This window comes from Eurytemora carolleeae, unplaced genomic scaffold (assembly GCF_000591075.1).
Source record: "Eurytemora carolleeae unplaced genomic scaffold, Eaff_2.0 scaffold214, whole genome shotgun sequence".
NCBI lineage: Eukaryota > Metazoa > Arthropoda > Copepoda > Calanoida > Temoridae > Eurytemora > Eurytemora carolleeae.
Window position 1 is genome coordinate 218,612 of NW_019396249.1, and position 144,179 is coordinate 362,790.

General features: G+C 33.1%; 5 protein-coding genes and 2 long non-coding RNA genes across 11 annotated transcripts in view; 4 read left to right on the plus strand and 3 right to left on the minus strand.

The window, feature by feature from the left end:
• Positions 1-5,641: 5,641 nt before the first annotated feature.
• Positions 5,642-10,391, plus strand: LOC111699348 (mesocentin). The gene is made up of 5 exons (XM_023469999.1): positions 5,642-5,722; positions 6,746-6,847; positions 7,859-7,927; positions 8,002-9,607; positions 10,231-10,391. The coding sequence occupies exons 1-5, from the start codon at positions 5,708-5,710 to the stop codon at positions 10,374-10,376; spliced, it is 1,938 nt and encodes a 645-aa protein (XP_023325767.1). The 5' UTR covers positions 5,642-5,707; the 3' UTR covers positions 10,377-10,391.
• Positions 10,392-10,719: 328 nt separating this feature from the next.
• On the plus strand, positions 10,720-36,342 carry LOC111699347 (uncharacterized). The gene is made up of 39 exons (XM_023469998.1): positions 10,720-10,737; positions 11,719-11,835; positions 12,499-12,590; positions 12,854-13,017; positions 13,655-13,758; positions 13,976-14,185; positions 14,785-14,961; positions 15,255-15,321; positions 15,578-15,672; positions 16,056-16,141; positions 16,382-16,498; positions 16,788-16,867; positions 17,203-17,281; positions 17,640-17,726; positions 18,019-18,079; positions 18,391-18,501; positions 18,909-19,036; positions 19,534-19,597; positions 19,999-20,144; positions 21,111-21,205; positions 21,836-21,917; positions 22,688-22,763; positions 23,213-23,309; positions 24,104-24,210; positions 24,544-24,635; positions 26,016-26,179; positions 26,383-26,462; positions 27,059-27,130; positions 28,240-28,302; positions 29,109-29,410; positions 29,696-29,782; positions 30,095-30,441; positions 30,628-31,031; positions 31,429-31,535; positions 31,875-31,949; positions 32,122-32,331; positions 33,166-33,268; positions 34,722-34,784; positions 35,927-36,342. The coding sequence occupies exons 1-39, from the start codon at positions 10,720-10,722 to the stop codon at positions 36,002-36,004; spliced, it is 4,707 nt and encodes a 1,568-aa protein (XP_023325766.1). The 3' UTR covers positions 36,005-36,342.
• LOC111699351 (uncharacterized) lies at positions 36,264-49,057 on the plus strand. Of its 5 annotated transcripts, none has more exons than XM_023470001.1 (15): positions 36,264-36,398; positions 36,494-36,601; positions 37,023-37,073; positions 37,682-37,752; positions 38,439-38,511; positions 38,960-39,153; positions 39,587-39,745; positions 40,929-41,051; positions 41,317-41,437; positions 42,132-42,388; positions 42,596-42,642; positions 45,650-45,750; positions 46,686-46,758; positions 46,952-47,011; positions 47,255-49,057. In XM_023470001.1, exons 1-15 carry the CDS (start codon positions 36,283-36,285, stop codon positions 48,782-48,784), a joined length of 3,084 nt encoding a protein of 1,027 aa, XP_023325769.1. In that variant the 5' UTR covers positions 36,264-36,282; the 3' UTR covers positions 48,785-49,057. The 5 variants fall into 5 exon arrangements, with proteins under 5 accessions (XP_023325769.1, XP_023325770.1, XP_023325772.1 ...); XM_023470002.1 differs by having other exon boundaries at positions 40,938-41,051; XM_023470004.1 differs by having other exon boundaries at positions 38,439-38,489; positions 39,019-39,153.
• Positions 49,037-110,624, plus strand: LOC111699349 (Fanconi anemia group M protein homolog). The gene is made up of 53 exons (XM_023470000.1): positions 49,037-49,184; positions 50,232-50,467; positions 50,757-50,827; positions 51,643-51,698; positions 52,304-52,387; positions 53,014-53,103; positions 53,739-53,870; positions 54,133-54,288; positions 55,544-55,689; positions 57,361-57,520; positions 58,347-58,441; positions 59,515-59,632; positions 60,004-60,077; positions 60,475-60,550; positions 61,638-61,696; positions 63,124-63,237; positions 63,789-63,864; positions 64,764-64,853; positions 65,896-65,943; positions 66,329-66,438; positions 66,939-67,003; positions 67,273-67,343; positions 67,531-67,601; positions 67,831-68,098; positions 68,558-68,815; positions 71,109-71,195; positions 71,400-71,495; positions 72,165-72,309; positions 72,839-73,080; positions 73,485-73,616; positions 75,228-75,398; positions 75,626-75,863; positions 76,555-76,787; positions 77,472-77,776; positions 78,027-78,337; positions 79,235-79,301; positions 79,677-79,724; positions 80,743-80,810; positions 80,894-81,029; positions 82,264-82,342; positions 88,098-88,154; positions 97,889-98,067; positions 98,327-98,367; positions 99,030-99,233; positions 99,739-99,827; positions 102,773-102,837; positions 104,386-104,447; positions 105,307-105,356; positions 105,774-105,861; positions 106,935-107,022; positions 108,641-108,705; positions 110,082-110,152; positions 110,351-110,624. Exons 1-53 carry the CDS (start codon positions 49,080-49,082, stop codon positions 110,450-110,452), a joined length of 6,348 nt encoding a protein of 2,115 aa, XP_023325768.1. The 5' UTR covers positions 49,037-49,079; the 3' UTR covers positions 110,453-110,624.
• A 4,419-nt stretch (positions 110,625-115,043) lies between these two features.
• Positions 115,044-123,646, minus strand: LOC111699357 (uncharacterized). The gene is made up of 7 exons (XM_023470012.1): positions 123,241-123,646; positions 122,594-122,679; positions 122,214-122,280; positions 120,083-120,155; positions 118,959-119,018; positions 115,687-115,828; positions 115,044-115,487 (listed from the first exon to the last, which is right to left on the minus strand). The coding sequence occupies exons 1-7, from the start codon at positions 123,380-123,382 to the stop codon at positions 115,386-115,388; spliced, it is 672 nt and encodes a 223-aa protein (XP_023325780.1). The 5' UTR covers positions 123,383-123,646; the 3' UTR covers positions 115,044-115,385.
• A 6,024-nt stretch (positions 123,647-129,670) lies between these two features.
• Positions 129,671-134,116, minus strand: LOC111699355 (uncharacterized). The gene is made up of 3 exons (XR_002764731.1): positions 134,015-134,116; positions 132,616-132,666; positions 129,671-130,965 (listed from the first exon to the last, which is right to left on the minus strand). It is a non-coding gene; the product is annotated as an uncharacterized LOC111699355 (long non-coding RNA).
• Positions 134,117-140,259: 6,143 nt separating this feature from the next.
• LOC111699354 (uncharacterized) overlaps positions 140,260-144,179 on the minus strand; it is a 9,010-nt gene continuing 5,090 nt past the window's right edge. Inside the window, exons 2-3 of the long non-coding RNA XR_002764730.1 lie at positions 140,559-140,771; positions 140,260-140,368 (exon numbers count right to left, since the gene is read on the minus strand). This is a non-coding gene — a long non-coding RNA (uncharacterized LOC111699354). The remainder of the gene's footprint in view (positions 140,369-140,558; positions 140,772-144,179) is intronic.

A 144,179-nucleotide genomic window follows, 5' to 3' on the forward strand; every position in this document is an offset into this window, starting at 1 on the left:
TAAAGAAATTTTACCTACAGAGTGGTTGGTACTATTTTAAAACTCACTTTAAATTTTCAGTGATAAAAATTCCTTACATTTTAGTCGTATATCGAACTATCGAAAGCATTTCGATAACAAACATATTGTTCTAAATGCTAGTAGTTTTTTAATTAACAGTCCTTGTTAATAAGAAGATAAGAGTTCCCCAGATTTCTGGAGGAAACAAATCGTGCCTGGGTATATTTTGTTCCACTGATCACTTGAATAGAAACCACGTCCTTTTAGCATAGATAAATAAATAAACATAGATTAGCTTATGTACGCAAAATCACCAAGAATTGTACAATCCGCGAACTCATACTTCTAGGGGTCAAAGTGTACTCCAATGATAAGCGGGGTGGTTTGGTGTTTTAATAGATTTCATAATCATTAAACCACTCAGGAGTGAATTTTATTTTGAGAATATCAATATATCATATTGGCGAGAACTGAAGAAGGACATGAGAAGGACTAAACTAACTTAAATTTCTCTCTACAGAACTCATGTACACCACAAGTACTCAATGACATAAGAACAGACAATGTTCACAACCGACGCAGTTAATCTATATAATAGGAATATCTTTAAAACATCTCTGTACATTTATATCTTTCAAGATGAAAAATGTCGTCTTATGTGCAATCTATCTTTATCTATGCTTTTTAGTCAAAAAATAAACATTTTTAAATTAATTTATATGATTCTCATGCCTACGCTAATTTATAGATATACGTTCCCACGAGGTTTTCATCAAATACCAAACAATCATATCGTGGGATGTTTTGCACGTGCTAATTTTATTTCCTGATTTATTTCGCGAGCATATAATCTAGAATTAACAAGAACCACAGTGATAACCAGAAAACTGAGAAATAAGAAGACGACATTAAAGCGATAGTGAAGTGCATTTGATGTTGTTACAAAGCAAATAGCTTTACAGTAAATTATTAGATCGACACTTATTATGTGAAATGGGTCTGTTTACACTGCACAATTGTTGTGACACATGTTCATTGGACTATTTAAAGACATAACTTGAGTCTAAAAGTCGACTTCCTATTCCAGAGTTTTCTGGTTATCATTGTACATAACTATTTACACATTTTGATATTTTGAGATTTTTACCAATTAATTTCTTTTTAAAGAAGCTATATATAAACAAACGCGTTAATGTTTTAAAATGATGATACTTTTCATACTTTGTGGAATATGTGCACTTCAGTATAATTATATACATGAGAAAGGCATCAACAGGCATTGTAATTATCAGACAAACACAAATAAATACCGTGAAAACCATTAAACTGTGGAATAGTAAGACGACTTTCCGACTCAAAAAATTATTTTAGATAATCCGGAGACTACACGATTGAGCAGCGTACACAATTCCATTTTACTTATTAAAGGATTTAAATCCACATATAGGTAAAGTACATCTATTTGCTTTGTAACAACGTCAAATACGCTTAAAGATTGCTTTCATGTCGTCTTCCTATTCCACTGGTTCTCATTGTATATGTTATTGTTATACAATAAAACAGTAAAATTGTTCAATAGGGGCAGAACTCCTTAGAACAGATTTAATATAAAATATAATTTTCCTTTTTGTCCTTTAGTTCCATAATTCATATGTTAATATTTTAATGAATTCTTTTATATATACTTATTCACATGTGTTCAATCAGATAATATAAAAAAATAATAGATTTACTCTTAAGTATAGCATCCTGTTAATTCATGATCTTTTTTTCATCCAAATATACATATCTTTGATGGTAGGTGTTTGTTTGTATCCAATAAACGTCAAAACGGCTGAACCAATTAGGCCTAAATTTTGTGTGTGTGTGTGGGGGGGGGTCCAAAAATTGTATTCTAAGATGGACCCCAAATATCTTAATCCTAAAACAATAAAAAAAAATGAAAAATGATTAAAAACTATTGTTTAAGGTTCGTTTTCATGTCGTTTTTTGCCAGTGTCTAAAGTTTACAAATTGTACGAAAAAAAACTTGGAAAACATGTTTAATTAAATCCTCTTTGAAAAGTTGATTATTTTCAATTGTGGTTTCTCTCTTAAAGTGACTTGCGGATTTCTTGATACAGAAACAATACTGGGAAATTGTGTGAATTCAACTTTTAACTTGAAAATAACAATCTTCGTGCACATTATTGATCAGATAAAGGGTCACTTGAATTAGCTTGTACAGTCCCTTTAAAGGCCTTTCTGATGAATATATATTAGTTATAGATAGAAATGGGGTTGTTCAACTTTAAATTTTGTTCGTTTATCATTCGTGAACAAGCCATTTTGTTAATCTTTTAAATCATTCAAAAAAATTTTAATTAGTTTGTTTTCAAAATTACGATTTATTATGATAGTTTTTAAACTGAACGTCCCGTATTTAATATAATCGCTCATTCAGTAAAATACTTTGTTCAATAAATTTTTCGTTATTTAATAAAACTATTTTTTCTTACTTTTTTCGGAAAAGTTGATGTTCACTTAACTTCTTTCCTCTTCTAAATAATTTTCTTTCTTTCTCTTCTTTCATCCATTCATTCTTTCCTTCTCTTTTCTTTTCTATTTTTTCGTCGATTTTTTATTCAGATAGAACTGGGAAATCTGGAACCAGAATACAGAATGAAGTTCAGACAACATGGCCGTCTATATAAAGACTGCAGTGCGCACTGTTATTTAGAGGTTTCAAGGTCTCAAGCAAAAAATCTATGAGAATTTTGCCAATTACTTCTTAGAAACCAAAGCTAACAAGAAGTGTTTTACAGTGCTAAAAAGCCCAGCCCAAGGCCTTGCGACACTACAAAGTCGACCCTGTCTAAAAAATTGAGGAGACTTTTATAAGCAGGCTGAATCTATATATGTTTGCAGTGATTAGAAAAGAAATCCTAAAAAGATTTTAAAACAGTTCACTCCAACAATTTCAAATAATTTCAGATCTCAAAAGACTCTAGAAGCAATCTGTAAAAATAAGAAACCTAGTGAAAATTAATTTATATCCAGTTTTTATTTGTGCTTAAATATTTACGTTTGTTTCTAATCAATTTAAGTTATTTTAATATACAAGTTTTAAAGCAACATCATTTTTTTAACTGAAGGTTTATAATAGTTGCAATTGATTCATGATTGCAGAATACAGTGAGAATCAGAAAACTCTTAAATATAAAAACGACTTTTAGACTCAATTTGACTTTGTCCATGATTGCTCCAGTGCATTGTAAACAGACCCATTTCTTAATTCACTTTTACAGATTTTTTTTTGCAATTTGGTGACGGCAATTAAGTGCCGTAAATCCAATTTGATAAACATGTTAACGATTTTTAATGGAAAGGAAATTACTTAGGCTTAATTATAATTTAATTCGTGTATATCTTTGCTACCCGAAGTCCTAGACATTTGTTGTTTCAAATTTTGAATTTTGTTAGATCTAATAACATAAGTTTGAAATATTATAGGTTTACATCATCAGGTTGCAAAGATGTAGGAATTAAAATTCTTTAGTTTGTTGCAAAAACTCGAATTTTCTTTGGAGTTTTGGCAAACCGATACTATAAACCATCGATAAAAAGAGAAAATCTAAAAATGTTAAGGGCTGCCACCAGGGGCGTACGAGGGGGGGGGGCCCGCCCCCCTCTACGCGTGCCCCCCCTGAGAGGCTGAAGGGGGGCACCCATGGGGGAGGCTCTTTTAATATTACATCTGCTTGCATTTCCCTTCCTCAGGCCAGGCACAGTGGCGTACCTAGGGGGGGGGGCAGTAGTCCTATTGCGCCCCCGGGAGTTCCAGGCAGGGCACTGCCCCCCTGGAAAATACAAAATTAAAAGGAAACTACGTTTAAAAAGTAACACCTGACAATGACAAAGACTAAGGATTTGTCTAAATTCACTGTTAATACAAGGAGAGAAAAGTTTTAGCCTTCTAAAAAGAATTCTTCATTCCACAAGATGTACTATCCCAGCAAGAAAGCCTACTCCGCTAATTCCTCTTCTCTTCCTCAAGAGGAGGACTCCTTTTATCCACCGAAAATGGAGAAACCTCCTCATTTCCTCCTCTTGTAGAGTCCAACCAAAAACAGAATTCCGGAGGAATTTTCCTTTTGAGGAGAGCTCCACTGTTACTCCTCAAGTGGAGTACTCCTTTCTTCCACCAAAAACGGATGGTTCTCCTAATTTCCTCCTCTTGTGGAGAATCCTCCTCATTCCCTCCGTTTGTGGAGAATTCTCCAAAAGAGGACCTCCGTCGGAATTCCTTTTTTAAGGAGAGATAATCACATGACATGGTTGTGGGGTAGGTCAAGCGGGGTTTCGACTGCCAGTTTCAGAAAGTCCAGTGATAAGACAACATGTATTTTTATACATGAGTTATATAAAAATGATGATTAAAAACGCTCATTTGTCAAATCTTAGTCATTTATAAATCAATTCTTCAAGGTGCAAGCATGCTGCACAATTTGTTCAGAAAGTTTCTACATGATGAGATCTGCCTGACCTGTAACAATTGCAAAATTTTTTAAGTCATGGGAAGCTCTTTAAATATATAATACTTTTAAAGAACTTTCCGCGACATGATTAAAGGTGCACCTTTTTTCCTCCGTTCGTTGTATTTTTTCTTGCTGGGATGACGGAGAGCAGACTTAACGATCTTGCACTTATAGCTTTACACCCGGAGAGCTCATGCAGACAGCCTTATAGGCCTATAAGGCTGTCTGCATGAGCTCTCTACTGAAAAAATTATTGAAATGTTTGTGCAAGCAAATCCCAGAAAATTGTAGCAATTAAAAGAGTTGGTGAATTATGTATATATATCTAAAAATTTCAGAAGAAATTTCGTTTATTAAAGTAAAAATATAATTTTTAATGATGTTGTGATTATTGATTTAGTTAGCTGTGATGGAGTTAAGTGATAAATTTATAAAGTTAAAAAGTTAGTTTTTCAAGCAAAGGAATATAATTTTAAGACTCTATAAGCTGGTTAGTAACCACCCATAAATGTAGTCTTTTAGGTGTATTTTTATGGTGAACAAAACAAGTCCAGGTGGGGGGCAAAAAAAAATTTAAAAAAGGTATCATTTTTCAAAAAAGGTGTTTTTAGGGGGGGGCACAATGTTGCCAAGGGGGGTACCTTGTGCCCCCCCACCTAAGCAAAAGCCCTCGTACGCCTCTGGCTGCCACAATTCCTCCACAACCCCCTTGGTTGTCTGTACGATCTGTACACGCCCCTAAACTGCATAACACCATTATTATTTCTTTCTTTTTAAATTTGTGTAATATTTATAATATATTTGTGAGCGTTTCTGTGAAATGGCCAAGTGCAATTTTGGCGGTAATATTTTATTTGTGAGCGGAACCTGCGCATGCGTAGAGACGAAATTGCTTCCTTGGCGTCGGCCCTAAACTGAAACAATCCAAACCAAACTTGTTTCAGTCAATTCAAAATATTTTGTCAGGTTTGCGATTAATAATAAGTTATGTTTATTTAATAGATTTCTGGACGTCAATTTAGCTGTAAGAAATGTTTTTAATTATATAAAAAATTCAAGCACACGTTATTTAATGTTAATTGGCGGAAAAGTTAATTGTGCCGAAAACGTGATTTTTGTTTCAGAAACTTGACTTGTGATTATGATTCAACTTTATCCTGAAAGAATATAGTTGATACAGGTTATCAAAGATGGACGGACAACAGGTAATGTGGTGATTTTTATAATTATAATTTTATTAAAGAGCATGATCGACCAATTTACCGTACTTGTTCTCTTGGAAGGACCCGGTTGTGGTCCCCCCAAATGCATAAAGATGCTATCTTATAAAGTTTTTAAAAATTATTGTGATTTATCTTCTTATGTGAATTAATTCGGAAAAAGGCTTCTGAAGGAATTCGTGCAGAAAAAGGGGGAGTATATTTTAAACATGGGTATCTGGTTAAATCTTTTTTTATACTTGTTGGGCCTGTCCTAGTGGACGATTTTTGGACCCCCCCCCCTCTCCTAGCAATTTTGTTCATGACCAAATTAGTATTTATTTAGTATTATTTAGGGTTAGGTTAGGTTAAGACACTCTCTGGGCTGAGCGCTGCGGTTAGGACAGGGTAGGGGGCCGAGCGCTGCGGCCACGGGTTAGGTCAATTAAGACACTTTCTGGGCCGAGCGCTGCGGCTAGGACAGGCTAGGGGGNCACTGATCCTAATCCTAAAGGGTCCAAAAATCGTTCTTTAGGAATATACTTGTTGATTTATTTTAACCAAAAATTGTAATAGGTTCCATTTATAAATCATTTATTTTCCCACTTTATTTCAGTGAATAAAAACATATTTTCTCTGTTCTATTCCTGGTTCTAAATAATGTCCCGTACATGTGTGTATGTACTGTAGTGTTTTGCATAAAGTTGGCTTGTTTCTGATTAGATATGTGTCAATATTTTTTTAGTGTTAGAATAGCAAATGTTGTATAAATTGTTTATTCAAAACATTTGCCTTAAAGCGTTGTGTCAAATTTAACTGATAAGGAAATTATAGGCAACGAACCAACTATAACGATCCAAAAACAAACGTGTCATAACGATCGATTTTGGACCGTCTTTCCATTTATTTTATTAAGGATGAGAATATTTCAATGTTTAGTCATAGCGACCTTTCAGTTTTGAAATGTTGCACGTTTTAATGAAAGTTTAAAAAACCGAACAAAAACTATTATCAACACTACTCGTATAGGTGTATGTGACGGGTGCCGACGGCGAGCAAATGGTTCTATCCGGACCCGAGGCAGCAGCTCTTCTCGCTCAAGCAGGGATTAATATAGGAGATAATAATCAGGTTAGTTCAGAATACAGGGATTAATAGAGGAGATAATGATCAGGTTAGATCAGAATACATTTTAATAATGTTTCAAGGGTTTGTTTTTCGTGAAGAATCAAGATTTTTTCTGTTGAAAGTATAAATAACATTGAAAAGTGATTTATGCAAGTTAAGGAATAAAATTCCATCACATTTACACAATTCTTTAATCATGACTTCATCCTAGTTTATTATTTGGTTTGGGAGGGGCTCAGAGGAGGGGAGGGGGGGGGGGCAGGGCCAAAAAAAGAAAATTCCCAATTCTGTTAGTGTTCATCAGATTCTCCTTCAAGGGTGGGGGGGGGGTCTCTCTGAAATATAGAAGGTAGTTGGGGTAGTAAGGGTAGTTAAACCCAACTACCCTAACTACCATCAGATTCTGCTTCAAGAGTGGGGTGGGGGTCTCTCTAAAAAACAGACGGTAGTTGGGGTAGTAAGGGTAGTTGCCATCAGATTCACCTGCAAGGGTGGGGGTGGGGTCTCTCTGAAATATAGACGGTTGTTGGGGTAGTAAGGGTAGTTTCGATGGAAACCCTATTTATAAAGCTTTAATTTGCTAATTGGGTGGTTTGGAAAAAAGATCCTTGCCTTCCACTTAAAAATTAGTCATAAAAACTATTTTGTAAAACTATTGTGTACTCATGGACCATAGTCACGTTCTTCAAGGCAAATGTTAAAACAACTAAACTAATTCACAATGATCCAAATGTTGACAACTCTCAAGCAAAAATACCTACGAATTGGTTCAACTTCATCTTGAATATTCAAGCTAAAAACAAGTGAGTTTCGGTTCTTAAATGTACATGTCTAGAGCTACAAAAAAGTTTGAGTTGGATAATGAAGTAAAATCAGGGGCAAAAACTTTGAACATTGGTGCAACTTCTCATGGTACTCTGGATTTTTGTAAATCGTACCCAAATATTTTTGCGGTCTCCCATAAGCCTTTCCGGCACCAAGGGAGTACCAATTCTGTAATTGTTATTTCTCCAGGTTCTGATGAATGAGAATGAGGAGGAAGGAGGAATTCTACAGCAGCAGGAAGAGGAAGGAATTATTCAGGTAGAAATATTATCTTAATAAATTATCATAATAAATTTAAAGTACTTGTATAAACTCTACGTTTCTGTTTCTAGGTCCCTGAAGGAAGTACAGTTCAGGAGGATGGAAGTATAGTAGCTGCAGACGGAACTATCCTAGCTCCCCCTGGTTCAGTTGTTACTGGAGAGGACGGATCTCTCATCATGACCCAGGACGCATCACTTCTGATGCAGGAGAGCGTGTTGGCCGGGGAGGGAGGATACCAGCTGATGCATGATCAGGAGGGTATTGATGGTGAAGATGGTGATCAGCATATCTATGCTACACCTGATGGACAGTTTGTCACAGCTAGTGGACAGCTGGTTAATCAACATGGACAATTGATCAACGCTGAAGGACAACTTGTGACCTCTGAAGGACAGATTATTAATTCAGATGGACAGTTAATGACGTCAGAAGGTCAAATAGTAACGTCAGAAGGACAGATTGTTTCGCCTGAACAAATGGTAACGTCGGAGGGACATATGGTTACTTCTGAAGGAGAACTTTTGACCACAGGGGGACAGCTAGTGAACTCAGAAGGACAACTTGTAACATCCGAAGGACATCTTGTGACGTCTGTAGGACAGCTTGTGACGTCCGAAGGACAGCTTGTAACCTCTGAAGGGCAGCTTGTAACGTCCGGAGGACAGTTAGTGACATCTGAAGGACAGTTGGTGACATCCGAAGGACAGTTGGTGACGTCCGAAGGACAACTTGTCACATCCGAAGGACAACTCGTCACATCCGAAGGACAATTGATGACATCCGATGGACAGCTTGTCACGTCCGAAGGACAACTGGTAACACCAGAATCACATTTGGTAACATCTGAGGGACAGCTTGTAAAATCTGAATGTGTTTCTATCCCAACTACCGGTCAATTAATGACCTCTGATGGTAATGTTCTTACGGAAAGAAACGGAGAGTATGTAACCGCTGACGGTCAAATCTACACCAGTGAACAATTACTAGGCTCTGGAGATAATCAACTCTACTCTAAAGATGCTGGTGGTGCACTACCAACAGTTGAACAGTTGAAACTTGAAGGTGTGTCCGGTATTGAAGTTGAAGGGGAGAAGGGTGTGCAGGAGGAGGAACATATTCTCTCAACCTGCGACCAGACCGCATTCTCCACCTATGGGAGTATCGCTGCTCCGGGTCAGACGGTTTATACAACAACAGACGGAACTATTGTGTCTGCTCCAGAAGGGACAATCATGGCAAACGCCGACGGGAATTTAGTAACCGCCGACGGTACTCTGTTGACAAGCGAAGATGGAAGACCGGTTAGCATCGCCAACGGCAGTATTTTGCCGACAACTGACGCCGGACTGACCTCAGGAATTTATGTCAGCGAGTCGTTGACTGAACCTGCGACTCTGGCAATGCCGGAGGGAGGTATAATGGTTTCCGCTGTCGGAGGAACTATTATGACCACTTCAAACACAACCATGATGTCCTCATCGGAGTCCCACTTTCCTTCAGGATTACTGACCTCCGAGGACGGTGTTCTGAATGCCCCGGAGGGAAGCATGATTACAGAGGACGGAAGCCTAGTTGCTGCTGACGGCACTGTCCTTGCGCCTCCTGGGAGCATCATGACAGAGGATGAGCAGCAGCATGAGCAGCCGCAGGAGCAGCAAACACCAACTCCTTCAGGTAATCCAGGGAGCGGAATTTCCTCAGTTTAATGCGTTTCTTTTTTAATCGGAAAGAATGAAAAATAATGAAAAACTATTAAAAATTGTCTCGCTTTGTCCTCAAACCTTAGCTTGTTCGAAATTGTACAACACTTGGACTGTTTCTTAAAGTCTATTTAAAGGTAATAATTCATATGGGTTGTTCCTAGCTTGTTCACTACACGTTAAAATCAGACATTTTCATGAAACCTAAAAGTATTTATATGTTCAGGGAACCTAATTATTTATCCACTGATCCTAATCCTAGAATATTTATATGGTCAGGGAACCTAATTATTTATCCACTGATCCTAATTCTAGACTATTTATATGGTCATGGAACCTAATTATTTATCCACTGATCCTAATCCTAAAATATTTATATGTTCAGGGAACCTAATTATTTATCCACTGATACTTATCCTAAAATATTCATATGTTCAGGGATTCTAATTATTTATCCACTGATCCTAATCCTGGACGTTTTATATGTTCAGGGAACCTAATTATTTATCCACTGATCCTAATCCTAGAATATTCATATGTTCAGGGAACCTAATTATTTATCCACTGATCCTAATCCTACAATATTTATATGTTCAGGGAACCTGATAGGACTCCAGCTGCCTGATGACAATGGTGAAGTACTGTACCTTGATCCTAATGATCCTGCAGCACAGATACTGTTACAGGAGGCAGGGATCACAATGGGTAGGTTTCCACATACTGATCATTTAATGATCCATTAGTTCATGGAATAGACTCTATTTAAATAAGATTAACCTAATTGAAAATCAGAAATCCCATTGTTTAAAATTAAAATCATTAGAATGGTCCTTACTCCTTACACTGAATATTCTCTTTAACCAGCAGATAAGATTACGGTTATTCGGTCATCGCTCAATTATCATTTCATTGATCTAAATAATTTTGTTGATGAATCTCACGTGCGTTTTTTCTCCCTTTTAAAATAACCAAAAATGTAAAGGAACTGATTAATTGTCTCAAATAATGTTACGATTGCTATATCTTGGCAATCCGAGGATAGACATTAGATATGTCGAATTTTGAATTTTGTTAGATCACATATCAATGTTGGAAATCTCAAAGGTTTGAACCATCAGGTTTAACAATCATATAGTTGGTAAAATTGAATTCAGGGGGGAGTTTTTAGTGCCTTTAATTTAATGGGAAATCTGAACAAGTATNTGACTGACTGACTGACTGACTGACTGACTGACTGACTGACTGACTGACTGACTGACTGACTGACTGACTGACTGACTGACTGACTGACTGACTGACTGACTGACTGACTGACTGACTGACTGACTGACTGACTGACTGACTGACTGACTGACTGACTGACTGACTGACTGACTGACTGACTGACTGACTGACTGACTGACTGACTGACTGACTGACTGACTGACTGACTGACTGACTGACTGACTGACTGACTGACTGACTGACTGACTGACTGACTGACTGACTGACTGACTGACTGACTGACTGACTGACTGACTGACTGACTGACTGACTGACTGACTGACTGACTGACTGACTGACTGACTGACTGACTGACTGACTGACTGACTGACTGACTGACTGACTGACTGACTGACTGACTGACTGACTGACTGACTGACTGACTGACTGACTGACTGACTGACTGACTGACTGACTGACTGACTGACTGACTGACTGACTGACTGACTGACTGACTGACTGACTGACTGACTGACTGACTGACTGACTGACTGACTGACTGACTGACTGACTGACTGACTGACTGACTGACTGACTGACTGACTGACTGACTGACTGACTGACTGACTGACTGACTGACTGACTGACTGACTGACTGACTGACTGACTGACTGACTGACTGACTGACTGACTGACTGACTGACTGACTGACTGACTGACTGACTGACTGACTGACTGACTGACTGACTGACTGACTGACTGACTGACTGACTGACTGACTGACTGACTGACTGACTGACTGACTGACTGACTGACTGACTGACTGACTGACTGACTGACTGACTGACTGACTGACTGACTGACTGACTGGTTTTTGTTTAGCCTAAGAACAATCTTGTGGCTGCAGCAGTAGCTGCTGCTGGACTTGGAGCTGAAGAACTAGGATTCCAGCTTCCTTCTTCACAATCCAGTATTGATCTTCCCAGCTCAGCACATCAGGTACCAATAGAGTGGCTCGTCCGATTCACAACAGTAAACATCTTTAGACGTGTTGATTCCGCAAGTCATGTTTATAAAGATACTATATTTGAAAGTCATAAATATCAGAAATAAAACTCAGGAAAATTGCGTCATATTTGATTAAACCATTGTTTAAAGTGTACCGTTGTGCATCGGATATTCTATAAAACTCAGGAAAATTGCGTCATATTTGATTAAACCATTGTTTAAAGTGTTCCGTTGTGCATCGGATATTCTATAAAACTCGGGAAAATTGCGTCATATTTGATTTAACCATTGTTTAAAGTGTACCGTTGTGCATCGGATATTGAATATTCTATAAATAACGTTAAATCATGTCTGCAGTCAAAGAAACATTAGATTCGTCACCGTAATTCCTACTTAGCTTTTGATTACAAAATGCATTGAACGATTTATGATATTCTTTTTTAAACTTTGTCTGATTACAGATCAGTATTTTGTAAATTAAAATTTGCTTTGAAAAATCTATATGAAGTACTTTAGATCTTTTCAGGGTTTTTTTTCGGACAAGTTCGTTAAGAGTATTTACGTTAATTTTCTTTTAATGAGAATGACTAATGATAATGATAATAATAATACAAATGACCATAATAATATCAATGCTAATATTGTACAATGTAGCAGGGAATGAATGATATTCGACCTGCCCTCCCTCTTCAGAGTAGAGCTTACGATTTCCAGGATGATAAGGCCAAACATACCTTCCAGCCCAGGTAATTAAAATCATGTCTTTTTGTATTCTTGAAAATACTTACCCCTTATTTTAAGTAAAAATATACCTTTTATATAAAAACAAAAACAATCTACTTTTTCTACTTTTTCTACATGATGAAAACTAGCCAAATCTGAGCCATGTTTACCTAGACACTGGCCTTGTATTCAACACTCTGGCGAGAAGCACCCTTTCTGATTATAAATAGACTGTTCATGCTTTTTCCCAAAAACCTAATTTTTATTTAATCTGGAATGTTTTTAGATATTCAACTGGTGGCCAACAGCAACAACAACAACAACAACAGCAACAGCAGAAGTTTCAGAAGCTGACCTTTAACAGCGCTGCTACATATGGGAGCAGCTCTAAACAAGTTCAAAGGAAACCGGTTCAGAAAACACAAAAACGTATTGCCGGTTCATCATCAGGTATTAAAATTACTATTTAAAAATTTTTATTTGTATGAAAAGGAGAACTTAAACGTTTTTTTTTTGGGGGGGGGGGGATAAATGAAATTTTGGGTATCAAAAGTCTCTTAGGATCTTTGAACTGTCAGTGACTAAAAATATGAGCCTTGAACATTAAACAATAAAAATATTCCTGGTTTCGCAGGCCAGAAAATTCCGTTTGAAAATTTAAAAACCTTAATTCAAAAAATAACCATCGACCAAAATATATAATGGTTTGTGATTTGTCCGCTGGTTTGTGATTTGTCCCTTGGTTTGTGATTTGTACCCGGTTTGTGATTTGTACCCTGGTTTGTGATTTGTACCCTGGTTTGTGATTTGTCCCCTGGTTTGTGATTTGTACCCGGTTTGTGATTTGTACCCGGTTTGTGATTTGTACCCGGTTTGTGATTTGTATCCGGTTTGTGATTTATCCCCTGGTTTGTGATTTGTACCCTGGTTTGTGATTTGTCCCCGGTTTGTGATTTGTCCCCTGGTTTGTGATTTGTCCCCTCGTTAAGAATGTGACTTCAATTTGAAAAGAATGTTGAATAAAAAGCTTTTTTTGCCTTTACATAAAGTTTTAATTTATTCTAATGAATTGTTTTCTTCGCTTTAGAGGTAACGATTGGTCCTGATCAGCAGAAGGTGACCTACACCGTAACCAGTGAGAATGGATACTCCCAGACCTACATGATGATTTGTTCAAAAAGTTTAGATCAGGAATGTTTTTCGTACATTTTTTTGGACCATCGTGTTTTGAATGTTTTTTTTTGTGCACATAGATCCTCATTCTTAATATATAAAAGTTGTGTTAAATGCATACTTTTTTTTTTATAAAAACTGGATGCTAAACCCAGATTTTGAAACTAATATTTTTAAAAGATTTTTCTTTGTAAGACTTCTATAAAAATATTTGGTTTAACATATATAACTGCAGAACACTCTCATCAACACCCTGATCAAGAACATCTCCAACGACCCCAACCACAAGGGGAAGAAGACGATCAAGATTACGCAGCACAAGTACGGAGCTAAGAAAGCTAAACCTAAACCAGCTGCTCCTAAACCTATTCAGCAGAGAGCTCTTGAACCTGTTCGAACTATAACACAGACTAAAACACAGTATAGGAATGTTCAAAATCAGCAGGTTAGTTTCTTTAAGTTAACGTATCCTTGAATTGAATTGAAGGGGCTGTATATGCATGCAATTGCATTTATAAAGTGCCAAGTCCGATTTACAAGGGTATTGTTGAAATCTTTAAAGAATGAATGAATGCGGTACTTTCATATTTTTCTTTTTGGAAATTGACTATTTTCAATTGCAGTATTCGTTGGAGGAAAAAAGACTAGATCTTTCAAACTTGGTTTTAAGTGTATCTTTGTAAATCGTATTACGACTTCCAATCCTTTAAGAGTAACAAGACATTACAACGTTCGCCCCTCTAGACATGGTCCTACATTTTTATGTTTTAACGCTATTAATCGCAAATAGAAAATATCAGTGAATTTTGAATTCGTTTGAATTTTTACGAGAAAAACGGAAGTTAACGAGTAATATAAAAAACCGTTAATTATTAAATGACTTTCGGAAATGGTTGCAATTATTAGGAGTAAAGACTTACTATTTTTGGTCTGTATTAGGATTAAATTATAAGATTTTTTTCGGAAATTTTCAAAATTGTTTAATTTTTTCAGTTGTAAAAATTCTGATTTGTTTTTGAATAAACCTTATTTCTACTGGTTAAGGTTGTAAGACAGGAGTTAAAAGCGGCAGCTCCAGCTGTTTCTCAACAGCAGAAGCATCAGCAACAACAGCAGCTTCAGCAACAACAACAGATATTGAACCAGGAACAGGATATTTCAGAGATGATAACAGGAGATACAATACCAGAGAACCTATCTCTGGAGGATATTGTAAACCAGGTATAACTATTCATTGGGTAAAATCCTAGGAAATTTCACCNCACCTTTCTATCTTTTTTTAACATAACTTTGTCAAGACCACCGAGAAATAAATCGAATTTTTATCTTAAGAACTTCTAGGTTCAATTTTTCTTCAATCTTATTGGGTTTTGATCAAAAAGATGCTTTTCGTCTTTCTAGCTTTTATGAAAAGAAAGAATGTTTTAAAAACAATTGATAAAATAATGAAGTAAAAAAAATGGATTCCTTTGAGAATTGTGATTGATCCTTGTAAACAACTACTAATTGTATAGATTGGGGAGACTGAAGGAGACCCTAAAGTAATTGTTAAGTGTTCCTACTGCACCAACTTTAAATCAGGTAACTCGTATTATTTTTGTAATTGTTTATTCCATCTTCACCCTTTCTCAAATTTTTGTTCTTATTGTCCTTCTTTCATTTTGTTTTTGTTCTTTTGTTCTTTTCTTCCTTATCTTATTTGATATTGCTTTTGTTTTAGTACTGACGAGGACATCATAGAAATGTCGAAATATAATAACAGAAAAAGTTCTTGTTTTTGTTTCTTCTCGTCTTTTTTCTAAATTTTTAAATATATTTTCATGAAACCTATTTTCAGTGTTAAACTCTCAAACCTGGGAGAATATATTGAACCATATCCTACCAGTGGCCCGCGAAGAACTACACACAGCTTTCTATGGAAACATTCTTAAGGAAACCAGACGTTTCAATATAGAAAACAGACAATTTAGTACATTTGCTATCTTTGATTTAGAACACCTCTTTACTATTCCCAAGGGGTACAAAATGTTTTTGGTAGGTTTTGAAATAATGTCATCCCCCCCAGCTCTTTTATTACCCTGATGTCAATCCAGTAATTCTCTTATTCGGGTACTTGGGTAGAAGTGATTTTTAAAGGAGACATGGCTGTATTTTTAAGGGGAAAAAAAACATTCTCCAACTGTTCACAATTTTTTTTATTTACTTAAAACACCTAAGTTCGGGGGAANGTGTAGGAAAATGTACACCCCTGTGCAAGTAGTAGCAGAACTAGATATCATAGGAAAAAAGTGTTTGAACGGATTGTTAATATCCAGAATTTCTCTCGAGGATTAAAGGTTGCTGTGACGGGTAGATCAGCAGAATTTTGTGAGGTTACTGTCTCACACGGCCTCATTTGCAGGTTAACTATCTAATTATATTCTTTTACGATGTTCATTAAAAGATGTAAATGTTCTTAAACGATGTTCATTGTTTTTATAGCGATGCTGATAGCTCTCTAACGATGTTTTTTGTTTTGTTTTTAATTATGTTTATTGTTTTCTAATGATGTTTATTGTGTATTGTTCTACAAGACTAGAACAATATCATATTGCTCTCTAAAAACTTTGTGTGATGTTATATAATGATAAAAATTGTTCAGGAGAACAGGAACCTGGTATTCTGTTGATAATCCCGGAGTTGATTTGGCCATACAGTTGGCAACTCATATAGCTGCCGTTCAACCTGGAGTATCTGGTCCATATGGAGCCAGGCCCAGGTAACTACGGTTTTTATATACAAAATCACCTGGGACTCTTGTCATGTCCCATGGGGCCACCAGCGCGAGCATAAATTAGCACTTTGCAATGCTCACGAGCCGGAACGCCAACTTTGAAAGAACCTCATAGAATATTTCTTATCTATCCACCCATCTACCAACTATTTTCCCATCTATCTATCTAATCTATATATCTAACTATCTATCTACTCAACTATCTATGCATCTATCTACACAATACCCATCTATCTATCTATCTACTCATATATCTATCTATCTATTTATCCAGGGGGAACTCCTTGATCTGCCTGTTCTGTGCCTCCCCCTACACGGCCGAGGACTATCAGAGACATCTTACGCCACACCACGGTATAAAATACGATTTATAGAAATCCAGGAGATTTTTCGAGTNGCCATTTTCTTTGAATTTTACAACAATTTTTATTTATGCAAATGAAAATTTTCAAAATTATGACACTGTTTTGAGCTTACATTTTAATTAATCTGGGTTTAACAAAGTCCAGATAGTGATTCAGATAGTGATTGTCCAAATCAAATATATATTTATAGTATTTTGGTTCAGCTTTGTCGATGAAACAATGAATTTAAGAGAACAACACCTTTTTAAGACAAATTTTAAGTCTAAAAAAACTGGCCATTTACGATACATTGTGCAATGTACAACGTACAACTTTTTTATCTAGGACACATTGTTCCTTGTTTACTACTGGCTGCAGGGGCATACTGTGCATCCAGTTTTGAATTGGAAATCAAGAAACCAAGGTAGAGATTTCATTTAATATATTATAGGTCTAAACTTTTTTATTGTTAATCCTTTAAGAAGGAACTAACCCGTGTCTTCCTTTGTCCGAAGATTATTTTAAATTTAAACAAACAGAAGCCATTATCAAGCTCTTTGTCTAGGAGAAATCGCATTATTAGATTCAGATGTTTTTATCGCTTCAAAATGAATTGTCCGTTGTTGAATTTAAAATAAATCATTTAAAAAAAAATTTACAGAATTTAAGTGGGATTAAACAATGAGGCTTGCCAAGCTTTTGGAAAAAATTAATCGTTTCATTCCTTTAGTAATTTTATCGTTCCTAGTTTCCATTGTTTTTATTCTGAAAATTTTGTTCAGTGATTGTGATTCGTGTGGTGAGACTGAGCACCAGGATATGAGATTCCTTCCCTGCACAAAGTTTGCTTCAGACTTCAACTGCTCCAGGAACATATTCTTTATCCGCCATTTTGTTTAAAATTCGCCATTTTGTTTAAAATTCGCCATTTTGATTCAAATTCGCCATTTTGTTTATTAATCCGCAATTTTGTATAATATCCAACATATTTATTTGAAGTGAGCTGTTTTAAAGTTTAATGTTCAAATGATGAAATTTTCCGAAAACACGGTATGAAAAAAGAGGGGATGAGAACTAATAAATTTTCCCCAACTTTCCAAAATTTATCTTCACTACAAATAATTAAACAAAATTAATAATTAATGAATATGATGTGTACAGAAAACTTCAGGCTACAGTTGACTGCTTTAGAGAAAACTTTGATTCCAGAGGGTTTTTACAGGTAAATAAAGTCGGATTTGATTGATTGGTATGGCGATTAAACGATAATTGAACGATTGATTGATTTTCCTGGGTTTCTCAAAATATATTTATACCAGGAAACTGTTGGACCTGGACCATCCCTAGCTACTGATATGCAAATTTTTTTACAGACAATTTTCATTCAAGTCTTCTTGTTACGAAATCTATTTGTTTGCAAGAACCGTTAGTTAGTTAATTACTATTTGGCTTTTGCTATGCAATTATGCAATTGCCAGGTTTATTATAGGAAAACCTAGTCAACACAATTTCAAAATTCAGTTTTAATTTTAGGTTTCTAATTCCGCGATGACTAAGTGCTCCGTTTGCCGAGCCCAGAACCTAACCTACTGCGCTCTCTTCAAAGTTAACAGCACCTCCCTTATCCAGCTCTACAGTGAGAACGTAAGTTGTTTTTGTTTTTTATTTTTATTAATGTGTTTTCAAAATGTGCTCCCGAAACCAAAGAAATTTTATTTTTTATTGAATTTTCTGTAATTTATTTTCTTTTTAATTTTATCGACTAAGACATTGCATTTACATCGTAAACTCTACCGTTTTCCAGTTGTTTTGTGTAAAATACAGGGGTGTATATGTTGACTTATTATCCCCACACTCTCCGGCAAAACTGATTTTCTCTCAATTTGTCTTAAAGTTAGTCATATTTTTCTTATGTCTTATTTGTGTAAGGCAGCGGCTAGTTTACACTTATGAAGATAATATGATTATTTTAGTCCAGTTTAGTGAAGTTATTTGCATTTTTGAGCTGTCTGAAGATCAAATTTGTTAAATAAAATATATTACCAATACAGGAGATGCTAGCTGTGTGCGCCAATTGTCAGAAGCAGTTTGTGAACGTGGTAATGCGGGAAAACTCATTCGATAAACAGTTGAAAATGTTCCAGCTTCACCACATGGAACAGCTCTGTGGAGTTCTTAGGCAAGCTTCTTTTAATTAGAAATAGTAGTGCTTAGGATCCAATGGCTATACCGATGACTTGTCGCGTTTTCAACCTTGGATATTTGATACCTTATTATTGTTACAAAGGCAACTCTCAGGATTTAGCGGTGCATTGGACAAAGATTTTAAGCACTGAAGCTAAGCGTTATCCTATTTAAAAGTTTTGCGCTCCGAGCTTGTAGCTTGAGAATCAAAAGAACTTCAATATTAATCCTTGTATGGTACTGTTAGTATTGAAGTCTCTTATCAAAAGTTAAAAAAAGACTTACGTACCAGACTTTTATTAGACTACTTTTAGCTTTTTGACCGAGTATCCTGATCAAACCCCAAATTAAATCAATACTTAAAACATCATCTGGTAAATTCGAGTTATAGGTTGGTAAAATTAGAAGCATATTTAATTGCAACTTTGAGGGGCATTGTCTGGTCTTAAAACTAAATTTTGAATAGTCCGGATTTATTTTATTTGTTTTCAGGGTTCTTCTTTCCTCTAGCTCTGCAATATGCAGTGGAAACTTCAATCTTCTTTATACAGTACAGGTTGGTACAAATGTAACAGCTAGGAGGGACTTTTTGGAAAAACAACTATAAAAAATTTTGAAACATGGATTTTCATAAGTTTAATATGTTATTAATTCTTATTAAAAAATTCACAAAATTAAAAGTGTTGAAATAATTTTCTTTAAATGAAAGCTTCAAATACTCTATAAAACATTTTTTTCAAATTAGAAGGTTCAGGTTAATAAAACCAACAATTAGTAGTTAGGCTTAAACTATGCCAGACTGAAAAGCCTTGGCTGAGAAGGAATTGTGTTGGCGTACCCACCATAGGTCAAGAAGCTATTGAATGATTTGAAAATTGAATGGTTGAAATACTAATTCCCACATTTTTATTGTTCTATTTCCTTTAAAAAAAAATTCTGACATTGATCGTCATTCAGGAGGGAGGAAGCCTGTACTCTGCTACCAACACTATTCATACTGTTGTACCTGCCCGCCCTCTTCATACTGGGAACCAATCCCTTCCCATCAAGGGTCTTAATCTTCAAGAGAACAAGAATATTGACATGTCAGGGCCATCAATAAGGTAAATAAACATGTCAGGACTATCCATTTATATTATAACCAACTCAGGGTTTCATATCGGAATTTTGTGGCGGGTGTAGTTCTTTCCTTATGTGTCAGATTTTCTTTTTTTTTTGGCAGTTTTTTACAATTTTGTTCAGTGCTTAGGATCCGGATCCGGAAACGTTGGATCCGCAAGATTTTGGCTTCCTGGATTCGGATCCGCAAAAATATGCGGATCCACGGATCCGGATCCAAGGGGTGAAATATCAACCAAAAGCTGCAAAAAAACTTTTTTACTCCTAAAACACAAATCTGAACTTTTGGAAAAAGAGGGATTATAAAAATTTCCTCATTTCTGAAGTTTTGGGATAAAATTAAGCGGAAAAAAAATGAAACAAAAAATTTGAAAATATTCAGTAAATCTTAAAGAAATGACCTGGATCTGGATCCATTTTTTTTCATTGCGGATCCAGGATTCGGATCCGCATCAAAATTAAATGGATCCTAAGCACTAATTTTGTTATCAAAGCTAGAAGTTGAATTGAATTTGTTGCTACTATGAATGTTTTTTGTTTGTTGCATTTTCTTTGCATTGGTATTTTTGTGTGTGATGTTTTATACTTTTTGTCACTGTTATTGGCATATTTTCTGAGCTTAGATTAGGGTCTCTAGCGAACGAAAACTTTCGCGCAAAAATGCGAAAATTTTTGTTTATGTTCGCTAACTTTATCGCTAAATTTCGCACATTTTCCCGAAAATGAAGTAAGCGAAAAATGCAAAATTTCAAGGGTGTGTTGTGAGACTAATATTTTTGCCCCCCTTTTAGAATCATATTTTTGCCCAAAATTCGCAGGTCTATTTTACAGGCTTCTGAAGCCCGCGGCTGCGGCGGGGTGGTGCAGGGGGCAGAAAAATTGCCGTAAAAAATTGGGCGCGATGGGTTTAATCGTTTTTTTTAATTTCATATTTAATTTATTTGTTTTAGGTTTGTGTGTGATCAGTGTAAGTTTGCCATAGATTTGACAAGATTAGAACACGGGGTGGCGAAAGCTGATACACATCTTGTAGATATGGCTATAGGTAAACTACACTTCAGAGGGTTATGTACAGTGCGTAGGATCCATCTTATTTACATCCGGATCCTGTATCCTGAATAAAATGGATCCGGATCCAGGTCCTAAACATTAACTAATTTTTTGAAAGTTTTAAAAATGAAACTTTTCTATGCTGAAACTTAAGGTTTCATTCAGACATTAGGAAGTTTTTATCAATTTCTTATTTGTGTTTTGAGAGCAACATTTTTAAAGCAAGCTTTGGTTGATTTGTTGCTCTTTGAATCTGGATCCGTGGATTCGGAGAGCCAAAATATTGCTGATCCAACAGATCCGGATCCTTTGGACAGCATTCTGGGGCTTGGGGCGCATCATTGAAAATTAACATGTTCTGTAAATTCATCTTACTGGACTTCTGATACTTTCCATTCAAGTCTTATTTGCCGGGAAATTTTATTTTAACAGGAAATTATTTTTCATATTTTTTTAAGCTAAAAAATATCCCAAATTATGGATCCTGGTATGTTTGTATATGTCATTACATTACATGTTCGCTTTTGTTTAATTTCCACCCTTTGGTGGTTATTTTTGATGGGGTCTCGGCCTTGATTTCCACGGAATGATGGTTGATCTTTTATTTATTTATTTATTTATTTAGGAGTAGTATTAGAGCATATTGTTCCACATACAGACAGTTTATTAGCGGTAATAATGACTGCTGCTACCAACGAGGTCTTCAGGTAAATTAACAGCCCCGGTCCTACGGTCATAATGGTCACCGTCAACATCAATTAGAATTTTAAAATCCTCCATTTTTGCGTCTAGTTTCTATTTTTAATGACTTACTCTATTTCCAAGAAAAATGATCGAGGATAAGCGAGAAAGAAATATTGACAATCGTATCATATATGTATCCAATTCTTGATTGAACGTTTGATATCGATATTCAATATGGGCACTTATAAATTGAGGATTAATGCTTGTTATTGCAGGGTTTAACTACCAAGGGATATCGTCCTTGAATTAAATTAATCTGTAGATCTGAATAACACAGAGATTAATGCTTGATTCGGAGATTCAAAACACAAAAGTTCTCATCACTGAGCTGATACTTTAGAATGGCATATCCTTAATCCCGAATGGTTAGTTAATCTGGAGATTAGTTACAAGAGGAGAACAAGCATTATTTAATCTGGAGATTAGTTACAAGAGGAGAACAAGCAATTTTTAATCTGGAGATAAGAAAAAAAGCGGATCAAGCATTAATCTCGATATTCACCAATCTAAAGTTTTTAGCTCTAACTATTTAGTTTGAATAAAGAAAAGGCGTTCATTTCATTCAAATATCGATTTTGCAATGTTTATTTAAATTTCCTATCGGAGGAATTTTTGTTTGTAGAAAAAAACTGAACTAGTATCTTACGTTGTATTTTCATTTTTGGGAGAAAACTAACATAAGAATTCCTTTCCCAGATTATATTTTTTAAATAAAGAATTTGTTTTTGTTCAGTTTAAAATACGAGTTTACTGCCCACGTGGAGGGTGATGGGTCTAATAGGAGAATTAATTTATCATTGGACAGAAAGGTAAAATATTATATTTTCATTGTGTTAGAAGAAAAAACCTTATTTTAATAATATTTCATGTATAATTACAATTGAATCCTAGTTTTGTTGCACTGTAAAAGTATATTTTAATAATATCTCGTGTATAAATACAATTGAATCCTAGTTTTGTTGCTCTGTAAAAGTATATTTTAATAATATCTCGTGTATAATTACAATGGAATCCTAGTTGTGTTTCTCTGTAAAAGTATATTTGAATAATCTAGCATGGTATCCCACAAATTTAAATTCCCATAAAAAAATGTTCTCCCAATTTAACGAGGAAAAAAAGATTTTAAAAAATCCGCTCCGTGCACTTAAACTTCACTTATAGCAGGGGAATATATTTTTACTAGAAGTTGAATTGAATACTCCTGACTTATTGGGGAAAATTTTCAATGATTTAAAATATTTAAACCATTGTAATCTAGATTGTTCCTTGTGGAACAGGAGCTGAAGTCAGTATACAGAAGGAATTGTACAAAACTATTGAAGGGATCAAGAGCAAAATAAAACTAGACAAAAAAGGTAAGCCATCTTTATGTAAGTACGAATAGCAAATGTTTAATATTTATATCTGTAGTGTATCATCACAGTTAAAAAGGGTTAACCTAACTTGGGTTGCCAAAGATGCGGTTTCTTGCTGTAAAATCTAGATTAAGCTAAAATACAGAGTGATTTTGGAACCTTTTTCAACAAGATTATATTGCAAAATTATACGCAGAAATCTTTGAATGTTCAATCTGAACAAATAATATTTTATTACATACTTAAAAGATTTAAGATTGTAAAAATATAGAAAAAAATATACGCACTTTTACTGCACATCTCAGTGTTAATTAGCTTGAGTCGATCTACCACCCTCAGGGAACATATTGGACTTCAATCCTCTCCTGGGACCATATCCTTGATTTGGGTTCCACTTATTTAGGTTGTTATACAGTTGTATAGTGTTCACTTGGAGGTGTGACAGGCTCCATCTGTACTGAACAACAAGTTCCATTTCCTGTGCCCGGGGGAGGGGGGGGGGTGGTTCTTAATTTTGTAGATTTTAGAATTTCTTCAATGACTCATCATGGCCGCGGCAGGTTTTACACTTGCAGATATCATCCTCGAATAATCCTCGTAACGAAAATTGATCAAATATAGATTTCTTCCATTTTTTGTTAATAAAAACCTAGACTGACTTAGGAAAGCTTTGGGGGTGGTGAGTGGGAGGAGGTTAAGAAATATGATTTTGTTTGATTTTTTAACAAGAATTTTATCAAACTTCCATTATGCAAACTATATCTGTGCACTACTAAATAGAATTAATAATTCAGGTCACGTGATGTTAAGAGGTCGATACATGTTCTTAGACATCAACCCTGCAGAATCTGGAGCGGTGGATATGGGTTTTAATGTAGACGTAAACCGGTTCTTAGACCAGGTAAACAGAATAAACTGGTTTTAAGACTATGTAACCATAATAAAACCGTTCCTAAACCAGATTAACAAAATAAACCGGTAACCGGACCAAGTGAACAAATAAACCGGTTCTTAGAATAAGTATACATGATAAACCGATTTCTAGACAAGGTGGACAAAACCGGTTCCAAATAAGTCGGTCCATGAAAACAACACATATATATATATTCACTACAGTGACTAGGAATGAAAGAATAATTTAACGAAGTCCGTTTTTTAAGGTCAAAGAACCATTAACTCTTTAGTGAAGCAGTAAAGAAATATTTACTTGTGATACTTAATTATTTGTTTTTAGTGTAACTCTGTCATCAGTCTTTATGGAGCTTCAGGCTGCAACACCCGGCTGTTGGACTACTATTCAGAATGTCGTCTTTGTTCCAAATTCAGGTTTTTTTTGTTTTCTTTATTTTCTTTAAATATTGGTATGACAACTGTGTTTGTTGTCTTACAACGTCCAAAAGATGTTGCAATTTGTAAATGATCCATTTATTTACATGAAAAACTCAAAAAGGGTAAATATTATTGACTAAAGATTAAAACACTAGATTTTTAACTTGTACACATTATAGTTCATTAAAATAGATATTTTGTCTGTTATGCATTTTGTTATCTTTCCCTTAAGTTCTATTGAAGCTGTTTACACCAAAACAAAAATAAACTGGAGGTATAAGATGCTGAGATGTAAGATAAACTTAAAATAAATGTATAACTTAAAATTTTTGAAACGCGAATAGCCAATACTAGGGAGAGTACGTAAAAGATGTAAATTGAAAATGCCTGTTAAGATCAAGAAAAGCTTAATCATGAAAATCTTCAGTTTTCCTAAAACTGAAATTCGAAAAAAAACTCCCCTGCATGCTTTAGGATTAGTATTAACAGCTTTTCCCAAACTTGGCCATATTTCATATACAATTTCAATTTGTCTCCATGCTACTTTTTGCTTCATTAGCAAACGCTATATCTTATAATACTTATCCTCCATCGAAAACAAGAGGGCAGTCGCTGGTCGGAGTCTACTATAGAAGCGAATGGGCTTAGACTCTAGCTATTGGCTGATATTGGGATTCTGGCACAATGTCGGTTGTCCGCTGTAGTGGTTTAACTAATTACTTCAAAAGTTCAAACGAACCTTATCCTTAACTATCATAAAGCTTATAATGACATACAAATCCGGGAAAATACCAAAATCAAGGCAAATATAGAACCATACTGATAACAAGCTGTAAGACCTTTCTCCAGACATAATTTAGTATTATTCACTTCAAGTTTGGGGATTGGAAGGACAAGGAGAGTCTGATTTGATTTGATTTGTACGATGCTTTATAATCATTAAACTAATTAAAGAAGCGAAAAGAATAAGCTTCTCAAAAGACAGGATAGAAATAAAATTTCCCAAATAATTTATTACAGATGGCACTCAATTTTTTTTTAATTTGAAGAAGAAATAACCCTTAACACATAATATTAGATTTCATGTGAGTTTTCTCCTCTTTTTTCATTCTTTCTTTCACTCTTCGTTTCCTTTATTTTCATTTTTAATGTTTTTTTTTGTCTCGGATATTGTTAAAGGGAGTTAAAGGGGGGGGGGGGTACGTGCACCTGTGCCCCCCCAGCTACGGGTCTTTCGATGCATCAGTAATTAACTGCCATAAACAACATAATAAATTGCCATAAACAACAAAGAAAAACGAAAACGACAAATTTTACATTTTTGTAAAAAAAAATACTTAAAATGGGTTTTATTGACCTTTTTTCTTTTTTTTTCAGTTTCCCGGATTTCCGTTTGACAGCTGCAATAAAGAACAAGGAAGGAGTATCCTTGTGTGAGAATTGTTGTGAAACTATTCTCTCGTTGTGTGTACCCAGTGAACCTGAGAAAATTGGTGGAAGGGGGGAATCTTGTCTTCTGCTAGGAATAGAAAGAAATACAGGTCAGATTAATTAGACAATTAGTAGAGTTTTTGTAGACTTTTAAAAAGGCTATTGTAGTTTGCCAACAAGAATCATTTTATTAATAGTTCAAACATGATTAGCCCTGAGTTCATGGACAAAGTCTAGCTTCTTGATTTTATTTGATTTTACAGAATTTTATGTTTTATTTCCAGGACAACGATTTTTTATGTTTATTTTTCAGGACACCGATTGGTTCTGTCAAATCAATCTAAGAAATGGATCTCAGCCGACGGAGTGGAGAAAATACAAACTGTCTCAGAGGTAAAGAAAAGAGACTGTAGGCGTTATTTCAAGTGACCCTCCATTTAAAAATGGACATGCCTGACTAACAACGATACCGGATGATTGACTGATTAATGTTTCTTTCTCTTATAAATCTGAAAAAACAAGGTTATGCCTGATTCACAACGATACCATTGACATCTTTATCTGATCAATAATTTGTAAGATAACATCGTTGTTCTAGCTTGAAAGTTGTTAAATTCTAATTCCTTGCATAGGGCCACTTAAAATAATATCTTCTCACCCTTCAAGTTTTATAAACAGTGGGTTTAATTAACAATAAATCATTGAAAACTTTTTTTTAAATTGAAATATGATGTCAAAATCTGAAAACAAAAATAAAAAATTCACAAAAAGATTAAACACATCTGATGGCTGTCAATTGAGTCGAACATCTTGCCGGATTTAATAAGTTTCATACCTATAAACTTTTTTTACAATTGGGTTTTTTGAGATTTTTAAATTTACTTTTTGACAGAAATTGAAAAGGACGGGAAATATTTTACAAAGAATCAATCTTTTTTTAGAATATTCCCTTTTGAAGAAAATTCATTCAATTTGATTTTAATTTGTAGGTTGCTGCCTCCGCTAGTATATTGGACTACAACAATATTTTAGTTCAACAGCTCAAATCCCACCTACTAGCGGTAAGTTAAACGTCATTATTATTATCATTGAACCTATAGTCAAATCCTACTTTCTGTATGTATTCCTAAAGAACCTAAAACTGACACGGCTAAACAATGCTTGGTTCGCTTCATAGTTTAATTAATTAATTAATGTCCATTTTGCATTTTACATCTTAAGCATGAGGCTGGTGCACGCTACCACCCTGAAACCTCTGTGAGAAGTGAATCAAGCGTAATACAGCCCACGCAAGTAACACACCTGTGTATCTGCTCCGGTCTGAGTGGTCCTCCTAGTTCCGTCCAGGCGAGGGTCGCCTGACTACGTCTAGGAAAGGAACAGAGAAGGAGGAAAGGAGTAGATGAACCGCCTGGTCTGTCTTGGACTGCAGGAGAACGAGAACGCTCAGGATCGGTATCCAGGAGATCGAGAGAGAGAGATGGATCCACAATCCGGAATCCAGGAATCAATTCAATAATAACACAGGAAGGCCTTTAGGATCTTCTTGGCATTTATCTGGAATATAAACACCACTATAGATATGACACAAGAAAGGACAAGAGACATGGACAATGCAAAGATCACAATTTAAAGACATATAGTGGTGCCATCCTGGAGGGTTGGAGGAGATGAGACAGCAGCCGTGAGTAGAACCTAGATAAGGTTCTATGAGTGGGGTGGCGCCAGTTGTCATATTTCAGTTTTAGTTCAGTCAAATTCTTTTAATTCCGTCTCAATTTTCATTTGAATTGCTTCGACTTGGTTAAACCACTTTTTTCATCTTGAACTAGTACTCTCTGAGACAATCTTAAAGGCAAGGCCTTGATACTGAATGGATTGGTTTTCACGAATGACAATTTATTTTTTGGTGGATGTCATTGTTTTTCCTTAATTATTATTTCTTTTGGTTATGTTATCACTGTCTTCTTGTTCTTTCATTAAACTTTACACAAATGTTAAGACTAAAACAACAACAACAACACTCGTAAAGTTCCGGCGTTCGTTTAATTTGATCCCTGATGTGCTAGACAAGTTATTGAACCAGACAGACCTAGTTGAACTTATTCTCTTAAATCTGAACTTTGGATTTAAATCCGATGACAATAAATTGATAAATTGGTTTGTCCAGGTGAGTAACAGAGCCTGGTCAGATCCTGACTGTGTGACCGCTAGAGCCGGCTTCTTAGTTAAGGTAGATATAATTAAAAGTTGTTCAGTGTATTATAGGAAGTGAGAAAAAATGGATCTGGATCCAGGACCCAGGTCATGAACATAAAAAGATAACTGTTTTTTTTAAAGAACAAGGAAATTTTCAAACTATTTTTCTTCTTCTTCTGGTATTTTTCTTCTTCTTCTGGTATTTTTCTTCTTCTTCTCCTGGTATTTTTATGCTAAATTAACACTTTTGGAACCATTCAGAGATAAGGAACATTTTTGATCCTCTCTCTTTGTTTCAACAGTTCAGATTTGGGTTTTGAGAACAAAATATTTTTGTTTGCAGTTTTTGGTTGATATTTTGCCCCTTGGATCCGGATCCGTGGATCTGTATGTTTTTGCGGATCCAGATCGGGATTCAGGAAGCCAAAATGTTTGATAATTTTTACCCAGAAATAATTTATTTTGCCAAAAAAACCATGAAATAGATCCGAGGGAAAAAAATTATTTTCCAAAGAGGGGGGGGGGGGTTCCATCATTTTTCCAGAAAATGTACACCCCCCGGCTTTTATCTTGGGGATGTCAGGGAAATCCATCCAGAGAAAATGATTGCATTTGTAATATTACCATGGCTTTTGACGGCTCCCCATTTTAAAGTTTTTATTTTTCAGTCTGGGATAATAAGCGAGTTCGTGGGAGTCCATGTTTTAATGAGCTTTTAAAAAAGGCTGTTCGGTCTTAGAACCTCAGAAGTATAAATGAAACCAATGTATTTTAAATAATGCACAAATAAATGGGTTCCAGTAGTTGTTGTGCCCCAAATAACTGATAAAACCATTTCAGAATGTGAGCGCATCTAAACTCCCCCAGATCGAAGTTAAAGTTACCCTCCGACCTCCGAAACCCAAAACCCCTCCGCCAAAGCTTCAGATAACACCGGTCACGGTTCGACCATCTATCCCCAAACCTGTGCCCCCTCGTCCTCAGCCTAACAAGATTATGGGTAGGGGGGCGCAAGGGGCTCCAACCCCCCTCAGTAGGGGTATACTGGGCATGAAGGGACCTACTCCCACCAGCAACTTGGTACAGAATACAGTTCGACCCACTCCTCCCTCACAGAAGCTTGTCAAGATAACAGCCAATAGGAACGGTTTCATTTATACTATTCAAAACGAAATATAACTTCATTTTTTTACTCTAGCTATCTCAGCTCAATTCTTGGTTCGAACTGGTTCTATTCCAAAAAGTAAAGGAAAACAATGGAATATCAATATTTCATTTCCATGGAAAAAATAACACAGTAATTATGTGAATTGGCCTTTATACCACTGTAAACCTCTTATGCATCTCTTTCAGTTGAGTGTTTCTTGAAAATACGCCTACAGTTCCTTTAATATTCTTATAAAATAAAAATGAAATCTCATGTGCAGACGAATAATTCCTGTGAGGGATCCAACAAGCATTAGTTCTCCTATTAGACCAAGCATTTCTATACACGAAAACATTTCATCTATCAAGTAAATTCATTTAGTAAAAACTTCAATGTTACATTATGGCCAAAACCATAAAAACAAAAACAAAACTAAAAAATATACCGATTATTTTAATATTTGTAATTAATGTAATGCTTAATATAGAAGAATATCTATATTTCGCTTTATATCGCTAAAAATCATTTAAGTCATTACAAATTTAAGACTATCTTTTTTATTGCTACATGTACCCATGATTAATATTATATTGTAAAGAAAACCGTTGGTAAATGTTTTTTTATCCCTAATTACCGTAAAAATTAACGGTAATTAAATATAATAAATCTATTTGTTTAGATCTTTGAAGCAGAACTCCGTTCAGGAGAAACTGTTTCGCTCAGATAAACCGGAATCAAGCCAGGAAAAAATCGCCGCAATGAGAGCGGCGCTTCAAGCCTCCAAAGCCGCCGCCGAAAACAAGACGGCCGATTCGTCTAAATCCACCGACAAGGTGATCGAGATCGACGACGACGATGAAGATGCTGAGACTCTTGAGGATATCGCCAACTTTATCAGTAACTCTGATCCTGTAAACAAGGACGAGGAGAAGGACGAGATGTATACCCTTCAGGACGAGTTCACGGACAACTCCCTAAAGTGCTCTCAGAACAACAAGCTCAATGATTTATATAATCTTCCTAAAGGTAATTTAATTCTGAAATGTTCAGTTCATGATTGTAAACTAATAAATGAAGTTCTCATGATATTTTATGTTTCTTCATTTTAATTTGTTAAAATTTTCTAAATGCTTGATTTGATTTCAATGCTAGTTTCAGAGTCAACCAGAAATTTTCATTTTATTTCTGATTCAATTTTTTTGATTATTTCAGGAACCATTGTGACCAATGTCGGAGAAAAGGTTGAGATGTCAAGAGCTGATATTAAACCTGAGGAGAAGGCATCTTCGAACCAGGAGAAGGTTCAGCAAGAAAAGACGAAAGTAAAGACGGCAAATAAGCTTAAGGCTGAAGAAGAGAAGGCGGATAAGTTAAAGACGGAGGTAGAAAAGGCGAACATGCTGAAGGCGGAAGAAGAAAAGGCGGTTAAGCTGAAGGCGGATGAGGACAAGGCTGCGGAGGATAAGCTGGAGGGAGAGATGAAGAAGTTGTTTGAGGAGGATGATGAGGAGGTGGCTGAGGGCGGAGAAGAAGAGGAGGAGGTTAAGATCTCCAGCTCTCTTGATATTAGTCAAGTTGAATCTGAAATCAAACCTGCTACTGTCCAACTATTCAAGGTAACTAATTAATAATTAACAGCCTTGTTACATTCTTAATAAATCGAATTACCGCAATGTTTCAGTTTAATTAAGTTATTGAAGTAAATCTTGGAGAAAAAAAGCCCTAAACTGATTTGCAATTGAACTACGATCTAATTTCCATTTATATTTTGGTTAGAGCCAAATAACCAAGCTAGTGGTTTGAAATTGATCAGTCTCCTTCCTATTACTGTCTTCCCACATATTGGACGAAACACCTCCAATTGTTATGGTGTAAAAATGTGTCCTACAATAACTTCAGGATTTGCCATTGAAGGCGGCCAATGTTGCTCGGCATATTTCGTTATTAAAGTATTTGTTTATGTAGAATTATGTGCTTCAGTGATAAATATATATTTATCTATCTACTGTCTAGGATGAAACTGATCTTGAAGATGGATCAAGTATCCCTGTCCTTCCAACTCCTGCAAATGATGCAACTACATCTACTAAAACTACTCCTACACCTCAACAGCTTACAAAGTAAACAGATTGAAATTTTTTCTCGAGATTTCCAGAGAGGTCAAGATTAAACAATACAATGAAACTATATAAATTTTTAACCATTTCTGGTTGGTTTACTTGTAATTTATGAAATGCATGCTGAGTAGGTTTATTTCTGTTATTGATCCAATCATGTAGTTGATTTGGCCTGGATTGAAAATTAGAACACACAAACAAAATTCTCGCAGTTAGGAACTTTTCTATTTGAACTCATTCTTGTTACTGGGACAACCAATCGAGTGGTGGAGAATGATTAAAAATTTTACCTTTTTTCCGTTAGCTTTGAATTTTATTTATTTTTATATATTTTTTCTTCAGATTCCTACCCACACCTAGTTTAAAGAAAAAGCCTATAGTTCCCCGGGTTCTTGATGCCACCCTGGATTCTCCAAAGTAAGTTTTCTCCGTCAACAACTTTTTATTGAATATTTTTACTTTTTTGTCTTCCTCCTAGAAATCTGAAGACATCTCTGTTATAATATCCACACCAATATTTAATGTCGTTAACAGTTTTTGTGTTTAATTTTGAATAAGATTTTTTTATTAAGTTAAATCTATTTTTCAGTAGTACCGCCATTTCTAGCTTCAAGAAGAATCGAGGTCGACCTAAGAAAGAGCAGGAGGATCTCTCTCACCTGACCTCCCTCGACCTTGACCTTGACCTTGACCTCGACCTTGAGGAGGCCGAGGATGAGGAGAAGGAGAAGACTGGAGAACGAAGTCCGATGAAATTGTCTAAAATTTTACCTAAACCTACCTCCTCCAGTTTTAAAATGTAAGTTATCTAAGATATTTTCAAGACGGACCATTAAAGAAAAAGAAAATTGTTTAAAGAATAAAACCTAACAATACATTTTAATATATCTAAATGCGAACCATTTAACAATCTGCATAAACTAATTAAGTGCCTAAACTAATAAAGAAGTAAGTTCTTGGATACAGTTTTGCTATTCATTAAATTTTATCCCCTTTTTCGAATAAATAATGGAAACGTTTTAACAGTATTTCAGGCCTGGTCCAATCTGAACTGGGAAATTAAGAATTGGATTTGATCACTTAATCAGAATTTCCCATGTGGACACTTTTCCTGCTTAATCAGCTTTTAGGAGTTTCCTACCGGACCATATTCTGACATTTGAGAGTTTCTCTCATTAAATGTGGCGTAAAATTTCAAATTTCCCGGTTTCTGATTGGCCGTTCAGGATTCTGCATACGTCACTCTATTGGTTGTATTGTATACACTTCTGAATACCACCTAAAAATGAGATTAACGAAAAGAGGAGATCAAGTATTGATCTCAATATCCACAATTCTGAAGTGTTCAGCTCTGAGCTGAGAACTTGACTGTGGATATCGAGATTAATGCTTGATCACGATCTTTTGTTAATATGCAAATTAATTTTATTTGATACCCTGCATCGGCTGCATGGTAGTTGTATCTAGTCAGTGGTTGAAGGAAGTTTTGATGAGTAACTTAATTGAAGTGATATCGAGCATTGATCCTCAAAATTAAATTGTCCACAGTGGATATTTAGATTAAGCGATCAGGATTAAGAGTATCCAATACAAAACTAAATGAAAGTTAAGTATATTTCATTATTTATTCTAGTTCTGGGACCCCTAAGACCCCTAAGAACCCTGAGAAAAGGAAAAGGGAAGAAGAGGAAAGTAAATCTAAGCGGACGAAGATTAATTCTAGTCCCGAGTACAAGGTAAAATACTCTCTTTCAAAATCATAGAAATCAAATTCAGGGGTAAATATTTTCCAAGAAATATTCTCCTATTTTATCGCAGCTGTGAAAAAAGTAGAATTTAGTTCAAAATCATTAGTTGATTTTCCTATTGCGGGGCTTATTTAAATCCATTCGAATGTTTTTTTTCGTCCATCTCATTCTCATTGGCCAACCCTGATGGCCAATGAGAGACAAGAGTTTTCACCGATTTTATCTATCTATGATAATCAAAAGTTTTCCGCTTCGGCTTGTAACGTGACTTTTAGGACTTTCTGCGTTTGCTAGATAGAGACTTATGAAAAATTTGTTATTGTTTGTACCATCATATAGTAGTGAGATCTATATTTAAAAATTATTCGTCCTCTTGCCAATTCACCTTTTAATGCGATTTTAATGTGCCTCAACATTAAATTTATAAGGAATTAATTTTAGAAAATATGCTCCCCAAACTTTAGTGAAGTTTGCTGTAATTTGAAAACATTTTTGTGTAATGTGTAGATTAGAATTCTTCTTTATCTATCTTTTTTCTATATTTTATCGTAGAACTTAAAGTAGAAAAATACGCTTACGTAAACCATTTATGTTATGTAAAAGGAAGTCTTTGCATGTGAAATCTGTTAAACAGCATTTGTTCGAAAAACTACTCTACTAAACCACATGAAGATACATAGGAAAGCAATTTTTAAAGGGTTTTCAAAAATAGAGCTTCCATTTAAAAGTTGTTGTTGTTTTTTAACCCCCCCCTACCCCCCCCTTAGAAAACTACTTTCTGTTCAAGCAAATAGAGGGTGAAGGGGGGTTTAAAACCTTTGTTTTCTCCCGGTTTTTTTGTCTTTTGAGGAAATATATTTACTCAGGCAGAATTTTTACTGCGTTGCTGAACGGCCGAAAACCGGTTCTAATTGAGCGCCGGCTCAAATTATTAAAAACTTTATATAATTTTAAATTAAAAAAAAGCCATGTTTGAGCCGCGTTTCAAATGTTAGACTCTGCTCAAATTCTTTAAATTCAGTCTCCTCTGATCTAACTAAGAATACTGCTGAGTTTAGTGATGAATATCCTTTTATATGTAAATGGTGTGGCAAACCGNACTTAGAGAAGTAGTTAATTAAACAACTATTCAGGTGGGACATGTTATACGATTAATTTGCACAAATCAAACAATAGTTGAGGCTAAACTTTTGGGATAGGTTTCTCGGTCAATTCTGTAAATATTTTATTTCTAATATTGTTTGAAAGGACAGTTTTAGTCAAATTTAGATAACACAACGTTGCATTAAAGCATTATATGCATCATCTCTTAATTGCGTACGTTCGGATTTAAATTTAATTTCGGGATTTAAAAAATATGTAAAAAATGTTTTTTTGGTTTATTTAAGATTAGATTTCTGAGTTTTTTTACATTGCGCACTCTACTCGTGCCTGGTTCTAGGTCATGTTTAAGAAGCACGCCAAGGTGCACATGAACGGGGAGAACAGCCAGGATGAGAACCAGGTCCAGATTCTGGGAGATGGATTTTTTGATAAATTTCTATTTTTTGTATTTAGAGGCCGCTTTTTTAAGAGTTTATTAAGATTTGTCTAATGACCAATTTGTTTTTTTAAGCGTCCTACTTAAAGACCAGTAAGCCACTTCTACAAAAACTTAGCATTAACCTAGTTGAGTAATATAATAATACTAGCTGGGAAACCCAGCTTTGCCCAGGAAACTCATAGTTACTCCCACCGTTTACCCGCACTTAGTCGATTTTACCGGGAAACTTAGTTTTTGCTATGAAAGGCAATCCACTCAACTTTGGCTCTTTAGTTCTCCCGAGTTCCGCAATCAAATTTTGAGGCAAATCGGTCGAAGGGTTAATAAGTTATGATAGGACATACAAACAGAGATTAAAATTCTATATATTTAGATATTAATAATGTATTTCGACAATTAAATTTAAAGACTTTTGATCTATACTTTGAGACGCTGAGACTTGGAACTTAAAATAGCGATTTATCTTCGTAATTAGTCTCATTGCATGCATTTTTTAGGGATTAATCTAAATCTTTTTTATCCTCGTCAGTTGACGTTGTAAAACTAGAATTGCAATATATGTCTTTTGTATATTGTTCATATTGTAAAGCTTGCCACTTTAATATACAACTTTCTGCATGGAACTAAAATAATTCTTAAACTAAACTAAAACGTTAACATATTTTAGATATCTTTGTGATTGGAGCATAATTAGCATTATTGTTATGCAAACTTAACCTATATTTCAATCTGAAAATTTTCAAACGGGTGTATATTTTCTTGAAAAATCCCTCTCCCCCCATATTAATGAACATTTTTCCCGCAGAAGTTTTGTATTTAATTTTTTTAGTGGATTACTCGCTCAATTGGGACAAACAATGAGTTTTGGGGGGAATGTATGAATAAGAATTAGAAAATTTGCATTTTGTTGTTCAAATTTTTATTTTTCCCTCAGATCTTCATAATTATTCTTTAATAAAATTCACCCCTGAATTTTGATGGTTTTATTTGAAATCATGTTCTTCGTTTAGTTCATAGCATTCATGTCAGCTGAACTCATTCCCGTCTTTTTTATTAAATACTTGTTTCCAAAAAAAAAATATATTTAATTATTATTTTTGTAGGAGGAGACCCCGGACTACATGAAGGGAGTATCACAGTCCGGCCGGGTTAGGAAGGCAAAGAAGGTGTTCGACATGTAATGTATGAGACTAAATTCACCAAAAATGAAGAAAATCTGAGTATCTAAATTCTAAGAAATCCACGAGTTCAAGAATCTGTGAAATCCACCATTTTCCAAGAAAATGGAAAAAAAACTTTTATTTGAGAAGATCAAATTTATTTTCGATTATTTTGTAATAATATGTAGAAAAATTTAGTATTTTTATCTGTGTTCTCTGTATTGAGTAGACATGTTACATGAATTCAACTGTAAATATTATTTTGTACAGTGTACAGAGTGCACAGTGTACAATACATCATGTTTTTGTTTTGGTTGCTGTTCAAATCTCGTAATAAAACATTTGCTCGTAATAAAACAGTCTCTAGTATTTTATGTTTTCAGATGGACTTAAGTCCCAAAAAGCGTGGAATTAGGCATGAACTAAGGAGTTTCTTCTTATTAAATTATAATTTTTAACAAAAGTAAAGATTTCTGAACAAAATGTAGAATGGAACTTGACTGAATCTAGGCATGGTGTGAAGGCAGCTAAACGGTTCATCAAGGATGCTGAGGCGGAAGCAGAAAAGAAAGAAAACCGGAAGTTGTTCCGGCCTGTACTCTGTAAAGAGCTTATCAGGGATAGGTTGCTGCCAGTCGATTTAACTTTTTAAAAGCATTTAATGTATGACATTATTTTCATCGTTTAAAGAGACTACTTCTTATTTTTCAAAATATATTTACTAAATTTCAATTTCAACGCCCAATTCTCCAGTTTTTAGTGGGATTTTTTACTAGGTTATCTAGTAAAGGATATTTTTCATTTTTTCTCAATAATAATAAATTCTCTAAACGCTGTATTTCTTCTATCGTCTTTTTTACCAATTGGGTGACCTAAATACTTAAGACAAGAATAAACTTGCTTATCGTAGTACACAGTTTTGAATTTTCTTAATTTTTAACTGAAACCTCGGTCTGAAAATATGTCCTCCTTTTTTTCTGCGTAGTTATTTAATTTTTGATATCTAAAACCCTCTAAATCTACCCAATAAACTGGCTAGGGCACGAGAACTGGGGTATAAGTTGAGAGGGAATAATATTGGACCCGAAAGGTAACTTGGGTTTTAATATATTTACATTTTATATTACGTATTAGCTATACAATAAAGTACATATATTTGAAAGCAAAACTTTAACTGTAATGTAAAAAAAATTTCATTTATATTGTCATAGAAATTAATCGACTATTTTTAAACTTAGAGAAGTAGTTAAACTACTCCTCACTGTTTGTAAGATCCGACTCATCCGACCTCATTACAGTGTTCACATAACATATTTTGCAGATATTAAATGAACAAGACTATGTTTTATGTTCTATGTATGATTGAATTGAATTGAATTTTCTACATAAAAACTTTCACAGGATATTTATATTATTATGCTGGGCCGTAAAAAATGTGCACGATGTTGCTTTACAGTATGCATTAAAGATTTAAAAACTTATGTTATTGTACAATTCATATATTAAGGCCGGCTAGATCGTAAATTAATTATGACCGCACACCAATTCTTGTAATCGCTCCTGACCGAAGGGATAATTATTAACAGAAGAATACTTTTCACACTATGTATAGTGTATACTGTACATACTGAACAATGTATCTTGTACAGTGTGCATTGTATGTACACTGTACACTATAGTAAAATGTGCACTGTATAGGATAACACTCCCGTATCGACTGAAGCACTCAATGATTGGACAAGGAAGATGTGGAAAGCCCATGAGCAAAGGTAATTAATTATGTCGTTTCCCAAGAAACCTAAAAAATGTAAGTTTTTGGCATATTGGTATAACATTTCAAATTCTAAAAGTACTCGGATTCCTTTCCTCTAAACGTTTTGGATTTTTTGATGTTGCTTTCCCTGCGAGAAAGTTGCTGGTATTAGTAAACTTTAAAATTGATGAAAATCAAAGTTTTATTTTTAAATTTTGTCATAAACCTTGGTCATTTTAGGTTCCACGAAATTTGGCGGTTTTTACAATTTTTTCACAAAAATGTAGGCTACAATTGAAAAAATGTGTTGTCCCTAAAAATCAAGGATGTAAAGTTAAGGAAAATAATCTAAAATAAACACTTTGTTTTAATATCATACAATCACGAATTTGAAATAAAGGTTTTTTATACATTATATTTTTGTGTTTGTTTGTATCTCATAAACGTCAAAACGACTGAAACGTTAGGCCTCAAATTTTTTGGCAACTCTCATGACCTCTGGCCATGGTCATTTCTAGGCTAAAATTTCACTAAAGCAACATTTAACAGCTTCTTTTCTAGTAACCAGCTAGTACTTCTTGAACAGGAAAAAATAGTCATTGGAAATTTTGACCAACATCTGGATCTCGAAAATCTAACATCTAAACCTGGCTATAAATCTTTTTGAAAAATAAAATATTTTCTAATTAATACCTGATGTAGATAAATTGAACCGAGAGAGTGCTGTTCTTGAACATGATGCTCTTCTTAAGGGTGATGTCAATACTATCCTTAGGTACAGGGTTATCATTAAGAATAAGACTTAAATGACGACCTAATTATGTCGCTATATGCTGGTTAAATTGCGTTCACTGTTTTAAATAAAGTCTTTAAGTGGTAAAAAAGATTCAAGTGGCAGAAGCCTAGAATGAAAGGGCTTGCCTCTACCCTGAAACTTTTAAATTAATTGATTCAAAATTGATGTCTAGTTATTTTGATGCAAAGTGAACCACACCCTAGAATTGTAAGATAATAACTATTTTGTCAATTTTTCTAAATTGTTATTTTTGTATTTTGATTAATCTAAGCTAGAGCGTTTTTAATAACCGGGATGATTTAAACTCAACTCTCAGTCTCCATCCAATTACTTATTGCTAAAATCTATTAACCGTTGAGGAGTGAGCGATTTTATTTTCTGCAATTAAAGGATTCATTTATAAGTTTACAGCTAAGTGTAATTTTAGCATGAACAGTCAAGGCCACCAGAATCCTCTAAATATTTTGAATCAAATGCTTGAGATAGATGAAGATAAAGGTAAAGGAAAGAACGGAGAAGAAAGTGTGAGCAGAATGAGGAGAAGAGATAAAGATAAAGGAGAGAACGGAGAAGGTGTGAGCAGAATGAGGAGAAAGGATCGAGCAACATCCGTGAGCAAAGGAACAGCATTACAACTTTATTTATAAATTTTTAGTGAAATGTTATCATGTTTATTAAATATTAATTTTATCATCTATATATATAAAGTTGTAACCTCTGTTTGTTTGTTTGTCCGATCATAACTCAAGAACCCCTGGACCAATTTGCCTCAAATTTGGGAGACCCACGGGAATGTTATTAGCTTGGTTTTGAGATTCTAAGTTGAGTGGGAAGACTTTGATAGCAAAAAATTAGTGTTCCGGTAAAATTGTTTTAAGTGTGGTTAAACTGTGGTAATAACTTTTAGAACCTGGGCATTGCTGGATTCCCAAGCTAGTACTCCTTAAATTTAATCTGATTCATTCCCTTTATTCATAAATTTTCGGTTTATTATTACTTTTTGTCTTGCATTAATAAAAATAAAAAACAATTTTTGATATTGCTGTTTTGGTAGAAACTTGTAACTTCTATGAGGATGTAGAAGAAAGAGAACCTGATGCTTCAGAAAAAATGGCGGAGAGGACTGGAGACTTGAACAGTGGAAACAGGTCGGGAGACTTGAACGAAGATTTGGAACCAATTGATTACTCAACTCACGGGAAAAGAACCCAAGGAAATCTTATTATGAAAATAAATATATTAAGATCTTCACATTTTGAAGTTTTTTCATTTAAAGGTATTTTTAATGTACATTAAAGTTTTAAATAGCAGATTCACAAAACATAAGTGAAGGAAATAGAATTTTTTTTCAAATAGAAAAATGTTGTTGTCTTTCTCCTTTTACTTAAGAAAAGGTATATAGGGTACTGTTGTGAATGTAGCTTTTATATGTTTGCGGTCCTATTTTTAACTTTAATAGTTTATTTTGAATTTAAAATTTTACATTATTCTTTAAAAATTTAAATAATATCAGATGGAATCATTTTGGCGTTTCTTTTCTTGTTCTTCTCACATCTTTCAATCATATTTTTGCTAATTTTGAGAAAAAATAAAAGAATTATTTTTTTGGATATCATTGTAGGACGCCACTCTACAAGAAAGAACTATTTTTAAAGGGTTTTTCTTTTTTCTGAACTCTTTTTTTGATATGTGCTAAGCTGGTTTGCTTTTCTTTTTTCTTGACTCTGGAATGTTTGCACATATGTTATGCAATCTTAGCAAAATTTTTCTAGGATTTTTACTTACAGTAGAATAATTAGAAGGGGGGAGAGGACGTCTCCTTCCTCTCCATAATGTTGTCTACATTTGCTGTTTGAAGATATGACAGTTTGCAGCTTGACATTAGAGATTCCCTTCCATTTTTTTCCTTTTCCTGTTCGATTTTCTTTTTTCTTCTTGTTTCTTGTTTCTACGCTTTGAGGACTCTCCAAATAGTTCTTGTGACATCAAGTTGTGGAGCAGGTAGGAGAGAGATAAGGAGGTTTGTAGGAGGAAGGGTATAGGGGATTGTTCCCTGTGTTCCGTCTATTATACTATTTCGGAGTTAAGGGGCAATAAGGAAACCCATAACTGCATGCCTTTTGCAAAATGGGGATTTGACTCCTTCTTTCAGTTACACCAGACTGAAGATGAAATCTTGTTTTATTCTATGTATTTTCCCTATTTCCCCTGTGGGATACAAGATGCGCAACTAAACTCAGCGCTCCACCAAACTGTAAAGCCAGGACCGCGATAAGAGAGTTCCATTCTCTTCTGAGGGCGGTAGGCAACTGGTTTGCGGTCCTTTATCATATTCCTTGTCCGCTGATTGAATTTATTAAAAGCTATTTGAAAAGATTTTATAATCAATTGATAAGATTTTGAAGAAGAGAATCATACTATTGAATCTTTGAATAAAAGAGAGGAGGAGGATACAGAGAGAACTGCTAAACTTAATAAAGGAGCAAAAAGAAAATTGTTCAATTCAGACAAATTCCCAGGTTAGTTACTGCCATAGAGAATAGAATATATATTAGAGGGGAATTTCAAGAATCTCTCGGTATGAATTTTGTCAGTCCCTTTCAGCCTGAAAGGGAGTTCAAAGTGTACAAATTATGTAAATTTTCAGAAATTATGTGCAGTAGAGTACATTAATACAGTATGTTCCCTAGACTATTCATTTCAATTTCGAATTTTTTAAAAATCCAACAATATTATATTAATTAAGGTAGATAACACATTTTACCTTTACCTAAATTTATCTAGATGGTCCTGAGGGCAACATGATAAGTATGAGACGAGTGAAGCAGGGTGGAAAATCGGCCAGCAAACCTCTAAGCCTGTCAAAAAAGAATGTAGAAACGGCCATTATCCCGGAGAAATCAAGGTAGGTCATTTTAGGAGCGTGTGAGGGGGGAGGGGGGTTCTGATGAAGTACGATGAATTGAGCAGGATAGGAAAAGACCAAACTGCCTTTAAACTTTATCATGCAAATTCTTTGAAGAAAAAATTTGATTTTAAAAACCTAGTTATTTTTCTTAAAAGAAAAAAGGATAGAAAGGAAAGGAAAAGAAAATATAATTAAAAAAATTACAATTTGAAAAGAAAATATATTTAGAATTGAAAATAACATATTACATATTAGATAAAAAGTTATAGGACAAATTGGAAGAAATAGAAAACGTTGGTAGTAAAGAAACAGAAAAAAGAAAGAAGATTGAAATTTTATGGAAGTTGTTTAAGTTTAAAGTCAAAATAGGACAAAAGTTCCACAAGCGCAATATTGAAAATGACTTAATTTTTGTGTGTGCAATATCAGGCGGCTAAAACAGTGGTCAGCATATTTACAAATACAGTGTCGGTTATATACTGTAATGATGATATAATACAATACATATACATATTATACTATTTCAGTAACTGGTATTTCATTGGTATATACACTAACCACTCTTGTAGCATTTCTGTACTTGACACTGTATAGAAATATAAGTCGGCCGCTGTATTAAATCGCCTTTTCAGTAAACGATTTGTATTGATGTATATGCTGACCACGTTACGGCATTTGTTTGAATTTTCAGGAAGTTAAGTCCTGAAAAGACTAGACAAAATGATGAATTACCTGGAATAGTTGGAGAGAACAAAGAAATAGTCGGAGAGGAAAACAGAGATAAGAGGAATAAGCAAAATACCGAAGAATTGAGCGGAAAAAATGGCGACACCAACATGGACGTCGGAGAGAAGAGCGGAAATGACTTGAAGGATGTAAAAGGAGATGATAGAAAGAAAGAAACAGAGCAGAGCATAACTAAAATAGTCGAGGGGACGGGATCACAAGGAAAATAGAAAAAGAAACGTTATCTAAGCTTTTTGTTTTTCATCTATTTGCGAGCCATCTAATTCGTAAATTTGCGAATTTTCATGTCTTCATTGTTGGATTTAAAAAAATAATTACTGTTTTCAAAAGTGGATTATAAAAGAGTTTATTCTCACTTTTACCCCCATTTTTTCCTTAAACTAAAACATCTTTATTTCGTTACAACAGACTTGGGTGAAGAATTTGTCCAAGAAAAAATAGCCAAGAAAAAGCAGGTAATTATTCAATATTATCCTCACACATGTTAATATTGAAACCCAAATAACTGTGAAATTGGAAGATTACATTTTACAAAGTGGCCAAAATGTACGGATTGTACGGTTTTTTAACTCTAAAATTGCACGGATTGTACCGTTTCTACAGATTTTTTTTCTAATTGTACGGATTTTTAGCCTGGAAATACACTTTTTTTTGACTAAGTTTAGCAAATATTGCATGAACATTTTCCAACAAGAATCTCGTCAAAATGAAGTTAGTTTTCTGCATTCTAAATAATATTAGGTTGATTGTTGATTCAATTGACCATCAAAAATCATTCATAATTTTTTGAGAATATTGTTTTTTGCTAAATAATGAGTTTTTAAAAAGCTTAAACAAACAAGGAAACCCATCCCAATGAAAATAAGTAAAAAACTAAATGCCATAATTATATATTTTTAGATTTTAAATGTGTATTTATCCTGTTTCTCCTATCATTCTCATCCTAATTTACTTGTTTCTCCTCTCATTCTCATACTAATTTACTTGCTTCTCCTCTCATTCTCATCCTAATTTACTTGCATCTCCTCTCATTCTAATCCTAATTTACTTGCTTCTCCTCTCATTCGCATCCTAATTTACTTGTTTCTCCTCTCATTCTCATCCTAATTTACTTGCTTCTTCTCTCATTCTCATCCTAATTTACTTGCTTCTCCTCTCATTCTCATCCTAATTTACTTGTTTCTCCTCTCATTTTTTGCGGTTTTTTTTGGCCTAATTCAGTCAATTTGTAAATTTTTCCAAAATTTCAATGGATTTAATCTTTTTAGACAATTACGAAGGAATGATAAATTCAAGAAATATTTTTTTGAGCCTTCACAGTGTGCTTGAAAAAGCCTCTAAGAGATAAGAAAAGGATAAGGTGATTAGTCTTTAGTAAAGGGTATGGAAAGGACTAGAGTATAGGATAAGGGGAAAGGCCTATAGTAAATGATCAGGGGAAAGTTCTAGAGTAAATGATAAGGGGAAGGTATATAGTAAATGATCAGGGAAAAGGTCTATAGTTAATGATCAGGGGAAAGGCCTATAGTAAATGATCAGGGGACAGGTCTAGAGTAAATGATAATAGGAAAGGTCTATAGAAAATGATAAGGGGAAGGTCTACAGTAAATTATCAGGGGAAAGGTCTAGAGTAAAAAATAAGGGAAAAGGTCTAAAGTAAATGATAGGGGAAAAGGTCTAGAGTAAATGATAAGGGGTAAGGTCTAGAGTAAATGATAAGGGGAAAGGTCTAAAGTAAATGATATGGGGAAAGGAGTATTGAGTATATAAAGGATTAGAATAAGGGATAAGGAAAGGTCTAGATTAAATGATGAGGCGAAAGGTCTGGAGTATGGGGTATATAAAGGATTAGAATATCTTAAAGTAAATTCTACATCTAAATACGGGTTTTTTTCCAAAATGTTAAAAGTAAGTTTCTATATAAAGAGCTGAAAAGTGTCAACAAAACATTACTTTGCAAATATGAAAAATGCAGGAAAATTCGTCCTAGGAAAAAGTTCGCAAAATGTTCATCTTGATGAGCTTTTTCAGAATCTAAAAAAAAGTTACATGGGATTTTTCTTATCTCATAGAGGTTCTTGAAGCGCACTGTGTCTACGTGCATATTTCTGAAGAGTATAACAGACGGTAAAAGTGGTTCGATCTCAATTTTTTTCCCTGAATATGTAATGTATGACTTTGTGTCACTTCATTCCGGTCTCAATCATACAAATATTCCAACTTGGTCTTTTTTGTGGTACCCTAGTGTAGACTGCGCAATGGCTGTTGTTCGTGTTCGTGGGATTATTTAAAATTTAAGTATTAAAGCTGTCTTCCTATTCCTAGTATTTATGGGTTACATTGTATAGATCTTTGTCTGGAAGAAAAAAATGTAAAAATCTAAAAATGTAATTATTACATTTTTTCCCTGATAAGACTAAATTATATTATTATTCATGTAAATTGCTTTCTTGTAAAATATTCTTCTTTTCTGATTACACTCAAAGGCAAAATAAAGTTTGTGCACTGAATTTATAAAATATATCAATTCCATTTCATTGAACTAGATATTGGACCCCAGAAACAGGGATTAAAATTACGTCTTAAAATGATGGAACAAAATGTATAGAAATGCAAGAATAACATTCAATAACTGAACTGTAATCTAAATTCATTATTTTGAATCAAACAACCTACTTTTCTTCATTATCAAGATAATTATCTGAAGCAATAACTTATTTTGTAAACTGTGAATAGTGTTCCCTAAAATGCTGTAACAAGTTATTACTATTGACTAATTTTACACGGCCGCAGCGCTCGGCACTTTGTAGCATTTCCTAGCCACAATGATCGGCCCTTTACAGCCTTTCCTTGCCGCTGTGCTCGGCCCAAAATTGTTGTTAACCAAATCTTACTCAAGGTATTATTAACATTCTATAAGCAAGATAATTGGGCCCTTAAAACCCTTCAAATTTTTGATAATATGGGACTAAGAGTAATTTCATGTAAAGAGAGACAATGGTACCCTTTAAACCTTAATCATCGAGGACAGAGATCTCAATGTATTTATCTCATTAATGCTCTGTAAAAAGCCCTAAAATTGGAGTGTACGCTACCTTACTGTGGGAACTCAACAAGGATGACGTCAGTTAAATTTCTGAAAAATCTAGCATATTCTAAATCCAACGCGGTTTTCAATAATTTAAATGTGAATATTATATTCCGCCCTTTCTTTAAATTGAATATTAATATCCTTTAAATTAAAAAACATTAAAAAGCTTTTCTTTTATATAAATTAGGAAAAGTTTGTCATCCTTGATCACTGATCAGTCAAAGGTTTCAGGAGTAACGTTGTGAATCCATGATGTCCCTCTTTAAATGGAAGTTTACTTGAAATTTCCCTGGCAGTCAGTCCCCTTAATCATTTTAAATACAAAATTTAGTTTAATAGAAAATGGGGAATTGTTCCTTGTTTTGTTTAAGGCTGAGAAGACAAGTCCTCCGTTCAAACTTCTCTGGTCTTGTGATATTGATGAATATATACCTAGTCAGGATCCTTACAGTGGACTTAAGGCCTGCTTAAGGTAACTTGTTCACCAATCTAACTTTTCTAATTTGTCTATCAGATCTAATGCAAAAAGCAATTGATAATAAAACCTTGACGCTTCGCGCCCCTGTTTCTGATGACAATCTTGAGATATTTTCTAATCCAAGAAAACTAAGAAAAAGCAGAAAAAGAATAGGCAAATATATGTATTTTGTGATAAAACAATTTAAGTTTAGTGATTATTTCTTTAGTTAGTGATTATTTAAGTTTAGTGATTCGTTCTTAAATGAATGCGATCAGGGGATTTTTTAAAACTTTTAATTGTTGCTCAATCTTTCTGAATTTTCTCTTCGATAAAACAAAATAAAAACTTTGCGGATTTACAATTTTTTTTGCGGTTTTTCAAAATTTTACGAAAATTGACATCTTTCTGAAATGTTGAGCATCCATTAACCTTCCTGGGGTCATGTGAGGTCCCACACATAGTTAGGCCCGATCAGTTCAGTCGATTTGACGTTTTTCAGTTACAAGCAAACAGACAAACAGACCAGCAAAGTAATATATATATTTAGATTTATTACTAGAAATATAGAAATTTCAAAATATTTTCATCTGATATCATATAAATATTTAAAAATAATGTAAAACTTAAACATAAATAATCAAAGTTAAAAATAGATATATATCCGTGACCATGAAGTACGAGGGGAAGGACGTGCCCCCGGCCCCCCCCCCCACGTAGTATTAATAGGGAGTGTCTGATGAGTCCACTTCAGAAATTTACATAAATAATCTATATACTTGTAATAATCTATATACTTGTAATAATCTATATACTTGTAATATTGAAGTGTGTATATGATCGAATAGATTACATAATTAAAAAGGTATCAAAATGCTTTTAAAAAAGGGGGTTTTAATAACNCCCCCAACACAAATGCTCTCGTATTAAATTAAATATATATTTTCTAGAAGCAGCATAACTACTCAAAGAAATGAAAAACCTAGATTTGGAGTCGAAACTGCTACTAGCAATCAGGAAAAGGTGAACATAAGATTTCATACAAATTTCAAAGTTTCAGTAAAATTACAGAAATAATTTCTTTTATCTTATGTTTCAATATATGAATGGTCTTATTTTTAACATTGTAAGCGAGTCAATGTCAGAATTCGAGAAAACGGTCTAGAAGGAAATAAGATTTTTCCGAAAAAAAGCGTCAATTTTTACGTGAATTTAGATTCAGAACAGCAGGCAGCTGAGCAATCCGTTGTTGGAGCTAGATAGAATTATCAACAAGGTCAGCATTGCATGAGTATTGGTTAAAATAGGTGTATCCTCTGAAATTGCAAATATCTGAGGTACCTGGGGAGGTGGGGAGGGGGTGGGGGGTTCGAGCGGTAAAAAGCGCATTTGATTTTAGGGAGCTTGAACTTATAAGAGTTTAACCCATTATTGTTTTAATTGAATTGTTAGATTAAATAGATTCAATTGTAAAACAACATATAACTTTTTTCACTTTTTAAATCGATTTTTGTTTTAGGGGAAACCCAGACGGGAAAACAAAGAACTCAGAGCATTAGAAGTAAACAATGAAATTATTCCTGATATGTTTCCTGATTCGGATCTCTACAGATCAAAATACAGGGATCAAGAAGTTGAATTCAGACCAAGATACGAGAATCAAGATCTTGATGTCAGACCAAGATACAAGGATCAAAAAGTTGAAAATAGACCAAGATACAAAGATCAAGAACTTAATGCCAAGCCAAGATACAAGGATCAAGAAGTTGAAGTCGGACCAAGATTCAAAGATCAAGAACTTGAAATCAGACCAAGATACAAAGATCAAGAACTTGATGTCAGACCAAGATACAAAGATCAAGAACTTGATGTCAGACCAAGATACAAAGATCAAGAACTTGATGTCAGACCAAGATACAAAGATCAAGAACTTAATGTCGGACCAAGATACATTGATCAAGAGCTTGAAATCAGAACAAGATACAATGATCAAGAACTTAATGTTAGGTCAAAATACAATGATCAAGGACTTAATGTTAGGCCAACATATGATAAAAAACTTGACATGAAACCAAGATTCAAGGATATTGAACTTGGTTTTAGGCCAAGGTACAACGATGGAGATGCTGATATCATGCCGAGATTTAATCTTTACGAAATTGGATTAAGGCCAGGCAACAGGGACCAAAAGCTGAGTGTTGGACCCAGATTTGAGGTTCAAAAGAACGATTTCTTTACAAGATACAATCATCAAACATACTGTAACGACCAAGAGAACGCGGCCAGGTCAAGCTATGAGAACCCTGCAATTAACATAACACTGAAATACCCGGACCAAGACAATGTTCTAAGCAAAGAAAGACCACGTTTCTTGAATTCAGAGGAGGTTACTAGACGCAGATACCAGCCTCAAGAACTTGATATAATTTCACCATATTTCAATCAAGACAACCATCTGCAATCAAGATACAGAGAAATAGAGAAACGTCCAAGAGCCCTTGATCAAGAAAAATCGAACTATCTTGATATAGAAAATGATCTGATGCCAAGATACCCTGACGGTTTCATGTCCAGGGACAGTGATCAAGAAAATGATCTTACGTCTAGTTTTCTAGATCTAGGAAGTGATCTTAGGCCTAGAGGCCTTGATCAAGAGAATATATCTAAGAGAATTCTACATCACCTTAATCAACAAATCTGGACAAATCAGAGTAAGGGTTCGGGTTTACCAGACATAAAAGCTGCTCCTATTGATGATGATCCTATTTTTAGTTTTTCTCCGAGTAGAAGAAAACGACTTTATCTCTACTCTAATCCAGCTCGCTTCAATGTCAAATCTCAACACTCGGATTTCTTACAATGTTTCCCGTCTGCTCCCCTAGATGCTCCTGGTTCTACTGCTCCAAGCATTTATCGTGGAATTGATGCTTCCAGACCCAGAGCAGCTTATGATGAACTACCTGTTGATACATTAGCAGCTGCAGAGTATTTAGCAAATACTGAATATATTAGAGATATCAAGCATAAATATCCAGATCATCTTTTCTAAAGTGTTGATTTGATTTTTATTCAATATTTTATTCAATATTTTATTTGAAATATTTGAAAAATTCACGAAATTGTTGAAATTTGAGTCTTAGTCCAATTCCTAAATTTCTAGTCATTGGTTTAAATTGATCAAAAAGTTTGTGATTAAGTTTGGATGTCAAAAATCCCTTGATAGTAAAATTTTTGTTTTCACCAACTGATCTCCAAACAAATCTATTGTGATATATTATAGATCAGATTAAATAAAGTTATTTATTGTAATTATTATTTCAGATGATTTGGTTTGTTCAAGAATAATGACGGATAAATCCAAGGGTTTTTCAGCGCTATATAAGCCGAGCCAGGGCAGGCAAACAACTCTTTTTCAAACCTGGGGATATGAAGGAAACAAGGCCAGTCAGGTAAACTTTTTTAAAAATAAGTTTAAAGGGACCGTTGAAGCAAAATAAAAAAGACCTTTTATTTAAAAAGTGTAATGTCAGATTCACAAAGGTTCAAAAATTTGTGGTTGTTCATTTTGGGCAGAGATAGATTTTGTCCATTTCCTTCGATGGCTCCCCTGCAGAAATCTACAGAGAAAAACAATTTTAAAAGGAAATTTTGCACAGACAAAGGAAAAGGGAAAAGAAAGGTGAGAAGAAAAAAACGGAAAAAGGTAGGGGGAAAATAAAAGGAAGAAAAAAAGTAAAAGAAAAGGGGAAGAGTAACTGTGGAGAAAAGGGAAGGAGATAGGTAGGGAAGAGGAAAAGTAAGGACGGGGAAGGTTGGGAGGGAAAGAGAATTATAGGGAACTACGGAAGGGACAGGAAAGGGAAGTAGAAGGAGGTTGTAAAAGGAAGGAAGGGTAGATAGGGAATCTATGGAAGGTTGGTAGATAAAGAAGTGAAGGAAAGTGGAATATAGGGAAGGGAAGGGGTGGAGCTCTTTACCTCTACTTATCCACGTAACTACATATATAAAATCAGAGAGCTTTTCATATATAATTTCCCCCAATAGTTATTTAAAATGCAGCTAAAAAACATGTTAAATTTTTTTAGCGCTCCGCGCACAACTTCATAACAAATGTGATTAAAGAATGCTTATTACTCAATACTTTTTCCAAACAGTCAAACCTACTTAAAAATTTCACAAATTCTCCCCCCCCCCCCAAAAAAAATATAGGAAATGAATTTGCTCCTGTACTGACAATTTATCAAACCCGACTTTTTTTTCTATTGCTACCATACCATTACCCAGTTTAAAAAATTTCCCTGAGGCGCCATTTATGCTTTTTAAAATGCACCATCTTGATCTCGATATCCAATGTCGACACTTAACTACGAGGATAAATGCTTGATTCTTTAATTATATTTATCCCAACAGGCTATGACAGATGTAAAAAAGCAATGAAATTAATGAGCAGGTATGTATAAATTGATTCCGAGATTCACAACAAAACTTCTGTTTAGATTAAAACTGATAAGGAGGATGATAAAGATGAGTTTGATGATGATGATGATGAGTTTGCTCGAGTTGTAAATGAATCCATCTTAGAACAAAACAAAGCTGGACCTTCTCATGCTCCTGCAGGCGCCAGTACGAGCTTTGGTAAACCCAGCACAGGCACCACAGCACTTGAAAGCTTACCTGGCTTTGATGTCAGCGCCGGCGCCACATGGATTTATCCTACTAATAAATCCTTCAGGTTAAAACATTTGTATTTGTATTTTAGAAAAAAACTTACCTTTTACAAATTTGTTGTTAATCATAGAGGAATAATTAATATTTTTTTGGTGTCCTATTTTTATTTTTATTAACTTTTTCCATTTTAATTTTAAAGATAAAAATCAAAGCTAACCCCGTCTCTTAAAGTTGTATGTTATACCTTAGATACTCAGTAAAATATATCATTCACTTATCTAGCATTAATTCTTCACACATTGGTTCTTCTCAACTATGATCTAAAAACAAGTCTTTATCCTGAATGTGTTTAGGTCCTACCAGTATGATATCGTTCAATCCTGTTTATTCAAGAATACATTGGTCTGCCTGCCCACTGGACTTGGTAATTATCCTTAAACTAAAGTATCCAGTTGTACGTTTTTCAAGCATACAATCTTTGCTAATGTTATGACATCCTTATTCTTGGTTGTAAATTCCGTAATTCCGTATGATCTTGATTCTTTTGTTCTTCTGCCACAAACTCAGATTTTTACTCGCGTTATTTCTGCAACTCAATTTCGTAGACCTTAGATATTTCTTACCAAGGTACAAATGCAAGGAAAGTTATTTCAGAAGTGTACGCATTTTTTGTACTGCAGTGTACTGTCTTTGGGCGGAAAAGTAAACACAAGACGGATGTCACAGCCTGACATGGAATCCATTTTCACAAAAATAATAATGGAATATTCTGGTCATAGGAAGCTATTATGTGAATTTTCAAGAATAACAAAATTAATTGCTTTTAACCTCTTCGGATACTAAACGAACACTGATGCATCTTTTCTTGTTTACAAAGTCCGCCCAGAGAAAACTGGTTTCAATTTGTACGCAGAGTATAAGCGACCGCAACTAACTTTCCTTGCATTAGTACCTTGTTTCTAACTATGAATTTAAAATTCAGTGATGGCGATGGACCAAACCTCTGTAGAGTAAAAAAGTAGATGTTAGTTCCACATTTATTGAAAATATATTTCGGTCTGGGTTGACCCTCGTCAGTTCTTGAGATTGTTTCTTCACAAAGATTAAAAACAAATGAATTCTATGAATTCTATGAATTCTGTTAGATCAAGTTTGAAATATCAAAAGAATCATAAATTTTGGTTTTGTGGCAAAGACTCAATTCCTTTTAGCTTTTTATTGTTCAATTGTAATATTTAGGTAAAACATTTATCGCTGCAGTAGTGATGTATAACTTCTATAGATGGTATCCACAGGTAATCATTCTTTCCCCCCCCCCCTCTGGCCCCCGTTTTGTAAATATGCAAAGTTGCTTAGTTATTATATTCAATATATCTTGGGGGGGGGGGGGGGCAGACGACTTGTTCTTATGAATGTGTTAATACTTCTACCCAAATACAAAACAATATTTTTCATGGTTTAGTCTTATCTATACAAATTATTGTTTAGGAAGTTTTAGATATTATTTACCTGAATTCTTATAGAAAATGGATAAAACATCCAAAATAGATGTATCATAATAGATGATTAGTAAAGCAAACACTAAAAGGGTAGTGGGTGGTACCATATTAAACAACAGAAAATATTTAGTTTTATTACAGAAAGAAACCATAAACTCTGGAATAATGGCAGTTTTTGTTCTTTCAATTTTTCGAAATTTGATTAAGGATTTTGTTATTTCTTATTATCCTGATATATGTTCTCGGACTAGATTTGATAAATAGCTTGAAGTAGAACTTTTCTCAGAGCACATTTTTAGAAAAAAACTTACACATTTTATCATAACTAGACTTAGACAGGTTGAAGGCGACATTTAATCTTCTGTTTTGGTTTCTACTTCAGCAATATAATATTTATCTAGGGGAAAATAGTATTTATGGCTCCTACTAAACCACTGGTTGCTCAACAAATAGAAGCTTGCTTCAACATAATGGGTATACCTCAGGTAACTTTAGTTAAACTTTGAATTTCTTAGTCTGTTTATATATTATTTAGGAAGAATACCCGCCTATTTACTTGATTTTCTTTTGGAAATTAAATGGTACTAAAACCTAGCTGATTTTTTGTTATATTTCCCTCAAAATCCATTTCACAATCATATTCATATTCATATTAAGGCTTTATTTCAATGACGACTGTAATGATTTAAACATCTACATGTCGTACATATATTTGATGGAATGAAAAAAAGGAGAAAATGAGAAAAAAAACGTCCTATTTCAAAACATGTTCAGCTGCACCATCTTTTAGGTCATTAAAGTCTATAGACTGTAGAGGTCCTTGGAGTAATTTAAAAACTTAATTAAAATAAAATTATAGTTAATGTTTGTTTTAAATGTTGCACAGAAAAATTATGAGAAATTATAAATACCTCCCATACACCAGCGATCCAAAGATTGTCAGCTTTAGATGAGAATTTTGCCAATTTCTTCTTTAAAAAATGCATGTACATGTCATTGTCTAGGGCTACAACAAAAGTATAAGTTAGTTAGTGAGATAAAATGAAAGTTATGTGACACTTCAAATTGGTGCAACTTTTAATAGCTGTCTATTCGCATAATTATATTTCAGGATGATACTATGGAGATGACAGGATCAGTGTCTGTATCTCACAGGGAGAAAGGATGGAAATCTAAACGAGTTTTCTTTCTTACTCCACAGGTTCGGTTTCATGAGTCTGGGTTTCTTTCTAAAACCCTTGAGCTTCTTTAACAGATTTGGTTTGATTTTTTTCAAGAATCAGGTTGGTCAAGTTAATAAAGTTTGATTTGGCTTTTCTTCGAAAGTTTATTTGATAAAAGAAACTGATTTTTTACCTCAAATTATGATTATCTAATTAATCACTACATTTTTGCAATTTTAAAAATAAAAGGTCTACAACCTCAGGTTGCAAAAATATAGGAATTTAAAGAAACGGAGAATAAAGGGAATAATTAGCTTTTTTGTTAGATTTGGTGTGGACTGCTTTCATTGATTCGTTTTGGCGTGTTGTTCGCAAAATGTATAAATTGTATATTAAAAAAACATGATACAATAATGTTATTACCAATTGTCGACTTATCTTAAATTAATCTTTCATTTTAAGAGTTACAGGTTTTTAGCCTTACATATCGTCACTTTTCTATCCAGAAGAGAAGTTGTTTTTGCTGATAAATCCTTAAGTCACTTAAACATTATCAGTTTTCGGAAAGAAAAGCTAAGATGTCTGTTTGCAGATATATAGTTTACTGTTGTAAATCGGGGTTAATCTCTTTAAATTGATTATCATTTGAAAATACGCATACAGTCCCTTTAAGGTTATGAGTAATGACCTATCCCGAGGACTGTTTCCTGCGAGGGAGGTTAAACTCCTGATAGTAGATGAGGCACACAAGGCCCAGGGGGAATATGCTTACTGTCAGGTCGCCAAGGAGTTAAACAGGAGTCAGGTAAGGAGAAGGAGACATCTCTAGGTTTTTTATTGTTAACACTTTAGGTATCTGGGTTAAACGTTTAATTATATATTTAACTGGTGTTTATCCCTTGTTTCCTGTCCCCCTTAAGAGTATTTAACTGTGTAAATGCCCTTTTTTGTACTATTTTTTATTTTAAGCTCATTGAAACCATGTCGCCCCCACGTTTGATTTGGTTCGATCATTGTGAAGACAGATTTGTGTTCTAGCGAATATTTAATAAATAATGTTCTCGCAGGCTGTGGTTCGTATTGTTGCCCTGTCTGCTACGCCTGGTAATGATCTAGCTGCAGTACGAGGTGTACTGCAAAACCTGTTTATCTCACATATAGAACTCCGTCATGAGGAGTCTCCAGATATAGTTCCCTACACTAACGAGCGAAGAGTAGATAAGGCAAGTTAATGAGCCTCCATGTTTGCCATATGTTTAACTTTTGAGTCTACGAATTTGGAAAAACTAAAATAATTTCTTGTTTATCGAAAGGAAGTGGGAAAATGAGCTTTATCTTTCTAAGACTGTTTTTGAGTGACCTTTCATTGAATTTCATGAGTTCAACATATAATGCAAAAAAATTACGCTCCAGGATTTGCTTATCCAAGGCAGTAATTATTTATAAAAAAATATAAGAGGTTTAATACTTGAAATACTTCTCTTGTGCGACTTAGAGTGCACTAGAGATTATTTCAACTATGTACACTGTAAACTCCTGTTCTTTTTAAATACCGTGGTGACATTAATGCAGTTAAAGCATACTGTACACTGTACAGTACAAATACAGACTTTATATGGCAAAACAGAAGAGTTTCTCCAAATGAATAAGCGCCTTCTAAGGAGATAATAATGTCTAATTTTAATCATTAAATACCAACTTTATATGTAAAGGGTTCCCTAATATTTACTGAAAAATCTACACGAAAATTGAAAAATCAATGAATTTCTTCATGACGGAAACAGAAGAGATCTGTCAATTTAGACCTAAACATATTTTCTAAAATTTGCGGGGGGAAAAATCTGCATTAAAACTGTAATGTCACCGGAAGTTGGATATAAGTGAAGAAGTAGTCTAAGCCGCTAATTTACATATAGATCTCTAATTGGATTTTAAGAATTGACTAGACAGATAGATAAATAGATCTCGACGCCTTTGCTATTCTATTGGTCCTGAGTACTCATAAACACGTGTTCCCATGGGAGCTGAGTTGACCGTTTATTGCTTAGATTTTAGTTCCCATGGGAGCTGAGTTGACCGTTTATTGCTTAGATTGTAGTTCCCATGGGAGCTGAGTTGACCTTTGATTGTTTAGATTGTAGTTCCCATGGGAGCTGAGTTGACCTTTGACTGTTAAGATTGTAGTTCCCATGGGAGCTGAGTTGACCTTTGATTGTTTAGATTTTAGTTCCCATGGGAGCTTAGTTGACCTTTGATTGTTTAGACTGTAGTTCCCATGGGAGCTGAGTTGACCTTTGATTGTTTAGATTGTAGTTCCCATTTGAGCTGAGTTGACCTTTGATTGTTTAGATTGTAGTTCCCATGGGAGCTGAGTTGACCTTTGATTGTTTAGATTGTAGCTCCCATGGGAGCTGAGTTGACCTTTGATCGTTTAGATTGTAGTTCCCATGGGAGCTGAGTTGACCGTTGATTGTTTAGATTGTAGTTCCCATGGGAGCTGAGTTGACCGGAATGAAGGAAGGTCTGCTCTCTGTTCTTGAAATCTATACTAAACGTCTAGCTAACCATGGAGCTCTTCGCCAGGGCCATAATCCGGCACAGTACTCGAAGTTCTCAATTCTCAGGTAATTTTACTAGAACACATTTAGTGGTCAGGTTAAACATCCAACTGGAGAGCATTTTTCTTCTGATGCATATCCGTTTCCTGAATCTGTCTTGTACAGAATAGATCCGGATCTGGATACAGCTGATGAATATATTTCTTCTCCCTTTCCCGCTTATTTTTATTCAAAATAGTATTATTTTCAATTTTTTCGGTTGACGTATTGCAACTTGGATTCAGAGAGGTTAAAATTGCGAGTTCAATGGGAAAACTTCTTATTGTCTGGACTAAATCACATAATGTTGGTAATCTTAGATCATCTCTTTATGTTCATTAGTTCCAGGAAAAAAATTAGCAAATATCTCAGAAATTGTTAATGATCGAACATCTATTTTTTAAAAGACCGACACAGAATCCATGAATGAAGAGATGTACGTTAGTATTTTAATTCTTAATAACATTTTTTTTCTGTTAGATCATATCAATTCATATACTTTTTCTAACTTCCTTTGACATCTTATTTTCCCTTTTGTTATTTTCAAGCAGTTTTATTAATTTCTAAAAATTTTATTAAAGGAAAAATTATATTTTAAGATCTTTTAAATCCTTTTCATCTTTTTTTATTTTTAAACTTATAATTTAATTCAATCTTTAATTTAAAAAATCCTAGAACCCGATGAAAAGAGCTGAGTTAAATATTAATGAGAAAACTGACATTAACTCAATAGTCGTCTTTAAATACGACAAGGATCACGGAGATCACGTGGATAAAAACGGTTTAGGGATAATTACGTTTTCAACCTTTAGAAAATGTCGCTTTTCACTACTAGTTTTGGTGAACTTAATCATCACTTAGATAAGAGCTTTATTTAATACTAGCTGAAGTTCCCGGCGTTGCCCGTGAAAAAAATTCAATTAAAAAAAATGTTGAATTTAAAAAGATAAATTTTGGAAGGGGAAAAAATCGTATAGCCTATAATACCCCCAGGGAACCAATGTGTTCCCTCAAGTTTTTTAGCCAATTGGTTCAGCTTTGGCCAGCTATAGCTAACAAATAAATAAATATATAAATATATAAATATCTTTGAGCAAAGAACTTTATTTTAAATATAGATTTCAATTAAGCAAACAGTCACTCTTGGACATCTTTGAACAGCTTTGTTGTCAATGTTTCTAAATCCTTAAATTGGTGTTTAAGGTATATTTCACACATCAGCGATTTTATCCTCACCTGATTTAGGATAATACGGATCGTGATAAATGGTTAGATCGAGGATCAGAAATCCAGCCTCAACAATTTTTCCTCTGCGTAAATAAACCATTGATCAAATACGTTGATTAATTGGTCTAGATATCCAGTATACATCTACTCCTTTCCAAATTTAATCTTTTATGCATTTTTACTCATATATTAATATCCACTCATTTTCACGTTAAACCATTGATCAAATACGTTGATTTATTGGTCTAGTTATCCAGTTTACATCTACTCCTTTCCAAATTCAATCTTTTATGCATTTTTGACTTATATTTTTATATACACTCATTTTCACGTTAAATCAAATTAATATTGATTTATTAATCAAATAAATGTTTAAAGGGTAACGTTGTGAATCAGGTATCTATCTATCTATCTATATCTTTCTTTCTGTCTACCTGTCTATCCATCCTAGTTTTGATTGGTATTTTCAAGGTCACGTGATGAATGGAGGCAGAATCCTCCCCCTGGGTTGACCGCTCAGGTGAAGGGTGTGGTTGAGGGTGACTACGCCTCCGCTATGTCCCTCTACCATGGATACGAACTCCTGCTCCAACACGGGATGAGACCGTTCTACAACTTCTTCAACAAGAAGGTATTCATGGTCACCAGCTATGAGGGGGTAGGGGGCATAATTCGACAGTCTATAATCATTGTGATATTTGATCTCAGATAAAAAAAACTCGCTGATCGTAAACTCAAATTTGCATGGTATGATTATACATACATTGTTATAGGATACAATACATGTGCCTTCAGTTGGTTCGGGTTGCCTCGTTTTTTTCTATTTTTTCTATCAAGGTCAAAATTTGGTAAATTGCAAGAAAATTTGTTTTTCCTTGTTTTTCTTAACATTTGCTTTTGTTACACTTTGTCGAACTTTTTCCCTGGCATAAGTTATATGTAAAAAATGACCCAAAAACGATGCAAAAACTAACATTTTTTAAATTTTTTGGATTTTTTTTTCATTTTTTTAGGATATGTAAACTTTAACATAAAAATTTTCAAACACGACCCAAAAAGATTAACAACACTAGGTAATAGGTATACACTCCCCTCTCTGTGAATGTACCTGTCTGACTTTCATTGCACCACGAGTCTAGTCTAGTTCGATAAATATATATATATATATAAATAAATCTATACAAGGGTTAGATCTATATGATGGTTGAGCAATTGGTATAATGAAATTCAGGTTTCCGCATTCTTAAAACCACAGATCTAAAATTTAATTGGAAAATGTTTTGATGAGTTGATACTAGTTTTTTAATGTTAGAATAGTTAGGCTTGGACCTGACATCTTGGATTTTTTTAAATTTCAAATTTTAGATCAATTTCCCAAGTATTTATGTCAAATATCAAGTTTTATTCTCTGCTAGACAATATCCTCTTAGGAATGTTTTAAATGTTTGAACTTCCAGGAGGAGGCAGATTACTCTTCTAAAAGAATCCGGACCGGATTAGATAAGATTCCAGTCTGGAGGGATCTCATGGCAAACCTAGCAGAAAAATTCAGGTAAAGTCGTCTTTTATATGAGCGGCTTTTGAACCATTTACAATTTGAAAATTCAGCGGTCTAAATTTTTAATAACACTGAAACTAGTTTCTTAGCGGCCTTAATTGTTTGTCTACTTATAACCTAGTTCCTAATCAGTTTTAATTGTTTGTTTAAACATAAACTAGTTCCTCAGCTTTTTAAGTTTTTTGTTTAAATAGAAACTAGTTCTGAATTAATTGTTTATATAAAAACTGGGTTCTGAGTTGTTTTAATATTTTTTTATGTAGAAACTAGTTTCTGTTCTGTATTAATTGTTTGTTTATTTATATAGAAACTAGTTTCTTATCTGTTTTAATTGTTTATTTATATAGAAACTAGTTTCTTATCTGTTTTAATTGTTTGTTTATATAGAAACTAGTTTCTGATCTGTTTTAATTCTTTGTTCATGTAGAAACTAGTTTCTGATCTGTTTTAATTGTTTGTTCATGTAGAAACTATTTTCTGATCTGTTTTAATTATTTATTTAAATAAAAACTAGTTTCTGATCTGTTTTAATTATATATTTATATAAAAACTAGTTTCTGATCTGTTTTATCCGTTTACTATTGTAGAAACTAGTTTCTGGTCTGTTTCAATTGTTTGTTCATGTAGAAACTAGTTTTTGATCTGTTTTAATTGTTTGTTTATTTTTTTAGAAACTAGTTTCTGATCTGTTTTAATTGTATATTTACGTAGAAATTAGTTTCTGGTCTGTTTTATCTGTTTATTTATATAGAAACTAGTTTCTGGTCTGTTTTATCTGTTTATTTATGTAGAAACTAGTTTTTGATCTGTTTTAATTGTTTGTTTATTTTTTTAGAAACTAGTTTCTGATCTGTTTTATCTGTTTATTTATATAGTTTCTGGTCTGTTTTATCTGTTTATTTATATAGAAACTAGTTTCTGGTCTGTTTTATCTGTTTATTTATGTAGAAACTAGTTTCTGGTCTGTTTACTTAATTAGTATAAGATAGATTGGTGGGAGTCTGGAGAAGTAGCTCCATGGGAAACATTCGTATTAACAAGCAGGCATGACAAATAAATACATTTAGTGGAGATGCTACAAACAGCCGATTGAACCAGTCTAGGATACATTTGAGTCAAACTACTCAAGCTCAGACTCAAACAAAAACAAAAACAAGTCATCCCAAGATAGAAAAGCTAATTGAGGTAAAAATAATTTGTTTTAAAGGGATGTAAGCGTAAATTTAAGTGTTCCTCCTCTTCATGTTCCTCTTCATGTTAAAAAAGCAATGTCCTGTTCATTTTCTAATTAAAAATCAAGATTTATTTGTTGTTAAATGTTTTAAAGTGTTCATTACAATATTTATTTTTTTATTTTTCTTCAGTAGAAATGCGCAGAAATGACACTTTGGGCAATAACTAAGAAATAACCAAAAAATATTGTTTTTCTGATTAAGTTTTAATTTATTCTGTTAAATATCTTTTGTTCAGGGTTAAATTTGATATAGAGTGAGAAATACACGTCACATCAGGTGATAATCGTAACCACTAACAATATTTAAATCTGCTTGTTGAAGGTTGTTCTGGAGCACTTCAACAGCTTCAAGGAGAAGAACATGGAGACTAGGGTTATGATCTTCAGCCAGTACAGGCAGGATATCAACAATATGCAGATTATACAGGGTCTACCATAAAGGATGTGAGACAGTAAAGACGACTTAAAACTCTAAAAGTATGAGGATTTGAAGCTTAAATTTTTGGTTTCTGCATTCAATTGAGTATTTTGATCATTTACCAAAATATAAAGCACATTTTTGGCCTACAAGGAACCTTGAATGCAAGAAAAGGGACTACACATTTTCCTACAATCGTCTTTGTGGGTGGCAACCCTGTAGGATTCAAACAAAAATATTTTTCAACCGTTACACTCTTAGATTTTACTTGAAAGTTATTTTTGCCTTTGCTTTTGCACAATCAGTTGAGTTAATGTGAATTTTATTAAACAAATTATGTTTTGATTTAAACAAACGTTGATATCTCTTGCTAAGAGATTCTGTAACAGAAGTAGTTGCTTGTTTGGCCGAGTATTCACCTATCATCAAACCTATGTCATTTGTCGGACAGGTACTGGTTCAATTTAATATACTCTTTCTTTGTCATCCTTGTCATATACAGATAATTCATCATATTTGTCATCCATCATCTTTATCAAGTGTTTATCTAAAACTTTACACTTTTTCATCATCATCATATCATCATGATTTTATCTTTTCTATTGTCTCCGTCATATTTTCTTTATTTTATTATTCTAATATGATCTTTATTATTTTTACCATTCTAACTTTTAATTTTAAATCTCTTAATCTTTTCTCATATTGTTATTCATTTTGGAATGTTAAGCGTTTTCTTACATTGACTTTTAAACATAATTTTAACAATTTATATATATCTATTTGTGATTTCTGTTTGTTTGTCCGTCCGATCATAACTCAGGAACCCCTGGACCGATTTACGTAAAAATTTTATAGGGGAACTCGGTAGTACCACGGAAATGTTCTTAGTTTGTTTTTGGGGATTCTAAGATTTTGAGATTGGACTTTTATTGTGAAAATTTAGTTTCCTGGTAAAATCGTTTCTGTGCGGGTAAACGGTGGGAGTAGCTATGAGTAAACTGGGCAGCGCCGGTTCCCAGGCTATTATTAAATAATTTTCATAATCGAAGTTTGTATCATCATTTTATACATGAACAGTGAACACCGTCCTTCAATCTATGTAGGTCAGGGAAACCAAATCTTATACAGTAGTAATAAACAGAATATGGAATAATTGTCCTTTTTGCATTTTCTTTCAACCAAGGAATGTCTCTCAGGATATTTTAATATGTAATTGTTATAACTTGCATATGTTTGAAAATATTCAGTGCACATTTCAAAAAATAAACCTGTTCAAATTTCTAAATCCCTAGAGACATGTATTCCACTGTTTTCTAGTAATCACTGTATTTTCTCATATACTACGGTGGTAGGCGATTATATCAATATTAGAAGATGATTTCTGATTTAAATACATGAAAACAAAGAGAAGCTGTCAATTAACAAAGCTTCTCTTTAACTACTTGTTATCTTGCAATTCGAAAAAAGCTTGTTAAAACAATTAGAACTTAAATAAAAAGTCGTCTTTATTATATTGATATAATCGCCTACCACTGTAGGCCGGTGCTCAAGGAAAGAAGGGATTAACACAGAAGGAACAAATTGAGGTTATTAGCAGGTAATTAATTATTATACAGATAATAATAATAATACCAAAATTTAAATAAAAGGACTTATAAGTGTATTTCATGGCAAGCTACTTTACCTTCATATGTGTGTATTTACAAAAAACGGATGCAAAATATGTTGGGAATTGTTTGTATCTAAAAATGTAAAAAATAGACAATTTTTACAAAGTTTCATATTTTATTCATATTTCTATTCAACTACAAATTGCACGAGATAATACAAATAAAAAAATCACAATTTATTATGTAGTTGGGACCCGCCTAACCAGAGTAGGTTGTTTTAATTGGTTGGCCCATGATAGAATGAGAATTGTATATAGATAAATACATGGGTGTACACTGTGCAGCGTACATTTTAAACATAACAATGATGATAAATCAGGAAAAGGTAAGGAGGTGGTGAAGAAGTATAAGGTAAAGGGAGGGTACTCAGCGGTAGGGTTGGAACAGAGGTTAACATATATTATTAGAATCATGTTTATAAACTACAGGGTGAAGAAGATATTAAAGATTAAGTTTATCCACATGAAACACATTTTTTTTTACAGATATAACTTGCATAACTATCTAAATAGTTCTGGGCGACTTTTCTTTTAAACGATTTTGCAGATTTAGTTTCTTTATGCTCTAATTCAATCGAATTCCATAATTTTGGAAATAAAGCGGAGCGAAAACATTCTTGCGTAGCAAAGAAAACCCGCTCACGTTTATATGATATTGATCTATTTGGTTCAGCTAAAGAATTAAACATATCATGGAAGGAAGTTGGAAGGTTCATAAAAGCATTTATGCCATAAAAGATAGAACACCTAGTGTATATGTATCATCAAGATTTAGAAGTTCTAATCTGAAAAATATTGGATCTGAATGTGCCTTAAATGGACTATTATTTACTGCTCTAATTGCCCTTTTTTGCAACGATTTGATTTTCCGCATTTTTTACGGCCAACAAATTTCAAGCACAGTCAATTCCTTCTCTTTCTAGAATCACATTTCCAATTTTTTATTGGCAGTTTTCAGGATCAAAATGAATATTTCTATTCCTAAATATCATAATCTTTGTTATGGAAACATTTAATGTTAAACGGTTTGCCTGTACCCATGCAGCTGCCTTTTTCAGTTCAAAGCTGGCATCAATAACTAAAGTTTCGATATTTGGAGATGATTTTAAAAAACTAGTGTCGTCGGAAAAAAGATTAGTAAAAAAAGACGTTGCTAACGGCAAATCTTTTATGTATATGAGAAAAAGTAGGGGCCTAAGAAGACTTCCCTGGGGAACACCACATAAAATTGTTTTTTCTTCAGAAAAAATATCATTTATGCATACATACAAGTTCACAAGTTCTCTATAGTATTTGATATATTTAACCGAAATCGCTCTGGAAGCATATATTTCTGTATTTTTTTTATCTTTTAGATTCCGAAGTGGAGGATACAATACCCTAGTAGCAACTTGTGTTGGAGAAGAGGGCCTGGATATTGGGGAAGTCGACCTCATTGTGCTATTTGACGTATCCAAGTCACCTATTAGGTAGGAGGTCAACCATATTGTGCTATTTGACGTATCCAAGTCACCTATTAGGTAGGAGGTCAATCATATTGTGCTATTTGACGTATCCAAGTCACTTATTAGGTAGGAGATCAACCATATTGTGGTATTTGACGTATCCAAGTCACCTATAAGGTAGGAGATCAAACCATATTGTGCTATTTGACGTATCCAAGTCACCTATTAGGTAGGAGGTCAACCATATTGTGCTATTTGACGTATCCAAGTCACTTATTAGGTAGGAGATCAACCATATTGGGCTATTTGACGTATCCAAGTCACTTATTAGGTAGGAGGTCAACCATATTGTGCTATTTGACGTTTCAAAGTCACCAATTAGGTAGGAGGTCAACAATATTGTGCTGTTTGACGTGTCCAAGTCACCTATAAGTTAGGAGGTCAAACCACATTGTGCTGTTTGAAGTATTCAAGTTTCTTATCAAGTTGGAGGTTAAACCATATTGTTCTATATAAAAAAAAAATTTTAAAAAAATAGTAAAGAAAAAAAAATATAAAATTTAATTGTTTCTAAGGTTGGTTCAAAGAATGGGTCGGACTGGAAGGAAAAGAGAAGGACGGATTGTGGTTCTTGTTACTCAGGGTATAGAGGTAGCTAAATGTTATTTCGAGTTACATTTTATTTAAGCAGGGTATGCCCGATTCACAGCGGTTCTCTTTCAACCTTCATTTGATCATTAATGTGGCAGATCTTGTCGTTTTTCTAGCTTAATTTGTAACAATTCCCTCCAATTATTACTAAATTAGAACTCTTTCAATGGAGGGTCATTTAAAATTACCCCAGCAGTAACTGACGTATATAAGGAGGGTTATTTGGGTTGCATACCCCCCCCCCTTAGAATCCCTGGGGTAAATACCCCCCATTAGAATCTTGGGGTTAATTACCCCCCCCCCCCCTTATAATCTTGGAGACATAAACATCCCCGTTTAGAAACTTGATCTCCATCCTCCATGTCCATTGTCCATGATTACCGTTAAGGGGAAAATTGTAAAAAAAAGTTTACCGCTTCGCGTAGATAATCTTACTCAATCAAATTTAACAAAGTAACATAGATAAATTTTAACAAAAAATCTATTTATTAATACAGTAGCGTACTTTCAGTATATGTCAATATAGGTATAAAGGAAGCCTTTTATTTGATAGAGTGTGATAGAGTTTTTAGCGCTATAAGTGTTTTGCAAAAATGTGAGTTATTAATCAAATCACAAAATTTGTCTTCGAAAAGTTTACTTTAATTACATAATGCGAACTATTTTTCTGTGATGAAAATAATTAAAAAAGAAAAACGATTTTCTAATCGTGTTAAAAAATCGTTTTCGTTTTTTATCTCTGTTCAGATTTTGTATAATGTAATAATAATAAAAGCAAACGTGTCAGTCCAGCATGCAATTTTGAAATAGAATTCACATCTCATATTTTTGTGGAGAGTCTAAAAACTAAATATTTAAAAGCGGGACTCAGTAATTGTAAGACAAAAACTTATGTTTAGGAACGTAAATATAATCAGTGCTTGATCAGTAAGAAGACGATTAACAAAGCTATTCTAGAAATGGATAAGCTTGTGCATATGCTGTACCAGGTATTCTATATTTTAAAGGGATAGTTCACTTATTGGAATATTTTATTTTTATTCATTAACTAATTAGTTTGTTAATACGTTATCTTTAACAATTTGGAGAAAAGACTATTTTCTTAATTTCCCTCGTAGTCGTAACATTTACATGTATTCTCACTAGCAGTAAAACTCCTAAAACCAATTAGAAACAGACAGCAAAATATTCAGTTAATAAGGAGAAATCAATGTTAACCAATTCTCTCAGACTGTTAGATAGGTAGAACGGTCTTCAGTCAATTTCCATATGTCGAGCACACTGCACAACGATAGAATTTCTTTTATCAGTGCAGGCTCTTACGTTGTTTTATTTTTCGTCGTCGTTACTTAGTAATTTAAAAAACGATTCGGAAAACGTATCCACCCAAAAGTACGATTTTGAACGTGGGCTTAAACTCAGGATTTACAGATCTTCAAAAAGTTTTATTTATCTCAAATGAGCCCTAAACAATTTAAAGAAAAGTTGTTGTTGAACTTGAATATAGTTGTTCTGATTAACATACTCGGAATTCCGTTCTATTCACAGTTTTTCCGCCAATAAGCTTACTAGTTACTATTCTCCTAGGAAAATATTTTCCGTATTTTTTAATGTTCTTTTCAGAACTACAGGAAAGTATTTAAGATGATTTTTTTATTTTTAATCAAGCAAACCTCCCTTAACCCGTTGTTTGTTTTTGTGTACCTTCTTTTAGCCTCTTCATTTTTGATTTAGAAAAGTCATCTCAATTTTGGAGTGTGGTCTGATTTGATTTGATCTTTAAATCGAATAAAAAGAGTGTTTGACCATCTTATACCTTTTTTTCAAAGTTGTTTTTATTTTAGGGGATGGGGCAAAAAAGTCAATAATTTAGATTTTCAGATTTTAGGGGAACATGCAGTGCACGTCCTCTCTGTTATTTATTAAGACTTGAATCCCTATCAACTATAATTTTTCGGCATACTTTATTACTGTATACTTTATAAATTAAACTATTTAAACTATTTAAATTATTTGAATTTTTTTCTTCAGAATGCTCCCCGCATGGTTCCCATAGGCCTGGAACCAGTCTGTCATCAGGTAATTAAAATCAAATATAATTTTTTTATTAGTTTAGTAAATTTTTTTAAGTAGAAATATATTATTTTAACCATTAATATATTTTGTGTTTGGACCCTCCATTTAAAGATAGCAACAGTATCCTTGAAAGCTTTGTCGACGTTATTCTTCACATTTTTGATCAGATTAAAGATTTTTCAGGGATTGGAACTGCTGTACGCCGGGCATTGTTATCTTTGAATGGAGGGTTACTTGAAATTACGTTAACAGTCCCTTTAAGTTTGGGTTGCAACTTCGAGTTCAATTTTTATTAGTTCTTGTACTTAACTTTCGAAAATTGTCACTAAACATAACTTTTTCAAAGTATTGAACATTTCTACTGCTTTTAAAAGCTTGATTTGTTTAGATGAAGATGATAACTGGGGAGTTTAAAGGTCGAGGTCAAGGGAAGAATGACCGCCAAGGTCAAGGAATAATGAAGAGTTTACAGCCGGTCAACCGATATGATGTGTTCAGGTGACACACATCTTTGTGATGAAATCACGGACGACATAATATTTTAAAGTATATTTAGTGAATTTTAATTTTTTAAGAGATTTTTTTTTAAAAAGGGCACATTTTGATTATGAAGATGTAAACGTGGGCGAAGAATTCTTAGTTTTATTAATTTTTAAAAATTTAAAAACCTCAAGCCGACTTTTCCCCTTTTTTATACTTTTTATATTCTGCGGCGGCCATTCCTCCGTCAAAAAGAAGTTTTCTAAACATGAAGTTTCCTTTTGTTCTCTTTACGCTTTACCATACTACTTTTGGGGCCAGTCTAATACATGGGCAGCTAATGGCCGGCCTACTCGGGTAGTCGTCGCGATCTACCAAACACATTTTGATAGCGTGTAATCAGGGTGTATACAAGATATTGTGTGGCTTTATTTTTTGACATATCAAGGGGGGGGGGTCAGGCTGAAGACCCCCCCCCGTGCCTCTTGTAAACGCTATCTTTAATAATAATTGTTTAGAAAAAATTGTGGATTCTTGAATGAGAATGATCAGACCAGATGGTCCGAACATTGTAATTTTACAGGTTAGTACAGTTTACAAATAAACTACAGTTACAGTTAGAAGATGTTCTACCACACAAACTTTTGTGGATCATAATGTCGTTTTCTGGCTTGAAAAGTTGTGATGATTTTTCCATTGTAGAGAAACCGCAGATTAAAATAAAAAGTTTTCACAAACAAAAACATGGATATCGAATGCAAGGGTATCGTTGTGAATCGGACTTTGCTTTTCTACCAAAGAAGGGTCAATTAAAATTACGTTTACAGTCCCTTTAATTAAAAAAATATTCAGATTCTGTGAAAAGATTGCCTGCTCCACGGGAACTATGGACTGGAGAGTATTCCCTTTACTCCCAGGTTCAGGTTGGATTAAGATTTTTAAATTTTTAGATTTTTTATTTTTTGATTCTAGATTTTCGGACTTTTAGAGTTTTAGACTATTAAATATTAGTTATTCAAGCCGATAAAGACTTAAATTTAAACATTTCTTTTAAATGAAGGGTCTCTTTAACTTATGTCGGCATTCTCCTTATAGTGTTTTCTCTTCTAGGAGAATATTGAGAATGGTCCTGTACTTGATTTAACCGAGTATTCCCTCTGGCAAACTGGAGATCAGAATAGGTATTTAGAGAAAAATTCACAACATACCAATAATTTTTAGAAGTGATTTTTTTTCATAATATCCCCACCCTTTCCTTTAGCCAATAATGGTATATTTGCTTAAAAGGACTCCAATGTATGGGGTACAAATATTGGGATTAGTAGTTTTTTAAAAGGGGGAGAGTCTCTTAAGTATTAAAGTAAATAAAAGATTTTGCATTTTATTTCTTCAAAAAATAACTTTTTTTAGATATTTAGTAGGAGAGAGTAATGTTAGTAGAACTTACAAGAATATTCTTGATTTGATCTCCAACCCATCCGCCCTCTCCGCCAGGGCGGAAGAGCTGAGTATTAACCTGCAAACACGCTCCGCCGTTTCTTCCAACGCTGTGGCTAAACGAGGATCGGTGGCGGGATCTCCAGTAAAGGGAATCAGGAGCTATTTTAAACTATCAGAGACTAGTGACACCAACCAGGAGCTGCAGAAACCAAGGGGTCAAGTTCTACCTGATATTCAGGTAACCTTTATTTAACACTAAAAGGCTGCGGGGGGGGTCTGAATTTTTGTTAAGCCAGGGGGTGAGTCCCGTACTCCTCTAGAAGAAGAACATAGAGTCACTGATTGAAGCGTAATGCAGGTTACCAGATAAATGAGAACGGTANAGTTAATAACCAAACATTTTATAGATTAAGATAAAATGAAGCACAAACCAAATCTGCGTATGACAAGCAAAACTGGTCAAATTGGTTCGAACGTTTTTAAGCGTCAGATTTACAATCTTTTGTAACTAGATAATAATTCGAGTTTTACGTAATTTTTCTTAGATAAGGTTTCTATTTCAGTTTCTGCTGAACCTTAGGATTTTAGATTATTTTTGGGGAATGTTTCTTTTCAAACAGGATTTTAAATTAATTTTGAAAATTAATTTTCCTTTCACTCTTCATGAATTTTTTGCTTATTTTTAATCTTATTTTAGGAGGATGATATTGAAGAAATAGATATTTCATCACCTTCTCAACCTAAACTTCAAGATGGTGTTGATGTTGTTGTTGAGCTAGATGATGTTCTCGGTGATGAAAAGGATGAAAAAAATGCTGTAGATGATCAAGATGATCTTCTTAACGATCTCCTAGATGATGATGGGAGTGAGGATAGTGGTTTCAGCTCCTGGCCTAGCTCCCCTGTATTTAAGATAGATCTGGAGAACATTGTCAGAAATCCTCCTTTGAATAAGGTAAGAACAATTACTAGGGTAAAATGAAATGGAATGTTGGATGTGCCTTGCCACTTGGCTGCTTTACATGAAATATTTTTGAGTTTTTTACTTTTTAATTTTTTGATTATTATTTTTTAATTATTTTTATGTTATAGTTTTGATTTTTAATTTCATTTTTAAAATATATTAATTTGGTAAATTAACACACTTTTATTACTCCCGATAATTAACCTCCACTACTCTTGGATGATCATTATAGGTATACTAACGAGTATTCTAAAGGTGAGGCACCCTCTTATCCTTTCTTTGAAACCTTATTTACATATGTTTCTTTCAAAAAAGATCTGGGAAGTAAATGTATAGTAATATCCCGTCTACGGATCGGAAGTAAATGTATAGTAATATCCCGTCTACGGATTGGAAGTAAATGTATAGTAATATCCCGTCTACGAACCGGAAGTAAATGTATAGTAATATCCCGTCTACGGATCGGAAGTAAATGTCTAGTAATATCCCGTCTACGGAGCGATGATAAAAAAAACTTCTAGGGTCTATCTACTAATCTAATATAGAATTGTAGTGTACAGCACTTGTCATAAGTTGTGTACTTTTCTCTGAAAAATGTTAAAAAGCATTTAGTTTTAGAAAAGATAAAATAACTACATCTGTTGTTGTTATTAAAGCTTATTTCAGTCCTCTCTTAGTAAATTCATTTTGGGATTATGTAGAATTCTCTAAAAGTCTGATACGATTTCATTTCGATTCTGGATTTGATTTAAAGGGAGTGACCGGCAATGTATGGTAGTTGAACAGAGATTGCAGTATTATTAAGAAAAAAATTTAGGATTAATTTGAGACTTATCAGTCGTTTTTGCGGTGCACATTTGTTCAGCAAGAGCACCAATTCCAAATTTAAAAACTACCGATTGTCCATTTTAAGAATCGGTTTTATGAAAAATGATCAAAACGACACGAGGAAAAAAATTAACAAAATTTCTACCGTAAACTAATCATATGATAAGGAACATATTTCTTATTAGAAATGTGTCAATAAATCAATGTTAGAATCAATTGTTTCTTTTTCATCATTATATTGATTCCCTTATTCTTTGTGTATTTGTTCGCAGATTTCTTTAAATTCCTAAAATGTCGTTTATTCATGAATAATTCCAGAAAATCTACAAAAAATGGTTTTTAAAATTGAGATATTACAGAAACCAATAACTGAAAAAGATTACTTATTTCGATGATAAGAGTTCATTTTTATTTTCTCAACATGTTTCTTAACAACTAATTTACTGAAAAAAAATTTGTTATTCTTTTCGTGATCGTCGTTGAATAATTTAAATAAAACCGATTCTCAAAATCATCCCTCAAAATGGATAATCTACGAGGATTTTAAAGATTGCAAACGAATCTTAGATAAAATCTCAATAATACTGCAATCTTAGTTCAACTACCATACATTGCCGGTCACTCCCTTCAATTTGATTTAAAAGCGAAGTGGAACTGGTAAAAACTTAGGAATTGCACACTGCATAAAAAACGTAATAACACAATGTTTATCGAGAGAAACATAGGTTTTTTATACTTTCATCTTTAAATAATTTTGCATTGATCCCTGGCCGGTTTATTGTTAGATTGTACGCTTCTATACGATTCTTTACGCTTCTATATGCTTCTTTACGCTTCTATACGCTTCTTTATGATTCTTTACGGTTCTTTATGCTTCTTCACTCTTCTAAACGCTCCTTCACGCTTCTCTACACTTCTAAACGCTTCTTTACGCTTCTATACGGTTCTTTACGCTTCTATACGCTTCTTTTTGCTTCTTTACGCTTCTTTATTCTTCTTTACGGTTCTTTATGCTTCTTCACGCTTCTATACGCTTCTTCGCGCCTCTTTACGCGTCTATACGCTTCTTTACGCTTCTATACGCTTCTTTACGCTTCTTTTCGCTTCTTTACGCTTCTATATGCTTTTTACGCTTCTATACGCTTCTTTACGCTTCTATATGCTTCTATACGCTTCTTTACGCTTCTATACGCTTCTTTACGCTTCTATACGCTTCTTTACGCCTCTTTACGCTTCTATACGCTTCTTTACGCTTCTGTACGCTTCTGTACGCTTCTTTACGCTTCTATACGCTTCTTTACGCTTCTTACGCTTTTGTATAATTGTGTAAAAAGCTTTCAAAGAGGAAATTTAGGTGGAGGGGTAACAGCCGTCAATTCCCCCCCCCTCCTTACCCCCAGCGGACATGTTGCAAGAGAAATATATTTCCGAATATTTTTGAATTACTTAAATGTAGGTGAGTGTTGAAGAATGGATGGCAGCAAAGTTAAAATACCAGAACTTGTACTTGAACTCAAGTACACGGTACACGGAGTACATACAGGAACATACTTCATTTCTTTTTAAATAGAAAAATGGGTTTATTTCATTCCTAACTTAAGTCAATAGTCGTCTTCCTTTTACATAGTTCTATAGGTTCCACTGGACAAAAAATATCATTCCCAGTTTGTTACCATTATTTCTTATATAGCTAATATTTTGTTCAATATTTCACCATCTTGCAACGTAACGAAGTATGCTTGTAAAGAGGTTGACTGAAAAGAACTTCCAGGGAGATCTTGTTGTGCAACCTGTTCAACTAGATCAGGAAGTTCATGCGTCTTCTCTAGATATGTTCTATCAGGTAAACAAACATTAAAGTGACTGTCCACGAAATTTCAAGTGAATCTTAATTTATAAGTTCCAATTCATCACTGTGCACTGTGCAGTGTGCAAATGCACTTCATGTTTTTGTTTTGCATTTTTGTAAATTCTATACTTGCCTTCTTGTCATACTAGCAATACACAATACATACATTCTTTCATACACAGTACAGATACAGACAGTATACTGGTCACTTGATTTCCGTCTGTATCACGTGAAAACGATACTGCACTGCCATTGGCTGAAGTTCTGGTGACGTAATACGGACTGTACGGACTATATTTAATTATATTATTAATTATATTATCAATTATATCTATTAAAAATGCAAAAAAAAAATTTTAAAAATTATAATAGGAGCAAAACTGAGATTCTTAGACTCCTGTGGGATATCGTCGTTTTCAAATTGGTTGCGTATTTGTTGAATATGATCTGTTTAATACTGCAACTTTTATACAAAATTGCTTTTATATGAATTTTCGTATAAATTTGACACAGTTTTATATCAATTTCTCGAGACAGGAACATCAGATAGATGTTTTATATGTATCGTTTAACGCCTGAGATTCTCAGTTTGCATCCCTATACCCCCTTTTCATTTTTCCTTTACAGTCCCTTTGATGCTAAAAAAATACATTTTTAAAACAGACTGATGATGAGGATCTCGGGTTCCAGGAGGAAAATGAACCTGATCCAATACCAAGCCCAGTCTTGAAGAAACCTAAAGGAGAGAAGGAGAAAGAGAATAAGTCTGAGTTGTGGAGTCAGTTTGAACTTGGCTCCCCAGAACCAGGTTTTATATTGTTTTCTTATTTTTCGTAGAACTAAATATCTTTCATCTAAATTTTAATTAACTCGTTTAAGTGTTTTCCATCCCATTCTTCAATTTCCAAAGGAATTAATTAAACACTAGCCTCAAATTCTTCTGTATTAATATGCACATTTTTGCAACCTGATTTGTAAACTCTTAATATTTAAAACTTTTGATAACGCAAAATTGTATGTTAAAAATATCAAAGTTTTACAACATCTGCAATTTGCAAGGATATGAGGGCTCAAAGATTAGAGGGTGTGGTAATTTATCAGTTCTCTTATACATCCGTATATACTGTTATATGAATTTTAACTGTACCGCGCAACATTACAAATAGTTTCTAAATTAACTGTCCCCATTGCTAAATAGTTTCTAAATTAACTGTCCCAGGTCCCTGTTACAATATGATCATTTATTTTTACTGGAATCGTTTTTATAGATGGAACTGTTAATGTTTAACGAAAACATCACAAGCTTTGATATATATTAATAATTTAAAATGTTGAAGAACTTCTTGAAGAGGAAGACAAAGATGTTCCAGCACTTGGAAGAGGGTTTAACGAAGGAGAAGGAATATCCACACAGTTTGATATTGGTTCTCCTATCTTGGAGCTCTCTCCAGTTCAGTTCAATCTTTCTCCGGAGAAATCTAAAATGGCGTCAGAAAAATCCAAAATGGTGACAGACACAGAGGAGTTTGATCAAATTGGCTTTCCTACTTCTCCTATTATCAGCAAATTAAACACACAAGTAGGTTCTTATATCTCTATATAAATAACTAGCTTGGGAACCAGGCTTTGCCTAAACTTTTTCAACCTAAACTTAGAATTTCTAAAACAAGCTAAGAAGATTTTTATGCTACCAAGTTTCCAAATCAAAATTAGCGGCAAATCAGTAATGATCAGACATAAACATAAACAAACATAGCTTACTTTAGAAGTAGTAGTCACAGTTTGTCTGTTTGTTTGTTTCTATATCTGATCATAACTTACAAACCCTTTAACCGATTTTCATCAAGTTTTGATTTAGCAACTTGGTAGAACTACGAAATAATTCTGAGTTGAGTGGGTTGACTTTAGTTTTTAGGCAAAGCTGGGTTCTGAATCAGTATTTATTTAATTAGAAAGGAAACTATCTCAATTACCAATGTTAAGGTGTCTGAAATATCTCTCCCTGCTGATCTGAAAAGAAAAAGGCAGATAGAAACCAGTACTCCACTTCATCCTCATCAACAGAAACCTTTTCCAAGCCTTTCATCTCCAGTCACACGTCTCACCCCTGTTAAGGCATGGCTTCATTTGAACAAATAGTTTGTTCAAAAATTGTTTCCTTTTACTTCTCCTGAAATATTGTGTCCTCTTACTTCTCCTGAAATATTGTGTTCCCTTACTTCTCCTGAAATATTGTGTCCCCTTACTTCTCCTGAAATATTGTGTCCCCTTACTTCTCCTGAAATATTGAGTCCTGTTACTTCTCCTGAAATATTGTGTCCTCTTGTAACTTCTCCTGAAATATTGTGTTCCCTAACTTCTCCTGAAATATTGTGTCCCCTAACTTCACCTGAAATATTGAGTCCTGTTACTTCTCCTGAAATATTGTGTCCTCTTACTTCTTCTGAAATATTGTGTTCCCTTACTTCTCCTGAAATATTGTGTTCCCTTACTTCTCCTGAAATATTGTGTTCCCTAACTTCACCTGATATATTGCGTTCCCTAACTTCTCCTGAAATATTGTGTCCCCTAACTTCACCTGAAATATTGTATCCCCTAACTTCGCCTGAAATATTGTGTCCCCTCACTTATCCTGAAATATTGTGTCCCCTAACTTCACCTGAAATATTGTGTCCCCTAACTTCTCCTGAAATATTGTGTCCCCTAACTCCGCCTGAAATATTGTGACCTCACTTCTCCTGAAATATTGTGTCCTCACTTCTCCTGAAATATTGTGTCCCCTTACTTCTCCTCAAATATTGTGTCCCCTAACTTCTCCTGAAATATTGTGTTCCCTTACTTCTCCTGAAATATTGTGTCCCCTTACTTCTCCTGAAATATTGTGTCCCCTAACTTGTCCTGAAATATTGTGTTCCCTTACTTCTCCTGAAATATTGTGTCCCCTTACTTCTCCTGAAATATTGAGTCCTGTTACTTCTCCTGAAATATTGTGTCCTCTTACTTCTGCTGAAATATTATGTCCCCTTACTTCTCCTGAAATATTGAAAGATTGAAACTTAATTAAAACTTTAATCTGTTAAGAATTAGATACACATTTTTATTTTTTTCTACTTGAAGATGTTCCTGTGAAAAGAGATGGGCGCGTTTTTTTCACTTTGTTCTTTAATCGTTCGTAAACTACCTATTTTGTTCGTTTATTTTGATCGTTCAAAAAAATAATTTCTTCTTTCTTAGAATTATCGTTTATTTTCCATTTATTTCGTTCATTTTCTCGCTGAACAATCGTTCAGTAAAAAAAACTTGAGTTTTTTTCAAAAGTTTTTTCCAACAAATTGTACGTTCAGTAAAATATCTATCGTTTTTTAAAAGTTTGTTCCAAAAATCGTTTGTTAATTAAAAAACTAACATTTTTTTCAAAATTGTTGGAAAATTTGTTGTTCGATTAAAAAATTCATGTTTGTTTGAACAATTTACAGTCATCGTTTTTTTAAATGATAGATTTTTATTTCTTAGAACTATCCAAGTCATTCGTTCATCGTTCGTTTTTTTCGTTCTCAAATAATTTGTATTTCACCAAAAAACTAATCCTATGGGTCAGAAGGATTATTTTTTTCGTAATTTTTAACTTAAAAAATTACAGTTTTGCTAAAAAAAAGATTATGCAAAGCTTATTCCTTTATTGATAAAAAACGCTATGAAATATATTAAATAAAGCACTGTGCTAAGGAGAGGGTTGGATTGGATCATTCCCCAGTTCTGAAGAAACCTGAACCCAGAGTAAAATCTGTTGTTAGAACTATGAGTGAGGATATGTTTGGAAACTCTGATGATGATCTGTTTACAGATCTTCACATCCCAGGAGAGCAGAGGGAGCCCAGTATTCTGGGAGCTACTCAGGGATAGATAAAGATTAAACCTAAGAGTTAAACAGTTGACAAAATATTTTTAAAAAATATTTTGCTTCAACTCTCTAATTTGGATTCCCTTCGAATTTTGTACATTTTAAACATAAGCAGAATTTAAAATTTTATTTTTAAATGATACACCTTATTGAATAATAAGACAAGGAGAGGGAAATGGGAAGGGTTTCCAAATAAATATTTATATTTTTATTATATCTGCAGCTGGTGTCTGTTCTGAACCAGGATTCAGAGGAGTGGATGATGGGAGCTGGGATTGGTAAATCTGACAACAATGTTAAAACTGAACAATCTGATAAATCTACGTCTATGCTGGCAGCTACTCCTGGATTGTTTAGATCTAAAAAAGATCAGGATGTTCCTAATGAGAGAAGGAAGAGTGGTGGACTAAAAGTAAAAAAGAAACTCTCCAATGTTTTCGATGATAGTGATATTTTTGAAGGTAAATAATCACTAGTATTATGAAAATTAAAATCTAAATTGTTAGATTATGGCAATGTCAAAGAAGACTTTTTCAAATTTTTTGAATATCATTTTTTTTTATCTGCTAACCCTTCTATAGGAAATGTATCATATTTTTTTCCTTAATATCAACATCATGTGTCCCATTAAAAAAGCTTTAAATATTTCAAAACAATCTCTAAGGGGACTTGGTTTTTGATCTTTTTTGGACACCAAAATTCTCCATTTTACCCCCAAAAAACAAAAAATTTCCTCCCCCCAAAGCAAACTTTTTTTGGTTGTGACTTTGGGGGAAAAACACCCCTAGCCCTGGGAAAAAATGTTGCAAAATGACTAAATGACTGTAAATTAAAGATAACAATCAAGGTGATACAAAATGACTCAAAATATGGTAAAATAAGTGAGTTAGTGGCAATAATAGCTAGTTTGTGATGAAAAACCGAAAAAAAACGTTCTCCTCCGGGGAAGGAAATTCAGGACAGTAATGCCAAGGGGGTGGGGAAACAATTCAACTTCTAGTAAGAATATACTCCCCTGCATTCTTGGGATATGCTTACATACAAAATTTGAGCTCCATCACTTCAGACGTTAATTTTGGAAGAAAAAGATGTACATAATTATTATTATTATTATTACATAGATGAAGACATTTTATAATTTTCTACTTTTAGATTTAAGTGTAATTAAAGAACCAGATGATGTAGTTTATTTTTCATCATTTCATCATAAACCTACAGCTGTGGTACAGCCAACAGCAGCTGTTGTTCAACGATCAACACCTTCAGAGACTATTAGCTCTTTAACTGCTGGCGTTGTCAATTCTGAAGCTGTCACAGATATGGCGAATTTCCAGCTGTCTATTGATATGTCTGAAGATATGTTTGGAGAGGATTTTCTAGATCAGGTAGTAGTAGAACCTAGATATTCTAGATCAGGGAGTAGTAGAACCTAGATATTCTAGATCAGGGAGTAGTAGAACCTAGATATTCTAGATCAGGGAGTAGTAGAACATAGATATTATAGATCAGGGAGTAGTAGAACATAGATATTATAGATCAGGGAGTAGTAGAACATAGATGTTATAGATCAGGGATTAGTAGAACACAGAGATTCTAGATCAGGGAGTAGTAGAACATAGATATTATAGATCATGGAGTAGTAGAAAATAGATATTTTAGATCAGGGAGTAGTAGAACATAGATATTATGGATCAGGGAGTAGTGAAAACATAGATATTCTAGATCATGGAGTAGTAGAACCTAGATATTCTAGATCAGGGAGTAGTAGAACCTAGATATTATAGATCAGGGAGTAGCAGAACATAGATATTCTAGATCATATAATAGTAGTACATAGATATTCTAGATCAGGTAGTAGTAGAAACTAGAAACTCTAGATCAGGTAGTAGTAGAACATAGAAATTCTAGATTAAGAAGTAGTAGAACCTAGATATTCTAGATCACTATAAATTATTTAGTAGTAGATATTATGGTTGACAGTTTACAGTTGAAAGAATATATATTAAGTGGATTACATTGTACACTATACAGTACTCAAATAGTTTTAAATAGATTAAATAATATTTTAGGTGGATGAAATGAAAGGTGCTTCTGAAATTAATGTAATCGCTGGAAACATTGTTCATAATGAGGAAAGTAGAATCATGGAAGAGATCAGAACGACTACTGACAGAAGACAGAGTATTGGGATGAGAGCTCCTGAAATAAGTGAAATGGATCAACCAAGTGTAAGTGGGATGAGTACATCTGTTGGAAGAGATAATATCCCTGGTGTGGATGGGATGAGGATGAGTGCTTGTCCGATCTGTAATCAGATGATTGAGGGAGAGGAAGGGGGACCAGAAATAAACGCCCATGTTGACACATGTCTCAGGTTAGTATAAGTATAGAGCTGGAATCTGGTCTGTAACACTGATCACCATGTTTGGCCTGAGTTCAGTGTTTTGCATTAGATCTTTCATCAGACCAATTAGACTATTGCTTACCTTACAATGAACTTAAGTTCTGAATACAAAATGTCTGGTATACATATAGAACAAGATGGACATTCATTTTAATTAATTAACAACTTTTAAAATTAATAAATCGAAACAAATCTGAAGTAAAAGAATTTTCTGTTTTAGTAAACAGTTGATCGATGAGTTTTCACAGCAACAAGTTCATCCACCAGAAGCTGATCAATCAAATAATCAACAGACGGATAGATCAAACAAAAGAGTTTTTGAGGCGAGCATGAGTTCAAGAACCAGTTTTAGTTTTAATAGTCCTCAGTCCAAGAAGCCTCGAATAAACTCCCCAAGTCCAGTGTTGACTGCTCGACCTAGATTGAAAAGAAACCTGGTAGAGAGTTCTAGCGAAGATGACCTGAGGAATTCGTCCAGGACTGATAGAAGTGATGAGGATAGTCCTGTATTCAGGGGTAGGAAGAAACCAGGTAGGAGAGAGGACGGAGGATAATCCTGTATTCAGGGGTAAGGAGAAACCTGGTAGGAGGGAGGAGGATAGTCCTGTATTCAGGGGTAGGAAGAAACCAGGTAGGAGGGATGAGGATAGTCCTGTATTCAGGGTAGGAAGAAACCAGGTAGGAGGGATAAGGATAGTCCTGTATTCAGGGTAGGAAGAAACCAGATAGGAGGGATAAGGATAGTCCTGTATTCAGGGTAGGAAGAAACCAGGTAGGAGGGATGACCTGGTCCTGTATTCAGGGGTAGGGAGAAACCAGGTAGGAAGGAGGAGGTAGGATAGTCCTGTATTCAGGGGTAAGAAGAAACTAGGTAGGAGGGAGGATAGTCCTGTATTCAGGGGTATGAGGGATGGCCTGGTCCTGTGTTCAGGGGTAGGAAGAATAGGTAGAAGGAAGAATAGTCAGTTTTGTAAGTTTTATGGACGGTTTTAAAATCTTAAAAAGTAATGTTTTTTTTTTTTCAATAAGTTTCCAGGGTTTTTACCCATCCACTGATCCAGAGATGCGAACTTTGATACTCTTAATCCCGATTGTTTGATCTTGATATCCACTGTTGTACTTTTCGCTTGAAGATCTATTAAGAACTCGTTTCTTTTCATATTTTCATTTCAGTTATTCCTCCTTCCTAATCAAAACTCCTGACTGGTGATTATTACCATTCGTGATGTTGAAAAAAGATTAAATTATTGAATTGTTAGTCTCCATACTAACACAAGATTAAGATCAGGCATTGATACCAATATCCACAATACAAGATTTCCAGTTCTGGCATGCTTCAAAATTATTTTCCAAATAAATCTATCACTTTTATTAATTCTATATATATGATCTATTAAAATCAATAATAACCACTGGTGATCTTTCTAGGAATCCTTCTTGGTACTCAGACTAGTCCAATTATAAAGAGCGAAGAGGAGGAGGCGGAGGATGACAGGTATAATCACAGAAATTTTTTCTCATTCTTGGATGAAAAATTAAAACAAGTGTCAAAGTATTTCTTCATAGGTTATTTGGCTTAGAAAACAGCTGGGGGAGTCGAGTGCTAGGATATATACGATCAATTAACATTATATTCAAAGGCTGAAAAGTGAAAAACTAATGCATTTGTTAAGTCTGTAGTGCAAATTTTTAGTATTTTGGAAGGAAGCTCAAGCCAGATTTCTAGGAAAGCTTGTTGGCTGCAATTATTTTTTAATATGATCATTATGATTATCGTTATTATTATCATTATTATTATCATAATTATTATCATTAATTTTATCATTAATATTATCATCAATATTATCTGTGTAATCTGTGGATTTTCTAGAATTTCAAGTATTAACGAGGAATGCAAACATATTTCAAGTTTAACGAGGTAAATTTTTTTTATTTTTTTATCTATTTTTATCATCCTTATTACCGTCTTTATTAGTTTTGTTTTATCCTTATATACTAGCTAAAGTTCCCTGCGTTGCCCGTGAAATTTTTTTATCGAATTTTGCAATAAATCGACGTTTGATGGGGAAAAAACAATTTTTTAAAAATTTTTTTGTGGGGAAAATTGAATTCTTTTAGTATTTTTTATTCCCCGGGCACCCATCAGTTTCCTAAAAAAATGTCAGCCCATTCAGTCCAGCCGTTTGGCCAGCTATAGCTTACATATAAACATACAAATATGCTTATATGAGCTAAGAGCTTTATTTTATAGATAATCATTATTATTATCACTATTATTATTATTATTTACTAACTTTACTGACTATCGTAACGCATGCTCTTGAAAAATTTTAATTATGTTATGGTAGATTTATTGTTATTATTATTGTAGTTTTTCAAATTTTTCGCGATCAATTTTTTTCCGCAAAGAATGTAACCCTTTCTATTAATTATTGATATGATAATTCAAATACTAGGTTCTCAACCAAATTACGAATTTGTTTTTGAAAGTTTTATATTGAATGAAATTGATCCAGAAAGGATCAGAAACCCTAAGCAAAGATTCTTTTTACAAAATCTGTTATCATCTTTTATAAGGTTTAAGTGAATATTCAGGGGTCATTTCCAAATTTGAATCATAAAAAAATTAATGTGAGGTCTGGCACTAACTAGGACATCTTTTATTTGGTTGGTTGGTTTGAAGTCTATTGTAATAGAACATAAATAGTAACTAAATATTTATGTTGAAGAAAACTTGCATTAAGGAAGTGTGCGCGAAAAATGAAAGGTGGTGAGGGGACAAAATATATTTTGATAATTCATCGGTCATTTCTAGCTGATGTTCCTGTAAAGAGAATCGAATATAAACCTTGATGAAATTCGGTCGGAAGCTGGATTCTTATTCAAGAGACGTGTATTCCTTTTTTGTGAACACTCCCTTTAAACAATTATTTCAGACTGAACAGTTCATCTGAACATGAAGCTTCCAGCCCTTTGGTTAGAAAGAAGCAGAGAAAAAGATTAGGTTAGAATCAAAACTTTTACGGAAATGAAATAAATCAGAAGTGGAATTTTATGGATCCTAAAGGTTTATTTTAATTTGAGTAGGTGCTGAGTTCCTTGATGTGGAGGCCGAGGTTTCCGGCTCTGATGTATCGGAGGACGAGAGGGTGGACGAGGACGGGTTCGAGGAGAGCTTTGTGGACGACGCCACCCAGAGAGAGGACACTGCTATGTATCTGAGGTATAGGTTGATTTCGTGAAGATCTTAACCCTAAGGGTCAACTTAAACAAACTCGTTTTTATAAAGTTTGTGTTGGTTTTGAGTTCAAAAAATCAATCATTTAAAAATGCATTTTTTTAGTTTAGGTTGGATGTCTGTCCAAAGAATTTGAATACTTTTCTTAAACTCGAATTTTTAAAAATAATTTATCTTTGCAACCTGATATCTTAAACTTTTATGTTTAAAACTTTTCCTTTTAGTTAGCAGAAATTATATTTTAAAATATCACAGGTCTGTGGCTTTGCAATTCGATGAATTTTTTTTTTAAGGTTATCAGATTTTTGGGTTATGTTTCCGTGCGAACCATAAAACTGTTGAAAGGAAAGACGATAAGCAAACTTTAAACGTATTTGATGTTGGTAAAGCAAACAATTTACACGTAGCTTAAATATCACTTATTAATTGAACTGTCTCTGTCTACATCTTCATCTTCATTTAACAAATAAAAATCATAACTTGAGACTAAAAAGTGTCTCTTCCTATTTCACAGTTTTCTGGTTATCACTGTATGTAGATTATCTAAATGTTTGATCAATCCCTTTAAAAATGAATATTTTTCATGAAAAGTTCCCAGAATGCACAAAATTAAGCTCCTGGTTAAAAGTAACTTTTGTAGAATCGAAAACTGGAAATTTTTCCTGAATCCTTGAATTTGTGGGAGTTATTAGCTCTAATAGGAATAAAATTCAATAGATTAGAGTTAACAGATTAATAAGATTCTATTCATTAATGAAATTGGAGAATTGAGAGGTTTAATTGGATCTTTTTAAGAATAAGAGGGAAAAATCAGGGATGAAAGGTTTTCTAATTTTGGTTTATATTCATGTTATCTTTAAAATCTGTTTTTATTATTTGCAATGCCTTCGCCCTGAGTTTTTCTTTTTAACTAATTTTATATTTTAACTATTTTTGGGTAATTTTTTTATTAACTGAGTCAGTCTGGATCGAAGGGTTCATGGACGGGTTATATGAAATGGAATCAGGAACAGGAACAGGAACAGGAACAGGAACAGGAACAGGAACAGGAACAGGAACAGGAACAGGAACAGGAACAGGAACAGGAACGGAAACGGGAACGGGAACGGGAACGGAAAGTAAGAATTGTAACATGGCATTTTGTTTTAGCAATTAGAGGACAATGGTTTAGATCTTGTTTTTAATAGTAATGTCAAAGTTAATCTTTTATTTCTTTTAGGTCAATAAGAAGTCCTGTTTTCAAGCACCCAGATATGGGCAGGAAACTAAGACCTATCACAGACGACCTTTTTTCTCAGGTAAATTAAGGATATCTCTTCAAGGGGTGGGGGGCATAAATATGATAATTCAATGTTTAATTATTTCTAGTCAAATAGATTATCAAGTTCAATAGGTGGCAACAGAGAAATGAACCAATTATACACAACGTCACAAGTGTCAAATATAACAAGGAAAACGAAATTTTCTCCCATTATTTGACATGTTTTTCAAGATTAAATAAAAAAGTGTAAAAACAGAAAATAATAAGACACTAAATTGCACCTTTTTCACTTTAAGATAAGCTCTTTATTCTAAAATTATCACTATTATTAATAATTTTGTCGGGCACAGTACTGAGTTGACACTTACAGAATACAGCTGTAGTGAGAGTGTGCAAATACTACGTTGCCATCTATTGTACTTAACAATCCATTTGCTTCTAGTAAGCTGGTAAAATCAAATTTAATACCCTTTTTTCAGTAAAATAAGTTTAAAATTTCACTACAGTACTCAATGATAACAATAAATAAGCTTAAATATTTATTTCAATTATAAACCAACAAGTGTTAAATATATAAGAGTTACGAAGGAAAATTATCTGCGCCAAGTATGAATTTATTAAATGTTTATTGTAATCTTGGACTATTTTGGGTATTTTAATAAGAAATATTATTTTGTGTTTTAAAATTTACAGAAATAAAACGGCATCCGATTATAGCTAGGGATTAGAAAGTTAGAGTTTTAAGCAGTAGTTCAATTTTTTTTTAATTGGTTCTGTAATTTTTTCAGTGAGACCTACACTTAGTACGATTATAAAACAAAATTTTAGTAATTGTTGTATTTTTAATTTTTATTCTATTTGAAATATTTTTCGTCTCAAGGAAAACAAAATGGAAATAATTGGACTTTTCTTTAGAAATTAATGATTTGTCAGCAGTTTTATTCTTTTAACTTTGACACTATTAAATTTCGACATTTCTTTTAACAAATGTTTACCAATAAATAGGGCTGGGGATGGGATGATATTTCAAACCGTGAGTTGTTCCATTGCTTGATATGTTTTCTCTAATTTTAACCTAACTGACAAACATATTTGACACTTTGCTTTATTATAGATATTGGTTAACAACTTAACATGCTTAATTTCAGTGGTATTTCAGGATAAAAAATATAAATAAAAAATGCCTTTAAAGCGTTGTTAACATATTACTTGTAAACTCAAGAACCCCCCCCCCCTTAACCCTAATCCCTTCTATAGATTGAAGCGGAAATATAAAGCTTTTCCAAGAGATGTTGACTTGAAATCGAATTACCGTCACGAGAAGATTTGAAAACTCACATGTTGTATTTTGCGTATCTGTGCGTGAAATATTCTGCGTATTGCGTATTTGTTTGCGTGTTAAGGCGTGCATGTGTGTGGTCAGTTTCTGGTCTTGTATCACCACAGGGTAAGGGCCGGGGGCGTAGTAGATGAAAGGGATGGGGGGGGGGTTGTAAGACATTGACAACAAAATGTAATCTGAGACCAGATTTAATAAATAACGTGAAGTGGTTGAACCGCATTAACGCAGTCGTAGAGAAGTGGTTCATCTAACTCTTTCTGTTTTAATTACTTCTCGCTATTTATAGAATTTGGTCTCTGGTCTGTTTATGTTCGTTGAATCTTCTAAATTTAGAATTTTTATAAAAGTTTGTATTCAAGTTTGAAAAGTTGTAACTAACCCAACCTATGATGGTGGTGGGTCCCTGGTTTAGAGTTTGAACCAAACAGAATTAGTTTGATTTGAATTTTAGTCCTTAAAACGGGTTTCAGAGCCTCAAGCTCAATGAAAATCAAACTTAAGTTCGATATTTGTAATATAAACTGTTGGGTGGTGTCCCCGGCCTTGTTTTTACCAATATTCCTCACTGCCTCAAATATCGGTGGTTAGAAGAGATGTAATGAGCTACATCATCAATCATTCAAACATCTATATGTATATATGTATATATGTTTATATATTATATATATTATATATATTTATATATTTAAGTTTAAGAAAAATCTGAGAAGTATTACTTACAATATTGTTTATTCTAACATAGTTGCCCCCTGTTCTTAAATTCAGAATTTGGCTTAAAAACAGCAATTCGTTCTTAAAGTTCTTAATTTTCGGGGGGGGGGGGGGAGTTTTTAAATTTTTCAAATGTTATTTTAAAAATGTCACCTTAAAAATATGTTCGAGATTTTCAACAAAAGTCTTGTAAACCCATTAAAAATATGATGAAGAAAAATTGTTGTGTTTGTACCTCATAAGAAAGTTCCTTTTACATTTTATTAAAAGTTTTGATTTCAATCTTCATACCTCCTACTGTACATATGTTTCTTTTTACATTTTAGTATATCAGGTTCAGAAGATAGATAAGAATTCTATTTATTAATGATAAATAGGGGGTTTTTGAGACTTTTTTTCAAGAGGAACCCAGCGAGAAAAAGGGATATGTAATTATTAACATATGTCAGAAAAAGTGAAATTTACTAATGAAAATTGATTTTCAGGTGATTAATTTAGGAAAAATATAAACGATTTCCATTTTTTAAGTCACCTCATATTTTAAAAGATAAAATATTTTGTTACATTATAACTAAACGTTTAAACTATCTGTGCTGTACAATAGTTCCATGTTTACTGTTTCAAAAAATGCTCTTTAAAATCTTTATTTTGGAAAATGTTCCTAAGTTTGTCATAATTTTTGGCAACATTTTTTAGAAAAATCTTAAATTTAAGAATAGGGTTCTTAAGTTTTTGGAAAGCCGGGGGAAACTATGTTCAAGCATTTGCTCTCTTTGTACTATGTCAAATTTTGATCCTGAGATTAGATAATGCGAAAAACGAACCTGAGAAGATTGTCTGAGGTTCGGTTTTTCTTTTTGTTTTTTCTTAGGATAACATTTTTGCATAGTTTAATATGAGCAATCTTTCTGGAATACAGCTTTGAAATTTAGAAAATTAACCAGTTCACAATATTTGGTTATGTATATGTATATGTATATGTATATGTATATGTATATGTATATGTATATGTATATGTATATGTATATGTATATGTATATGTATATGTATATGTATATGTATATGTATATGTATATGTATATGTATATGTATATGTATATGTATATAGTCTTTAACAAAGTGTATAAGTTTGCAAATAATTTGGCAAAAAATAAACTTACAAAAACTATGAATGTAAGAAAAAAGGCGGAATAGAGTACTGGTATAATGTATATGGCTGTATGGCTAAATGTTTGATGATCATGTATTCACATTTAATCGTGTTTAGGTAATATCAAGTCAATATTTTATATCAAGCTTAGTTATACACGGCACGAATACAGATACAGATACAGATACAGATACAGATACAGATACAGATACAGATACAGATACAGATACAGATACAGATACAGATACAGATACAGATACAGATACAGATACAGATACAGATACAGATACAGATNACAGGTACAGGTACAGGTACAGGTACAGGTACAGGTACAGGTACAGGTACAGGTACAGGTACAGGTACAGGTACAGGTACAGGTACAGAAAATAAAAACTCAAAGTTTTCTAGGTAACAATTTTCTAACCTCCCTACTCTACGAGATGAATAAAACAGTGTTGAACTATGTTTCTCGATCTTGATTTCGTTCAAAATCATTTATTCTTGACATGGATTGAATCTATTGACAATATTATTAGCTCAAGATCCTTTGATCTTTATGCAAATAGAGATTTTGTAAGGTGAGGTGCACATTGTTAAAAATCACTATCTGGGGATTTGAAATTGTTAGTAAGTGAAAGTAAATCTTGAGAAGTTGGGATACACACAATCACATAAATAAGATTATGAAAATTCTTATGGGATTATTCACCATTTAAAAATACATATAATTAAGGAATTGAGTCTTTTTCACAAACTCTGGTTTTCTAATCTTTATAATCTTTGCAATCCAATAACGTAGACCTTAGATTTTTCAAACTATAAATTCTGTTGGATCAATTAGACTTAGTTGGAATTATATCAAAGGTTTACACAATCAGGTTGGACAGATTTAGGGATTAGAAAATTTCAGTTTGTGGCAACTTCCTTTAGCCATTTTAAATGTTCAGTATTTTCACACATTTTTTTTGTAAATTTCAAATTTTAGTTCATTATAAAGAAACATCTTTAAGAATTGACATTTAGAGTTTTTATTTTTAACAGAAGGACTAATAATTTTTTTTCTGGCACAATGGTTTAGAATTGTAGGAGTATTTTTTATATGAAAAGAACCCCTACCTCCCCCTGAGTCTTAAACCTGGTTGAACTCCCACAGTTTTACATAGCGTGCCAATCAAGCATTTAAATCCAACGTCATGATTATTTTCTAACCAAACATTATTATTATAAAATAATGCAGAAGGTGGGGGGGGGGGACATCGGGGATATTTGCACGGTAGTTGGAACTACTAAAAATACATTTATTTAAGTATTCAAAAATTCTGAATACACCCTTTTTAATGGATTTATTTTGCAAAACTTTAAACTTTTAAACATGTTAATTGACAGCCTTATCTTTACCCACTCAGGTAATTTCAGGCGTGGGTGAGTCAGTCAGTCAGTCAGTCATTGATGGAGCGATTTTCCCAGTTTCTTATTATCGTAGTAGTTTAGTATCTCAGAATATCAGTATCTGTAAATATCAGTATCTTCAGTATCTTCTTTTGATAGTTTCCTTTTTCTAAGTGTGTCAATATCTTTGTAGTATAGTAACTCTTATCTGAGTAACTTAGTATCTCTGAACATCTGCATCTTATTATCTTAGTATCTCAATTTACCAAGTATCAGTATCTCAGTATCTCTGAACATCTGCATCTTATTATTTAAGTATCTCAATTTACTATGAATCTCTGAATATCAGTATCTCAGTATCTCTGAACATCTGTATCTCAATATCTCTGAATATCAGTATCTCTGAACATCTATATCTATGTATTAAAGTATCTCAATTTACTAAGAATCTCTGAATATCAGTATCTCAGTATCTCTGAATATCTGTATCTCAGTATCTCTGAATGTCAGTATCTCAGTATCTGAACATCTGTATCTTAGTATCTTAATTTACCAAGTATCTCTGAATATAAGTATCTCAGTATCTCTGAACATCTGTATCTTAGTATCTTAGTATTTAAGTATCTCAATTTACCAAGAATCTCTGAATATCAGTATATCTCGAATTACCATTCATTAAGCTAAATTAATAATCACGCAACCTCCAATATTGTGTAAACTGCATAGTAAATAATATTAGACATCTCATGCATAATTAATCTATTCATACTACATTGGATTTGAGTATTAATACACCATTAACATATTAATCCATCCAATCTACAAACCTGCAACTCATTTATGTATATTATATAATAATGCTAATCGCTCATATATGCAGAATTATATAATAATGCTATTCGCTCATATATATGTTTGTCATATTTTTTTTTAATTCAATACCAAGTGCGGGTAAACGGCTGGAGTAGCTAATAATATAAACCTGGGCAACTTCGGGTACTCCAGCTATACTTTTCATATATTAAGCTACAAAATTTAAATGCTCGATTTGTTCTAATTGAGATTAGCCTACAATGTCTAAATTCAATATTAAACTACATAAACAAATAATTTTGGGAAATCTTGAAATTAAATAGTTCGATCACAACATTATACATTTAGATCAAAGTGTTAGAGTTTCTTCTGACAATGGTGTTTTAGATGCCTGAGGATTCTGAAGGAAGTTATCTTGAGGACTCATTCTGTGTTGGATCTCAGGTAGAAACTACCCCCCAATCTTTTTACAGTTTTAGATTTAAAGATTTAAAAACGGTGAACTTGTGAAGTTGTGCTCAGTTTTAGTTCTAAAGGAGAAATTGGTGAACCCCCAATAAATTCATGCATTAGAATATTCAAAGTGAATCACGGGCGAGTATAATAGAACAATTTGTTTTTATATTTAATTTGAATTGTATAAACTGCAAGGTTTATATGTATTTTTGTATTTACTATTTAGGTAAACCTTTTATACATTATATTTATAGATCTATTAAAATACTTAAATTATATTTTTTGGTTCTGTGAAACGTTTCTCTCTGATATGCTTAATTTACAAATATTTTGATATATAAAAGGGCATTGCAGCTGGAGCTTTTTTACAGAAAATATTTTTTTTTTAGTTTGAATATAAGAAGAATATCAAGAAAAATATTTTTGTTATTTGAAAACTGGAAAGTTGTCAAAAAGATATATTTTTTTTATCCTTTATTTGAATAAGTAAGACAATTAGAAGTTTTTTAAAATATATATTACTGCCAATAAATAGAATTCATTTCTGTTTGATCCAGATCCTGGATCCGGATCCTGGATCTGCCCTGAAAAAAATTGATCCGGATCCTGGTCATGGACATTTTATAAAGAATACCGATATTACTTGCAGTAGATCGGAGGTTCATCTAAGATATATTTGAGTGACTGAACATTGTACTATGTACACCCATGATGAACCAAAAATACCACAAAACAATATTTAGTTTTAAGATCTGCCACGAAAAGTATCTTAGTACAAACCAAATAGATTATCAAGTACAATAGGTGGCAACAGAGAAATGAACCAATTATACACAACGTCACAAGTGTCAAATATAACAAGGAAAACAACATTTTCTCACATTAGTTGACATGTTTTCCAAGATTAAATAAAAAAAGTGTAAAAACAGAAAATAAAGAACACATAAAATTGCACTTATTTTATTGTAAGAAAATCATTTTATTCTAAAATTATCACTATTATTGATTATTAAACTGAATTGACACTTCTGATGTCAGAATACAACTGAACTGAAAGTGTACAAATTCTACGTTTCCATTTATTGTACTAGAATCTATTTGGTACAAACAAACTACCACAAATGTAAGTCTTATACGTACATGCCACACATCGGTAGATGAACCCCTGTAGTAGATGTGTACAGTGTACTATGTACAAAGAAATATTGTTTTATGTTACCGGGAACATCTGTTTAGAACTGGAATACAGTTTAAGTGTCTACCTACAATTCTACTTTATCTTATCTTCAGTCTTAAAATCCATTATATAAAATATTGAATAGAAGAGTTTATAGTATTATTTATAGTGTCCATTAGTGGGTTTATGGCTGGGTGTTGTACAGGGGTTTTCTTTGGAGTAGGGAACAGTGTTAGAGATACTGAACAGAAGTTTTGAGACAACCATTCGAACATGGGGGGGAGGGGGAACAATTTATGCTCTTAATTGTAGAAAGATAAATAAAACCTTCCTAATCATGAATGGTAAATATGTATTACTTAAAAATTTGCACACGATTTTTATTTAAAAATTGCACACTCAAAAAAGAGCAAGAAAATTTTTGAAATTTGTTTGCAAAAATATTGATAGGGTAATTTTAATATCAATTAGATCTACGTTTTAGAATTTAACAAGCAGCCATCCTTAAAACTAATAATTATTATTAAGAGATAAAAAACGTTTACAAACTGACTTTAAACGTTTGAATAAAAATGGTTTTTTAAAAAGTAGTTAAAAATGAAGAGAACTTACTATCTCTATGTATTAAACTAATGTGTTCTCTACTCCAAGGTGCAAACTTAACTTTAATTTATGCAACAGTTAGGTGTTACTCCCAACTTATATATTCATATAGTTCTCTGTACACTTATACATAGTATATTTTTCTTGCTCATATACATGGTTTTTTTTTGTACAGAAACTATTAATATTTTTTTATTTCAAAGTTTTCGTGAAATTCGCGAATTTTTTACCTTTTGTTCAAAATTGTATTTTTTTTCGCAAAAAATGTCATCAACCCATTTTAACCTTATTTTACTAACAATTTTGATAAGATATTAAAGATTTTGAATTTTCTTTAAAACGTTTTGTTTAAGAGCCGTTAAATTGAAGTCAAAATTGACAAGTAAATTTGTTTATTTTAACATTCCTTACACATAGCAGTCGTTGGCTCGTTGCAGAAATATTTAAATATAATTTAACTCTCAGAGATTATTTACCAAAGATTCACATCAAACATGATACTCAGTCATTTTTAATTTTGCTTAAGATTTGTTTAATTGAAATCAAAGTTGACAACTAAATTTGCTTATTTTAACATCCCTTGCACATAGCAGTCGTTGCAAAAACATTTAAATAGAATTACTCTCCGAAAACTATTAACTAAAGATTGTTAATATCAAACATGATAAGTCGTGATTTTTAAGTCGCAATGTTCAGTTGAACACCCTTTAATACAGGGTGTCCCACGAAACATGACAATAGGAAGACGACTTGAAAGTCGTCTTTGGTATTTGAATTTATTTGTGACATTTAGTCTTCTATCTACTTTAACATGTATGATTCTTGAAACAATTATCACATAGTTCTCCTAGCCCTGGCATTTCCAAAAAGTGGTCTGCGTTTTTTGTGCTTTCAATATTACCTGAGATATAAAGAGTTTGGTTCAGATTTCAATTTTGTTAAATAAAAGCAAAATTGTCGAAATCTGAACGAAATTCTTCATATCTCGGGCAATATTGAAAGCACAAAAAAGGCAGACCACATTTTGGAAATGGCAGGACAAGGGAAATTTTGTGATTATTATCTCTAGAAATTTACTTCTAAAATTAGGTTGACAAATAAACGCAGCAAATTATATCAAAAATCAAGACGACATTCAAGTCGTCCTGCATACTGTCATGTTTCGTGGGACACCCTGTAGATGAACAGTATTTACACATGCATACTAACAACCTTAGATAATTCGTCTGCATATTAACCCTATCACGGCTGGGGGGGGGGGGGCGTTCCCACTCCTTTTGGTTTTTTCTAAATAACTTAATAAACTACTTACATTTGAAATTTTTAACTTCTTTACTTTTTCAGTATCATAGATCGGAAAAAAAACATTTGTTATGCAAAGGGTAGGGTGGAGGATAGTCAAACGGCGGTTCGGACTTTCAAAAAAATCCGAAATGCTAAAGAAATTTTTTATTAATGAAGCTGCAGGGCTAAGTATGTATAAAAAGCCCTTAAAAAATAGATTTAATAAGATGTGTCACATGGTAATATTTCTCAAAATTAAGAAACCAATTTTTTTTTACATTTGCCCGACATACTTTTTGATCTTTTTAAAATCCTCCCTTGCACTTGTATATTTTTAACAACAATCATAAATCAGTCATATTATACTGCAGCGTTACCCACAAAGAAATAGACTTAAGAATCAACAGTTAAAATTTTTTGAGTCTTTGTTCAGTTATTAAATTAATTAATTAATTATTTTTTATTTGCCAAACTAAACGAACTATATTCAAGACAGAAAGCCAACTTCAACCTTCAGATCTTTATAGTAAAAGATTTTCAGGGTTGTCATTATAGTCTCATCCTTTGTGCGTAACCCTGTATATTCAAGGTTCAACACTCAACAGGAAACCCTTACTAGATGTGAAAATAGAAATGCAGAAAATCGCTGATAAACAATTTATTTTCTAAATTTTCATACATTTTTTCCTAAGATCATTTGCTATCTTATATATTAAATGGTATGAAAATGTGCTACACATTTACCCTGGGGGGCCTCACCAGACACCCCTATTGAAATATGACAATCTTCTTGATGCGATTGGGGAAAAATATGGATTTTTATCGAACGAAGTCGAGGTGGAAAATTTCGTCGAAATTACATCGAAATTTTCGAAAGTTTTGAACGAATTTCGTTCAGTTTCGTTCGTTCATTATCGCGAATTTCGTTTGACGAAAATTTCGTTGGAAATCCTTTATCGAACTAACCGAAATCATCTAGAAATTTTTACACTATTGTTTCAAAATTGGTTCACTATTAATTGCCAAATGGTCACGTTAGCAATGTACACTCCTGTCCACGGGTATACCACACAAACTGTGCACTGTACACTTAACTGTATTTAATTTAAAACTGAACTGAACATTTTGTAACCAAAACACAAGTTCCTACAATAAACCCCGAAAACCTGCGAAATCTAGATTGTGTTTTTTTCATAATTAATTTTAAAAAACTAGGTTAAATAACTTAATTAACAGCTAAAATGAAAGTACGAATTTTATTTATTCTTATGTGTGCAAGTACATTTCAAAAGTTTTATTGAGTAAGGTCAAAATTATGTTTTTGCCATCTATATATATATATATCAATTTTGCTTGTTTGTCTATATGTTTGGATGCTATATCGTTTGCACTAATGTCTGATTGAACTAACGTACTTTTGCACTAAAGTCAGCTGATCAGTAACACTTGTGGACGCAGCGCCCGGCCCCCTAGCCTGTCCTAGCCGCGGCGCTCGGCCCCCTAGCCTGTCCTAGCCGCAGCGCTCGGCCCAGAAATTGTCTTAACCTAACCTAACCCTCAAATAAAACGTAAGTCCGAATGAACGTAAGTGCGAATATACGTTAATCCGATCAATCATTAGTGCAAATGATACGACACCTATGTTTGTTTGAACAATTTTGAAATCCACCAATTCAAAACTTTCAAAATGGCGACTTGAGCGACATTTTAAGGGGACGGGAAGCTCCCTATAGGTCAAGTTAACCCCCCCCCCCCCCTACACCTCCCGCCATCACAACCTTGGAAGTCCCATTTGTTTATGTATGGAAGTATTTGTTTTCAATATGTTTTCATAATTTCACATATTTAAACATTATCTTCGGATCTCCTAAATTGACAGTTAGTATACTGGGGGTTTGTCGGAAAGCGGGGGGAGGGTCGGTGGAAACTTTCAAATTATCTTAAATTTTATAATTTGCAGTTTCTTTGGTACGATTTAATGACCACCTTCTGAAAAGGACAACCTTCCTGTGATTTTTAAATAAAAAACTAAAACCCCGCTTACTCCATTCAAACAGTTTCATAAAAATAAAATGGAAGACGTAAATCCGTCTTTTTTATTCTCAATTTAGATATTATATATTTTCACGGTTAACATTTTTTCAGTGTACAGGTTTTATATAGATTAATTTAACCAATTACGTTAATACTGAAATTCTCTTTTTTTGTTAATCCACCCCACCCCTCCCCCTTCTCCTTATTGGGAATTTTCCAAATGGTTTTTCAAAACAATTATACCTTTACATATCACCCCTCCCTCATTCTACTGTTGGTTCATTCTTAACCACACATTTAATGCTTTCTGAATTTTTCCTAAGGTTACTGACTTTATTTTACTTTTTTGTTTCCCCTCATTTTCTTACTTTGAAATGATTTTCTTTGTCTCATTTCGCATTTTTAGGAAAATTAAATTTTCAATTGAAAAGAATATTTTTTAAATTTTTTTGACACGAACCTCCCTCACAGGGCGTCATATCATGCCGAGTACCTGTCAGAATTATTATAATTTTTATTTCATATTTTCACTTTCGCTTCATGCACTTGATGGAGACAAATTTGTTCTGAAATCAAAGTTTTTTTATGATTCATAAAAAAATTAGTTGTTTTCTTGATGAATTTAACTATTAATGTCTTCTAATAAAATCTGCTTTATTTAACTACAGGGTTACCCACAAAAGATGAGACTTCAGAGACGACTGTACAGAATTTAACCTGTCTGTTTCCTTTTATTTATGATTCACTTGTTTCGTTTTGGTCTAACCATTGAATAAGACACATAAAGACTACATTTAATCTTAACTCAATCTTAGAATCGTCAGATTTAATAAGTGACAGGTCTTTCCTGTCCCACCCTTTGTGGGTAACCCTGTATATCCATTTCGACTTCTAGTTTGTCTATAATTAAATAATGTCTATCTTGAATGGGCTGCAGGGTTGAACCAGGATGGTATAATAGGATGAAAATATGGCAACATATGGATAACAGACGGATAAAGGCTGATTATTTTAGTTTTATATCTTTACATTGCTGATTAGTGATTTGAAAGCAGAAAATAAATGGTGGCAGATGATAAGCTATTTGGGAAAGGAAGGGGTAGGATGGAGGCATTTTTTGGAACGGTACATGACATGCCATGACATGCCATGACATTCCATGAATAGTCATGAAACGCCATGAAATCCCATGAAACGACATGAAATCTAATGAAATCCCATGAAATCCCATGAAATCACATGATATGCCATAAAATGCCATGAAATCCAATAAAATCTCATAAAATCCAATGAAATGCCATGAAATGTCATGAAATGCCATGAAATGCCATGAATTGCCATGAAATCCCATGAAATCCCATGAAATCCCATGAAATCCCATGAAATGCCATGAAATGCCATGAAATCCCATGAAATCCCATGAAATCCCATGAAATCATATGAAATCCCATGAAATCCCATGAAATCATATGAAATCCCATGAAATCCCATGAAATGCCATGAAATCCCATGAAATGCCATGAAATGCCATGAAATGCCATGAAATGCCATTGCATATTATAAAAGCGAGGAAATAATCAAAGAGTATTATTCCTTTTGAAGTTTTTGCGTGGTTTAATCGTGAAAACAGCTGAATACAATAATCAACCTCTCTCTCTGTCTAATCAACTAAACCTTCTTTATCATCTTATTTAACACTCTAAAAATATTTTAGCTGTGTCTGCTTTAAACGAATCATTTGGTTTTATCTATAAATTGATACGATCTTTTTATATACAGGCCAATTAAAAACTTCAATCCCTTGAAAAATGATATTTATTGATAAAAACTTGGTGGACCAAATAATTTTTGTGATAACTAGTATTTTTCACACTTTATTCTAAAATGATTTTCTGTACTTTGACAAATTGATCCAACTGAATTCATTGTTTGTAATGTCTAAGGTATACGACAACAGATTGCAGGATTAGAAAATTCAAGTTTTTGAAAATATTTTAAGTAAAAAAATAATTTTTTCGTATAACCGACAGTGAAATCAAAAAAATTAACGATGAACTCTTTTTCCAGCACACCCCTCCCCCCCCCTCCTCCCCTCCATATCAGAGTGAATGGGATTTTTCTAGAAGGTATTTACCCCTGTCCGATTTGTGTGGATAATAAGTAAAAGTATAGATTACAGTGAGTCCTGCTAAGCGGTCTTTTTAAACTTGGATAATTGAGAAAACTACAATTTATCACCAGGCTTCATGTTCTTCAAACGAATTCAAGGTTTATCTAACCACCTGGTGTCCCAATATACAGGTTGATTCAAGGTTTATCTAACCGCCTGGTGTCCCAATATACATGAGAATTCAAGGTATACCTAACCACCCGGTGTCCCAATATACATGAGAATTGAAGCTTTATCTAACCGCCTGGTGTCCCAATATACATGAGAATTGAAGGTTTATCTAACCACCTGGTGTCCCAATATACATGAGAATTGAAGGTTTATCTAACCGCCTGGTGTCCCAATATACATGAGAATTCAAGGTATACCTAACCACCCGGTGTCCTAATATACATGAGAATTCAAGGTTTTTCTAACCACCTGGGGATTAATAGAGTGTCCCAATATACATGAGAATTCAAGGTATATCTAACACCTGGGGATACACAGGGTGTGCGAATATACATGAAAATTCAAGGTATACCTATTTGGGGATATACAGGGTGTTCCAAGAAACATGAGAATTCATGGTTTATCTACCACCTGAGGTTATACAGGGTGTTCCAAGAAACATGAGAATTCAAGGTATATTTACCACCTGTGGATATACAGTGTGTTCCAATAAACACTATAATTCAAAGTATATTTACCACCTGGGGATTCACAGGGTGTTCCAATAAACACTAGAATTCAAGGTATATCTATCCATCTAGGGATTCACAGGGTGTTCCAATAAACATGAGAATTCAAGGTCTATCTATCCACCTGTGGATTCGAGATCGTATTTGATGCCTACATTAGGAAAAACTGTAATCCGATTGGTGGTTGTTTAGAATTTGTTTGTCAAATATTTTATTATTGTACTCAATAAAATCAGTGAATTTTGTAAATAAACCAAATACAAAATCGTCTCTCTTCACTGCAGTTCATCTAGCAGAAATATTTCAGACAAATGTGTAAAAATAACAAAGGGGCCTCGAGGTTGATCTAAGGTTGATAATTCCAGTGAAGGGTCGATAGGTTGATATAAGGTTGATAATCCCAGTGAAAGGTCGATAGGTTGATGTAAGGTTGATAATCCCAGTGAAGGGTCGATAGGTTGATGTAAGGTTGATAATCCCAGTGAAGGGTCGATTGTTGATCTAAGGTTGATAATCCCAGTGAAGGGTCGATAGGTTGATCTAAGTAATCCCAGTGAAGGGTCGATAGATTGATCTAAGGTTGATAATCCCAGTGAAGGGTCGATAGGTTGATCTATGGTTGATAATCCCAGTGAAGGGTCGATATGTTAATAGGTTGATCTAAGGTTGATAATCCCAGTGAAGGGTCGATTGGTTTATCTTAGGTTGGTAATCCCAGTGAAGGGTCGATAGGTTGATCTATGGTTGATAATCCCAGTGAAGGGTCGATATGTTAATAGGTTAATCTAAGCTGGTTGATAATCCCAGTAAAGGGTCGATAGGTTGATCTAAGCTGGTTGATAATCCCAGTAAAGGGTCGATAGGTTGATCTAATAGGTTAATCTAAGCTGGTTGATAATCCCAGTAAAGGGTCGATAGGTTGATCTAAGCTGGTTGATAATCCCAGTAAAGGGTCGATAGGTTGATCTAAGCTGGTTGATAATCCCAGTAAAGGGTCGATAGGTTGATCTATGCTGGTTGATATCCTCTCCACTACGCTTCCATAGTCGCAAACACAAAAACTATTAAAATATCACAAAGAAAATAATTGATCACTCGCCAAAAAAAAGTTTAAAAACAGAAAATAAAGAACACATAAAATTGCACTTATTTTACCGTAAGATAAGCACTTCATTCTAAAATTATTACTAATATTAATAATTTTGTCGGACACAAAAACTGATGTCAGAATACAGCTGTACTTAGAGTGTACAAATTCTACATTGCCGTCCATTGTACTAGAATCTATTTGGATCTACCCTAGTTTGTTTATTTACACCCTTGTTTAAAATCTAAGAAACTGCATTGTAAAACCTTCTGTTTGAACTTAAGTTTTACCTTAAATTTCGGGGTTTCTTGCCAAAAAAATGTCCCCATCATTGAAAATATATTAAGTAGTAATCTTTGCTTCTCTGTTCGGATTTCCGAACATACCTCATGAAACCTTTGACCGATTTGAAATCTCTTGAACCATGGGAATGTTCTTAGCTCAGTTGAGTAGGTAAACTAAATAAAGCTGTGTCACATTAAACTAAGCTAGTGGGATGGGTTAAATAGGCCTATGATAGGCGGGGTATTGTAAAAAGTCTGGCCACGCCATCAAAGTTGAAACCAAGTCGGCATTGGATAGGGTCGGTCCGGTTCTAATTCAAATTGACCCTAGTCTACCATAGTGTACACAAGCTAGTTTTTATATAATGTAAAATCTCTTTATCTCTAATTTATATATGGTTAGCATGTGGAATATATCTCCGAGCCGGAGACCCTGGATCTCCTGGAGGAGAAGGTGAAGATCAGGGGGTTGAGCAGGAGGAAGGAGATGGAGAAGAAGATGGAAATGTACAGAAACAAACGGAAACGAAATATAGAGGAAGAGAAACCGAAAAAGAAGACGACTGAGAACAGTGGAAAGAGGTGAATTATGTATTTCTTTTTAGTCATTAAACTGATCCACAAGTTTTCATTTCGTTATCGTTATCATTATCATTATCATTATCATTATCATTATCAATTATCATTATCATTATCATTATCGTTATCAGTTTTGGTTTTGGTTTTGGTTTTGGTTTTGGTTTTGGTTTTGGTTTTGGTTTTGGTTTTGGTTTTGGTTTTGGTTTTGGTTTTGGTTTTGGTTTTGGTTTTAGTTTTAGTAATTGTTATTTTTATTTTTCAGGAGAAGAATTATTGCACCTGTTAATGATTCTATCCTAGAAGGGATTGATTTAATATAATTTAACAAGTTTTTATTTCTAACAAGAGAGATTTGTTTTTCTAGTATTTTTCTAGGAATTGGGGGCATTAATTTCAAACCATTACTGTCCAAAACTTCTAATGTGGGTGTTTCACTGGTATATTAAACCATATATTAAAAATTTAGAATGAAAATTTACACAATATAATATTTTAAAGATAAAATTTTCCAGAAACTGAGACCTTCTGGAAACAATTAGACAGATTTTCAACTTCGTCTCTTCAAAATACTTGTAATCAGAAGACAGTGTTTTCCATTGCACGTGGATTTTACTTGCACGCAATTGCGAGCCCTGAAATTCAGCGCAATTCAGCGCAAAGGAATTACGATTGGAAATCCTTATTCTAACACAAATTTAGCTTATAAGTGCTGATCTTTGTACCAGTTGTACCAGTTTAAAAATAGAAATTTATTAGATTTTCCAGTTTGCCTTTCAAGATTTTCCAGTTTGCATTTTCAAAATGTAAAGCAACAATATTAATTACTTTTAGGAACCAAAAAAAATTGGGCCCAGTTATATGATTATTGGATACAAACACAAACAAACAAACTAGCATAAAATCAAACATTAAAAATATTTATAGATTTAAGTTTTCTATTTTTTTATTTAAATCCATCAATCCAGCATCTGAGGACCTATCAACTCAATCTGAATCATTGTTGAAGAATTATAATGAAGAATCTGACCTCCAAGGATCCTCGAGAAGACCTCCTTCAAGGAGGTCAGAGCCTCAACCAGGTCCTTCGGCTATATGGGACATCACTACCAGACTTGATAACACTATGGATGATTCATTGTATTATGTAAAACCAGACGTATCTGATTCAGGTAATCAAAAAACAAGAACCCTTCTTTTGGAAATTACAAATTTTGTGAATTTGGTTAAAAATTTAGCCAGACTTCACAGTGGTCCTCCATGCACAGATGGCACTGCCTGATTTACAATTGTACCCCTTGAAAGCCTTATATGATCAATAATGTGGAAGGGTTTTTTATTTTTCTGGGTTTAAGTGATTTTTTTTCTGACTTCATTTATTTTTTTTCTGCTGCAGAAATGCGCGTCACTTTTGTTAAGAAAATGCACCATTGAAAATAAGCAGTTTTCAAAATTATAAACTTTGATCTAATTCACTCTATCAGATAAAGCATTGATGGGTACCGTTGAGAATCGGGCATTTTCATGATTGCATTAATATTCACAGTTGAGTGGGTCGACTTTTGAAGCAACAATTTGTTGGTAAAATCTACCAAGTTCGGGTAAACGGCGAGAACTATATTTAACCTGGGCAGCGTCGAGTTCCCAAGCTAGTATGAAATAAGTATCTTGTTGCAGGATGTACTGAGAAAGCAAGCATTGTGATTGGTTCAACTGAAGTTAACAAAATACCAGACATTATCAGTCTTCTCAAACATTCCCATCAGGTGACACTTAAACCAGAGGCCGAAGCATTTAAAGCATTTGAGCTGCGTCTCAAATTTGAGACGCATGGATGGTTCCACTTGAAATTGTAATACATATTTTGAGATTTGGGCCGACACAATTGCTGTATTTATGTTCATTGGACTTTTGTAAGTCATAACTAAGGCACGCTAAAAATCGTTCTTTTAGTCCAGATTTTTCTGGTTCTAACTTTATCTTATTATTTAAATTAAGAGATTTGTTACAAAAATTCGTTTGTAATGTAGTAAGTGCCCTACTCCATAACAGTTTCTCGAACAAGTATCTATCCAGGTACAACTCAGATTCTCTTGACTATCAATGTCAACACACAGCTACAATCCTGTAAACTATCAATGCCTCAGCCAGGACAGGATCCATACAGCTACAATCCTGTGAACTATCAACACCACTACCACTGGGCGCAATCTTGTTAGCTATCAATGTCAACAAGGACACTAGCAGTTAATTGATTATTGTCTCAACACAGCTAGAATCCTGTGAACTATCAATGCCACTACAACTGGGTGCAATCTCCTAAACTTGTCTCAACTAGGAGATGATCCTCAACCTGTTTATCAAAACAGGGAACGATTACTCTCTCGCAGTAAACCGTACGGAGTCTATATCAACTAGCTATATCAACTATTACTTCAGTTTAGATTAGAATTGTGTCTTAACAGCATAATTACAAGTTAGGCACTGTTATATATATAACCTGGTTAAGCAATCGCATTATGGGTTTGACGGAGTTATATATATCTGCGTATTTAATTGGATTAATCACAATACATGATTTATGTATTTACTAATGGGCATGTTTAGCTTTATGGACAATGTACATTGTACAACGTAATTTACTATGGGAATCTATATTTGATACAAGGGGGGGGGGGGGAAAGGGAATGTTGAAAAATAGGGCTTTCTATCCCTTATTTCTTACACTTCAGCCACTCCAAGGTTTTTTTTTCGTTTCCATTCTTCTTTCTCTGCTGCAAGCAGAGAATGCATGAACTTCATTTCTATAGAGGCAAGGTCCAATGGTGCCTAGATAACATGAGTTTTTTTTTTCTTCCTCTTTCACGCAGTTGCATTGTCCAAACAGGCAATTGATGCTATATCTGCATCGTATAGGTTAATCCAATTCATCTAGATCATCCTATAGTTCCTCATAGGATACAAATGGGATATCTCATAGACTCCTTTTGATCCCTTCCCTATGTCTCTACTTGGATACTCTTTGTTGCTGATTTCTCAGTCATTTCTGTGTTCTGGTAACATCTGATGTATCCATGTTGATGTCTGGTTTTAGAATGATATCAGAACCTGTGTAACTGATTGACCGCTCAACTTCATCTCTGTCTTGGGTTTACATGAACTTATTCTGCATTTCCATATCTACGCCATCGTCTTCCAGACAGATAGGGGGGAAGGGGGTGCTTCTATACCTACAGATGTATTGTTCCCCAAAATTCCACTGTCACCTTCTGCTTGGTTTTCAGGAACGGGTTTAACTGCTTCATTACTTCTTTTGATACATCTAAGATTTCCTGACTCGTACACTTCCATTATTTCCGCTAAATCTGGTATGATCCAGTCCAAAAGGATCTTAACTTGTCACAACTTCCAGGTTTAATCTTCGGATATAAAACCAGACCCACTCCCTAACTTCAAACCTTGACATCATTGGTTTGTAGTATTGATCATCCTGGCATACTGTGGCTTGTTGTTTCTCCCTTATACCAGCATAAGCTCTCTGGAACCTTTCTTGCATCACTTCTGTCCAGTCTGATAAATCCATTGCCCTGTTAGCTTTAGGTACAAGATATATCCAATTAACAGGTAGTGTAGCTTCCTGTCTGAACATGGCAAAGTAAGGGGTCTTACCCGTGCTGGTATGCACGGTGGTATTGTAGGCCAGACAGGCCACCTTTACACCCAGATCCCATTCATCCTGCATCTCTCTTCCCATTGCTCTCAGAATACCCACTATAGTTCTATGACATTTCTCCACAATATTCAATGATGGAATGTGTCAGATTTGTACTCTAAAAGTAGATTGGTTTCATGTACTTCATGGGAAAATATAGGCATATGTAATCCAAGCTGTTTAAAAATATCTTCTTAGGGAATAGAGACAACTTTTGTAACTTAATTTTTTTGTGGGAGAGAAACATATTGCTTAAAAGGGAGAGATCGGCTTTGTAACATATTTGAGCTGAAATTGCAGTATTGTAGAGAATAACTTTAGTATGCATTTGATACCAATGAGACATTTTTATGGTGTAAAACATTTTAAAAATATTATTTATAAATTAATTTGCTGTTTAGAAACCTTTGCTGATTGTTTCTATAATTTTTTTCTCACAAATTTCTTAAAATGTTGTCTTCACAATCAAAATTAAGAAATCCTTCAACAAGCAACCCTATCTGAAAGAATGCGATATTTCCAATGGTAAAAGTTTATTATTTTTCTCAAACTTTTCGTATCCATGTTGAAGAATAGTTTTGTCAATTTTATTTAAGAATTGTTAAAAGCGTTTCTTCTGCTGGCTGAAACAACCAGTGAAATATTATGAACGACTTTTCACTCTTATTTAAAAATTGTACTCCGCAAAAATGTCTTATTTGTATTAAATGAAACCTGAAGTTTTTCTCTATAATACTGCACTTTCAGCTCAACTACCATGTCTAGTCGGTCTCTCCCTTCAAGGGAAAATCAATTTGTTTTGGGGGCAAAAGGAACAGAAAAACGTTTAAATGCCGGTCAGAATTTTAGAAAGGAGAAAGAATGTTTTTTTTTATGTGGTAACTTGCGCATGTCTGCCTCAGAAACAACAACGATATCCTTCACATTCTTGATAGGTTTTAAGGGTACATTTGAAATTACGTCATACCGTCCCTGCTGTGGAAATATTATTTTGTACAGTTGAATGTGGTTGTGCGGCAGAGTGAAGTTCCATTTATAGTGAGTACACGGATGGCTGTATTGAGGTAATATTCATTATTTCTTTTTCTTTTTTTATTCATTTGTATATACTAGCCAATATGCACGGTGTTGCCCGTGGAATTTTAAAAACACTTGAAAAATATTTTAATGTTTTTGAAAAAAATATAATTTTAGCTTATGTTACCCCCGGGTAGGGTTTGAATTTAATTGCGCGCAATTCCGTAATAGTTGCGCGCGAGAAACGCAACGTAATTGCGCGCTATAGCGCGCAATTCCGTCCAATTTTTTCGCGTTTTGTTTCAATTTTTTATCAAATGTAATTTAAACCTTATGGCACGGAATAAATGCAATTAATTATTGCGCATTTCCGTTCAACAACTAAAAAATCAATTTAAACCTTGGTACTGGGACACAATAAACTAAACTTAACTAACATTTCAGTCTCAAATGCTAAGAAAATTAGATTTAAACTTATCTTGTATTTATTAATATGCGTATGCAGCATGATAATCAGAAAACTGTAGCATATGAAGACGACATTTTAGACTCAAGCAGACCCATTTAACAACCTCGTTGCATTTAACTGAATAAGTGATTTAATAAGTTACTCTTAAAATTTTTTTGCTTTGTAACGTCATTAAGTCCACTGTAATTTTGTCTTTCTGTACCATAGTTTTCTGGTTCTCACTAGAGCAAAATATTTAATTTTGATTAAACGAACCAATTTAAACCAAAAAAGTTTCAATTTTAATGTTCATCCAATGTAAACAAATGCAAATGCATATTAGATTGTTAAATAGTAGTTTAACCACAAGACACTTTAAGATTTTAAAACTGTTGAAACAAGTGATTTTTTAAAATCTACAGAGATATTTTCATTCTTGTATCTGCTGCATAAACTTGTAAGTCACAGTTTAGATTATTGATTTTTAGATGGAAAAGCAAATCCGTTGCTCTCAATTCTGTTGCAAGTAATTCCGGTGTACGTAGTTCCTTGCAATTCCGCACAATTCTGCGAATATTTAGTTGCTTCCTTTTTCGCAAATATAGCTCAATTCCGCGCAACGGAATCTCGATTGGAAACCCTATACTCAAGGGTTCCATAAAAAAATGTCCGCCAATTTGGTTCAGCCGTTTTGCCAGCTATAGCTAACATAAATATATATAGAGAGAGAGAATAAGATATAAGGAACAGATCAATTGTCTCAAACTTTGATTTTTAAGCCCTTTTTAACTCGATGTTGTAATCATTTTCTTTAATGTATTCCCCTTGTATTATTATATTTTTTATGTAAATGCTCTTTTAATATAATTTGAAGTATATTTAATGATATATATTAAAGTTGAAACCAACAAAAATCGGGACTCACTTTAGCTTGACCCGGCTCACAAGAGAAGTGGTTCAGCTCAGTCTACGCGGTGTAATAGAAATAATCTCTGCAGTAGACTTTTTTGTGTCACAGAGTAGATTTTGTGTTTAACGCCTTTAATAATCTATTCCCTAGCAAAATGGAGTGAAAGGTATATTCGTAAACAAATATAAATAATCAAATGTTTAAAGAAATTTTTCAATTTAATATTTGTATTTCTAGGATTATGGAACCTGAGTTTATACTTGGCACCAATAGGAAGAAACTTGATGAGAAACTAGGAGGTAAACTACATACAGTTTAAATACAGGGTTATACAGGACTATAATGACGACCTTAAACTCTTAAAATATGATGATATAAAGGATGAATTTAGACTTGAAGTTTATAAGTTATATTAACTGAAATGGCAAAGATAGAAACAAGTTTGTATCTGCAGGGTATAAGGAATCTAAGAAAAAAGACCCAAGGCATTCTGCCTCATCCTTGTATCCCTGTAATATTTAGGGAATAAGGGTGCTTTATTTTATTTGTTTTTAATTCTATATCTTTGTAACCTGATGTTGTAAACCTTTGACATTTTGAACAACATTGAGTATTTAATCTAGCAGAATTAATATTTTGAAATATCAAAGTTCTTCACCATCAGGTTGCAAAAATGAAATGAAATTTACAGTTATAATTTAGACCTGAATTATGCAGACTTTTTGTTGGTTATTGGAAATAAACACACAGACACCCAAACAGACAAATACACAGATAAACAAACAGACAAATACACAGATAAACAAACAGACAAATACACAGATAAACACACAGACAAATTAACAGACAAACACACAGACACTCAAATAGACAAATACATAGACAAACACACAGACAACCCAAATATTGAAATATACATAAAGAGGGGTCAAGAGACAGAATTTAAAGAATTTGAGCCACGTCTCAAACATGATTGGTTCCACTTGAAATTGTGTTCAGTCGTTTCGAGATTTGAGCCTGCTCTCGATCGGAACCGGTTTTTATGCAGTTCAGCAACGCGGTTTAAATTCTTTAAATTCGGACTAAGGTCTCATAAAGTTAAATCCATGGCTTAATTTGAAGTTAGGGAAATTATTATCATTGTCATCTATTTTTAAGGAATGAGAGAGAATTATGATAAATGTGTTGTTATTGTGGAATCAGAGAAGGTAACATTTTACTAATGAGTGACGAAAAGTTTTCATTGGTTTATCTGGATGTCATGTTAACCTTTTTTTCTATCCTAAAATTGATTGTTTTAAATTGCAGTTCTCTTAAAAAATAAAACAATACCAGTGGTTTACCTAGAGAACCCCTGAGGCCTGAGCTTGATAACATTCTTGTTTGTTGGACTGAAGACCTAATTTTAAGTGACCTTACATATATAGGGGGGCAGATCCGATTCACAACGGTACCCTTTAAAGTATTGTCTGGTTTGATCAAGTTTGTATGAGATATCCATAATGTTTTCTTGAAAATTGGTTACTTTTTATAGTGTTTTTTAATGGGTACCGTTGTAAATTTAACATGTCTCTTTATTTTTTTAATGTAAGGTGACTTGAAATTACGCCTACTGTCTCTTTAAGGTTAAACCTGGAGAACGGAGTAGAACTAGAGCTAGAACTAAGGTTTCTGATCTAGCAATAGCGCAGCTTGCAGCAACTCAAATTCAAGGAGTTTAAACCAATAAATCATTTACAAACATTTAGACCTTTTTTATTAAATACAGGGGTATAAATTTTCAAGATTTAACCCCTTCCCCCCAACCTTGATTTTTTTTAACCCAAAACTTAATTTACTTTCCCAAATTCACCGAATAAACCCCTTAGAAGATATGGCGTGACTCTTTGAAACTTGTGGCTTTCATTTTCCTCCATATTAAGGAAGTAAAAAAGATCTGAATTTTTTATATCTTTTATTTTATCAATATTACATATATTTGTTTCATTTATTCAGAACTAACCAAATTAGATTGAAGTTCTATTTCTTGTTAAAAGCTTGAATTCCAGATTTTCTATTTTGGTTTCTCTACTACTCTCCCGAGGGGAAGCTTAAACTTATTTTAATCCAATTAATTGAATTTATATTGAATAGAGAACTACGGAATATAGAATTCATGGAACAATTAGAACATCGGACTAAGTGGCAGTGTTAAGTATTCATTTCATTTTGTTTCGGATCCGGATCCTGGATTCGTCTTTTAATAAAATGGATCCGGATCCTTTATTCAGGATTATCAGTAACGGATTATAGTAAAAAGACGACCTAAAACTGAAATAATAAGACAATCCTGAGATTAAATTAAGTCTTCTGCCTTCAATATATTCAATATAGTCTTTTAATGTTTAATTTAATGATTTGGGAAAGTAAAAACAAGTTCACAACTGCAGAAACCGTGATTATGAGAAAATAGACAGTATAAATTCCGAACAGTCGTCTCTGATGTCTCCTTCTATGTTAGTAATCCTGTATTTTTTTCAAAATTTGGATATTCTCTTTTGACAATCAAATTTCTGAAGTTTTCAGTGATGTAGAAATTAGAAGGCATTAAAATCGCTCATTAGTTCATACCTCGGGCATCTGTTTTGAGAGCCAAAATAAGTTTTTTCTCTATTTGAAATTCTCCTACGTGGATCCCCATATATTTTAATGACCCCGGATCCGGATTCTCTATGTGTTGTGGATCCGGATTCTAAGCATTGCTATCACGAGGAAAAGATTTAAAGTTATTGGAACATAATATGCAGTACTGTACAGCAGAAACAAGGAGTGTACAGGCAGAATTCTCTCCGAGCTGGTTCACAGAGAAAACAACAAAGGGATGGGCTTACCCAGGTAAATAGTGTTGTACAGTTCATATTGTACAGTACTGTACACGTTGTACCTTACTGTGCAAGTTAAGCATGTAGTGTAGTCCATGACTGTACTGCACTGTGAACTGTAGAGTGCATAGAGCTTATTGTACTGCACTATAGTACAAACATTCAAGTGAACAATTTTTCATAAACCTAAGAAAGAAACTGTAAGAAAACAATTTTGACCTTACTGTTAAAAAAAATATTTTTAAAGATTTTTTCTATATCCAGGGTGGCCAAAATGTACGGATTGTACGGATTGTTTTTTTTAACCCTAAAATTGTACGGATTGTACGGATTTGTTTTCAAATTGTACGGATTGTACGGATTTTTATCCCGGAAAATACACCGTTTTTTTAAATTTTCACTCATTTCAGAAAATTTTTCATGAAAATTAAAAAAAAAATCTCGTCAAAATGAAGTTAGTTTAACTTATTTTCTGCATTCTAAATAACATTAGATTGACTAATGTTTCAATTGACAATCAAAATTCATTCATAATTTTCGAGATATGTCCAAGAAGTGTTTATTTGAGAATATGTTCCATAAGTACTTATTTGATTGCTTATTCAAGAAGATGTAGTATCCCGTATCCAGTATCCAGTATCCAGTATCCAGTATCCAGTATCCTGTGTCCTGTATCCAGTATCCAGTATCCAGTATCCAGTATCCTGTATCATGTACCCAGTATCCAGTATCATGCACCTAGTATTATGTACCCAGTATTTAGTTTGTATATATGTATGAAGCCAATTTTTTACAGATTGATTCTTGCTGAAGAAGTTTAAACCCTCTTACATGAACTGAACACAAAAGACAATGAATGAAAAATTGAATTTGAACGTTTTTTTCAAAAATGGGATTTTTTTCGAAAATTGTACTGATTTTACAGATTTTTAAAAAAAATGTACGGATTGGTTTTAAAAAAATGTACGGATTGTACGGATTTTTTTAAAAAAATTGTACAGATTGTACGGATTTTTTTTCGAAAATTGTACGGATTGTACGGATTTCTTCTGAAAATGTACGGATTTGTTCAAAAAAATTTTGGCCACCATGTATATCTTACAAACTATAATTGTAAAGGTATTTAAAACTCAAATGGGGAGAGAATCCATTAGATGATTTCAAAGATATTTAGTTATTTTGATAAAAATATTGGTTTATTTTAAATACTTATTTGAAATACTTCTATGTACGTCCAGTAAAATTTAGTGCACAAGTGCAAGCACAATGGGGTTGATAAGAAAGTTATTTTCCACGTCTTATAAATCCTGTTTTCAATCTAATATAATCCTATATTTCCGGAAATTTAGGTGTTTTTGGAAAAGAGAAAAATTTGATAATATTAAACAGTATGGCTAGGAGTTATGTATAGTTTTAGGTACCTTGTTAATACCTTTAAAAGATCAGTTGTATGTACACTGTACATTCCGGGCCGTGTAATGTATGTACACTGTACAGACAGTGTAATTTATGTACAGACCTTGAAATGTTTGTGTATTATGCACGGACAGTATGATTCTTTACATTGTACACTGTAAGGACAGTATAGACTGATTAGTGATTAAGGAAAGATATTTTGTTTTTATTTTTAGAGCCCTCCGATTAACTGTGTCCCAGGAGGAGATGCTTAAATGGATTCTAAATCTTCCGTTTATTGGTAAGTGTGCACCTCATACAACCAATTAAACAAAGCCCTTTTTAATAAACTAGGCTTTTCGGGCGCTTCGCGTCCTTAATTTATTTCAATTGTAAAAATGTAAAATTTGCATACATTGTAGAACAAAACGAAGAAAAAAAATGGGCGGATTTTATAAAAAAAAAATGTCGTGGATTTACAAATTTCAATTATAAACCTTTCCTGGGGTCATGTGAGGTATCACACACAATTTGGACCTGATTGATTCAGTCATTATGACGTTTATTGGACACGAATAAACAAACAAACAAAGTATATACAGGGTGTCAAATAAACGGGGAGTAAGGGTCTACAAACTCGTTTCTAATCGGATTTTCAAGATTGAGACCATTTTTTATATCTACGTTCCGATTAAATGAGCCCAATATTAGGCTTGTAGATCTAAAATTAACAATTGTATTGTAATAAACTGTAACCTAACATTGAATATAAAATTGTGCAAACAGAGATTATATTTTACTTTTAACTTTGCTGGACAGTCGAAACTATAGGAGCCTATAAAATTATTATTTTTACATCTACACGCTTAAAATTAGACTCATTGAATTTGAAATTGTTCGTAGATATCAAAAATGGTCTCAATCTTGAAAATTCGATTACAAGCAAGTTTTACACTAAATTGTGCAAACGGTGATAATCTTATTTTTTTACCAGTTTGCTCACTCCGCTTGGAAACTTTAAAATTGTTATTGTTAGGTCTACGCCTAAAATTGGGTTCATTGAATCGGGAATTGTAAATAGATTTTTAAAATGGTCTCAATCTAGAAAATTTGATTACAAACGAGTCTGTATACCCTTTTTTTGAGACACCCTGTTTATATATCCGTGAAAAAATGAGTAAAAAGTGTAAAATGTATCCTGTGGTGACTCTGTTCGAATCCTAATGGTTTTTAGTTTAAAAGTTGCTCCTTCATTAAATATTACCTCATGCATAAAATATTCAAATAGTTAAATATTTTCTGAGCTGTATGATAATACATCTCTTAATTGTTATAAAACAACTTCCTTATTTTCTGTTTTCTAGAATTTAAACTTAAATGTTAAAATTCTGGTATTTAGCAACAAACCTTGTGGATTGTTTCAAGGGAAAACTTGTTAAATATCATTTTGAGGGATCTGGTTTATATTTAAGAGATAGGCCATATATCTACTGTACTAAAAGATATAGAAAAAAAATACTTTTAACCTAGAAAAACGACAATTTTTCACATTTTAATTAAATAGTTCACTGGTACTGTAATGAATCGGGCACATTCATATTTGCATAAAGGATCGCTTGAAATTACGCATACAACCTCTTTAAATAGCTCAAAAGTTAATAATTTAAATATTTTTAGGATTAGGAAGCGGACTCCATCTAGTGTTTGCATTTAGTACTATTAGAAGTATAGTTTTAGCTACAAGACAGGTACTTTAATTTTATATTTTACCCAATAACATTTGAGCTTGAGCCGTTATCGATTAACATTAACCTTTATTTGGTGGCGTAGACACCTCCATGTTTTAAAGTTAAAAGTTTCAAGGGTTCTGTTGTCAATTGTTTATGACTTAAAATTGAGTTGAAAAAAGTTGTTTGAAAATTTGTTCAAATATTAATTTTTTTCAGGTATTAGAGGAGAAGGGTAGATTGAGCAAGGGACGATCAGCAGCACTTTTTCAAATTTTAAGTTCTAAATATAATCCAGATATAGACTCCCAACCTCTCTAAACAGTTCCAAATATACTCCAGATATAGACTTCCAACCTCTCTAAACAAGCCTGTTTAAATCCTAGTTTGTTTTCTAGCTGTGTAAAAAAATTGAAAATTCTTTTGTACTCTGATTCAAATTAATTAGTTCAATCGAAATATGTTTGAATAATAAACGTATTTCTGCATTTAAGTTTATTTTGGTTAAAAGTTACTTCTAAGTACATATTGTATACTTTGTTTCTATTCATGTTAAAAATACTGCAAATAACAACATTTATGATTTTTTAGTAATCTTGCAATTCGTTATGTTTAAGTATACATATTTCAGAAGATTTTGGTTGATGATTTCGTAGTCTAGTATTTTTGGACACAAGGCGAATTAATAATTCTTCCAGGAGGGGCTACTCAACTCCCCCCACCCCTGTACACTTTTTCTCGGTAAAAGGTAGGTTTATATTCAAGCGTTCTTACTAAAATGGAATTTGTGGCTGATTCTATACAGAGCGTCCCACAATATCATGTTGTCTGATCTTCAAGATTGAACACTGAAATACTCACATAATATATAATATTCAAAGAAACCTAGTGTTTTTCTTTTTGATTTTTATGATTAGTCCCGAAAATCTAAATTTAGAGCCATAAATTATCCGCAATGATGTGGACCCAGACACCCTGTATCTTACGAGCTTTTATAATCTATATGTCGCTTAATATAATTTACGACCGAACATAGTGATCTGGCCGCGCTTTTACTATTTAGATATGTAGTAAAAAGCCCTTCTGCTCTGCACGCTAATTTGTGTCAAGTTATTTATTGTAGGGTAGTCGGATGTTAAGTAGAAATATATATAGAAAGAGTGTCATGTCCGATTCACAACAGGGACTTCTAAACCTCTAATTATGAGGAAGATTTCGTCTGTTTTTTAACTTTATAAAAGATGTATGCAATTCTGTTAATTTCCTTTGATTGTCAGATGCATAGAGTAGTAACAATACAGATAGAATACTAGATGTCGTCTTTTCAGGATTTAAGGGTTTTTCGTACACAATAACTCTGAGGCAGAAAAGAAACCCAAAGGCGTTCCGCGCAGACAGCGTTGGATTACAAGACAAAGAGAGAGCATGCGCTCCCGTAATTCCCTTGGGCCTCTACCCCAGGGTTATTGTGAACGAAAATCTATAAAAGACGACATCTAGTGTTTTATCTGTATTTCTATTTATCTATGGTCAGATGTTTCGCTAATGCCTTATAAATGTTGTAGTTGAATAATTACATTGGTTGAAAGATGCTAATTCCACCGGATAAATTATTTACCCCGGGCTCTACTTTACTTTACACCATCAGCAGTAGTAGCACTTAGCAGTTCCAATTCGTAGGATGAGGAGGGTTGGGGAGTTGTGACTTGTGATGAGGGTTGGGGAGTTCTGAGGGGTTGTGAGGAGGGTATAGTTGGGGAGGTTGGGGAGTTGTGACTTGTGATGAGAGTTGGGGAGTAAGGAGGGGTTGTGAAGAGGGTAGAGTTGGGGAGTAAGGAGGGGGAGTTAGGGAGTTGGGATTGGGAGGTGGGTTTGGGACTTGGGAGGAGGGAGTTCTGCGTTGTTAGGAGGGGTGTGAGGGGAAGGGAGGGATTACACCTCTTAAGTCCTAACCTTATGTTTAAATATCTTAAAATTGAGTGCTTAAGTGTTTCCAGCTCCAGGGGCGAAGCACTGAAGGGCAATTAACAGCATCTGCACTAAACCCATATTTAATTGTAAGAATTTAGCATGCTGCATGCTGGGTGATGTTTACCCAGATAACTGGTTGCATGCTGGACAAGGATTACCCAGTAAACTGGTTGGCATGCTGGACCAAGATTACCCAGTACACTATTGGCTGCTGGACGAATATACCCAGATAACAAGTTGGTATGCTGGACGAGGATTACCAAGAAAACTAGTTGACATGCGGGACAAGGATTACCCAGATAACTTGTTGGTATGCTGGACGAGGATTACCAAGAAAACTAGTTGGCATTCAAAATACAATTACGTATGCTGGGTGAAGGTTGCCTAGAATACAAGGGGGCATGCTGCGTGACATACACAGAATACAAGTGTGCATTGTGGGTGAGGGAAACCTTACATTTATGCATGCTAAGTCAGGGTGATCTTGAATACAAATGTACATGCTGCGTAACCAAAAATGCAAGTTGGCATGCTTAGTAGTGAAAATTGGTTCATGTCTACAATAACTCATGACTAAGTTTTCATGTATGCTTGCACCTGAAAAGGTGATTTTTTTTTGTAGAAAACGTCAGGTAAATTATGTTTATTTTTATTAAAATTAAAATGAAATTGTTCGGGGTAAGACTGCAGTTAAATTTTTAAATTATCTATTTATTATTATAGTTTTGAGGGTTTCAAATCAAACCACGACTAGATAAAAAAATCATTATTTATTGATTAATGGGTGTCCCACGAAACATAACAATTTGTGAATAGTTTAGAATGTCTTCTTCCATAATTTGTTAAGATGTTTGATACCTAAGACAATAGCAAAAATATTATAATGGGAGTCATATTTTATATCAAAGTAAAATATATTTAAGCAAAAGATTTTTTAACAAAACAAACTGCAAAAACGGCTTTAATATTTAATACATTATATAGAAGACGACATTCAAAACTATTTACCAATTGTCATGTTTCGAGGGACACCCTGTATTTTGATTGTCACAAAGAAGCTTGTGAGAATCTAAATACATTAGAGATTTTATGATTGAACTCACAGGAATGAACAGAAAAAAATAGTTTTTTTTAAATTGTAAACGGTAATTCAGAATTTTTTTTAAAAAGAGTATTGTTTATTACCAATTCTTAAAAAGGTAAGAAATCTTCTCTGATCCTTATATTTTTTTAAACTTATATTGTAGATAAAATTTATAAATTCTGCAATTTTAAACATGAAATCTTCTCTGATCCTTATATTTTTTTTAACTTATATCGTAGATTAAATTTATAAATTCTGCAATTTTAAACAAGAAATCTTCTCTGATCCTTTTATTTTTTTAAACTTATATCGTTGATAATATTTATAATTCTGCAATTTTAAACAAGAAATCTTCTCTGATCTTTTATTTTTTAAACTTTATATCATAGACCAACTTTATAAATTCTGCAATTTTAAACAAGAAATCTTCTCTGATCCTTTTATTTTTTAAATTTATATCGTAGATAAAATTTATAAAGTATGCAAATTTAAGCAAGAAATCTTCTCTGATCCTTTTATTTTTTTTAACTTATATTGTAGACCAAATTTATAAATTCTGCAATTTTAAACAAGAAATCTTCTCTGATCCTTTTATTTGTTTTAACTTATATCGTAGACCAAATTTATAAATTCTGCAATTTCAAACAAGAATCTCTCTGATCCTTTCATCTTTTTAAACTTATATTGTAGACCAAATTTATAAATTCTGCAATTTTAAACAAGAAATCTTCTCTGACCCTTTTATTTTTTAAATTTATATCGTAGATAAAATTTATAAAGTATGCAAATTTAAGCAAGAAATCTTCTCTGATCCTTTTATTTTTTTAACTTATATCGTAGACCAAATTTATAAATTCTGCAATTTTAAAGAAATATTCTCTGATTCTTTTATTTTTTTAACTTATATCGTAGATCAAATTTATAAATTCTGCTAGATTAAAGGAGGTGTAAGCGTAATTTAAGTAACTACTATTTAATCTGTTCAACTCTATAGATTAGTTTGGCACTATTCATTTTTTATTTCAACTTTTGAATATTTATCTTGGTTGACATTAAGTTTACAAACATGTATTTAAAATAAATATAGACATATATATATATATTATATATTGTACAATAATTTTTTCTCTTTTGATGTATAATTATATATCAATAATATATATATATTGATAACAACAATCTATTTTTGGAAATCACGATATATGTCTTACCGAGGGACAATGTGACGGACATTGTAAAATTTTGTAATCCAATTTTTTTTTCTTTATAAAAATATTAATTTGAGATTTGTGAGAGCCCTGGTGGCTTTATAATATATAAAAATTAAGATTTGTCATTAACTTTATAAATATTGACTTTACATTAAAGACGACATACATGACACAGGTTACAGTGATTACAGTCAGGGGCGTATTCAGGAATTTCAGGGTCTTAATTTTATTTTCTTTCCAGGAGGGCTCAGCACCCGTTGGAACCTGAAATACCCCTTAAAAAACTATTCATGTATATAAGTCGTCTTCCTTTTCCACAGTTTTCTGGTTATCACTGTAATTGAAAATATTTAACTGCATTGAGTAATGAGTATAGTTTACAAAATTGACGGTAGAATGTAGCCACAGTTTAGTATAGTTTACAGTATAGATGGTAGAAAGTAACTACTTGACAATGATTTAGCTACACTGCGTAGAATCTAGTTTACAGTGTAGCTGGTAGAAGGTAGCTGCTTGACAATGATTTAGCTACACTGCGTAGAATCTAGTTTACAGTATAGTTGGTGGAAGGTAGCTGCTTGACAATGATTTAGCTAAGCTGCGTAGAATCTAGTTTACGGTATAGATGGTAGTAGGTAGCAGCTACACTGCGTAGAATCTAGTTTACAGTATAGTTGGTGGAAGGTAGCTGCTTGACAATGATTTAGATACACTGCGTAGAATCTAGTTTACAGTAAAAATGGTAGAAGGTAGCTGCTTGACAATGATTTAGCTACACTGCGTAGAATCTAGTTTACAGTATAGTTGGTAGAAGGTAGCTGCTTGACGATGATTTAGCTAAGCTGCGTAGAATCTAGTTTACGGTATAGATGGTAGTAGGTAGCTGCTTGGCAATGATTTAGCTACACTGCGTAGAATCTAGTTTACAGTATAGATGGGAGTAGGTAGCTGATTAACAATGATTTAGGTAAGCTGCGTAGAATCTAGTTTACAGTATAGATTGTAGTAGGTAACTACTTGACAATGATTTAGCTACACTGCGTATGGTTTTAACTTCCGAATTGATGGCTCCAACCCAGCAGTTCTTTTCCTGAAAAAAATCAGATTTTAAAGAGACTGTCGACGTATTTTCAAGTTTCCATATCAAACAAAGAGTTACGTTGTCGCCATTTTTCATCTTAAAATCAGAACCTATGTTGAAATGTTTCAAATTTCGACCGAAAAAAAGGAGAACTTCATATATATTAATAATATTTTGAATAAAAAATGTATCATTGTATTTTCTATACCTGTTCAGTAGCGCAGGTGATTCTAGCCACAGCGCCCTCCTGACTGGTCCCGAGGTGAACACCCTTTATCCCCTCCACGCGCTGCAACTCGAATGTGAGCGCGTCATCTGCGCATGTGTCACGTATTCGCACTTGGTTCACACTAAACAAGAATATATTTTTTATTTTAAACTACGGATGGACATTCGGAACTTTTAAACATACAAAGAGAACCAGACAATTGTGGAAATCAGTGAAATATTCTGGCCATAGGAAACTATTATGTGAATTTTCAAAATTATCAAAATTTAATGCTTTTATTCTCCTTGGAAACTAAACGAACACTGATGCATCTATTCTTGTTTACAAATTCCGCCCAGAGAGAACTGGTTTCAATATGTACGCAGAGTATACGCAACTGCAATTAACTTTCCTTGCATTGTAACCTTGGTTAAATGGGACTGTGTACAGTACACTGCACTATTGCCGTGTTTCATGCTCAGTGGCTTTTCAAAATCATAACTTGAGTTTAACAGTCGTCTTCGTATATTCCACACTTGTATTAAGTGGATAAACATAGGAATAAAGTAACATAAAAAACGTGTTTCTTTGAAGCGATTTTTTTTGTGTGCAAAGTACATGGGTTTCAAACACTCTAATCCATGGGTTTTCTTAAATGTGGTACAAATTTTATTCCTTCAAGAATGTACAGAGATGTAAAAAATGTGTCCAGAATATCTTTATATTCTGCACTTTCTGACAGGTTTTAGACATTATACAACATTCCAAAGAGTGGGAAACAAATTCTTTACAAACAAATATTTCAAAAACTTCCGAATAAGTATGGAGTGGATCAAGAAAACTTAGCATTTTCAATTAATTTATACCATTCATTTTGTATTTAAATTGTCGCAGACGACACAAACGTTGTAAAAGATGCAATTCCATGTATTTCAGAATTCCAATTTGTAAAATATTCACAGAAAATGTCCTTTTCGGGGCAAATTGTAATTTGATGCCATTTTATTCAATTTTGGAGTAAAACTTAAGTATAATTGGTCTTGAATATTCACAGTTTTGCCCATTAAAAAATGGCGTTCTAATAAAAATATGAAATCAATTTATTCTACAACGATTAGATATTCAAGGTGTGTGATAATGTAAACCAAGGTTATAATGCAAGGAATGTTATTTCAGAAGTGTACATATCTTTTATACTATAGTGTACTGTCTCTGGGCGGTAATGTAAACACACGACGGATGTCGAAGTCTGAAATATTCTGGTCACATTAAACTATTATGTGAATTATCAAAAATATCTAAATTTAATGCTTTTAACCTCCTCGGATACTAAACGAACACTGAGGCATCTATTCTTGTTTACAAATTCCGCCAAGAGAGAACTGGTTTCAATATGTACGCAGAGTATACGCTACTGCAAATAACTTTCCTTGCATTATAACCTTGAGTTAAACTAAAAACTAAAAACTTCTTCTCCTCTTTAAAAATAAGACAGCAAATTCTGATTGTTGTTTAAAAATACTGATTTAGTTAGTAACAAAAAATAAATGAAAATAATTTGTTTTTACAATAATTTGAGTTGACGACATCTAACATATGGTGGCATTTATGTGGTCGCGTTATATGTTAATTTCTTTGCGTAGCTCAGGTGCGTAAAGCGTGCTAATGATACCCCCTTTAAGCCGTTAACATGTGTTTTAATGCGTAATAATACGCCCTCTCCCTCCCAACCCTACTATTCAAAGCCACAGAAATCTCAGGAAGGAGGGCTTATAGACATAATAAATAAAATAAATTTTCCGGCGGATATAAAAGTTTTATCATACGTATTGTTTACTAGAATTCCAGGGTAATTCGCGCCTCTATTCAGGTTTTAATTTTATCATTTATATTGATTAACAATAAAAATAAGAAATAATTATAAAGAAATTAAATTTTTTATGAAAACAAACATGAGCGGCCCCGAAAAGTTTTATGCCCGGTCAGGATAAAAATGTTGTCTCATAATAATTTCCATTTGAATTTTATTAAAATTTAACATTTCCTAGTTTTTGTAATCTTGATCAAATAAATTGTACTCATGGTTCAGTCCGGTTCATTTTAAGAACGGCCGGCATCTTACCAGCTAGTGAAAGCTGTACGGTACACATACAGATTATACCAGGCAAAACGGGACAGTACACCAAATGAGCTTCTAGGGAAATTCATTTGTACCATGTCACGGTACATTTCAGTTCATATCATGTACCGGGCCGAATTTCAACTAGCCAGGGCAAGCAGTACAGTACAAATACGGACTATATAAGGCAAACCGGTACTGAACGCCAAATGAATGACCCCCTTCTATTGAGATTTAAGTCATGTAGATACATTTTGTAAAAATTGCTCGACTTTGATAAACTTTATCAAAATTTATTATAAACTAACCTTTAGTCTAAGATTTGAAACAAGAAACATTTATATTTTCCTGAAGTTTCAATCATAAATACGTCATAAAAAAAGAATGTTTTCCCAGGTATGTATAAATCTATTGAAAAACCAGCATGCAAGGTTAGAGTATATAAATATGAAACCCTGAACCCAAATCAAACAAAACAGAGGAAACATCAAACAAAGAATTAAATAAACAAATTATGAAATATCTGCACGCAAATATAATACAATTTCAACTTTCACCGATACGGAAATAGGTACTGCAGTAAAGTGAAGTACACTAGAGTACATAAAGACTGTACCTGACATGTGTACATTACACTAGAGTACATAAACACTGCACCTGCAGGCATGTGTACAGTAAACTATAGTACATAAACACTGTACCTGACATGTGTACAGTAAACTAGAGTATATAAACACTGTACCTGACATGTGGACAGTAAACTAGAGTACAGAAACACTGCACCTGCAGACATGTGTACAGTAAACTAGAGTATATAAACACTGTACCTGACATGTGTACAGTAAACTAGAGTACATAAAGACTGTACCTGACATGTGTACATTACACTAGAGTATATAAACACTGTAGCTGACATGTGTACAGTACACTAGAGTACATAAACACTGTACCTGATGTGCACAGAACACTAGAGTACATAAACACTGTACCTGACATGTGTAAAGTAGACTAGAGTACATAAACATTGTACTTGACGTGTGTAAAGTACACTAGAGTACATAAACACTGTACTTGACATGTGCAAAGTATACTAGAGTACATAAACACTGTGCCTGACATTTGAACTGTACACTAGAGTACATAAAATCTGTACCTGACATGTGTGCAGTAAATTAATCTTGGATCACAGGATTCCTCCAAACTTCCAAGTTCCCTAAAATTAATGAATCATGTGAAAATACCCTGTATACCTGTAAATACTCCCCATATATACCTATAAATATTTCCCCTGTATAACTATAAATATTTCCCCTGTATACCAGTAATATTCCCCCTGTATACCTGTAATATTTCCCCTGTATACCTGTAATATTCCCCCTGTATACCTATAAAGATTCCCCCTGTATACCTGTAATATTCCCCCTGTATACCTGTAATATTCCCCCTGTATACCTGTAATATTCCCCCTGTATACCTGTAATATTCCCCCTGTATGAATATATACCCCAGTTTACCTGTAAATATTACTCCTGTGTATCTGTAGTAATATTCCCCCTGTATACCTGTAATATTCCCCCTGTATACCTGTAATATTTCCCCTGTATACCTGTAATATTCCCCCAGTATACCTATAAAGATTCCCCTTGTATACCTGTGAATACTCACCCATGAATACTTATAAATATTCCCCCTTTTCTCAGTAAATATTCCCTCTTTACACCTGTATATATTCCCCCTGTGAATATATACCCCAGTTTACCTGTAAATATTACTCCTGTGTATCTGTATATGTTCCCCCTGTATACCTGTAATATTCCCCCTGTATAACTGTAAATATTACCCTGTATACCTGCAAATATTTCCACTGTATACCTGTAAACATGTAAATATTTCCCTTGAATACCTGTAATATTCCCCCTGTATACCTGTAAATATTCCCCTTGTGTACCTGTAAACCGGTAAATATTCCCCGTGCAATACCTGTAAACCGGTAAATATTCACGTACCTCTATACCTGTAAACATGTAAATATTTCCCTTGTATACCTGTAATATTTCCCCTGTATACCTGTAAATATTCCCCCTGTATACCTGTAAATATTCCCCCTGTATACCTGTAAATATTCCCCCTGTATTCCTGTAAATATTCCCCCTGTATAGCTGAAAATATTCCCCCTGTATACCTGAAAATATTCCCCCTGTATACCTGTAAATATTCCCCCTATATACCTGTAAATATTCCCCCTGTATACCTGTAAATATTTCCCTTGTTTAGTACCTGCAGATTATGACTGAATGCTGAAAAAGCAAGATAAAGCTCGGAACTCCAGGGGTAGTTTTGGATCGCAATCCTTAAAAAAAATTAATGTTTCTAAAAAAAATTCACAGACATCTATCTGTATAGTGTATATATATCACCAGTCCCTATAAGCAGAAGTTCCAATCCTATAACTAGGTTAGATCTATTTAACAGGACAGAGTCTCGTTCGTTATCAGAATTAACCAGACAAATCACCAACTAAGAACGGCCATACACCACCACCCACCAAATCAAGAAAGAGCTATCAATCTATCATTCCTTCTGGTGTCAAGGCCTGGTGAGATTTCCCGTGTTGAGTCAAATTAAGCCATAGGCTCCACTCCTGGTGGTGGCCTTCGCCAGTTTCTTTAAGTTTCAGCTTTGCAACCATACTTCCCCTGGAAGCTACCTGCCGAGTCAGAAAATCAAACACCGACAGATCGCTAGCTGGCATCATTTATGGTTAGAACTAGGGCGGTATCTAATCGCCTACGAGCCTCTAACTTTCGTTCTTAATTAATTAAAACATTCTTGGCAAATGCTTTAGCAGTATTTTGTCTTCAAACGGTCCAAGAATTTCACCTCTGCTCTGTCGTTTGAATACAAATATATATTTATATATATATAAATTTGAGGTTCATATTAATATTTTTGGGGGTTTAAAGGTGCTCTAAAATATTTTCAATAAGTTTGTTTTTTATACATTATGCACAATTTTTTCTCTGGACAAAGATATTGACAAAAATTCAAAAATTTATTCTGACCAAAAATATCAATTTTTTGGTCAGAATAAAGTTTAAAACAGAATTTAAAAAAACATATAGAGTATACAATAAGACAATAAGTGTAAGTAAGTAAATAACTAAGTAACTAAGTAAGTAAAACAAAAACAAAAAATTTTTTGCCGATTTTATAAAAATAAAAAAAATTTTTGTGGATTTTCAAATTTTAAAAAACGAACTTTGTTAGAAGCAAATTTTGAAAATTCGATCATCCATAAACCTTCCTTGTGGTTACGTGAGGTCTTACAAAAAATTTGGGCCCAATCGGTTCATCCGTTTTGACGTTTATTGGATACAAACAAACAGACAGACAAACAAACACAAGCAAAGTATATATAGACTAGCCTTTGAGGGCGCTTCGCGCCTATCTTTGAAATTTTGATCATTCATAAACCTTCCCTGGGGTCCCTAGATGTCCCACAAAAAATTTGGGCCCGATCGGTTCAGCCGTTTTGACATTTATTGGATACAAACAGACTGACAGACAAACAGACAGTCAAGCCAAATTTATATATAGATAACCAGTGAAGTAATTTTTGTATGCGTCAATTATTAAGTTAATACAAAAACCAAGATTTAAAAAACCAAAGTATTTTTATTTGCAACATTAGCTTGTGGGAACCCAGTTTTGCCTGGTAACTAAACTTTCATTATCAAAGTCGAATCACTCAATTTAGAATTCTGGAAGAAAATTCCCGTGGGTTTATCGAGTTCCCCAAACAAAATTTAATGCAAATGATCTGACATCCAAACTATTTTATTCTACCATCTATTATAAATATGTACATATATAGTAAGGCTGTATTGCCTGTGTTTTAAAACCGCCACGTCTGGAAAATAAAACTAGAAGTTTGAATCATAAATTTTATTGCTTTTTTTACAGCTTTACGTAATACTACTTGATGCAGAAAATAAACATATCTTTATATACAGTGAGAACCAGAAAACTCTGAAATAGGAAGACGACTTTTAGAATCAAGTGAGTACTTAATAATTCGACTAATCAGCATGAGACACATCGATTGCACAGTGTAAACAGACCTATTTCAGTAAATTAGTGGTTTAATAAGAGTCAAGCAAAACTATTTGCTTTTTTACAACATCAAATACACTTTAGTATGGCTATAATATTACTTGCTATTCCGTTGTTTTTTGGTTATCACTGTATGTATAAAGAAAATCATCAAAAATTAGAACTTCTAAACTCGAGCAGGATTGATAAAAATAACTAAATTATGATTAGATGCAAAATTAAATTAAAAGTTTTAATTTCGTCCCATCAATACTTTTTTATAAATACAGGAAAGGTGGAATAAAAATGAATATACCTGAAAATGACCTTCTTCTTGCTTTCATCATTTTTGACAACATTCTTCCTTGTTTCAACAGTTGACCCTTAAATACAAATATCATTAATGTTATTTCTATCTAGATATGGAATCTTAAATGTTTGACTGAAACAACTGGTGGAATATTACAAACGACTTTAAGCTCTTATTTAAAAAATGTACATGTCAAAAATGTCTCATTGGTATTAAATAAATCCTAAAGTTTTCTCTACAATACTGCACTTACAGTTCAACTACAATGTCTAGCAAGTCACTCCCTTTAAGACGAAACTTTCTCTAGAATGTGTTGGTGAATTGATCTCTCAAAAAAAACTTGAAATTTTTTTTTGAGTTTGAATATTCTGAAGGAATAATTGTACCTGACTAGCTAACTCTAGAGGACAATCCTCCATCCTCCCAATCCACATCATTGTATTTGTATGATTAGCAGCCTCCAAAATAGCCTCTACAATAAAAGCTGATGTGAGCATAATCACAGTGGACTAGGGCCAATTTGATTGATTGATTGATTATTGTTTATTTCATCATGGCTTATTACTGGCATCAAGGGTCAATTTAAATTCGAACCGGACCGACTTCTTGTACCGGTCATAGTGACGAGCGCATAAACAGGCCCAACCTTGGCCGGTTTTCAAAACTTTGATGGAGCGGCAAGACTTTTTACATTACCCGGCCTATTAGACCCACCCCACTAGCTTAGTTTATTGTGTAATATCGGCCAATTAAAGTAAATTTTACGTTAAATAAAAATCTTATGTTTTAAATCATAACTCTTTTTGTTGAAGAGCTAAAATAGCTTAAGTTCGTCTTTTTGTTGCACTGAATGCGTTTTCAGTTTGAAAAATTAATCTAAAATCCAAATTTAATAAATAGCGAGCAACAGTTAAACCGCTTCTTTTTTTACGCCGGTATAAGTTGATTATAAGTGAAACTTGAACAACGTAGTTCAATTACTTCTTGGTATTCATAAAATTTAAATTTTAAAAAGTGTTAAAGCTTTATTTACCTAATGCTATTGAAAAGTCCTGTGCTGCCTGATCCAAGCCAAGTTCTAAAGCAGTTTTTGACAAAGAACTTAGAAACATGTGATACCTAAAACAAACAACATGTAGGAAACCGTCCTGTGGTGTTTCTACAGAGCGTCCCATATCATTAAAACTGAGCGAGCAGATTTGTTGCCTTTTCTGAATGAATGAACAGTACAAATAAGTCAAGCATTCGTTTACTTTATGATTTTTTTTAGAAATAGGATCAACGATCAATTAGTTTTATGTAAAAATCTGAATACAATTGCAGATGATTGTAATGTGTTAGTGGACAATTTGTCCAAAAATTTGTTTAACGTTTTCAAAGTTACCAGATGATCAGAATTTGAAAATACCTCTAATTTATGAACTCCTGGATCTAAGATCAAACAATTTTTCTTTTAACGATTTTATCTATCATGAATTTAAGGATATACTTTGTTTTTTATGTACTGACTAACAAGTGATATTCTATATTTACTTATGTTCCTCGTTTAAATCATGTCTTTGTCTTAATTTATTGTACCATTTTTTGTGTGCGAAATAAACTTTAATAATAATATTGGATAATCTTCAATTAAGCTTTAACGCCAAAATACGCACATAATACTGGAAAAACCTAGTATTTCCTGCAAAAAACTTTTAAAGTAAAACATTTTACATCTAAAAAAATGATTCATTGTTTTTAATTGTCTAATTAGTCTCTAAAATCACAATGTTGAGCTATAAACGATCTAATATGATGTGAGACACGGTTCTTCACGGTCAAAAGTGCAGTCGGTGTTAAAAAAATGAGCAATATCCCATAACTTTTAATATTTATACTGCAAATATACTGTTTAAATAATTATGAAGCCATACAAAATTGACGTTGACTTTTCAAAAAATATATTAAGTATTTTTTTCGACATACTTAAAAAGTTCTTAAACCTCCCCAAAACATCCAAAGTAAGCATCTAAAGTAAAAAATTACTTTCTTGATAAATTGGACTATGTGACATGTATATCACGTACGCCCCTATCTCAACTCTAAGGGGAAAATAAAAAAATCTTTTTCTTTTCATATTTTTTTCTTTTTTTTCTGGCTTTCTTTTTCTTTTTATACTTTTTTTTCTGACTTTCTTTTCTTTTTACAATTTTCCTACTTTCTTGTCTCTAATATATCCTTATATTAAACATTTTTCATTAATGTCAAAACTTCCTGATTATTATATCAAATATCAATCTGGTATTAGATTAGTTTTTTTCTTTGTATTTTTGTTTTTGTTTAGTTTTTTAAAATGAACCTCAAAAGATTCAGAAGTTTGACGAACAAATTTTATCAAAAAGCATCATTAATTGTGCATGAGACAAGTAAACACAGGTTTAAGGAATATAAACACAGTTTTAGGATTTTTATCTATTTGCTCTTTTCTACGTTGTGAAATATTGACTTTAAAGGGACTGTTAAGGTAAAATGAAAGGGGGTATAAACTGAAGCCTAAGCCTAAGTTGATCGCGACCAATATTAGTTCTATTTTATGTCCCTGTCTCGAGAAATTAATATAAAACTGTGTCAAAGTTATACCAATCAATTCAACGATTAACGATAAACTCCAAAAATGTTTAGGCTTCATTTTACCGTAACAGTCCCTTTAAAGTCAATATTTCACAACGTAGAAAAGAGCAAATAGATAAAAATCCTAAAACTGTGTTTATATTCCTTAAACCTGTGTTTACTTGTCTCATGCACAATTAATGATGCTTCGCCTTGTTTTCTTTGCTTTGCTTGGTTGGTTTTTAATCCCCCCCCCTCAGGCCCCCCTGGCCCTCTTGTATATCTTATAATCCCCCTCCCCCTTCCCCCTTTTATATTGGGAATTTTGGCTAAGAAATGACACTTGAAAGAGAAATCTAAATGAAAATAGGAAATATTATAAAAAATTAAACCATTTATTTACGCTCTTTAATCAAACAATAAATTTTCTAGGAAACTCTATTTTCTAATAAATTCTTTTCCCGTATCATTTTATTTCTGAGAAAACTAAAAAAATATTAATAAAAATCTATTATCCATATATATCTATTTATCTTTCTATCCAAAGGTATGTTTGTCTATTTTTATCAATAACTATCTATACGTTCATATCCATCTATATATTTATTATATTAATCAGAGCAGTCTAAGTTTTTCATATTATATATCTTTATAATAAAGCAAGCCATATGTTGCGTATAGCCGGCCAAACGACTGGACCGATTGGGCTGAATTTTTTTGTTGAAATTCATGCGTGGCCGGGGGGTGTTATAGGCTATAAAGATTCGAATTTTTTTATCTTAAATATTCTTTTTAAAGATATTTTTTCAAATTTTTTTCACGGGCAACGCCGGGCCCTTCAGCTAGTAGATTTATATGTCTGATAAGTGAAAAAATTGGATTATTTTTCAAAATAATATATTTTCATTTAAATATGTATCTTCATTTATATATTATTTTAATTATATATATATATATCTTCATTTGTATATGTATCTTCATTTATTTATTATTATATTTATATATTATTATAATTATATTTATATCTATATTTATATATGTATCTAAAAAATAAATAAATTTAAAAATATAATTTTGAATTTTTTTATGCATTGGGACATATCATAGGTAAAAGAATCATAGAGAGGAATTTCATAGAAAATGCAATTTATAAACGTTTGTCTATTAAATGTACTTTCTATGAAATGTCCTGTCTATAAAATGTCCTTTCTATGAAATGTCCTGTCAACGAAATGTCCTGTCTTTAAAATGTCCTGTCTACGAAATGTCCTGTCTACGAAACGTCCTGTTTAAGAAATGTCCTGCCCGTACTCCCAAAACCGGTTTCCCTTATTTACCTTAACATCAACTTCTTTTTCCGCTGGAACTGCGCAAAATATCGAATATATTCATCAACGACCAACGACGACCTGAAAAGTGATTTCCTTTCACATTATTTTCTCTACAATTTGCAAAAGCACAATTTTTAAAGGGGGGGGGGGGGTTGTCACTAAAAAAGTTTCAAAGTGTCTCAAATTAAAAGGGTCTCACTTTAAGAAAGTTCTACGAATGATGATGTTTTTTAAAAAGATGGGCTAAAATAAAAATTCAATTAAAAAATATTTGATTCAAAATTGTCTTCAAGGACGATTTAATTTCGAATAAGCTCGGAAAAAAAGTTGAAAAACATGAAGACACACGTGCATAACTATACTAAACAACAGATAGAAAGATGGACAGAGACAGAGACAGATGTACTTTGTGTTGAAAACTACTGTTACAAAGAAAAAGTTTCGAAAAATAAAAGTTTCAAAAACAGACAAAGTTTTGAGTTTTTGTTTTTACTTATTTGTATTTTTATTTATTTATGCTTTTAATGATCCTGATCCTGATCCTAATCCTGATTCTGATCCTGATCCTGATCCTGATCCTGATCCTGATCTTGATCCTGATCCTGATCCTGATCCTGATCCTGATCCTGTTCCTGATCCTGATCCTGATCTTGATCCTAAAAAAGCCCTCCCATGAATTTGTTTACATATCAGAGATGGAATTTAAAGAATTTGAGCCGCGGTTTAAATCCGCCAAAACCCGGTTTAAATTAAGCGCCGGCTTAAATCTTGAAACATTTGATATAATTTTAAGTGGAACCAACCATATTTAAACCGTGGCTTAAATTTAAACCGCCGCTCTAATTCTTTAAATTCGGCCTCTGATTGTTTATAATTACAATGATTGCAATGAACTACATTGACCAAACTGAAACAATATTCTGCTGATTAGATCTAATTCTTCTCTAACTTCCCATTCTTTTCAGTTTTTTATCTTATCATCTGTTAATCTATCTATCTATCCATATATCTATCTATCTATCTATCTATCTATCTATCTATCTATCTATCTATCTATCCATCTATCTATCTATCTTTATCTCGAAATCTATTTGTTTATTTTGTATATTTACTAAAATCTACTAAAATGTATTCAACATGAGGAAAGGGTGGATTTATTATAATAGCAAATGTATACAATTAATTTCAACACTTCTGCAACAATATTGTGCAAAAAATCAGCAAAAAATACAGCGCAACAATATTGTGCGAATCATAATAAAAAAATATAAGCTACACTGCACCCTTTTTTGCGCCAAAATAAAGTGAAATTAAAGTGAACCAATTACAGAAAAATCATTATGATACAAATGCGGTTTCTTACAATAAAAAATACATAAAAGAACTAAACACTTAAAATTTTTTTTATCCCTATAACCTTTAAAAGTTTAGATTGAAATATCAAAGGTCTACGAAATCAGGGTGCAAAGATATTGTAATTAGAAATTCAGAATATTTGTAACGAGAGCTTTATAGAATCTGTAGAAAATCTTTGTGAATAATGTGAAACTAGAATAATGAGAAAATAGAAACTAATAATTGAACAAGATTGCTTATTTTCGATGATAAGATTAATTTTTATTTTCTCAACTGGTTCCTAAACAACTAATTAGTTTACTGTGGAATTTTGTTTACATTTTTGTCATCGTTATTTAATAATTTTTAAAAACTAATTCTGAAAACGTATCCACCCCCAAAGTAGGTGTTTTGAACGTCGAATTTGCGCTCAAACTCAGGATTTACAGATCTTTAAAAGTTCTATATGTCTCAAATGAATCCGAAAGAATTTGTCCACAACACTGCATACTCAGTTCAACTACCTTACATAACAGATTATTTTCAATTGTGGGTTCTCTACAAAAGTGACTTGCGCATTTCTACTGAATGAAAACATATAGAAAACATAATTCATAAAGCTAGAAGAAGGGAAAGGTTGCAAGGGTACTGTTGTGAATTGTGTCTTTGCATGGAGGATCACTTGAAATTATGCTTACAGTCCCTTTAACCCGGTGAAGAGTAACTATCTTTCTAGAATCCTGGAGAGCTCACTAACCTAGTTAAGTGGCACGGATGCCACTAATTAAATCAAGTTTTCGGATTTCGTATTTCACACCATTTAATCTTCACGCTCCTATAGCCTTTGTTTTAATTGTCTTTTGTTTCTTGGAGTATATACATTATACAATGCAAAGAAACTTAAGGCTAAGAGATAATCTGAAACTTGGCGCCTTTCTTTTGATTCTTGGAGTGATTCTGTGACGTGCTGTTTCGTTAAAGTAAAACATTTAAAAAGTAGTTTGGGTATTGCTAGTTAGATTCATGAACGTCAAATAACATTAAATGTACTGTTAATAACGTAACATTTTTACGTTAGTAAAAGTAGGTTCGTTTTTACGTTCCTGGAACATAAAAGAGTGACGTTAATTAACGTAAATGAGTCCTAAAAGAAACGTTATCTTACGTTCTGAGAACGTTATTTGTCTTGCCGGGTAGTTTGGGTGCACACAAAGTGCTAATTGCAGACCCTAAACTGTTGAATATAGGCAAAGCTTTAAGAAAGGAAACGGTGATGCCTTTTAAAAATGATTAGATACCATTGTGATTCGGCCATGCCGGTCCTAAAACGAAGGGTCACTTGAAATCATCAACAGAATTCCTTTTCTTGTACTTCTCACTGCAGTTTATTATATTACATAAAAATTTTTTTTAAAAATTACATAATTACTTAATAAAAATATAAAATTCTTGTACTTTTTGGACGCCATTTTGGACCAATTTACTATCTGAACTCTTACAGGGAGGGTTCGAAAAATGTTCGATGTGATATCTACTAATCTTACTTCTATCTGTTGCGTCTATAAGGAGAAAATTGTTAAAGACGTCTTATACCGAAGAACGTTGCGTCAATACAAATTCAGAAAGTTGCAATATTCGAATTCTTCGAATCGGATAACAAAATAATCAATTTAATTCCAAACAAATCATTCAGACATTACAACATCTATAATCATCGATTTTCTTCGACGCATCGTATTTTGCTGATATTTCATAATATTTTTTTTAACTAATATTTCGCTTACAACTTGTTTTCACGACTGGTGCTGGATTTTCGAACATTCCCTGGAAATTATGAACATGTCGTCTTCATTATCAAAATTCCTCGAAACAGGAATGAATGTTTTCCAAAGTAACTCTTGGATCATAAAAAATAAAATTATTTGTCTGTATAGATCTTTATTAGAAATTAGAATCCGTTGAAAATAGAAAATGCACTCTCTGCACTAATAGTAATGGGACAAATTATAGAAATGTTGCATCACGTCATTTTCTAATTGGACCTGAAACCCNCGAGCTAAAAACCACAACGAACAGAGAACAAATAACCATAATCGGAAAGTGTAACAAATACAGAGATTCCCATAAAACTGTGGCTTAGTAAGATTTCAGCAGTCTTATGTGAATTTGACATTGTCATAAGCGAATAGTTTTCCAGTGAATTGAAAATCAACCTATGAAATTAAATGGGCCTGTGTGCACTGCACCATTTCTGTGGTAAAATTTTATTAGATTATTTGAAATCATATGAGTCTAAAAGTCGTCTTTCTATAGCATAGTTTTATGGATTCTACAATTTACTGTAGAATTATCAGTAATCCCTGAATTGTTCTTAATATCGTTTACAAAAAGCTATTTTGTCTCCTTTCAGCAACAAATTTTTATTAAGGAATCTCTGCAACCCTTTTAAGGTTTGAAAATGAGTGTTAAACCTCCATATATGATTTATTTGCTTCAACATTTATCATCTTTACTCTTTCATAAACCCTAATATATTCCAACCCTTCACCATATTCATCCTTATCCTATGCATATTATTATTTGCTTACAGTCATTACTGAGATCTGTGTTCATCTAACTAACTGCAAAAAAGGTTCGCGATATACAGTACGTGGATCTAACAATTGCTAGGTTTGTACGGAATGTAACTATTTAAAAGTACTCGATATAAAACTCGCAGATCTAACATATTGCAGGTTTGTCAAGAATGTAACTGTCGATATAAAGCATGCAGATCAAACATTTGATGGGTTTGTACGGTGTGTAACTATTTTAAAGTACTTGATATAAAGCATGAAGATCTAACATTTTCTAGGTTTATATGGAGTGTATGTGTAATTGGATACAAGTACTCGATAAAAAGCACGTGGATCTAACATTTGCTGGGTTTGTCCGAAGTGCAATGTAACTATTTAAAAGTACTCAGTATAAAGCATACAAATATATCCAACATATGCTATGCATGAACAGAGTGTAACTATATAAAAGTACTCGATATAAAGCACGTGAATATAACATTTCCTAGGCTCAAAAATATGGCTAAATACCAGAATGATACAATTTTATAACAAAATATCCGTTAGAGTTTTGCCAGCATCTAGAAGAAAATATAGTTTCTTATCTTTAAGTTGGGAAAATCGCCTGTCAGAGACATTTTTCAGGAGTAAGGTCATTTTAATTATGTTTTTAAATTTTGTAAATTGTTTTTGCTCAGATAGTTGAACAGTCTCTTTAATATGTTCAGATAGTTTAACAGTCTCTTTTGCATGTTCAGATAGTTGAACAGTCTCTTTAATATGTTCAGATAGTTGAACAGTCTCTTTAGCATGTTCAGATAGTTGAACAGTCTCTTTAATATGTTCAGATAGTTGAACAGTCCCTTTAATGGTATTTCAAACTAAAGTTACCTGATAGCTTGTGAGTCTCCATTAAGAACGGCTTCTTCAAGTTTTGGCAGCATAACCCTAGATTTAGATTAGAAAGGGAGTGTTCATGGATTTTAAACTGGGTTTAGATGATTCATTATCTAGAATCTAGAATGCCTATGAGATATACATTATACAAGATTTACAAGATCTTCCTTAGCTACAATTTTTCAAATTTAATTTGGAATAAAAGTTTTTTTTTTAAAGAATCGAATCAGAACTGTAACATCATTAAAAATGAAATGAGAAACTGGAAAGAATCATTGGAACAGAAGAACTTATAATATATAAGAAGTTAATTGTGTGCTGTTTTTATATAATAATAATATAATAATATAATGTTTAATTATCTCATACACATTATTTTAAACTAGCTGGGTCTGCTACACTTGATTCTAAACTGAGTCTGCTACACTATTCTCTAAACTGGGTCAGCTACACTTTATTCTAGACTGGGTCTGCTACACTATATTCTAAACTGGGTCTACTACACCATATTCTAAACTGGGTCTGCTACACTATATTCTAAACTGGGTCTGCTACACTATATTCTTAACTGGGTCTGCTACACCATATTCTAAACTGGGTCTGCTACACAATATTCCAAACTGGGTCTGCTACACAGTATTCTAAACTGGGTCTGCTACACAGTATTCTAAACTGGGTCTGCTACACTATATTCTAAACTAGGTCTGCTATATATAAGGCTGTATAACCTTTTCAATTGTAAAAACTTCTAATCTATTTGCTCTGTTGAATTTGAATGAAATAAAAGAAATCCTTGGTTTCAATATTTTAATAATTTAGTTTTTCAAATTTTCAAATTTTTAAATTTTCAATTTTTACTGATTGTTCTCTTTAGTTCTGAATTCATTAAAATTATTTTGATGATTTTTTATTTAGTATTTTTGGTTTAGTGACTGCTCTCTATGTTATTGACTGCTCTATGTATATTGACTGCTCTATGTATATTGACTGCTCTTTGTATATTGACTGCTCTATGATAATGACTGCTCTATGTATATTGACTGCTCTATGTATATTGACTGCTCTATGCTTATTGACTGCTCTATGTATATTGACTGCATTTGTATATTGACTGCTCTATGATAATGACTGCTCTATGTATATTGACTGCTCTATGTAAATTGACTGCTCTATGTTATTGATTATTGATTCCTCTACATATATTGACTGCTATATGTATATTGACTGCCCTATATACATTGACTGCTATATGTATATCGACTGCTCTACGTTTATTGACTGCTCTATGTATATTGACTGCTCTATGTATATTGACTGGTCTATATATATTGACTGCTCTATGTATATTTACTGCTCTATGTTTATTGATTGCTCTATGTATATTGACTGCTCAGTGTATATTGACTGCTCTATGTATTTGGACTGCTCTATGTATATTGACTGCTCTATGTATATTGACAGCTCTATGTATATTGACTGCTCTATGTATATTGACTGCTCTATGTATTTGGCCTACTCTATGTATATTGACTGCTCTATGCTTATAGACTTCTCTTTAAACATTGACTGCTCTATATAAATAAATATATATATTGCCTCCTCTATGACTGCTCTATAAATATAAAAAAACATAAAATGCCTCCTCTAAAAATATTGCCTTCTCTTTGACTGCTCTATATATATTGCCGCCTCTATAAATACCTGGTATGATAATCCCTAACCTCGTCCATATTCCCGAGCATTTGCCGAACCCTGAAAATATAACCCTTGTCAGAATCCCTGAATATATAACCCTGGTCAGAATATTTTAATCCTGAATATATAACCCTGATCAGAATAGTTTAACCCTGAATATATAACCATGGTCAGAATATTTTAACCCTGAATATATAACCCTGGTCAGAATATTTCAACCCTGAATATATGACCCTGGTCAGAATATTTTAACCCTGAATATATAACCCTGGTCAGAATATTTTAACCCTGAATATATAACCCTGGTCAGAATATTTTAACCCTAAATATATAACCCTGATCAGAATATTTTAACCCTGAATATATAACCATGGTCAGAATATTTTAACCCTGAAAATATAACCCTAGTCAGAATATTTCAACCTTGAAAATATAACCCTGGTCAGAACATTTTAACCCTGAATATGTAACCCTGATCAGAATATTTTAACCCTGAATATATAACCATGATCAGAATATTTTAACCCTGAATATATAACCCTGGTCAGAATATTTCAACCCTGAATATATGACCCTGGTCAGAATATTTTAACCCTGAATATATAACCCTGGTCAGAATATTTTAACCCGGAATATATAATCCTGGTCAGGATATTTCAACCCTCAATATATAACCCTGGTCTGAATAATTTAACCCTGAATTTATAAACCTGGTCAGAATATTTCAACCCTGAATATATAACCCTGGTCTGAATAATTAAATACTAAACAAAAAATATAATTATATAGTTCCTAAATTTTTGCAACATGAAGTCAGTCAGTCAACATGAACTGTTATGTTGTGAATCTCAGGATGAAAAATTGATTTTAAGCAGATCTACGGATACATTTTATTCCTTTTCGATTTCCTGTGGTGGTCATACGCTGTAGATGTAAGTTTAATTGAGGGATCAAGCATTGATCCTCAGATTTAAAAGTTTCTACATTGGATATCAAGATTAAGTTTTAAAGATTAAAAATATACAAAAGTTCTGATCTCTGATGATATGAAACTTTTATATTTTAAACTTTAATAAGTTGATCTATCAGAATTCTCAGTTTTAAATATAATAGGCCCACGATGTCAGGTTGCCAAGATATAAAAATTAGAAAATGATTAGATAAAAAAGCTGAGAACGAGGAAAAGATTAAGAAGAATTTGAAACTGTGAAAAAAGCGCCGTTTTTCTGATTAGAATTCCGATAATTTCTTCAGTAATTTTTGAAATGCACAAGTCGCTTTTGAACAACTCAAAATAAACATTTTTCAAGAATAAACATATGAAGTTATGAATCAAGCTTGATCATAAGTCCCCTTTAAATTGGATTAAAAAATGTTAATATATGAAATGTATTAAAAAACTTACTCTTGTTTACTCGGCTCTTTAATTATCTCCTTTTCCTCCTCATCTTCTTCTTCTTGCTCTAGACTTATACTAGAGATACAGGTTGTATCTACACTAGATCTTCTCCTAGATATTCATTCATTCATTCATTCATATTATTATTATTATTATTATTATTATTATTATTATTGTTATCATTATCATTATCATTTTTTTCATTATGATTACTATATATATCAGAGCTAAGTTTGTAGTAAATGCCGTACTTGTAAAACTGCTTTCTGAACTGTATCAATCCAGGTGCAACTAGTCAGCTATCAATGTCAATACAGACACAATCTATAAGCGATCAATGCCAAACCAACAGACACAATCTTATCAGCTATCAATGTCAACATGGACACAAGCTCAGCTATCTATGTCAAAACGGACACAAGCTCTTAAGCAGTCAATGGGCACGCTCTTGTCAGCCATCAAAGTCAACATGGACACAAGCTCAGCTCGTATGTTGCAACAAGGACCAAATTACTCTATCACTATAATCAAAGAGGAGTCTACTTACAACAACTAGTTTGTATTTAAAGATCTTTGTTACAAGTTAACATTAATCAACGTAATTACAAGTTTTACATTGATATATATACAGCATAGTTTAGGTTTAATGTATGTATTTAAAAGATTAGGAAGGATAGATATAAACGTAGTTAATCTAATCATAATACATGTTCTGATCATGCTGCGTATGTCAGATTTACCAATATCGTGTTACACAATCTTCAATACAATTACACGATATTTATTACAATTACTATATATTTATTACAATTAGACAATATTTACTACAATTATACGACATTTATTACAATTACATGATATTTATTACAATTACACGATATTTATTAAAAGTTTAGTTAAGTTACGCTGGTATTTCATGAATTATTATTGTTATTATAATTTCAAAAAATTAAGTTTTAGTTGATGAAATTGGAAGAGTTTTATTTAAGCTAAAAAAGATATCAACAAGACGCTTAAATTATATAAATGGGGGTAAGTGGGGGTGCCAGGGAAAAGGGTTGGGGTAGAGAGATTTTATTTATTTGTTTGTGTATTAGTGCATGAAGACTATTCCATGACAATGTATTATTGTTTCTTCCTTCTTCCTTTAACAATTATTTCTATCTTTTCCCTTTTTTCTCATTTTTTCTTCCCCTTTTCTCCGTTTTCTTCTTTAATTTTCCACTCGTTTTTTTCGAGCCTTTTCTACCCTCTCTCATTCATTTTGCTCTTTCTCAATCCCTTTCTCCAGGTTTTCTTCCCTTTTCTATATTTTCTCAGTTGCTTTTTCTCCTTTCTCCCCTTTCTCTGGGCAGTAGCGCATCTAGCACTTTTGTGGGGGGTGGGNCTCCTTCTTATTCTCCTTTCTCATCGTTCCCCTTTTTCCTCTTTCTTATTCCCCATTCTCCCCTTTCTTCTCCGTCTTATTCTCCTTCGCCTATTTCTTCTTTCTCATTGTTCCCCTTTCTTCTCCGTCTTAATCTCCTTTATTCTCGACGCTTTCTCCCCTTTTCTACTTTTTCTCATTCCCCTTGTTCATCTCCATACTGATGTATGTTTTATGTCATAAATCTGATAAAATATGCAATATCCATTAAGTTATTGGATATTTTTTATCAAAAATATAATCTTGAAAACAACTATTCTGTTATTTTTCAATAACCAAAACACGGTATGTAATAGTTTAACAACTTGACTAGAAACTTTGTATTTGTATTTCAAAATAAATTCCCCCCCCCCCCGGCTGCAGGTTAGTTCAATGATTACATAATTTAGCACGATACTGTGAGAAAAAAATTATCTGTTAAAAATATTATTTTATTTCCAGTTAAAACGCAAAAATATTTAAAATGATGATATTAAAAATTCAGTTTTCTAGAGAATGTTGTAAAATATACATAACCCTTGAGTTATTTAACAAGTTGGTTACATGTTACAAAATTGAACAATAGAATTCAGAGTAGTTCATAATTATCAACTACAGGGGCAATTAGATTCATGTTTAGATGGAGAGAGGGGGGGGGGGGTTAATACTGTCGACCAAAGAATATCATGATGGGAAAACATTTGCGCTTCCACTCCTTTCTAGGCAACTATTTTTACAAGTAACCCACTCTTTCATTGAAAACATATACACCCCCTACACCCCTACCCAATCGGCTAGAGTTGTATAATTTCACAAAATTTCTTGTTAAACTGCAATCATTCATTCATTCATTCATTCATTCATTTTCTAGATTGTATTGTTTAACACATTACTTATTTTGATATCTTAATACGATAGTATTCATTTATTCATTCATTTATTCATTCATTCTTTCTTTCATTGCTTCTTATTTTTGATCATTTATTGATTCATTCATACTCTTTCATTGCTTCGTTTGTTGATTGTGTCATTGATTGTGTCATTGATTGATTCTTTAATTGATTCATTCATTGATTCTTTTATTGATTCTTTCGCTTGTCTAATTGATTCTTTCATTGATTATTTCACTTATTGTTTCATTGATTGTTTAATTGATTGTTTCATTGATTGTTTCATTGATTCTTTCATTGATTGTTTCATTGATTGTTTCATTGATTCTTTCATTGATTGTTTCATTGATTGTTTCATTGATTCTTTCATTGATTGTTTCATTGATTCTTTCATTAATTGTTTCATTGATTGTTTCATTGATTCTTTTATTGATTCTTTCATTGATTCTTTTATTGATTCTTTCATTGATTCTTTCATTGATTCATTTATTGATTCTTTCAATGATTCATTCATCTATTCTTTCAATGATTCATTTATTTATTCTTTCAATAATTCATTTATTGATTCTTTGATTGATTCATTCATTGATTCTTTCTTGATTCATTCATTTATTCTTTCATTGATTCATTCATTGATTCTTTTATTGTTTCTTTCGGTTATCTAATTAATTCTTTCATTAATATTTCACTTATTGTTTCATTGATTGTTTCATTGAATGTTTCATTGATTGTTTCATTGATTGTTTCATTGATTCTTTCATTGATTCTTTCACTGATTCTTTCAATGATTCATTCATTGATTCTTTCATTGATTCATTCATTTATTCTTTCAATGATTCATTTATTGATTCTTTCATTGATTCATTCATTTATTCTTTCATTGATTCATTCATTGATTCTTTCATTGATTGATTCATTGATTCTTTCATTGATACTTGCATTGATTTTTTTATTCATTCATTCATTATTTGATTGATTTTTTCATTGATTTATTCATTGATTCGTTCATTGATTCTTTCATTGATTCGTTAATCGATTCTGTCATTGATTCATTCATTGATTCATTTATTCTTTCATTTATTCTTTCATTGATTCTTACATTGATTCATTCATTGATTTTTTCATTGATTCTTTCATTGATTCTTTCATTGATTCTTTCATTGATTCATTAATTGATTGATTCATTTATTCTTTCATTTATTCTTTCATTTATTCTTTCATTGATTCATTCATTGATTCATTCATTTATGCTTTCACCTATTCTTTCATTTATTCTTTCATTGATTCTTTCACTGATTCATTCATTTATTCTTTCATTGATTCTTTCATTGATTTATTCATTGATTCATTCATTGATTCTTTCATTAATTCTTTCATTGATTCGCTAATTGATTTTTTGAGTCATCTATTAATTGATTTATTCATTGATTCATTCATTGATTCTTTCATTGATTCTTTCATTGATTCTTTCATTGATTCATTTATTGATTCTTTCAATGATTCATTCATCTATTCTTTCAATGATTCATTTATTTATTCTTTCAATAATTCATTTATTGATTCTTTGTTCATTGATTCATGTATTGATTCTTTCATTGATTCTTTCATTGATTCTTTCATTGATTCTTTCATTGATTCTTTCATTGATTCTTTCATTGATTCTTACATTGATTCTTACATTGATTCTTACATTGATTCTTACATTGATTCTTACATTGATTCTTACATTGATTTGCTGACTGATTCTTTCATTGATTCATTCATTGATTCATTCATTGATTCTTTCATTGATTCGTTAATTGATTCTTTCATTGATTCTTTCATTGATTCTTTCATTGATTCTTTCGTTGATTCTTTCATTGATTCTTTCATTGATTCGCTGACTGATTCTTTCATTGATTTATTAATTGAATTATTCATTGATTCTTTCATTGATTTCTTCGTTGACTGACTATGTAATAAATGTATTATATATAACTCTTTATCTTATATATGCAAATGTATAATAAGTTAGATTCAAGTTAAACATCTTCAAAGAAAATTTTAAAATTTTGATTCCAAATCTTGATGCAGCTTAGCTGTTTTTATCTGACTTTTCATTCATACTTTCTTCCATTCAGACCTTCATTCATAACATCATTATTTTTACTTTCTTTCCTCTTTTCATTCATACTTTCTTCCATTCATACCTTCATTTATACCTTCATTATTTTTACTTTCATTTCTCCTTTCATTCATACTTTCTTCCATTCAGACCTTCATTCATACCTTCATTATTTTTACTTTCATTTCTCCTTTCATTTATACTTTCTTCCATTTAAAGCTTCATTATTTTTACTTTCATTCCTCCTTTCATTCATACTTTCATTATTTATAAATACATTCACTCCTTCATTCCATCTTCCTTAGTTCCTTCTTTCACTTCTTCTTTCCAAATCTTGATAAAGCTCAGCTGTTTTTATCTGACTTTTCATTCATACTTTCTTCCATTCAGACACCCATTCATTCATATCTTCTTCTTTCATTAATATCTTCTTCTTTCATTGATATCTTCTTCTTTCATCCATACCTTTACTCATTCATTCATTAATTCTTACTTTGCTATTCCACGGTTTTATGGGTTTTACTGTATCTATCTTTACAAATCTAATTTTGCATTAATTAGTTTTTGGTTTAACTCATCTATTTAAACTTTATTGTAGCCCTGGGAAAATAATGATAATAGATTTTTGAATGAGAGTGTGCACATCTAGGATCACTGATCTATCCATTGGATATATCATAGTCAAGGTTTGGTGTATTTTTTTCGCTGGGGTGTTATGCAGTACGTTAGACATTGGACTCTGGAAAAGTTAATAGATGTCAAAGGAGTATAGAAAAACATTGTAAGTCTTTAAAACTTGATAAGATTTAGCCTCCTTCTTTGTATTATAAAAATTGTTGGAGATATTAAAGATTTAAACAACCTTGCTAATATTTAATATTTTGAATTTTAAACAAATTTCTCAATATCTTGGTCAATTCTTAANAAGGGGGGTTTTTTTTAGTTATTGAAACAAAGGCATTGTATTCCAATATATTTATCAATTAGAAATCTTTGCATTATATTTACTATTACCAGAGCACAGAGAGATGGTAACTTTTGAAGGGATCAAACTGATTTTAATAAAAGAAATACTCATTGCTTATTAGATATTTTGCAGGATCAATCGATGAGATTTTTTTTAATGAAAAACTTTTTTAAAAGAGTTAGTTTCGCCAATATAGTCAAAAGTTACCATCTCAAGTTAGTTTACAACAATTGATAATAAATTATTCTAAGGGCTGTCTGAAAACAATTTAAAACTTTTTTTCTTAGAATTATTGATTTTTTCAACAATAGAACTAACAGTTCTTATTACAAAATGAATTGGTCAAAATAAATTTTTAGGTTTCTGAATTAATAATAAACTGGAAAAGATTTATGGGCTGATTTATTAATAAATTGATTTAATGATTGATTTATTGATTAATCGATTAATTGATTTATTGATTTATTGATTTATTGATTAATTAATTTATTGGTTTGTTGATTTATAGGTTAATCGAATAATCGATTTATTGATTTATTGATTTATTGATTAATCGATTAATTGATTTATTGATTTATTGATTTATTGGTTTATTGATTTATTGATTTATTGATTTACTGATTTATTGATTTATTGATTTATTGATTAATTGATTAATTGATTTATTGATTTATTGATTGATTGATTTATTGATTTCTTTGATTTATTGATTTATTGGTTTATTGATTAATTAAATAATTAATTAATTGATTGATTAAATGATTGGTTGGTTGATTAATTTGTTGGTTGACTGATTGGTTGATAAATTGATTACTTAATTAGTTTAATTGTTGATAAATCGATTGGTCGATTTAGTGTTTGATTAATTAATTGATTGAATTGCTTGATTGATTGAATAATTACCTCATCAAGATCCTGAACATACTTCCGCTCTGTTTGAATCATTTCCCGGAGAAGTTGAAACAATCGATTCTCAATCTTTCTTCGCTCATCCCTGAATGATAATAGTGATAATAATGATACAAAAATGATAATACTAATTATGCTAATACTGATAGTGATAATTAAAATGCTATTAACGGTGATAATGATTAAAAATGAAAGATATTGGAATACTAATGATGATAATGAATAATAACAGTGATAATAATGATACTTATAACAAAAATGAATATTAATAATACCCTGATGTTTCGTCTGCTAATCTGCCTCCACTATCTGAGCTGCCTGTGGAGCTCCCAATAGAACTTCTAACTGATCCGCTGCTCATGTTTGATCTGCTGCTCCCGTCTAAACTAAAGATGCTACTGGTTTCTGGGTCTAGAGAAAGACGACATTCAAACTCCTCTATTAATCCTCCCATTATTTGATTCATGTCAACAATTCATATTTCAAATCTGAAAATAAAAAGGATTTATTTACAAGATAGAACTAAAAAAAACTAAATCAGTTTTTTTTATTAATTTTTGCATCTTAAAATAAAGTAAAGACAACAAAGCTTAAATTTTATTATCCAGTCTTTAAAGAAACTGTAAGCGTAATTTCAAGTGAGTTTCCTTGCAAAGATGACAATTCCCATGTTTTTGTTCCTTCAAACTGTTCATTTCCATTTGCAGGTTTTCTGTACATGTGACTGAAATTGTCATAATTTAACATGGAAGACTGGAAAACAACGATATTCTACTCATCGTTACTAAAATCTAGAGAACTCTGGAGTCCCTTTATACTGTTGGGACACATCTAACAGTCCCTTTACACACTGTTGGTACACATCTAACAGTCCCTTTACATACTGTTGGTACACATACATACTGTTGGTACACATCAAACAGTCCCTTTACATACTGTTGGTACACATCTAACAGTCCCTTTACATACTGTTGGGACACATCTAACAGTCCCTTTACATACTGTTGGACATACATACTGTTGGTACACATCAAACAGTCCCTTTACATACTGTTGGTACACATCTAACAGTCCCTTTACATACTGTTGGGACACATCTAACAGTCCCTTTACATACTGTTGGTAAATATCTAACAGTCCTTTTATACTGTTGGTACACATCGAACAGTCCATTTACATACTGTTGGTACACATCGAACAGTCCATTTACATACTGTTGGTACACATCGAACAGTCCCTTTATATACTGTTGGGACACATCTAACAGTCCCTTTATATACTGTTGGTACACATCTAACAGTCCCTTTATATATTGTTGGGACACATCTAACAGTCCATTTACATACTGTTGGTACACATCGAACAGTCCATTTACATACTGTTGGTACACATCGAACAGTCCCTTTACATACTGTTGGGACACATCTAACAGTCCCTTTACATACTGTTGGGACATATCTAACAGTCCCTTTACATACTGTTGGTACACATCTCACAGTCCCTTTATATATTGTTGGGACACATCTCACAGTCCCTTTATATATTGTTGGGACACATCTAACAGTCCCTTTACATACTGTTGGGACACATCTAACAGTCCCTTTACATACTGTTGGGACATATTTGACAATAGTGCTCAATTTAATTTATATTTCTTTATCTCTCTAACCATCAAACTCTGATTGTTAAAGGAAGTTTAACGTTTACACGGTTTTGTCCTAGACTAAGATGACACGAATTTTTCAAGATTCAAATTCCCAAATATAGGAATTTTATATATTTTATCTATTTGATAAACCACTGCTGTGAAATGAGGTGGAAAGAGTTGAATGAATTTAAAAACATGACTTGGATGAATTAATTTTCAATTTAACCTTCAAAACCTTCAAACCTTTCAAATCTGCTAATCAGGGCTCTTTGCCATAGAGTTAGTATTGTCTAGAGTGGATGTAGAGTTTTGGGCTCTATCTATAGTCATGTAAACTATATGATATCTTTGCATAGTTTACTGAACATGAAACGAATCTTGCATTCGGTATTAATTTATAATTTCCGGATCAAATATCAACAATATGAATTAAATAAAATTAAACTCAAAGATAGTGTTTGTATATGTCAGGGGGTATGTGGGGGGGGGGATCTGACTTTGGTTCTGGTACAGTAGAGGATGGAAGTTTGGCAAATTAAGAGTATGGAAGGGGATCGAATGTTAAATTGGAAGAAAGAGGGTGCAGAGAGAGCTTGTGATGGACAGTTTAATGAGGGATGGGTTCCTCATCACGGATGAGTGTAAGGATGAAGAAATACATGTGAGTTTGTGGGAGGTGGAGGGGGGGGGGAGAAATTGAACACCCCCCCCCTCCAGGAATTATAAAATCTAATTTACAGCTTGAAATATTTTCCTCACGATCTGGACATTTTTCAAATTCTAAATCAGCTCCTGATCCTTTCATAGCCTGGAGAGTGGAGATACATAGAGGGCATAGAGGACATGGAGGACATGGAGGACATTGAGGACATGGAGGATATGGAGGACATGGAGGCCATAGAGTACATGGAGGACATGGAGGACATGGAGGATATGGAGGACATGGAGGACATGGAGGACATGGAGGACATGGATGACATGAAGGACATGGAGGACATGAAGGACATGAAGGACATGCAGGACATGGAGGACATGGAAGATATGGAGGACATGGAGGACGTGGAGGACATGGAGGACATGGAGGTCATGGATGACATGGGGGACATAGAGGAAGAAATGTCTGTATACACCGATGTCATGATTGCACGCTGACCAATTTCAATAATAACAATAATACTTTTCAATATTTAAGCATAATTTCCGTTGATTGGTCTCAACAGTTTCCTAGACTATTCAAGTGGTATTCGTCAGTTTTCTTGGACTAGTCACGTGGTATTCATCAGTTTTCTTGGACTAGTCACGTGGTGATTATAGGTTTTCTTGGACTAGTCACGTGGTGTTTATCAGTCTTCTTGGACTAGTCATGAAGTGTTCATCAGTCTTCTTGGACTAGTACGTAGTATTAATGAGTTTTCTTGGACTAGTCACGTGGTATTCATCAGTTTTCTAGGACTAGTACTTGGTATTCATCAGTTTTCTTGAACTAGTCACGTGGTGTTTATCAGTTTTCTTGAACTAGTCACGTGGTATACAGTGGTTTTCCTGGACTAGTTACGTGATGACATCAGTTTCTTGGACTAGTCCCGCGGTGTTCATTAGCTTTCTTGCACTATAGTCACGTGATATTTATCAGTTTTCTTGGACTATAATCACATCACATAGTGACTTATTAGTTTTCGACTCGTAAATCGTAACGTGTTTTCCCGTAGTTTTCCTGTATTATTCACGTGGTGTCATCAGTTTTCCCGTGTGCAGGGGGATGGAGAAGTAGAGAAAGAGGCGTACACATAGGGGGGGCTATGGGGTTTTCAGACCCAAACGAGTGCTGAAAAGAAAAAATTAAGACCCCCCCCCCCTGTGGACAAATTCCTGTGTACGCCCCTGAGTGGAGGGAGGGGAAGGTGTAAAGGGGTAAAAAAGGTAGGTAGGAGATAAAGAAATAAAAAGGAGGTGCAATTAAATAGAATGGAAGAGAATTCGGGGAAGCGGGGGGAATAAGGGGAGTGGGGGATATTAGGGGAGTGTGGGGGGATTATAATATATTTATATATTATTTATCCATATTTATTCATTTTTATATTTTGTTCATGAGTTATGATCGGACACACAAACAAACAGAGATAATTACTTGTAATATAGAGATATCCAGTCAAGCAAATAGAATAAAGATTAAAAACAATTTTTCTTTATGAGAAACAGATATCTAAAGAAATAAAGGAGTAAAAAAACTAGTTTTAGATTTTCGTTT

Bases quoted from the DNA above. Each gene is read 5' to 3' on its own strand.
- LOC111699348 (XM_023469999.1), top strand. The intron at 6,848-7,858 runs GTTAGTTCAGAA...TTATTTCTCCAG, and splicing joins ATATAGGAGATAATAATCAG to GTTCTGATGAATGAGAATGA. The intron at 7,928-8,001 runs GTAGAAATATTA...TTCTGTTTCTAG, and splicing joins AAGAGGAAGGAATTATTCAG to GTCCCTGAAGGAAGTACAGT.
- LOC111699347 (XM_023469998.1), top strand. The intron at 16,142-16,381 runs GTTAACTATCTA...AAAATTGTTCAG, and splicing joins TCACACGGCCTCATTTGCAG to GAGAACAGGAACCTGGTATT. The intron at 17,282-17,639 runs GTAGAGATTTCA...AATTTTGTTCAG, and splicing joins TTGGAAATCAAGAAACCAAG to TGATTGTGATTCGTGTGGTG.
- LOC111699349 (XM_023470000.1), top strand. From the start codon at position 49,080: ATGACGGATAAATCCAAGGGTTTTTCAGCGCTATATAAGCCGAGCCAG. The intron at 52,388-53,013 runs GTAACTTTAGTT...ATTATATTTCAG, and splicing joins ACATAATGGGTATACCTCAG to GATGATACTATGGAGATGAC. The intron at 78,338-79,234 runs GTAGGAGAGAGG...TGATCTTTCTAG, and splicing joins CAGGGGTAGGAAGAAACCAG to GAATCCTTCTTGGTACTCAG.
- LOC111699357 (XM_023470012.1), bottom strand. From the start codon at position 123,382: ATGGGACGCTCTGTAGAAACACCACAGGACGGTTTCCTACATGTTGTT. The intron at 122,281-122,593 runs GTACAATTATTC...TTTGTATTTAAG, and splicing joins CTCTAGAGTTAGCTAGTCAG to GGTCAACTGTTGAAACAAGG. The intron at 120,156-122,213 runs GTATATTCATTT...ATTTTTTTTAAG, and splicing joins AAGAAGAAGGTCATTTTCAG to GATTGCGATCCAAAACTACC.
- LOC111699351 (XM_023470001.1), top strand. From the start codon at position 36,283: ATGTTTTTGTTTTGGTTGCTGTTCAAATCTCGTAATAAAACATTTGCT. The intron at 37,753-38,438 runs GTAATTAATTAT...TACCTGATGTAG, and splicing joins TGGAAAGCCCATGAGCAAAG to ATAAATTGAACCGAGAGAGT. The intron at 46,759-46,951 runs GTGAACATAAGA...ACGTGAATTTAG, and splicing joins CTACTAGCAATCAGGAAAAG to ATTCAGAACAGCAGGCAGCT.